Below are 144,179 nucleotides of genomic sequence, written 5' to 3' on the forward strand. Positions count from 1 at the left end.
GCTTGTACACCCTCCAAGGGGGTCAATAGTTTGAGTATTTAACAACGTCAACGTCAAATAACATACAAAATTATCAAAGCAACCGTTGTTGTATTCGCATTGTTGGGATCAATTTTAACATGCTTGTTCTTATGAGCAAAAAAATTCCCAATTGGGCAGCAAATTATGCTCACCAATTTTACCTTTCCAGATCTGTAGCCTTTTAAAAGCAAAAAACCATAATTTATATATTTTTGAAAAACTTTGTTCTTTCAAGTAATTTTCCTACCCTAATGCACTATTATATTATATTTGGTGTTGTTTTATTTTTGTAATATTTTGAATATTCAGAAGGAATGCATCTGGGGATAGCCCAAAGAAATTATTGCAAGCGGCACGGGTAGCCGCTGACGGTTGGATGCCTTCCTTCGACGAACCATCGAACCGTGGAAGCCCTAGAAGAAATTCGAAGGCCAAGCCACACAGACATAGGCAGGACCTTGCTACCGATGGGGGAACCATACATACACATACATACAAAAAGATTTCCAATTGAGCATTCAATAGATGATTTTATTCTCGAACAGAGTAAACTAAGAAAAGCTGAGTTTCGGTTTTATTCAAATTCAAATCAAGTGTTTTCCGGAAAGCAATATAAGGTTAATAATTCGTCCAAAAGATCAACCAAAATATATTTTCACCATTTAAAGTATTGTAAATGGCTCTGCAGTACTTACTTCCAACAGATATACTTTTAAAGCTGATTTGTTTTTCCAAGACACACATGGCTAGATGCAACCTGTATACAAATCTCAGGTGGCGATGGAAATCCCGTGTTAGTGTTAGTAGAAGTTTTTTTTCTGTAAACATTGTAACCAAGACAATTCGTGACGTCAGCTTGAACTTGAGCTTGCTATCAACCACAATAGACCAAATGAAAGGTGCTGGGAACAAGCATCACAATCTCACTGTACAATTTTGAGAATCTCACTTTAGCATAGGAACCAATAACGACGCCGGCCAAGTCCATGTAGTCGATAGGAGGAAGGGAAGTGCAGCACATGTGATGATTTGTTTTGCGGAGACCGGCTGTACGCCATCCCTCCACAAATCTCCACGCTGAGTGTTTGGGGAGAGGGAAGTGGCACGGAAAATTATCTTGGTAGACAATGAAGCCACGTTAGACCTATGCTCCTAACACCTACAAAACCTAAATTTCCTATTGGAACTCCTGAACACTCCTGAAGAGGCCATACTTTCAAAAAAAATGTATCATTATCTTTAAACAAAAGGTTCATACCTACTCATTCGATTTTTTCATGTTCGATTTATCTTTATGATGTTAAAAAAAAATATTTACATGTACAAATATTCACTTTTTAGAAAATTGAATCCTTATTTATTAATGATCAATTTTGCTGAAGTCAATTTATTTTTCCCAAAATGTCTATTTTGCTGTACTTTCTTTCTTTGCCTGGCTACCTTGCCTCTTTCGTTTTAATTATTTCAAAATCATGATACTTTTGAAGAAACCACAATTTTAAGCTTTACATCAATTTATGTTTCTTTTCAAAATATGTTGAAAATATGTTGGAAATCTTCAAATATTATGTGATGGTAGAATCTTCATTTACTATTCGTTCGTCAGAGGTTATTTGTTTTTGCATATTTTATTTTAAAACATTCTGTATGCTCCTTCAAATATAAATCAACTATATATTTGTTATAAAATTTTTTGAAACAGATAAAGGTTATTTTTGTTCCTGAAACATATTCTAAGCTATTTGAATCAATTTGACATATAAATTCTATCAATCTAAATACGCTTTTAAATCTTTATGGATTCTTATCTATCAATTTTATGCTGCTTTTTAACATTCATCATTATTCCAATGCATACGAAAAATATCGTTTATCAATTCCATTTTTCCAATTCGGGAACAGATAAGCGCACCAAAAAATAAAACATAATCGTTAAAAAAATAAATGCCCTAAAACATCCTTTTTCTGTTGTAGTGTTCTCTGTAAATAGTAATTTTTAACATTAAATTTTATAAAAAAAAAATTGTTGATTATAAGATTCACTCTTTCAATTATTTGAATTTTCAAATTACCCGTTACTGTAGAAAAAGTATACCGAAAAATGACAAACATGGAGAACGGATAATTTTTTCATTTATTTCTTTTTTACTTCAAAGTAGAAACCCTTCCATTTATGTGTGATTTTTCTAAATATTTGGACAAGAATGCTCCGGTGTGAGACTATCCAAATCGACGCTGTCTCGTTCACGACCGTTCTATAAATAACTCCCTCGCTAAAAAATCCACCTTTTATTTTATACTTAACTTTTCCTTACCTTGTAATTTAAACATAATGTATGGAACAAAACCAACTAAGATTCAACTCTTTTATTTCAATAGATTTAATCATATGTTTAAAAAGAATATCAATCTCTCCATAAAAAGAAAAGAACATTATTTTAGAAAATCTCAACTTTTGCTGTCAAAAAACGTAGCTACAAACTTTCTTATAACAAAATATTAAAAAGATTACCTTTCAGGTTTGTTTTTTCACTCCATAGTATAAGTTCAAGACTTAAAATTTAAATAGTAAAAAAGTCTTAAGGAGTGAAATATTCTCTTAAAAATAGTTCTTCTAACTGCAATATCTCCGTGAGCAAAGTTCAGATGTTTCTCACAAAGCAAGCTGTATAAGATGTTGTTCAATAAAGGAGGCAGACCCCGGGAGTGCAACTTGTCTGACAACACCTCTATTGAGACTGCATCAAAAGCTCCCTTTTTGTCTAGAAACACTGAAGCCATTTGCTCACGTTTTGCGTACGACATTTGTATCTCTGAAGACAGCAAAGCAAGACAATCGTTTGTTCCTTTGCCCCTTCTAAACCCAAATTGAGTATCTGAAAGGAGACCATTTGTTTTTGTTTCTACCCATTTATCCAAACGAAACAAAATCATTTTCTCCATCAATTTGCGTATACAAGACAACATCGCTATTGGACGGTACGAATTCGCATCGGACGCTGGTTTTCCGGGCTTTTGGATAGCGATAACTCTCACTTGTCTCCACTCTTGAGGAACAATGTTGTTCTCCAAAAATTGATTAAATAAATTTAACAAGCGAAATTTTGCGGCGTCCGGAAGGTTTTTCAACAAGTTAAATTTGATTTTATCAATTCCCGGAGCTGAATTGTTACAAGAGAGGAGGGCGAGTAAAAATTCGACCATCGAAAAGCTGGAATCTAGACTACACCTATCAGGAGGCACGTTCCGGATTATTTTTTGCACAGGTGTAGAATCTGGACAGACTTTCCGTGCAAAGTTGAATATCCATCTATGTGTATATTCTTCACTTTCATTTGTAGATGATCGATTACGCATGCTTCGTGCAACTTTCCATAAAGTATTCAAGGATGTTTCCCGTGATAAACCACCCACGAAATTTCTCCAATATGCCTTTTTCTTCCCTTTGATCAATTTTTTGAACTGATTTTCAAGGGAAACATATGATTCAAAAAGGACGAGGGTTCCATGTTTTCGAAAATCTTTGAATGCTTTTGATTTGTCCTTATAGAGCTTGGAACACTGCTGGTCCCACCATGGATTTGGGGTCCTTCAAGGAACAGATGAATCTGGGATGGGTTTTGTTTGAGCACAAAGTGCACTTTCATGGATCAAACGTGAAAGAAAGTGGTACTCCTCCAAAGGAGGTAGAACATTCATAGAATCAATGGCATCTGTTATTTCGTCCGAATACTTTTTCCAATCGATGTGTCTTGTAAGGTCATATGCCATATATGTTGAATTTGAAGTGCTGGCCCCATTGGTGATTGTTATTTTGATTGGTAAGTGATCACTACCATTGGGATCAGAGATTACCTTCCACTGGCAATCCAATGATAGTGAGTTTGAGCAGAGTGAGAGGTCAATTGCACTTTGTCTTGCAGGAGGTTTAGGTACCCGTGTTTTTTCACCCGTGTTCAAAATTGTTAAATTGAAACTATCACAAATGTCATAAATAAGAGTAGAACGACTATCGTCAAATTGTTCTTCCCAGACAGTTCCATGTGAATTGAAGTCACCCAGGATCAACCTTGGCTCAGGAAGTACTGAGCACAGATCCTCTAGGTGACTTCGATCCACTGCAACTCTATGAGGCCAGTACAAACTGACAACGCATAAGTCCTTACCCCTTATAGTTGTATGACATGCAACAGCTTCAATTCCTCCTGATAAAGGGAGGTGGATTCCATAGAAGGAGTGGCGCTTATTGATCCCCAAAAGCACCCCTCCATAAGAATCGTTGCGATCCAGACGGATGATGTTAAAATCGTGGAATGAGATGTTAGATTGAGAAGAAAGCCATGTTTCGGAAAGGGCAAAAATATCGCAACTAGTTTCATGAAGAAGAAATTTGAACGGATCCACTTTAGGGAGTAGACTACGGCAATTCCACTGTAGAACAGTGATATCTCCGACCTCTCGGCGTAAATTAGCCATCGAGAGAGATAAAAACTGAAAGACGGGACCAAGTTTGCATCAATTGCTTCAAAAGTGACTTTACTACGGGGAGCATTGTAGTAACAATGCCTCTTATGGATTCAGATACGTTGAAAAACGTGAAAACTCCATTAAGAATGTCAGACAACTTAAAGAGTCCTGGTTGTGAAGTTGTTTCTGACAGAACCGCGTTATTTATTGGAGTATCCTTTGGAGTTGGAGTGACCGTGGGTGAGGAATTATTTTGTGGCGCAAAAGTCGCGCGGAATCCGGGGGGGATCAGGTTTTCTTTTTTTGCTGCAACCGTTTTTTTAGTAGCGCTTATCGGAGGGCTGAGTGTTGCTATTTTATTAGGAACTTTTGAGGGCTTAGTAGCTGTTTTCGCACGTTTCCGGGAGTTAGCTACGAAAACAAATGGTGTCTCCTCATCAGTGGTGTCCTCATTGTCAACTGGCAGAGCTGCAAAAATATTACCTGACTGAGGATGAGTCGGGGGAGAAACGCTCTTCAAAATGGCGGCGTATGAACGATTGGACCGTTCTTTCAAAGAACGCCTCTCCTTATCCCATCGACTCTGAAATGCCTCGCACCCAGAGATATCATGAGGTGAGCCCCCGCAATAGACACATTTCTGTTCTACTGCTGAGCACGCTCCATCCTCATGAATATCTCCGCAACGAGGGCAGCGTGCCTTGTTGCAGCAATGGGACTCAGTGTGTCCCATTTTAATGCACCTTTTGCAACTCATTGGGCGAGGCACAAAGAGTCGCACAGGAAGCCTCAACATTCCGTCAATCAAAACGAAGTGAGGGAGGGCGGTACCCGCAAAGGTCACGCGAAATGAGGCTGAAGGCGAGTACACTTTAACTCCATTCACGACGCTGGCAGTTTTGAGTTGACGGCAGTCCAGGATTTCAACCGAGGTTGAATCGAGGCTCTTAAACTTACCAACGCCGTTGGATTTAACGTAATCTGCCTCCAGACTCATTTCCGTAATCACGCCCTCGATCTCCACGTTTCGAGACGGAATAAAAACGTGGTACTCTAGATTAACGAAATTGCTGGCAACAATTTCATTAGCAGCCTTTCGGTCAGCCACTACTACGCGCAACTTGTCTGGTCGCACCTTAGTAATGCTGGTCACGGAGGTCCACCTCGCCAGATCTTTGGTGATCTGTACCACATTGAGGCGTTTTCCATCTTTTTTGGGCCGGATGAAGACCACCCAAGGTCCAGAAAAAGTTATACCATCCATGTAGGTTCGGAGCCGGGTTGTTTTATCTTCAATTGTAGAGGAAGTAGAACGCTCAATCATTCGAGAATGGTCTGCATTTGAGGGACCAGCTTCATCTGAATCCTCCAAATGCACCTCATTCTCGTAGATGTCATCTTCATCATCTACAGTTGCCGATTGAAACCCCCCGCCCTCGCTCATATTTCTCAACAGGGACACGAATGCCTTCCGTTTTTAAAATATGAGCAAGGCTCACGATGCCCAAAATAAACAAAAGAGAAAAAATAGAAATACAAAAAAGTGAAAAAAAGAAGAAAAACTCACAACCCTTTTTTATAATTGTGTTTGTAGTTTATTAGCTCCAACCACGTGGTCCTCTTCCGAAGCAAGATGGCGACGTCTGGGAGTACAACCAATCGAATTCTGGGCCGTCTTGTGTTACTCAGTGGCAGCAATTAGCACCAGATCCCCCGAGTGAGTGCCCTGGCGGTGTCCAAACCCGGATATGTGGGGCAAACAGGAAGACTTCCTCGGATGGGGATGATGGCCTTTGAAGATGGCGGTGATGAGAATGATGGTCCTTGATGAGATGCCGACCAATATCTCGTTCCGATCAACCTCGTTTCGGCAATTGACGACCGAATCAGCGAAATTAACAATCCGCGTGAGATGCTCGCACTTTTAACTGCACACTTTTACTTTGCGAAAAAAAACACACAAATCGATACAGCGGTTAGAAAGATGCGTCCGCACTGGACGAATGACTGATGTAGAATTATGAATATGAAAATCTTTTCAAGTAAAATATTTCCTGCACTGAATTACAGCCTAATAAAAATAAATATCCATCAAAATGTTCGAAATATTCAATAACGATTAGATAAAGGATTAACTTATTTTGTGAATCCATTGGATCGTTCTTATTCCGTCCCAATGGGGTCGCGATGGGAAATCTTTTGAGCAGTTCTTTACCGCCCGGGGCGCGTAGGACCAGTCCCCATTTTTTTAAAATACTTGGCACTAGGGATTATGCACTTGATTGATTTCATTATTATGCATGCAGAAAAAATCCAAAATATGAGCGCTAATAATCATAGCAGCTCTGTCTACTAGCGACACGTCGCATACGTCGCGACGTTGAGCATGTGATTGATGGCCTAAGGAAAATGTACAGTAAATAACGTAAACAAATTTCGAGTACTACATTGGAATCGCCTACTGGACTGAAAAAAGAAAAACAAACCTGTGAATGACAGAAAGCTCGCTAGTAAAAAAGCGTCGCTAGTCCTACTGTCGCTATTCGGTTTGGTGCTATACACATAATAATTACACTCATGTCCGATTCAAACCATTATCTACTGCTTTTTCGGAAAAATATTTAAAAAAAAACAAATTTCACCTTATTTTTTATCGCGAAAAAAAAACAACCGAGAAAAACGCGATGTCGGAAAACCACGTCCATTCTCGAGCACGGCTTGCTGCGATCTCTCTGTAACCTGTAACCAAGACAATTCGTGACGTCAGTTGCATTTTCAAACAAACAACCATCATTGCTGGACCAGCGAAAACTAGAGAAAAAAATAATTGCCAACTGCTGTTTACGATTCTCGCCTAGGATACATAAACAACCTGGTAAGTGACGTAGGCTTTGTTTACTTTTTTACTTTTTGAATAACGAGTTCTGTAATAGTGTGCGTGTTTGTTCATCACCTTTTTTGTTCCAAATTGGGCTAGGCTAGATGTATGAATCTTGTTGCCGAAACCCTCAGAGCAAGTTCACTGGTGTTGGGAGAAGAAGGTAGAAATTTTTACACTTGTAGCCGATTTTAAAAATTTTACCATGCAAAAATGTTGTCAAGATCTTTGGGCGTTGTATTTTTTTACAGCAGCTATTTTTGCATCACAGCATGCGAGAATACAACACGTGTTGTAAAAACTCTGAAGGCCACAGATCTTGATATGTTTTCGCATGGTAAAGTTTTCAAAATGTGCTAAAAGTGTGAAAATTTCTACCACTTTATCCCAGCACCAGTGAACTTGCTCTTAGGATGGCGTCGCCAACATCGAGGGTCCATATAGTTATAAGAAGGTTTGTTCGTGGCAAAGCCTTCTTCATTATTTTGAAGTAACGGTATCTTTGCCTCAGACAAAGATTACTCAATTGAAAAAGGTATGATTTTGATCAAGCCTAAATATTTAACAAGCTGCACGATTTGGAATGGTCAGATGGTGTATGTGTTTCACTATCTTTTGAATTTTTTGCCAAACGTAGGAATTTTTCTAGAGTGACTTTAGTACAACGACTTTTTCCCAATTTTGGACCTAACTTTTAAAAATTGTGAGAAAAATTAAAACAAAACTGTTTTTGTACGTTATGATTGCTATCATTTAGGTTAATTCATAACACAGTTCCAGACATTCTGATTAGATCCTATCATGATTCCACTGCCCATAGGTGACCTCTTACTGACCCAACGTTCATCCGCACCCATAAGATGCACAATATTGCCAATTTTCGGACAATTGTATCATCGGTTCAATTCCAACTTTACCGTATAATTTAGTTCATCCCAATTCCAGAGGCAGAGACTAACACGACGTGACGTTGAAATTGCATTTTCTCTGGGACAAAATTCAGAGGCTTACTCCTCAATTTTGCCTCTTTCGGTGATCCCTCGTCTTCACAAACCACCCCAAATGGCAACCAGTGGACCTCAATCAGCTCCCATATAATTACGGAACCGGAGCGAAAAAACGTTACATTCTCATAATTACAGCCTTCCAAACTACATGACTTCCAGCAATAATTTCCTTCATAAGCGACGACAACAACAGGACCAACAACAAAAACACCGATAGAGAGGGACGAAGACTCATGCTGATCTTTATAGAAAACCGATCAGCAGGAATCGGCACCATTCCCCGGTTTAAAGCAGCGACCGGTGTTGCGACATCGCTTAGCCGTTCCCTTAGCAGAGGGCATACGTATGAACGTCTTCCCGCGGTGTCATCTGATTTTGTTTGATTAAAAAGTTATTGGAAGTGAATTTCGTTGCTTGCTCGAGCACCGACAGGGTTCTCTGATCCTGGGAAGGCTACAACTTCGAAGGTACGTAGATAACAATTGGAACGATCACCTACAGTGCAGGCACGCAGATGTTGACTTTATGCTCGAAATTGTGTGAGAGAGAAAAAAAGCCAAAAAAAAATCAATGTCCTGACATGTTTTTCGTATTCTTTCGAATTCTATTAAATTGTTTTCAGACCTAAAAACTTAATTTTCAGAACAAATCTCGCGTGAGCTTTCATTACGTCGCACGAAACAAAATTTAAACAAACAGTTTTGTTTCGAAAATATACAAAAAGTGACATAAATAAGTCGCAACTTCTTTCCATTTAGATTATTTGTAGCCTTGAACAAATTTTCCGTATGTGAAATACAAATTTTTAAGATGTTTTGATAACTTTTGCAGCAGTTTTCTGTGAATTCTTAAGATGTTTCGTACGACGAAATTAAAGCTCACGCGAGAAATATTGATAATGCTAAAATATTTCCCAGATATAAAATAGACTAGCGCATCATCGAAAAAATTGTCATATTTAGATTTTTTTAACGGAATTTCAAAAATATTGCTTAAAGGGTGATAAGGTCAAAATTTGGTCAATATCAACTTGACGTATTTCTTTCAATTTTGCATTTAAAAAACCTGAACACCCCTCATTTTGAAGATGTGTGTGTGTGTAAAATGTTGCTCATATTTTGATTTTGGAATTCACTCTTCGGTTGTCAAAATGCCGTCCAAGGAAGAAGAGCAGCGTATCAAAATTTTGCTCGCGCATCGGGAAAATCCAAGCTACTCGCACGTAAAGCTGGCAAAATCGCTAAAAGTTGCCAAATCAACCGTTACAAATGTAATAAAGTGTTTGGGGAACGTTTATCGACAGCCAGGAAGTCTGGATCGAGAAGAAATCGAAAACCGGAAGCCGCTGAGACGACAAAGAGAGTTGCCGGTAGTTTCAAGCGAAACCCTAACCTCTCTCTCCGAGATGCCGCAAATAAGCTGGGTGTATCGTCTACAACCGTGCATCGAGCCAAAAAACGAGCCGGACTATCGACTTAAATACAAGAAGGTAGTGACTCCAAATCGCGATGATAAATAAAATACGACGGCCAAAGCGCGATCCCGGAGGCTGTACACGAATATGCTGACGAAGTTTGACTACATGGTAATGGATGACGAAACCTACGTCAAAGCCGACTACAAGCTGCTTCCGGGACAGGAGTTTTATACGGCAAAAGGAAGTGGAAAGGTAGAAGATATTTTCAAGCACATGAAACTGTCAAAGTTCGCGAAGAAATATCTGGTTTGGCAAGCCATCTGTACACCCTTAGAAAATCCTACACAAAAGTAAGTGAAAAAAAGCCAAAACAACCCGTAAGTGCAGGAAGCCACCAGTATGTAAAAATGGTGATACGAAAAAGTATGTAACATAGGCTTATACATAGCAGTATGTAAAAAGTACGCAAAAGAACGTAGAGCTCTGTGAACTGAAAAGAATGTTAAAATCACATAAAATAGGAAAAAAATCAAAATTCAGGCAGCAGGAATATTTTCTTTCAAATTAATTGAAATTTGATTTGAGTATGATAATTTATTGTCCATCAAATCAAAGTGTAAGGATGGATAGTACAGTAATTTATTTTCGAATATCACCTCCATCATTTCCGGCCACTGTTTTTTGCCAACTGTCTTCGGTTAATCTGAGAAATACGTTTTTTCGTATTTGACATAATCATGATGGAAACCACCCTGATGGGATTTGTCACACCAGAACATCAGTTTTTTAGCTTGAGCTCGTGTCCTTGAGATTCAATTTCTGGGGCAGGGTGTTATTCAACAGTCGACTGGCAGATGAAGTTGAAAATCCTATTGAAGCAAAAAATGGTTAACAAAAATTTTAAAAAAAGATAGAAATATTACCTTTGATTTTTGGCTTTCTTTGTTGCGGCCGCAATTATGGTGGAATCAGATTGTGGAATCGTCTGATGATAGCGGTTCATGTCGCTTCTGGAATCCAAGAACTATCCTAAAATTATAGAGATGAATTGAAAAAAAAAACATTTAGGAGAAATAAATGTAACCAAACTTACCGAGAGAAATTTTGATGTTTTCGCAAAGACTTTTGGGGAAGTTCTGCAAAAGTTGTTGCGTGCGCGCAAGTAGGACGCAAATCACAGACTGACTTTCTGGTGGTGCGAGTGAGAAGCAAAACGCCGTCAACTACAAATTAACAGAAATTGCAGTTCTTTCTACAGAGAGGGTTTTGTAGAACGGAAAGAACTGACAAAGTATGTAATTTCTGAAACTCACTTCTACGTAAAAGTTGTCGAACTCCGAAGTATGTAATTTTAACGGTACCACTATGTACAATTTTCTTAGAGTGTACCTGTGGCTTGAAAAGCAGCATTTTCATAGCTTCCGAGACTGTCAACAGTGTCAACCAAGAAATTTACTTGAAAGAGTGTTTGAATAAACGTCTGCTGCCTTTCCTGAAGAAACACGGTTGTTCCGTACTGTTTTGGCCGGATTTGGCATCTTGCCATTACGGTAAAAAGGCCATGGAGTGGTACGCCGCCAACAACGTGCAGGTGGTTCCCAAGGACAAGAACCGTCTTTGTGCGGCAAAAAAAAAGAAAAAAAAAGAAAAAAAAATAAAGGGTGGCTGTACAAAATCTGATGGCAGGGGTTAAGCGAGAGGCCCGGCAATTCGGATTTGGAAAAGCGGAAGCCTAACTGAATATTTTTCCTGAATTTTATACTAATTAAACTTGAAAAAGAAATTTAATTTGATTTTTTAAATAAACGATTTCACCGATTTACACGCGTTTTCCCTTGACCAAATTTTGACCGCATCACTCTTTACTCAATTTCCATTAAAAGGAAATCCATTCTCTTTCCCGTCTGCTTCACAAGTAAAGGACTACCTTGAAAGGAGGTCAAACGCATGGAAGTCACCGTCGTGCGTTTTTTAGTGATTGACCGGTGGCGAAAACCTATTACAAATATGAATATCCCTCGTCCCCCATCAAGCTCAGGTAGTACACTGGTTAAGATGTCCGATAGGAAGGACGATATAAAAATGGTGTTGTGAGTTCGATTCTAACTTCCCTAGGGCACTGTTTTTTTGTATTTTCTTGTTTCTGGGATGAATTATCCAATAGCTTTAATGGCTTGAATTTTTCCGCGGTCCTCAATGTGTTTTTTTATATTGCATATTAAATAAAAAACTAAATATTTGAAACTCATTTGCCTTCATTTCAAATGTTTTGGTGAATAGGGCATAGAAAAAACAGCACGACCAAACAGTAGTAGTTTCTAGTAGATTAAAAAAACGGAAAACGCTTTACACAATAAGACAAATTATAAACATTAATAAAAACACAAAAAAGTTTAAGTTTAAGGATAATTGAATAAACGAATAAATCGAGGGTTAATTTTTTGAAAACATTGGTTTTTGCATGGAGAAGTTGATTGTGTTCCTGATCGGTCTTATGTTGAAAGTTCAGATCATTATAACAATCGTTGGAAAACACATCAATTTTGTGTACACTCAAACTAGGGGAAGAATATAACTTCAGATTGCAATTATATGCATATTTCCCGGTAGCAGCGAAAAATCTCCCATCGAGAAGGTCATAAATTAGAAATCTTGATCGTTGAATAGGTTCGAAAAACCTGCTGTGAGGGAACAGTAGCATTTCCCTTTTCGTTTAACACCCAGGGGAAAAACGTAGTTCGCAGTTTTGTTTTGACTTACGTTAGCCTATTAGCCTGGAAACGATCCCGATGCTTAGATTCCTACATATGGAAGATTTAGAAGTCGAATGATAAGTATTTTTATTCATACAAATTGCATCCTTCCAATGGATATTTTGAAACATAATGTAATACCTTAAAAATTAGCATTGGGTGGGAGTTCTTATTTTTAATATCGATTAAGTTTATGACTAACTCACTACTGTAATGCAACTTATAAAAAACAAAAAAAACGCAAAAAATGAAAAAAAAATTGCAGTTATCCGGTAAAAAATATCTTCTGTTTGCTTGTTAATCAATCAATTAGGATCGCCTTAAAAAAGTGAAATCTCATGTCCATTGTATGTTAATCGCTGGAAAAGCGCCACACGGCCAGTCAAGAATAAACAAGCTTACAGGCACAAGAAAACAACACCCCGGCCCTAAAAACAACGGGAAAATCTCGATGGGGCATAACAAAACAAAAGGAAAACAAAGCGACAAGAGAGACAAAAAAAACAAATGCTGCCGTGTCGTGTGACATTGGTAAACAAAAACTGCACCCGTGAGTGAGATGTCATCTGAATATTGAACAGCTCTCCTACGTGCGTTTCGATTGTCGCCGGGAATGGAATGGCACGCGTCCTCCATTCCCGTCGCTCCTGGTGGTTGTCATCGGATGTTGTAAGATCGTTCCCGCCCGGCACGGCACTACTGACTGACTGGTTGTGGGAATGCTTGTGAACACGTGCTTACCTACTCTTATTTGGACAGATAATTTTCCGTTTCCAATGCAATGATGAAAGGCTTGATTTAACGAGCTCATTTCGGAAGCATAGGAAATATCTATGTATGATAAGAAGTTTTCTTTATTGGGAAACGATTTTTTAATGATTGAAAAATCGGCTTCGAACTCACTTTTTGGAATATTTTTTATTATAATCATGAGGATTCAACTCCAAGTGGCAAAAGAAGGATTTGAAATTTGTTCAAGCCTTATTACACTCCACACGAATGTTTCTTGTTCATCTACTAAACCAAACAGTTTTACCATGATAAACTCGCGCACCGAATACCAAATCGGAAATAACTATTTATAATTATGTTTAATTCGTTTTCAGTTGAACCCCGCTAATCCAAGCTCTGATTATCCGAGCAACCAAAAAAGTCTAAACTTACTGGAAAATGTCGATCAAATAGCATAACAAAATCCATGTATTCACCGAGCTCTGTGCCTGGATTATATGCAAATCAAAGCAAAACAATATGGTTTTGTTAAATAATATACTTGGGTAATCCGGGGTTTCACTTATCCGAGGTGGACCTTCCCCTGACAACCTCGGATAAGCAGGGTTCTACTGTATTTAGAGCCATCACCATCATCATTTACATTTTGTTTAGTGTTTATATTTTTGTATAAAGTTATTTTTGGGTGCAAGTGCATTCAACGCTATCGACATTTTACAAAACCTTTATTGAATTCACGCAGCCATGGTTGGTCGGCTCTTCCCAAACCACAAAGAGCCGGGAGAAAACAACACTGTTTTCAGTTCGGCTTCCGAGTGCAATCCTCTTTCGCTGATCGTGCTCCACTCGTTATCCGAGTTAACACGAGCTGAGGACAACTCGGACGGCAAGTGAGAGAGCTTTCGCATCTGAGCGGGAGGAAGAGAATTTTAGCCAAGAGCGCCCTAGTGTTTCAGTCATACATCTCAGTGCAAATGTTGCGTTGCCAGGTTGTTTCGTCGAAAAATCAGGAAACCACGAAGAAAAAAACAGGATTTTCAGGACATCAGTAGATTGGTGGAAATAAAATGCAGCTCTTCTTAGATTGCATAATTATTTATTTTCGTACCATGACATCCCGAATAGAAAAACATAATGAAAAGACCTTGAATTTCATTTTCACTCTACCGTGGATTTTATGGTTGACACCATGAATATCACGGTACATGAAACCATGATTTCACTGTCAAACTCATTGTTTTCAACCATGGTATTCATGATTTTGGCCAAAACTACCATGAAAGAGGGGGTTGTTAAACAACTTAACAATGAAAAAATCAACTTTGTTCCATACATTTCAGAACACCAAACTATAAACTTGATGGTTATTATAGCTTCCAGTTTTTCTCAAGGAAACGATAAAATTCATTGTTTTTTTTTTCATTTAATTTCATTGAATGTTCATTGTTGCAAGGAAGATATAATTCTATGTAAATTCGTGATCGCAAAATAAAATATCCTTGTTCATTTCTCGTTTATGTTAAATTTATTTTTTTATCAACATTTTTTTTTATTATAAGGAATCACTCACTGTAAAGAAACACTTGATGAAAATGATCTCTCCAGCTGGGTTGACCTCAGAAATTACGGGGTGCCGGCTTTTCAACTTTTGTGATGGCATTTTGTCGCTAGAAATGATAAATAAAACGGATTAATTTTACGCTGAATATTTTCACTAAAAAACCTCCGAAAGTTTTTTCTGCCGATGGAAACTTTTGAAAAAAAAAAAGGGACTCGACCGGCCTCGACTATGTGTCAGAACATTGTCCTACACGAAAAAATAGAAGAGCATAAATTTTTGCAATACTCAAGCTTGGTTGTTGTTATCACGATGAATAACGTGGTCACACTCAAAATCACTGGAAAATGAATGTGATACCATGGTTTTGACTATTCGGGACGAAATAATTCCTCAAATTCACTCGGTCCATGGCAACCGTTCTTCAATTCCTCGGACATCCTACATTCGCCAGATCACGCTCCACTTGGTCTAACCACCTCAGCTCGTTGCGCCCCTGCTCGTTTCGTTCCTACCGGATTCGTAACAAACACCTTTTTTTTAGGAAAGTCGTCCGGGATTCTCGCAACATATCCTGCCCAGCGTATCCGGCCATCCTTAACCACCTTCTGGGTACTGGGCTCGCCGTAGAGTTGCGCGAGTTTGTGGTTGATCCTTCGTCTCCATACTCCGTTCTCCTGCACGCCGCCAAAGATTCTTGAAACTCGTCGCTCGAATACTCCAAGTATACGCAGGTACTCCTCGAACAATATCCATGTCTCGTGCCCCTAGAGGACAACCGGTCTAATGAGCGTCGTGATTACACTTCGTGCGAGGGCGAAGTCTTCTCAACCGCAGTTGCTTGTGGAGTCCATAGTAGGCACGGCTTCCGCTGATAATTCGCCGCCGGATCTCACGGCTGGTGTCCGGTGTCATTGTCTGCGGTCACCAGTGAGACGAGATAGACAAAGGGAAAACACCTCCAAATAAGGGGGTAGGGAACTCTCATACAAAGTTAATAAAAATGTGACACAATTTGAACAATTTCCGGAAAGTACTGAACCGATCAACATGAAATTTGGTGTGTAAGAGTTTTTAAGAACGTTAATGGTTTCTTTAAAACTTTCAAACCCCTTCAAATAAGAAGTTTGAGGAGGGCTCCTATAAAAAATTAATAAAAATATGACAATTCCAATCCCAAAAAGGAGAGAGGATTCCCATACAAAATAAACTAAAATATGATAAAATTGTTGATGTTATTATTTGTTAAACTCGGATAAACGTAAGCGTTTCGACATAATTGATGATACTATATTGAATTCACTAATAATGTTTTACAAAATAAGGTATATTATTGTATTGATAGACGCTTCCTATTTCAATGAATGAAGAATCTCATATTAAAAAAATGTAATATACATTTTTTAAGCAGACACAAATACCACAAGGATGGTAAAGTGTCGATAATAATAGAAAACATGGAATTACTCCTATTAACAATACCAATGTCTTAGTGTTTTCATTAAGTTTGGCACACTTTTTGATTTTGTCAAAACTTGCCTCTCGCTTTAAAAAGGGGCGATTTTGTATTTAAATTTAAAAGGATTATTAATTTAATTGAAGATCCCTTATATTGTGGCTACTTCAGCCTTCGAGTTACGTTTAGGTTTAGACTCAAGGAATCTAGAAGCTCATATGTCATGAAAAATAGTTCGCTTTTGAATAATGTTGAAACTTGATTTCAATTTGATTTATAATTAAATTTTAACAAAATTAAATTTTCCATGGAAGGGGTAGCAAAGCACACCGGGACAGCTAGTATCTTATAAAGAATGTGGTAACTAGTGAAAGCGCAGATTGTATACTTGATTCACTTCAAAACTTGATATCTTGTTTAATCTTTTGTACATTTATATATCAACTAAATATCATGGTGGCATGGCAACACAATTGAATTTTTTGTTTCCCACATTTTTCATGTTTGAGTATGGTTATGGTATGAATATGGTGATGATATTGTAATTTTTGTTGTTAAAGGTACCGTGAACTCAATTCGAAACAGCCAAAAACGTGTAAAGTTACTTAAAACAACCTTTGAACAAAAGACCTTTGTGAAATTTTACTTTTGAAGAAAAAAGATTCACTTGCAAGTCAGTTAGGATTAAAAATTATGCCCATAATCATATCAATCTTTTTCCGTGAGCGCTGATGTGGTCTAGTGCATAGGTCGGCAACCTGCGGCTCGCGAGCCGCATGCGGCTCTTTTGATGTAAAGCTGTGGCTCTTTAGTTAACTGCGCTAATATAATATATATTTTTGAATAAAAAATTTATAAGATCGTGCTGAAGTGATAATTAAGTCTTATGGCACACGGATTTTCATAGGTTCAGAAAAGAGTTTTAAAATTGCATCCGCTGTTGGAACAACATTTTTAGAAGCCATTAGGCTTTCTTTCTTTTTACTGTCTTGCTACTTCTTTGCTTTTTACTGTTTTTGAAGCATGAGCATAGAAATCAAGAATCTTTAAACAAAACCAATACTCAGGACGGTTTCTAATATTCTTTTTTCGAAATACTGAAAATAAACCTTTTTAATTTCGAAAATGCATATGCATTGTGAAATTCATGGATCAAATTTTGTATGAACCAGGATTTCCAAACTTTATCTTTCTATCAAAAGTTTCCAATAATTATTCAAATTTCAAATAAAAAATTCTTAAACTCGATACAGAAAACAAAATAAACAATCAGAAATACAATTATGATTTTGACAGTTTGGAACCAAAATTGCTAGAATGAATTGATTCTCATTTAAAAGTTTATATAAAGAACTGAGTTTCAATCAACAAGTGAGAAAATTTTGAATAACTGTTGCAGAATTTTGAACCTGGAATTAGTGTGGGTTGACTTGACTTGAATTAGAACTGATGCTAAAGTTCTAAGTCAAGTTTGTTACTTGAATAACCTTACTCAATCATCAAAATTTTATTGAGAACCAAAAATTGAGTGTTGAGTAAAAAACCTCGCTTGCTTTTCTTGGACCCTCATGGGAGAGGGCTTAACCCCAAAAACGCCCCCCGTTCTTACGGCATTCCAATTTACCGCTTCATCCGGGGCTTGCCCAGTTTTTCAAAGAAAAAATTTGATGAAGTCAGGCCCGGTCTGGTTACCGTATATCGAGGAAAAAGGCCCGGTTTTTCCAGGATTATTCAAATTTTTTTATGAAATTCCAAATTTTCCACTTATTTTATGTAATAAATTCACATACATTTTTTTAAATTGTTAATTAAGATTTGAACGCCTCTGATTTGCCTTGGTAAAAAAATCATTTTTGTGTGTATATTTTTCAGCTTTTTTCTTGTCTTTTTCGAAAAATACGTTGCTTTTAGTTGGATTTGCCCGGATATTAACCGGTTTTGAGTTTTAAATTTAGAAACCCAATGCCCGGATTTGCCCGGCCTGGATACTTACAGAAAAGTCCTGGAAAGCCTGTTCAATAAATGACGGATTAAAAAAAAATGAATAGATATACAGATAGACACGAATTGAAATAAAAAATTCCAAAACTAGGAATTGAGAATAACAAATTAAAGTTTGACAGCTTTTTAAACTCGAATCATCATTGAGAATAAATAGTAATTACAATTCGGAAAAAACTATTTGAAAATTTCACCACAGGTTAAATGTTTGTTTCCAATAATTAAATTGACATTTTCGCCCTGCATCAGTTTTTTTTTAATGTTATAGTATGTATTGAAAAAAAATGTAAACCTTTGAGTCTTTGAACATAAATATTTAAAATTTTAAGTGTGATACGTGCAGCCAATATGCACAAAAAGCACACAAATTTTGAACAAATTTGCAGTAACGGATTTTTTTTTTCATTTGCGATTGAGAATTAATCATCGTTGATTTATTTTTATTAATTTTTTTAAAACTTGAAAAAAATTGATAAAACTGATTTTTGGCAGTTCAAGTGTACTGTTTCTTTATGATTTGTCACGGTTTTCACACGAAGGCTAATTTCATTTTTAGAGATTAATACTGGTCAAACAACATTTTACTCCAAGAAACCAAAGCTTTGATGAAGAATATATAATGTATCAAATTGTATTTTGCATCGAATTTGACGCACAATACTAAGGAATCACATGTGACATGAAATGAGATTTTTGAATTTTCCAGATGCATAAAAATCTGAAGACTCGTTCGCTTGATGTCATGAATTTTTAAAATTCTACCAGTTGTCAGGAGCATAATTTTTGGAGATAAAAATTTTCGACTAAATAAGTTTTAGTTGATTTTTACCTCATAGTTCTAGATTTGGAAAGTATCTACTAAATCTGGAGAGTGTCTTTAAAAAGCTTTTCAATATAAAAAAATATTTCTATATACTTTGTTATTTTAAAAGCTTGTCTTTGCCGAAGAAATTATAAAAATTCTTCTTTTGTAAATAAGTTCAAATCCTTCGCATTATCATCATGCAAAGTATTCATATAAGCTTTATGCACTTTAAACTTTCATGACTCGATTTTGCCAACGTATTAAAATTGATATAGATTCAAACCATGTAAGAAGAGTTGACGATCCAGAAGAAAATCCATGTTCTTAAAGATAACCAGAAACAGAATGAAAAGAAAAATCCGAGAGTTAGAAAAAAAAACTCTAACGCATATGAAGTTATTTTCGTAAAACTAATGTTCATTGTTCATTCATTTATTCTGATTTTTTTTATAAAAAAAAAATTAATCTTTCATGTGGCTCTTTCAAACCCAAAATTTTGAAAATTTCAGGTTTTTGGCTCTTCCGACTCAAAAGGTTGCCGACCACTGGTCTAGTGGATAGGCTGGCGCGAGTCTGGTTACCCAGGCGAACTGGGTTCGATTCCGGGTATCGGCAAGAAAAACTTTTGGGTTCGAATCCCATAAGTTGCCGACGCACACAGGGGAAAACGATGTAAAAAGGTGATCAAAATTGTTTACGCCAAAACGGAGCGTTTTAGACCCATAGTGTCTTCGGGACATTTTACCTACATTCAAAGCACTTTAAAATGAGCTTTTGATAAAAATGATTAAATCACCTAGCAGTGAGAAAGAAGAATTATTTTTTGTATTTTTCATTTTAGAGCACTTATGTCTTTGGCAAGTTTTTAGATTGTAAAAAATGTAGCAATTTTGTTGAAGACGTCAACATCGTAAAAGCCAACCCAAAAAAGTTAGAAGGGTTCAAAATAAAAAAATATTTTTTTATCAAAATTTTCAGTATTTTAACAATATCTTTCCAGGCCGAGCTTATTCGAGCAAGATATGTTTGAAAGAGTTTTGAGTCACTTAAAATCAAATAGTTTTGTGGAACACACTTAATAAAAATATTCAGACTGAAACGAGTTAGATTGAAAAAACTAAGAAAAATTAGCTGTTTTCGAACACCTGTATCTTTCTTGTTCGGTTGAGTTCGGTTCATTTTTTAGTTGCATTAGAATCAGGCAGGTTTCAACGTTGTAAAAACATATAGTTTACAATGTTAAGTTGTTTATTTTGTAGCTTTATAAGTGATTAAAGTTAGCTATTTTCAAGGAATCTAGAGGACAAATTCCAAGTTTATTTTAACTGACAATTAGCAATCGTTTTTATTTTGGTGAAATTTTAGCCAAATCATTCTCTCGCTCGCCTATGACGTTTTTAAGCCTCCATTGACGAACCTTATCATCTACCTTTCCGCTTACAATACAATATACTTGATGAGTTTGTTTTTCGATTAGCTAATTTTAAATGCAAAAAAAATTTCCTCTAGATTCCTTGAAAATAGCTAACTTTAATCATTTATAAAGCTACAAAATAAACAACTTAACATTGTAAACTATATGTTTTTACAACGTTGAAATCTGCCTGATTCTAATGCAACCAAAAAATTAACCGAACTCAACCGAACTAGAAAGATACAGGTGTTCGAAAACAGCTATTTTTTCTTAGTTTTTCGAATCTAACTCGTTTCAGTCTGAATATTTTTATTAAGTGTGTTCGACAAAACTATTCGATATTAAGTGACTCAAAACTCTTTCAAACATATCTTGCTCGAATAAGTTCGGCCTGGAAAGATATTGTTAAAATACTGAAAATTTTGATAAAAAAATATTTTTTTATTTTGAACCCTTCTAAATTTTTTGGGTTGGCTTTTACGATGTTGACGTCTTCAACAAAATTGCTACATTTTTTACAATCTAAAAACTTGCCAAAGACATAAGTGCTCTAAAATGAAAAATACAAAAAATAATTTTTCTATCTCACTGCTAGGTGATTTAATCATTTTTATCAAAAGCTCATTTTAAAGTGCTTTGAATGTAGGTAAAATGTCCCGAAGACTATGGGTCTAAAACGCTCCGTTTTGGCGTAAACAATTTTGATCACCTTTTTACATCGTTTTCCCCTGTGTGCGACGGTCTGAAGAGACCATTGCAAGCGGAGTGAATTGCCAACCATTTTAGGTCTCTGAAGGTTGGATGCCTTCCCTCGACGAGCCATCGGCCGTGGAAGCCTCAGAAGCAATTCGAAGGCCAAGCCGCACAGACATAGGTTGGACCTTGCTACCGATGGGGGAATCATACATACATACATATGTACATACAAATACAATCAATCTTTTTCCGTTCTATTAAAATTTCATTTTTATTTGTTCAAACGAATTCATTAAATTTTTTGTCGGACTCTTCAAAATTATTCCCCCATTTTCGAAAGTAAAAATGTTTGTTACATGTCTACTCATTCAGCATAACGTGTTTTTCTGAAAAAAAAAAAAAGCTCCTGATGAAGTTCAAAATACATAGTTTTCAAGATGTGAATCAAGTAAAATAAAACTGTCTGATTTCAACGTATGAATTCACATCATAACTTGAGAGTCACAATATTATCAAATATTTTAATTGTTTTCACATATTTCTTCATTCAGATTTTTAGATCTATTTTCTCCATAGATTCGAATAGGAGGTGCACTTGGGACAAAATTCTTCTATTAATTAACGTCATAAAAGTTACATTACCAAAACCTAACGTTTCCAAGCTTCACAGTAATCCAGAGTTAATTCATATTAATGTTTTTTTCCCTATTGAACAATATAAGTGAGCTAAAAAATAGTTTATGCTCGAGATATTTTCCTACGATAGTTTCGTTATTTAAAAATACATATCAAAAATATTCGAACTGGAATTGCAACAGTTCAGAGCACTGATATCTAGGCGCTGAGCTCAAAAATCCCGATTTTTAAGAATTTCCAACTTATCCGGCATTATATCTACTCATGAAATTAAAACTCCGACTTTTTCTAGCTTTTCCCGAAAGGTTTGCCATCTTGACATAAACGACTATGGAATGTTAAAATTCTAAGTAAAAAAATCGGCATTATGAAATGAATGAACTTTAGGACACACTAGGTTTTTGTATGGGAAAAACCCCATTCATGGAAAAAATAAGTTCGTTAAAATTATTATAATTAAAGTAATTTTTCTTTTTAATAAAATTTCATCACTATTATTAAACGAACATTTTATTTCATGAAATCTGAGCTTCTAGATTGTCTTAAGCCGCAACATAACTTGAAGATTGAAGGAGACACTCTTTAAAGAAAAAATAGGGGGGATGTTCAATACAATTTTATATACTTTTTGAAGGGGAAGGAGTATTGAAATACAGGAAAATTTGTACTTAGTCAACAAGTGTGCCAAACTTTATGAAAACACTAAGACTTTCGTTTTGAGAATAATATGTATGTTCCATTTATTGAAAACGAGAGTCTTATTTCATTAAAATGGGAAGCGTCTATCAAAACAATATATCATCTGATTTTGTAAAAATTTATTTGTAAATTCACTAAATCATCTCACTATGTCAAAACGCTTACGTTTATCATTTTTTGATAAAAATCCATCGAAAATTGTTGAAATTTTGTTAATCTTTTATCGGTTTTGTATGTGAGCCCCCCTTTTCGGATTCGAAGGGTTTGAAAGTATATTAGAAAGCATTCCCGGTCTTGAAAACGACTACATACCATATTTCACGTTTATCGGTTCAGTAGTTTCCGAAAATTTTTAGGATTGTGTCATATTTTTATTAATTTGGTATGGCAGCCCCCTTTTTTTGGATTCGAATGGGTTTTAAAGTGTTATAGAAACCTTTCTCGGTCTTGAAAACGGCTACATGCAAAATTTCACGTTGATCGGTTCAGTATTTTCCAAAAAATATTCAAGTTGTGTCAATTTTTTGTTAATTTTGTATGGGAGCCCCCCTTCCTTTAAGTCGAAGCGGTTTAAAAGTATTTTAGAAACCATCTCCGACCCCAAAAACTCTTACAAACCGAATTTCACATTGATCGGTTCAGTAGTTTTCGAGTCTTTAGGGAACAGACAGACAGACAAACATTCAGTTTTATATATTTATACAGATTTTCAATTTCAACTTGGTCTTGTTTTCAATGCAGTTTTAGAAAGCCTTGTGTTTTTAACAGATCTAAAATTGTTACTCGTTATCTCATTTAGAATAATAAACAAGAGATATAAAATTTCAAAAACCGTTAAATACCAGCTTAAACCTCGCCAGACACCAAAAGATGATAACCATGAAATATGAATCTCTTTTATTACAGTCAATACGGCTAAATCAAAGACGTTGTGCACCGTTCAGGATCCCTTAGCTAGACGCCTGACAGGAGCAATAATTTCTTATATTTGACTGCCCGCACCGCCGTCTGTCTTTCTGTGCCTCAATAGAAGATCGCACCCTCGTCTCTGTCCTGCCTGGCCCAATCTGTTGTTGGGCCGTCCATTTATTTATTTATTTGTAAGGACCCGTCAGGATGCAGCGAAAGGTTCCGAATGCCTTCTGCGTCGATCTGTTGCTGTCTTCGGAAAGGTCTTCTCAAGTTTTATTGTTGTTGTGAAAGGCAAGGACCCGTCAAATGAAAATAAACTTTATTGTCCGAGACGTTTTGAACTCATGGCATCATTTACAGCACATTTTCGACTATTTTTCAGCAGTCTGAATCGGGTTCCTCTTTTTTCTATTTTCAACAAAGCAATTGAGTTGTTATAAATGGTCAAACAAATTCTCTGGAAGCTATAAAATAGATTCATTGAGGATTGAGCATTGAAAATTTCTCTCCAAGTAAGATGTTTGCTAATCTGCGGTACACCTCGAGCACATTGAAGATATTAAAAAAAATCACTATTGAACGAGTAAGAAACCGAAATTTGTAAAGTACCTTCTTAAACAATTTGATTACCAGTTTTTTTTAAGAATTTTAATTTTTTTTTCAGGGTTATAGACAATATCTCGCGTGAGCTTTCATTAAGTCGTATGAAACTTCTTAAGAATTCACAGAAAACTGCTGCAAAAGTTATCAAAACTACATAAAAATTTATATTCCGCATATAAAATACGTTGTCCAGGCTACAAATATTTTTTTAATGGAAAGATGTTGCGACTAGTTTATGTCAGTTTTTGTATTTTTTCGTAATAGAACTGTTTGTTTACATTTTGTTTCATACGACGTAATGAAAGCTCACGCGAGATATGGTAAACATATTTTTGAAATTTGAGTGAATCTACATCAACAAAAAAATCAATCGTAACAATGTTGTTCTCAAATAGAACTAAGCGAAATAATTAACACGCTAAAGCTCTCATCCAAACATTTAACGAATCTTAAAACATGTATGGAGTTTTTTCATCAGTCTTGTTTGAAAAAAAGGTGAGCTACCTAGTCAAAGAAAAGCGCGAGAAGACGATCGTGTCAAGATGTTAAACATACTCTGCCTTAGTAGTAGAAAGGCAGATGATCATGATTTATGTTTGTTGCTGCACGTTGTTCGATGCCATGGTGATTCGGGCTAAATGAAAGATGCAATCGAGCAGCTTCAAACTCATAATTAAATGAAAATTTTACGATGCGCATCAAGTTTGTTGTGAAACCTTTAAAACTTTTACGACAATTTTGTCTCTGTAATGTCTGCCGTTCAACGTTGGGCGGCCGGTTTTTAGTGTCCGTTTCGATAATCATAACAAAATGTCTGGGTGTTTTGTTTTGAGTAAACAACTTCAATTTGAATTGAGTTTGATTCTTCATAGATTTACTTTCTCAAATATTTGACTTGAATCGTCCTTAAATTTCCTAGCTAACATGAAATCGTTATGAAAATCCTAGTTTTAATTGTTTGTAAAGATATTTCCAATCGCCATCGTGAAAATATCTCTATTGAGTGATTTTTCGTTATTAATTTACGACACACAAGTTAAATCGGACAAAACAATCAGTCTGTTCCAGACCAAAATAGGCCCGCTTTGGGTCCAAATCGGTCTGTTTTTCAAACCGGACCTAACTTGGTCCAATTTACGGATGAAAATTGAAATGTTTGCTAATCCCAAATTTGTTTGCCCGGCGATAATTTTTTTAAATTAATTGGTTGGGTTACTTTTGTTTCATTTCACTATTTTTACGTACGGGAGTGTGGGGTAACGTAGGCCATGGGGAAACGAGGACCACTCTAAATATCTCAGCTGTGTCTTGAGATAAAAATCTCAATCCTACTGTCATCGTCGTCGCTTTGCGTAAGCATATTTTTCTATATGTTGTTGACTTATGTACGCATCATATGCTTATTTAATGCCTAACTAGCCAAAAAATGTTACTTACATAATTAAACAAGCACCCGAAAATTTCATCGGTGGAAAACCTATAGTTCATAACAAAAATATGCTCACACACCTCAGTTTTGTCTTGCTCTTTCACATGGAATGAGTCACTCAAACGCAACCAATTTGCTATTCATCTCTTGTGGGGTATCTGGGCCACCTCTATTTTGGTGTTTTTATACACATTCATAACTTAAAATACATTCATCATATCTTTAAAGTTTACTTACGTTAAATGAAGAGTTATGAAAAATATTCTGTCAATTTTATTCAATGCGATATACATACACAACTTTCTTTTTTATTTCATCATCTGAAAACGCTTTAAAATGATGAAATGATTTATGAAATTAGAGTTTTGGGTCAACTCATAAACTTTGCATGTTGTTTGGTCCATTTGGATTTGGTGGCAAACGATTCCCCACCATTTTTCAAAATCAAAATAATAATGCTTTTTTTAAAACAGTCACACCTGGGGGAAAATAACTTATTAAAAAAATGCCTAATGATACGTTAGAATACCATATATTTTTTTTTATTTTATCTTTTGTAATAAAGAAGTTATGGAGCCTAGAAAAAAAGTGGACCATGATTTCCCGCTTCCCCGTACATATAAAACACTAGAAAAGTGTGTGAATAAAGAGCATCACGAAAAAAAACATTTCTGGCTGTTTCTCCCGCGTCGTCTTTATAAACATGAACTGGCTTAGTGGTTCAGGATTGGCAATCCTCCCGATCGGACAGCAGCCATTTGGGATCTCTCGACCAGCTACCCAAACACGAAAAAAAATTAAGGTAAAATTTACCGCGATAAAAAGGTGAATGCCCATGAAATCCAAAAAGTAAACTTTTACCTCGTCAAGGTGAAACTCGCCTCAAAACGAGTTAAAGTTTACCTAAATCGAGCTGACAAGTAAAAATACAAAAATGGTAAAACTTACCTCGTTGCAAGGTGAAGTTAACTTAAAGTTGCCATCCGTCCCGCAAAAGCTACATGTCCCGCATTTTTGTTGAATGTCCCGCTGCCCCGCTTTTTCCTCAAAATGTCCCGCTTTTTTATTGAAATACTTTTACAAAGTTTACTGACTTACACTAGAAAAAAAAACCAAACTTTAGCCACAATTTGAATTCATTGGATCTGCACTGAAAATCTTTCAAATACATACTTCTTCTCGAAACAAGCAGCATTTTTCAAAGTGTATACAAGACAATACTGAGTAACTCTAAAGTTATTAGCGTTACAGTAAGATTTAAATTCAGTTAACCGTTCTTGAAAATATTGTTTAAATTGCTTCCAAATGATTAATGATGTTCATTTTCGCCGGAATCTTAAATAAATTGCCTTCTTTATACATCACCAATTCAGACTCAATTGTTCAAAGTTTATAATAAATTGTTATTAAACAAAAGTTTCATACGCAGTATCAAATCCGCCTTTTACAAGTAAGAATCTCAAATAACGTGATAATTCACGAGAACCCTGAAAAATAAACGTGTTTATTTCAAAAACACGTGTAAATAGAAGTAAGAAAGCAAGAAGTAAGAAAAAACTTTGCAATATCAATCCGCGTAAAAAAAAACGTTAGTGTACTTTCTCTGAACAAAGTTGGCTGATGGTATACGTATAAGTTTGGCTATACAATTAAGCATTTTTAAGAGTTTCTCAAATCTCACGCTTTTTTCGGCTGTGTCCCGCTTTTTTTCTTGAAATGTCCCGCTTTGTTCTGAAGGTATCTGGCAAGCCTAAGTTAACTGAATTGAGCAGAAATTGCTTGAGCGAAATTGCTTATTGTACTATTTTATTGCATTTAGCTATTAATTGTACGATGAAAATGCGACTTTTCCACGAAAAATGAAAGGACTCTCCTGTGAAGAGTCAGTCTAAAGTGTTATGTTGAATTGAAAAATAACAAACTTTAGAATTTTTTCCTTGCGTCTCTGGGATAATTCCAGAAATAATAGATTGATTGATCTCGTTCATATTGGTCATCCTGATTTCAAATATTCAGTGATCTTTACAAAACCTCTTGTACCGTTTGTTGTAAATTCAAATGTTAAATGTGGCCAGCTTGTTTTAATGTCTAAAATAATAAGGGCGCCAAAAACTGTAATAAAGAACGGAAATAAAATGAATTGTCTCTTCAGCTATTTTGTCGACAAGATAACATCTATCTGTAACCCATTCGAAATTATTTGCCCAAATACCGTCAAACGGGGCATCATGCAACAGCGGGGTTCGATGCAACATTTATATAACACTACATTGAATCAATTTTTAATTTAATGTATTGTAATAAAGTTATCTTTTAATGATAACAAAATGATGATGACATAATTTCTCGCATCTTAAGCTAGTTGTCTTAAGTTTTTTATTTTTATGTAAAATTTGAAAAATCGAGCAATAAATGTACAAATTTTAACATTTTTTTATGCCGAAAAAAACTTTACCCAGTATGACGGATCGGCTTGATAAAATTACCTACAAACTTTTTACAGGTTTCCTCATGTTATACCAACATTGTTGGTGTAAAAATATTTTTCGAACAATCACCCAATTTTTTTAAATGAATATTTTTAAAATTCAGTTAGGTGTCTGGGGTTAAATGCAACAAAATGAAATCAAAGAAATACCTTGTAAATCTCGTTTCCATGTGCTGGAATATGAATGTTTTGCATCACGCGTTTGTAAACATTTAAATTTCATTCATCTAAACATTTATTTTTATGATTTCAGCTTGTAGAATTTTTCGTAGTATTATTTAACCCCTAAATGTATGCAGCATCCTTATTTTCAGAAAAAATGTGAAAATTTGTTTTCACAGACCCAAAAACTACTGCAATTGGTGTTGTCATGCTTAATGGTCTTTAAGGCATTGCAAATATATGAAAAACTATGAATTTTCGTACATGTTCATAAGATTTTTCATTAAAAACAAAGTTTGTTGCAAGTTACCCCATTTTCTAATGAGTGTGAAAATCGCATGTTTTTAGAAAATTAAAAATAACTGAAGAAACCAATAATTTTTTTAACTACTCCAATTTGATGCCCCAGCATCCTTAAAACTTTTGATGCATAAAGGATACGATTAACTGTGAACATAAGTTTTTTAGAAGCCATTGAAGTTGAAAATTGTTGCATGTTGCCCCAGTTGACGGTATAGATTGATTTTCAAACTACACAACGCTGGTTAATATTTTTTATGCCCCAATCTGAGATATGGCAGATTGAAAAATACACCTTTCTGATAGAAAAAGTCTTATAACTAACGAATGCTTCAACATAGACATTTGCTGTCTAAGACAAGAAGCTGCGCATTATGGTTTGATGAAAGTGCTTAGTGCACCGCTTACGTATAAAAAACAGTTTTTTTTATACACGCTGCTGTGCCATGTAACAACCATAGCGCGCTTCCCAATCGTCATATGAATTTGATGTCTTCGACAAAGTTGCTTTAAAAGTTATTGGCTGCAACTTTGTAGAAGACTGTTTGACCCTACATTTTCAATAAAAAAAAGTTTGTGTGTCAAAATCATGGAAAAAATGACACGTGCTAATATTTGATACTGCTGAATAAAAGCAATTGTAAGATTCCCTTTAATGCAACCACGTTTAATTTCCCTTTAATGCAACCACCAGTTCAGATTCCTGTATTTCGATAGAAACTTACTCTTCAGTGAGCAATTCCGATTGATTTCAACCGGAAGTTGCTATTGAAATACCGAAAACTGAACTTTTCTTAAACCGTGGTTGAATTAAAGTTTTTTTTTTCCTTTTTTCTCAGGGATTTTAAACCAAGTAGGTTTATTCATCCCGAAATGGTTGAATTTAGAGAATCTTTCGACTGCTTTGATTCAGACTTTGTTCCCTTATTTAAAAAAAAAAAAAGAAAATATCTGTTGTTTTTTAAAAAGATCTAGGGCCACACTACTTTTATATATAAAAAATAGGCACAGTGTTTCCAGAACTGATAATGATTCTCAAATTGATAATTTTATTATTTTTAAAGATTCTTATATTCGAGACGTTAGGGCATCCGCAGCAATCGCGAGTATAGTGAAAATGCTCACGCGTTTAATCACTCTCATACCGCACCGGGGGTTAGTATGAGGGTGAGCAAAATAGGGCCGTTGCTGTCGAGACCGACAAAATTACAAAATTTGCTCACTAGAAAGGGGCGAGAGCAAACATGCACTGAAAAAAATCTACCATTTAAGGCTAAGTTCAACAAACGATGTTTATTAAAATTTTGTAATTTTGGTAAACAATTTGTTAATTAATTAAGTAATTGTGGCTCTTCTTTTGACACGGTCGAATGTGCGGACGGAATTTTGTTCGCGGGGGGATCGGAAATGTGTCGAAGATTATATAGAGCCATTTTGGAAGTATTCTGTGCTGACTCGAAAGAGGTGAAAATTTAGGTCCTCGGAATCGGTGGCCCAGGGTTTGTTCTTTACAGCCGAGTGGGTCGTCGGAATTAGCATAATTTTGAACAGTGCAGAACTTGCAATTGACCAGCATCGAACAACAACGACTTAAGCGATGAAGGTAAGTGATAAAACTGTTTATTTAGCGATTTTTTTAATTTTTTTCTACCCTCCGTACAGCTTGGAAAAGTACGCAGCAGATAGAAGAAAAAACTTCACCGTCTGACCGGGGCCATGAGCAGTATCTTTAGCGGATAGGTTTGAACCGGGGCAATGACGCATACAATCCTCCTTCTCGCTGCGCTGCACCAGGGAAAACGGTTTCGACTCACTGAAGCCAAAGTCTTGGACCAGCGGCGGAAAACCTCCTGTTTGATCGTGGAACTCCACAGCAGCTGGCATATTTCGCGCAAGTTCCGCTGAATTTCGGATGATTCCGGCTGCAACTGCACAGAAGTTCTTGCTGCATCCACAACCTGACCCGGTTGCTGGTCGCTCGAAACTGCGTGGCCCTGTTGCTGCTGTATGGCATCTTCAACCAGCATGTCGACTTTGGCGTCACATAACGGATAGCAGTTAACCCGTCGAATAACCTCCAACAATCGCTATGCATAATAATAATTAATTACACTAGTTTACAGCATTTTTGAACTCAGTAAACTGAAGGTCATTTCCAATGTGAAATTGGGCGCTGAATCCGAAAATGAAATTCAAAAAAATCTCAGTAGAACCGTTTTTGAGTTATGCTCCAAATATGAAATTTCGAAAAAAATAAAAAAGTTCTTGTACTTAGATTAAAATATCTCGGACGGCATAACAGTAATTTGAAATCCCTCTTTTGCATATTGAAGGTGAATAAAATTTCTATCGATCACCTAAACACTGTTTTTGCGTTTGACCAACAGTATTGCTGATATTAGTGACTTTATGAGAAAAAAAAATATAAAAAACGCATTTTTTAAGAGAAAATTTTGTTTCAACGAAAGTTTTAGACCCAAAGGTAGCATTTAAAAAATCTGGTTTTCTTTTGCGCTTAAATGTCAATTTAAAACAAAGATTTCAAGTGGTTATTTATCCAAATCGGTTGAAAATTGAAGAAGTTATGGCTACTTTACCATAACTGTAATTTTAGCAGTTTTTAATAATTTAACGAACCGCAGTACACTTATCATAGTATAGGAAGAATGAAACATAATAAATCTCACTCGCTCCAAGTCAAAATTATTTATTAGCTTACCAGAAGGTTACATGGCAAGTTTCAGGAAGATCTGACCATAGGAAGGGGTTGCTTAAGTCTCAAACGTGAATACATTTTTGAGGTATTTTGCCCGAAAGGAACGAAAAATACTGGTTTTTCATCAATAACTTTTTTCATCACAAGTTGATTGTTTTTTATGGTTGGTTTTCTTAAAGCCTAAGTTGAGACAAATATTTCAACCGAAGACTGTAACTCGATTGGATTTGAAACAAAAAAGTTATTGCGGTTCAAAGATTGTATTTTGGTCGAAAATTGTCGTATAAAACGCAATGCGTAAAAAGTACTCATTGCGTGTTGGACAAAATTTGCGGCCTTTGAACCGCAATAACTTTTTTGTTTCAAATCCAATCGAGTTACAGTCTTCGGGTGAAATATTTGTCTCAACTTAGGCTTTAAGAAAATTAACCATAAAAAACAATCAACTTGTGATGAAAAAAGTTATTGATGAAAAACCAGTATTTTTCGTTCTTTCCGGGCAAATTACCTCAAAAATTTATTCACGTTTGAGACTTAAGCAACCCCTTCCTATGGTCAGATCTTCCTGAAACTTGACATGTAACCTTCTGGTAAGCTAATAAATAATTTTGACTTGGAGCGAGTGAGATTTATCATGTTTCATTCTTCCTATACTATGATAAGTGTACTGCGGTTCGTTAAATTATTAAAAACTACAAAAAAAAATACTGTTATGGTAAAGTAGCCATAACTTCTTCAATTTTCATCCGATTTTGATAAATAACCACTTGAAATCTTTGTTTTAAATTGACATTTAAGCGCAAAAGAAAACCAGATTTTTTAAATGCTACCATTGAGTCTAAAACTTTCGTTGAAACAAAATTTTCTCTTAAAAAATGCGTTTTTTATAATTTTTTTTCTCATAAAGTCACTAATATCAGCAATACTGTTGGTCAAACGCAAAAACAGTGTTTAGATGATCGATAGAAATTTTATTCACCTTCAATATACAAAAGAGGGATTTCAAATTACTGTTATGCCGTCCGAGATATTTTAATCTAAGTACAAGAACTTTTTTAATTTTTTCGAAATTTCATATTTGGAGCATAACTCAAAAACGGTTCTACTGAGATTTTTTTGAATTTCATTTTCGGATTCAGCGCCCAATTTTACATTGAAAATGTTGGTCAGTTAATCAAGTTCACGATTTTTTAAAAATTTTGTAAACTAGTGTTATTAATAAAAAAAATGATAATAACCGAAATTGAAGCGAAAAAACTATCGACTCCGAAAATTTATTCGATCAGTAAATTTAATTTAAAATTTTCTGTTAAGTTTTCTCAGTGCAATGCACAATTTAAAAATAATATGCTTCCACCCGGTGCGCGAAAGGGTGTGTATACCAAAATCGGTCCGCTGAAATGAGCAAAATCGGGCCGCGTATACTCCCGTATTGGTGCGTTTGCTCTTAGTATGTTGCTTTGACGTTGCCTAAGGAGTGTTCATTTTACAAAACGGACACCTAGATGTTATGATAAAAAGTTGACGTTTAACCTAAATTTGATGAAACTGGTTTCATCGTGTATAAAAGTTTGTTGACAAAGCACTGACATATTTTTTTTGTGAGAAAGCGACTGGATTTCTTCAACTCGGACGAATTGATAAAGAAACCCGTGTTTTTATAATTCAAAAGTACTGCTCAGATGGACTATCGTGTAGAAATATTGCAAAGCTTGTGAAACGATCGAAGTCTGCGGTTTATCAAATCATCAGGAAGTTTGGAGAGCACCATACTCTTGAAGATTTGCCAAGATCCGAAACCAGAAGAGGCACAGTTAATTCAAAAAACGAGAAGAAATGTGTTAAGCTTTTGTTGTCACATGAACACAACTCTGTTCGAAGAATTGCCAAGAAACTGAAAATTTCCGTTGGGACCGTCCAAAACATAAAACAAAGAAACCACATTAAGACCTACAGGAAGCAGAGACATCCTAAACGGAGCGCGGAATAGCACGAACGAGCGAAGTAGCGATGTCGGAGACTGGATACGATTTTGAAGAAGCAAAGTCACCGTTCCATTTTGATGAAACTGAATATAGCCGCTCTTCCTGGGCCGCAATTTTTCAACGCAATTGTTGGTAAGGAGGTACCTCATGATAAGCGATCCATTGAAATCGAAAAGTTTAGCAAAAAAGTGCTTGTTTGGCAAGCTATATGCTCTTGCGGAGAAAGAAGTTCGCCATATTTCACAACAGGTACCATCAATGGTGAAAATTATCGCAAGGAATGCATCGAAAAACGCCTTGTTCCTCTTTATCGTCATCATACAAGCCCACCATTGTTCTGGCCTGACCTTGCTTCCGCAATGTTGACATGCAATTCAGTTCTGCGCATATTGTTAAAAAATCCGAGAACAAAATTAGAATGTGTGAAATTTGAAAGAGTGAATTTATGAATCAATCGTTAAGCTGGATAAAAGTGCTGCAACAACCTGAGACACAACAAGGTTTTTTTTAATCCGAATGTCTAAAATCTTCTAACTAAACTAATTCTTTCAGACCTTCCGGCACCCCAGAACCACCATGTGCAGCATTTTCCGCTTCCGTGTTTACATAAAGGCAAGAAAAGAACCCCCCGGGCATATGCTACACTATGCGCCGCGCCGTCGGCAACATTTCTGATCTAATCCGATTACACCGTTCCGAAATCGTTCCACTCGAAAAACGCCGATTGTGTTTGACTTTGGACATCATAATCATATTTGGTGAAGATTCCCAACGAAATGGGATATATAGCTAGATAGGTAAGAAGATGATGACGCGTAGTTTGATCGTAACTTACACTGCAGGATTTATTTCGGATCATTAAACTTGCGCTCATTGTTTAAAATTTGTATTTTTTTTTTAATTTTTATTCGCAGTTTTAGTGTGTTTGTGTTGATTTTGTTTGTATTGCTGTGTGTTTACAATAAATAGCAAATGTTTCCTCGTGTTTTTTTTCTCTGCCTTCAAACAATTCTCTTTCTTCATCGCAATCGAAAATAAAACGAATTGCCAATGGTATTTGATAGCGGGTGCATAAACTTTTATTGATTCTCGTTCATAAACTTGATATCATTGTTTGTTTTTCAATAATAAACCTAATGATAGAACGAGATCCAATTCACTGTTTTATCACTTTATGGTTATGTTTCTTTCGCCAACAAATTTGCTTCCATTTTAAATGCATTGCTTTCCTACTAAATTTGTGTAGTATTAAAAAAAACTGTGAGTTTTTACTTTTCTATTGTTGTTCTGTAAAAATATTTGTTTTCTGCTTAGAGCTTCAAATAGTGTTCTAGTCATGATTTGCATTGCATTTTTTTCGTCCAGTTTTTTTATTATTACTTCTTGAAGGCACTTGAATTTTCTGTTGTTTCAGATTAGTTCATTATGTTTTAGCATGTTAGGGCTTAGCAAACTTATCTATTTTAGCTCGATCGTGCACTTGCTTTGCTTCGATGCTCAACGCACGCACTACATTTGCGTGTAGTTTGTTTTTTGGGGGTGTTACTTTGGGCTAAAAATCACTAGTCTTAGCTAATAGTTTGTGTGTTTTTCAATGGAACTGTTGCTCATGGATGGATGCATCAATGAACAAATGGGTGAGCAGAGATGTGATATATAAAATATGTTTAATGGAAGGATTTTGGTGCAAGTTATTTACAGCGCTTGTGGTTAGCTATCGACATTAGAATATGGTTGAACTATTGTTATTGTACCGTCAAATTGAGTAAGTTTCAACGCTAGGTGTTTTTGCGGACATCTGTAGATTTATTTTAAAACAATGAAAAACTCGAAAAACAAAATAAGACCAAATACAGATAAACAATGTTATGCTTAGAAATTGAGCAATTGAAAATTGATATTTTTTCATGTGCATTTAGAAAACTTAAACAAACTAGATTTCAAGGACGCGTATTTCACCGACTGTTTGATTTTGACCTTGTTATTTTTTTAGATGTGAAAATGGCATCAAAACAAAGAGGAATGGTTTGCTGTGAACAACGTCTAGATGGAACCCATGGATATGAACCATTTAAACACGCAATCATTCTGAAATTTTAGTCCAAATTTCAAAATTTCAAGAAAAACAGTTATCAGACAAAAGAAAATGAAGGAAAATTCAAGTTACATGTACGTTGAATAAAGTATTCAGAAAAGCTCACCTAGACAAAAGAACCAAATTTTTAGAAAATAAATTAAAGGACAGATCGGGTAACTCTTTTGTCTTCATTCTGTATGAATTGAACTTCAAACAGAGGAATTCATAATTTGCGTTTATTGAACTTGGTTTCGTAGTAGGAATAGTTTTTTCTTAACACCCTTCATTCGCAAACACAAACTTGATAGGGCTCCTCTGTCAGGGGCTTGTGATATAGCTCAGTTGGCAAGTCTGTTGTCTCCTGTGCCGATGTCCGCGAGTTCGAGCCCAAGAGCAAACATCGAACACAGTTGTACCGGATAAGTTTTTCAATAACGATCTGCCAACTGTAACGTTGATAAAGTCGCGAATGCCATAAAGATGGTAAAACGACTATAAACGAAACCAAAAAAAAAGCTCCTCTGTCAGTTATGGCTGAAGTCTAGATTTGCTGTTTTCTAAGTCATTTTTCACAATACACAATCTATGATGTAGATATGGTAATTTTCTAGACACCTATTGCTGTAAACAATCAACCGGACGGTACGAATTACTCGAAAATGCATGATGGAAAAAGGATGAAAGTTGATTGCCAAGTTTTGGATTAAATCTATTGTCATTTTCTCTGCGCCTAGACGTCTTTTTCCGCCTGGCATCGGTTATAGCGCGTTCTTATTCTACGGGTATTTGTACAGGTTAAGGAGTGTTATTTCTACACATTCACAGGAAGAAAGACTGCTTCATTCTCAAACTAAGGAAAATACTAATTAAAGGTCCTAAACTCACGACTAAGACGTTGAGTTCAAATAAAACGGGAATGGATACATTGATCTACACAGATGAGTGCATCTCTCTGGAACAAAATGTATCAAAAGACAGTGCAAGACACGTTTTGAGTCAGTCAAGTCAACAAACGAAATGAAATGTTATCCGAAAAAAACCGAACCTAATACTGGGAAATTTAAGATCAAACTATTGTTTCAAAGGGATACTGGTTAGGGAAAGTTTATGACAGCAGCTCGTTTGGATTAGTTGCCTAAATCGTTTTGAGTTCCTATAATATCAATTTTCAGAAAAATCCAAAAGATCTCAAACCGGTAAACAAAAAAAATCCAAAACGATGCCATCGGGATTGAAAAAATACTTTTCTAGTTATTCGATTAGTGTCAAATTAATTTAGGTATGGGCCCGTTGTTGATGATGACATATATTTGCAGAATGTTACGGTGTTTGATGATTAAATGCACTTTTTTTTCGGGATTTCGTATCCATGTGAGGATGTTGTTAGTCAGTTTTTCCTTGCCCTATTTTCGTTGAGAATTTAAAAACAAAATCTTCAAATGGTTAATCACAATCAATTTTTGTCGGCCTTTTTAAAGCACTCTGTTCATCACCGCTGTAGTTGCGTCTCAATCCAATTATGTATATTAGTGACGTATCCGATTTTTAGATAATCCAATCGATCGGCATCGATTGGCAGGCTTGGTACTCGCCAAGCTTTAATGATTAATCAAATGCTTATCTTTTTAGTTAGTTTTTATGATTTTGGTTAATCTTTTTCAATTAGGAAACTAGCCGTTAAGGTTGCGTCGAATTAAAAAACCGCTATCAATGCTAGATTAATCGTATTAGGATGATCTCTCGATTAAAATTTTTCAGTCTTATTATTAATCTGTATTCAGGGTTGATGGGCATGCGTTAGCGTTGTGTGTTTGTTTTTTTTTATGTTTATTTGCTAAATTTTCGCTCGTAATTTTGCAATAAATTTAAAATTATATTCGTTATCCTAACGCTTCGTAAACACAGTTAAAACCAGAGAATTAAAAATGATGATAAAATTGTACAGTTTCCGGTACGAATTGCGCTCGGGGCCTAGTTACAATAATAAATTAGTGGCGTTAGCGGTGTTGTTGTAGTTTTATTTGATTATCGTCCGGCATTTCGCTCCGTCACCGTGTGACGAAAGCTGGAACGCCCCAAATCGATCCCACAATTTTCGATTGATTTCAACAAATTGGAATAATTAAAACTAACTTCAAAGACGAATTAGAAGAAGAAGAAAAAACAAACAAACAAACTATTGCTCACCGGTCCGTGGCAGTCGAATTCGTCCGGTTCCTACCAGCAGTAGTTTCACAGATCGACCATCATGTTCTGGAGTTGCTGCAGGTTGGTGCCGATTTTGGGATTCTCCGGCAGGGTCCGTATCCTCAGCAGCCACGTTTTGCATTCCATGCATTTGCTGACGCGTTCCTCCCGGCTGACGTCGACGCCGATCGTGCAAGCGCCCCACGGATCGGTGTTCTCGCGGATCACCACCAAAAACGTCGTCAGAATGACCCGGAGCATATCGCAGGCGCGGGTGCAATGACTAAAAGGAGAAAAAAGAAAAAAAAAATTTCATGCGAATTGCAGGATATTGAATTATAGGGGAGATTAGGGCATAACGAGCACCCGGGGCGAATTGGGCACCTCTATTTTCTAAGGAAATACGAATTTTCTCAAATAAATTTTCACGAGGAACAGTTTTGTAATGATCTATCATAAAAAAGGGAATCTCCACACACATATCATCTTTACACACATATTTAAAAAAATCTATTAGATTCTCAAGTAAAAAAAATATTATAAATTTTAAGCTCCGAAAAATAAGCTATTATGATCGTTAAATCATCTTGATTTATGTATCATGTACGCAATGCAACATGATGTACACATTGTTCCTTAATTTTCACTATCATTATTTTTTTTTATTTTTCACTGTAATCAATTTTAAAACGCGTTTTTACCATAACTTGTTGACTCGGGGCGAACAGAGAACCATTGATTGGGGCATGATGAGCGTTTTCTGCCGTAGAATATAGCAGCGAGTTCAAGTCGATGAAGTCAACTGAATTATAGAGCTACAGCTTGTCTAGTTTACATTTGACGATTCAGTATGTTGGTAATCAGAAGGCTCGAGTTTGATTCCTGTTGGAAGCGATTTTTTTTCGTTTACCATTCGACATGGAACTTTGGCGACGACTTTTAGCATGAAAACACGGATACGAATTGGAACTTGGAACATTTTAATCTTTGCCCAACAAGGCAACCTGGCACAACTTGCTAGAAAAGCTAGCCGCCTCAAGCTTGAAATTCTGGGACTGAGCGAAGTCCGTTGGCCTAACACTGGAGAACAGAAAACACAGTCCGGGCAAGTTCTGCTTTACTCTGGCATACGAGGAGAACATGCTTCTCGGGAACGAGGAGTTGGTTTCCTGTTAAGCCCGCAGGCCTAAGCGGCCCTCATTAGATGGGAACCGATAAACGAAAGAATAATCGTAGCCAGATTCAGAACACGGGTTAGAAACCTTACAATGGTCCAGTCTTATGCGCCAACTGACGTTGCCAATTTGCAGGAGAAAGAGCATTTTTACAGTCAACTGAACAGCGTGAGAAAATTCCGAAGAGTGACATTCAAATCCACTTAAATGACTTCAACGCAAAGATTGGCTCTGATAATCAGGACCTTGAGCGCATCATGGGGCGACATGGTCTTGGACAGATGAGCGAAAACGGAGAGCTGTTTGTAGAATTTTGTGGCAACAACAACATGGTGATCGGTGAATCGCACTTCCCCATCGACCAGCACATAATGTCACTTGGATATCCCGAGATGGCCGGACAGAAAATCAAATTGAACACATCTGCATCAGCCGAAATTGAAAAAGGGGCCTTCTTGATGTCCGCAACAAACGAAGCGCAGATATAGCATTTGACCATCACCTTGTCTATGGCTGGATACAACTGAGAGTTGCACGTGTCCAACGACACGAAGAGAAAGTCGGGAATTCAGAGATTCCGATCCTCGGAATTGCTGACAGACGGAACAGTCGAAAAACAGTGGTGTGGAATCAAGAATGCCTTTATCACGACGAGTCATGGTATTCTCGGTAAAGTTTGTGGAAGAAGAAGTGAATGGATGTCGGATGAATCTAGGAGGATGGTCGATGATCGGAGAAAGGCAAAAGTCGGAACTGAGCAGGCATGTACCAGGTCCAGGGAAGCAAATCCAACTGATCTGATACTGATAACTGATTTATCCCTTGTGATACACTTAGCGATGAATATGAGAAAGCGATTACTTCTCATCTGTTTCCTTTGACGCTAAAGATAACTCGCTACACATTATTTTGTCTCCGACGGTCCACCAACAGATGAAAAAATTTTAAAATGCTCACACTGAAGCAAACCGACTGAATCGATTATGACATCAGCAGAAAAGGCTAACTGAAATAGTTAAATAGATAGGTAAATTTTGAAATTCTCGGGCGTAATGTCTAAAGAAAGCGCTCGTCGCGATGATAAATCAATGTTTGGGGGTTCTGGTAACTAGTAATAGGTGACGAAAAAATGTGTCGCGAGATCGCTAGTACAAGCTACTAGTGTTAGTACCGCGAGAAATTAGTTTAACTCCGATTTCAACTTTCAACCGGTCAAGTGGAAGGGTTTGACTTGTAGATAACGAAAAATAGTGTCGCGAGATCGCTAGTACAAGCTACTAGTGTTAGTACCGCGAGAAATTAGTTTAGCTTCGATAAGGACTTGCGACCCCTCTAGTGAAAGGGTTTGACGTGTAGGTAACGAAAAATAGTCTCGCGAGATCGCTAGTACCAGCTACTAGAGTTAGTACCGCGAGAAAATAGTTTAACGACGATTTCAACTTTCGACCGGTCAAGTGAAAGGGTTTGACTTGTAGATAACGAAAAATAGTGTCGCGAGATCGCTAGTACAAGCTACTAGTGTTAGTACCGCGAGAAATTAGTTTAACTCCGATTTCAACTTTCAACCGGTCAAGTGGAAGGGTTTGACTTGTAAATGACGAGAAATAGTTACGCGAGATCGCTAGTACAAGCTACTAATGTTAGTACCGCGAGAAGTTTCTCGTTGTAATCGTAGTTAGTTTAAACTAGTTAGTTTAGCTCCGATTTCAACTTTCGACCGGTCAAGTGAAAGGCTTTGAAATCTAGGTGACAAAAATTTGAAACGTGAGTTCGCTTGACCAAGTTACTAGTGTCATTACTGGTAGAAATAATCCACTAGTACTAAGTTGTACAAGCTTGTATCAAGAAACTGCTTAAATAAATTCTCATCAATTTTTAATAATCGGGTCGCAAGTTCAAATCGAGCTAACTTATTTTCTGTCGGTTTTAACTCTAGAAGCTTGTACTAGCGGATTCACGACACTAGTTGTCGTCCCTACAGGTCAAACCCTTTCACGAGAGGCGTCGAAAGTTGATATCGGAGCTAAACTAATTACTCGCTGTGCTAACACTAGTAGCTTGTACTAGCGATCTCGCGACAATATTTTTCGTCACCTACAAGTCAAACCCTTTCACTTGACCGGTCAAAAGTTGAAATCTGAGCTAAACTGATTTCTTGCGGTACTAACACTAGTAGCTTGTACTAGCGATCTCGCGACAATATTTTTCGTCACCTACAAGTCAAACACTTTCACTAGAGGGGTCGCAAGTTGAAATCTGGGCTAATCTAATTTCTCGCGGTACTAGCACTAGAAACTTGTACTAGCGATCTGCTAACACTAATTTTGTCACCTCCAAGCAAAACCCATTCACTAGACGGGTCGCAAGTTACAATCGGAGCTTAAATAAACGAAACCATCTATTGAATTAAACAAATAAATCTGAATGCACAAAATGACCAATTTTCTCTTTTTACTACTTGCGAGGAAGGGAGAACTTATCCTTAACGTTACACTTACCGATAAGTTTGAATCGGAATGCAAAACTAATCGAGAGCAAATTTGTTAATGATGAGTATGAGTACAGTACACTGGTGGATGAAAATCTCCTTCACGGGTGTTTTCATCGGCAAGTTCTAACGAAAGATAACGATTTTTTGATTCCCTGATAAGATCACGCATGATTTCCGAAATTTCGTCGACTATAGCACGCCACGACTGTTCGTCGCGACACATTTCACTCTCAACATTTTTAGCGATCAATTTTTGCCGATTCGTCCGTATCTACGCATTCCGGGCAATAAGGCGAGCTGATAAGCTTAAACCGATGAAGGTATTGCTTAAAGTATCCATGACCCGAAAGGAACTGCGTCAGGTAGGAGTTGACCTCTCCATATTTTCGATTTACCCAGTCTGAAAGTCGCGGGATTAGCCTATGCGTCCATCTTGCGTTGTTCGATGCGTCCCATTGCTCCTGCCACTTGAACATTGACGTTGCTCGTTGAATTTTACGTACAAAGCTCTTGCTTTGTAACACTCCATATCTTCCGCCAGAGTTATGTCGATTGGGGTTAGCCCGCGATGACTAAAGCTGAATCTGCTGATATGGTCCTGTATGCACAGGAAACTCGCATGGCTATCAGCCGATGTGTGCTCCGTAATTTGGTTCTGTTGCGCTCTACCTCTGTCGCGGAGCTCCTGGCAGCTCCTCCGTATCGTAGTTTCGACAGTGCCACGCTCCTCGCAGCGAGACGTTTCTTGTTACTCTTTGGACCATGGCAGTTCTGCATAATCCAGGCCAATGAATCTATGACTTTTGAGGCACTTTCACAACAGTATTTGACATGCGCACCAAAGCCTTAGCGATTGTCGACCATTACTCCAAGGTACATATTTCAGCTGCTGTTTCGAAGATGTCGTGTGTCCTCCAACAGTAATCTCCATGTGTGGCACAACTCTTTTATTGGTCACGAGTAGAACTTCGGTTTTATGGTGATCTAATGCGTCTGTACGATCATGGATGCCCTGGGGGTTTCCCAGGTTTCGGTAGTAATATCACAGAGAACAGACGTACAAGCTAGCCCACGAAACTTGTGTAAAATTTCCAACGATAGTTTTGAACAATTTTTCTGTTTCTTTTGGCTGGGCCTTTTCGAAAACTGGCCACCTGAAAATTTGATTTGTAACTTTTGAACGGCACAATAGATTGCACTATTTCAAGTCAATTTCTAACGTATTTTTTGAATGTCAGCATTTGAAATTTTACGCACTTTTTGGGGGATTTTTTGTTCGAGCTTGTACGTCTGTTCACTGTGGTAATATCAAGTTCGCCGTTTTCCAAGAATTGAGAAAAGATCCCTCGTCGAGACACTTTTGTAGCACCACTTTGAAGGTATCCGGAATGGTTTGTACCGCTACCTTCCAGGGGTACCAGGAGTACCAGGGGCCTTATTCACCGCAAGTTTCTTAGCGATAGCCACAAGTTCCTCGTTCGTTACTGGGTCGATGTCGTGGGCACCCGCATCGTACGGGGAAAGTGGCCACTGCTTCGAGCCATGCTGCGGGAAAAGATGTGCAACGATCTCTTTCAGTTTTTCCGGACACTTTTCGTTCGGCGACCTTGGGCCACCGAATCTCGCCAGTGCAACTCTATAGGCTTAGCCCCATGGGTTATCATCTACGATCTGGCATAACGCTCTGTAGCAGTTCTCTTTGCCTGTTTTAACAGCTCATTTAAGTGCCACCCTGGCTGCTCGATAAACGGCACCTTCTCTCGTTTCTCTATCGGCTTCGTTTCTTGCCCATTGAGCTCGTCGTCTGGCTTTTAGGCAGCTAGTACGAAGCTCAGCAATTTCTGAGGTACACCAGTAAGCTGGTCGTCGCCACCACTTTGTTGTATTCCTTCTGGGCATGGTCATGTCGCACACCGCTATCATCATTTTCTTCAGCTGCTCAGCATTATGGACCTGCGATGCTTCCTACATGTTTAAAGCTTCGGTGCACACTTCTTTATCGAAAGCTTTGTCTTCCATCTCCGCTCATGGACTGGCAGTTGCCTTACTGCCACCGGATTTCGGTCTTCTACGCTGTAACGAAGCCTTGATGATCTCTCTGTGCGGATTATCGTCACACACTTTCCAATTTATGTCAGTTTTTAATTATGGGCTCGCAAAGGTGAAATCTATAACTGACGTTCTGTATAGTATTCCATGCTTGCGATAGGTGCTGATAGATCCAGTGTTGCACAGCTCAACCTTCAGTGTCGTGAAAGACTCTAGTAAACTCTAGTTAACCGCCCAAGCGTTGAAGTCTCCTCCTACTACTACAGGGGACCTTCCTGTCAGTTCATGAGTGAGTTCATCCAACATTGTGTTGAACTCCCCGATCGTCCATCTTGGTGGAGGAGCGTAGCAGTTACAGAAAAAGATGCCGTTAATTTTAGCAATCACGAATCCGTCCCGAGAATCTACCACTGTCTCCTGGATAGGAAAACGTCGTGACAGAGTGGGGTAACTGGCGAGGCATAACGTTGATCTGTACAACCCTCACAGTACTCTGCAAAGTGATCCTGAACAGGATCCAGAAGAAAATTGACGCTACCCTCCGACGGCAACGGGCTGGATTCCGATCCGGTCGATCATGTGTGGACCACATCACAACGCTACGAATCATACTGGAACAAATAAACGAATTTCAGTACTCTCTTCTGTTGGTGTTCGTTAATTTCGAAAAAGTATTCGACCGATTGAACCAAGAAAACATTTGTGTGACTCTAAGGCGACGAGGAGTCTCAGAGAAACTAGTCCATCTTATCGAAGCACAGTACGAGGCATTTTCGTACAAGGTCTTGCATGAAGGTGTCTTGTCTGATCCAATCCTGGTAAATGCTGTAATCTTATCACCGCTACTGTTTCGTAATTCTCTTTGGATGACATATTGACTGGATCGATTTACTGTAGACCAAACCGAGGATTGCCATGGAATCCTTCGACAATGGAGCAACTAAACGACCTTGACCTGGCTGACGATATTGTTTTGCCCGCCCAAAGAGAACAAAACATGCAGAGCAAACTCGACGACCTTACCGAAGGCTCCAAGGCAGCAGGTCTCAAAATCAATGTCGGAAAGACCAAGTCGATGGAAATCAACACAGTAAATCCTTCCAATTTCGTGGTAGCTGGGCAACAGGTTGGGAAAGTGGAGCGCAACCAGTATCTTGGTAGCCAGATTACGCCTGATGGTGGTACCAAGAAAGACATCAAAACCCGGATTAGAAAAGTCCGATTAAAGTCTCCGGAACATCTGGCGCTCACGCCAAATCTCTCTACGAACTAAAATCCGAATCTTCAACTCAAACGTCAAATCCGTATAGTTGTACGGGTGCGAAACTTGGTGCACATATGCGGTGACGCCGCGAAAACTGCAAGTATTTGTGAGATTCGGGAACGTAAGTGGAGATGGATTCGGCACTCGCGGCGAAAAGATTTGTAGAGAGGCTCTGGAATCCAGAAGGCATCGAAGAAGAGGCAGACCCAGAAACTCGGTGCGGCGAAGCCTAGCCGCCGAAATACGAACTGTCGACGAGAGTCTTGACTGGGACCAAGTGAAGACGCTGGCTCCGGATCGTCAACAGTGGAGGTCTTTTACCACGCCCCCATGCACCGGAGAATCGACGCAGGACCATTAAGTAAGTAAGTAAGCTTTTCACACGTTCAACACAGATCTGCCGTTTTATCAATCTTAATGTCATTCATATGCGATCCGTTTTTTCTTTGAGATTGATATGTTGCCTTTAAAGATATGTAGTTAAAAATCAATTTTCAAAAATTTTAAATATTTTGTGAAATGTAAGCGAAACTGTGAATTGAAACATTAGTTGAATAATTTTAATTAAAAATTTTGAAATACCAATCAACCTTCTCGAAAACCATGAGAAAGATTGGTGTTTTCTCTACTCTGTAAAATATGGCAATTCTAAACAAATGTGAATTGTGATTTATAACTTAGCTTTTGAAACTTAAGAGGAAAACGAAAACAAAATATACAATATAAGCTCGTTTTCCATTTCCTTTAAATATATTGGGTTGGTACATTAAAAAATTTGATTACAATAAATATCAACCGAAAATGAGAACTGTCAATCAGGGACATTATCGATAGATTCACTTAAATTTGCTTTTCGAGTAAAACTGTACTTCTAAAATTTTGATGAAAATCACACTAAAACATATTTTCTTACAAAGGCAATTGAAAATAACTAAATATTCAAGTATTCAACTTTTTAAAAGTAGTACAGAATTGTTAACTGGTTTCTGAATGGACTAGAATACATATTTCTATTGCTTCTCTTGAATCGTAACAGTATATGCTTCATAATGCCATACTCCCTTTTATTTAGCCTAGATTATTTAAAATGGCTGCCATTCAATTTCCGGTTTACCGAACTGAAAACTGGAAATGCTAATAATAATCCTTCAAGCCCTCCACAACAGGGAGGTCCTAGGCAATAATAACAGCGTTTTTGTTCAACATCTCCTCCCCTTCAGACTGCCGGTAGTTTTCCGGTTCAACAATCACTGGGCCACTCTGCGCATTGCATTATAGTCGATTTAGCTGCTCTACGAAAGTTGTAATAGATACGTTCTTTCGTTATCCATCATCAGTAACAACAAAAAATCTAATAATCTCTCATCGCCTCTCGAAAAGTAAGCAACCAAAAAAATCTCGCCCGACCCGCTTTCGATCCCTCGTATTGTGAGAGGCTTTATCGGAAAGTAGGTACGCGCAAGGAGCACTTCAAAATTCGACACTGAATGGGAACCCCTTATATATTCCCGAGGTGAGACCCTTGTCGGAACGTCACTTCCAAAGTGACGGAGTTGTTGGATAATAAATAAAGCAGCAACAACGATATAAACAAGCAGCTTTCGCACCCGGCGCAAAATTGTAGCTCATTTTCCAATTGATACACGCCGTATACACAAACATTTTTTGTTTCCTGCTTTCGGAAGGTTTTCGAGCATAGAACAGAAAACTTGTTTTCTACCATCCCGATGCCGTTGGCCCTGAATGGAGGCTCTAAGGATTGTTATAATGCGTACTCCCATTTATTCATTGAGAAATTGACAGCAGATTCGGGACAAATGCTATGAAGTATAGGAGTATAGTTTTGGGAAGTAGAATAGAAGCAAAAAAAAATAGATGACAAACATTAACGGAGTTGTATCTTCAAACGAGATCATAATCGCATCAAGGGAACAGAGAGTAGTAGGTATCAAATGTCTGGCAAAGTTGATGGACAGATTGACATGTCCTTGCGAAATTTCATTAATCTTAGAGCTCTTTTTGTTTGAGCAATTGGAAAAAAAAGTCCACGGTCTACAAGAAGTATTCTGTTACTGTTTGAAATCATGGAAATTAACTTTAAACAAAAATGTAACGATGACAATGCGGAAAACCATTCTAAACATAAACAGTTATAAATCCAAATGAAGAAAATAATATTAACTAAGTGAAACTGAATTAAAATACGGGTGTATCGAATTCAGGAGAGCGATTTCAAATCCCGTCGGAAGTCTTTTTATTCGTTTTAATGATTTTTAAGCTATAGGGATAGATTGAAGTATTCCTGTTGTAATAATTTAAAGATGGTGTGGAAGAAGCTCATCATCGAAAATTTATTTAAACCTTTGGCCAGTTTTAAACAATTTTTAAATAGGGTAATCGTCTCCTACGTATGATGAAAACTCATGTGCAGAAAATTATTTTAAAAAAAGTTGAGAATGAATATGAAATTTGATTTATTTTATGATGACTTATTAGAAACACGATAGTTTTTTACAAAACCAAAGCTTTTTTAAACAGCTTAAAAAATTGAAGTCATTCTAAGGGTACAGAACGGGGAACTGGAATGAAGGGAGAAAATTCGTCAATGATCACACAAATTGTGCAGCCAATGATTGAATTTGTGGTAATTTGTGGCAATTTGTTAGAGAGAATTAGAAGGTTTGAGTTCAAATGAGAGAAAACAATGCTCGGAGAGAGTGAAAATGTGCTAATTGTTGCAAATTGTTGCAATTTGTAAAGCAGTTGTGGAATATTGATCATAACCACTCCAAATGCGAAGAATTCTCTCTTGATTTCAATTCCTTGGTACAGAACACCGAATTGCAATAGAGAGAGAATTCTTTGCATTTGGACTGGTGATGATCGAAATTCCACAACTGCTTCACAAATTGCAACAATTCGCACATTTTCTCTCTCTCTAAGAACTGGTGTCTCTCATTTTAACTCAAACCTTCTCATTTTCCCGCACAAATCGCCACAAATGACCACAATTTCAATCATTGGCTGCACAATTTGTGTGACCATTGACGTACCTTCTCCATTTATCTTACGCTATGGTACCATCTTGAAATCCAATATTGCGGCTTCCGCTCAATTTTGTAAATGACTGAAAATCGCATGAAAAATCTTTCAAAACTATGACAAAAATGTAGCAAAATTATCATAAAAATATGGCATAAATATGACAACATGACAATGACAAAAAAAACGAAAACATGGCAAATGTGATGAAAATATGACAAAAATTGAGAAAAATATGGCAAAAATTTGATAACTTGGACCATAAAATGACAAAGACATGATAAAAAAAATATGAAAAATGGCAGGAATTTGACAATAAAATGAAAAAATGACATAACTATTAAAAAAAATGACATTATAATGCCAAAAAATTTACTCACATGACAAAACTCCAAAAAAAAAACAATTGGCAATATTATGGAGCGACAGAAGTCTGACAATACTTTGACAAAAATATTACAAATAAGATAAAAATATAGACAAAAAATATTACAAATAAAATAAAAATATGACAAAAATACGACAAAAATATGACAAATGTGACAAACTATGATAAAAATTGACAAAACTTGGTTATAGTCATGTCATATTTTTGTCATTTTATTGTTAATTTTTGTCATAATTTTGAAGTTGTTTAATGTGTAGTACTTTCATCGGGATTTTCTAAATATTGTTTGCCTTTTTTTGTTATATCCTGAAGTCCGAACCACATACGACTTATTTTTTTTAAACATTCAACCTAAGTAAATTGCAATTAAATATGCATCAAATCTGCAATTTATGCTTGAAATATAGCAAAAATTTTATACCTTTGACAATAAAATGTCAAAGTCATGGCCAAAGTATTAAAAAAAAATTAAAAAAATATGACAAATGGCAGAAATTTGCAATAAAATGTTATATTATAGTTCTGTCATATTCTTGTCATTTTATTGTCAAGTTTTGTCATAATTTAGTAGTTGTTTAATTTGTTGTATTTCGTCAGGATTTTCTCATACGATGGTCAAAATATTTTCAAAGTTTTGTCTTTATTTTTTGTAATATCCTGTACCACATACACTGAAAAAAAATCACGGTATTCTGAAATAAATAAAAATGTTTAATTTTACCATGCGCTAGTTTTGTCGATATAAATAAAGTATTGATTATTTTGACGATCTTTTGGTTAATTTTACTATGCGAACCAGAAAAACATATGGTAAACTAAAATGAAAAAGAGGTTTAATTTTACCATGCTCAAAATTTGTCGATATAAATACAATTTTAGTGAATTTTACCATGCGAACCAGAAAAAATGTGATAAACCTAAATAAAAAAAAGAGGTTTAATTTTACCATATGCAGCATTTTTCGCATTTGAATAATATTTTGGTTATCGTGAACAATACTCTGGTAAATTTTACCATGGATGTCAATAGCCAACATACTTCCATTGTGTCATTTAGCACTTAGTTTTTTTCTTGCCTCGGCTGTAAAAAAATCGGCTGTTTAAATTTAGGAATAAAATTGATTATGTGCTCTGTATCTTGAAGGTAAGTATTTTGGTGTGGAATATGTAACCAAAAAATATCACTTTTTATCTATCCACAGAAAACCATTACAATCTGGAGCGTAAGCAGAGTCATCAATGATGGAAGCTAATTTCAACAGTTTATAAAATGTTCAAGGGTAAGTGAATTTTATAAGTAATTTTGTGCAATATTTAACATTCCATTAAAAAAAAATTTCACGATGATTGGAAACAGCCAAAATAAAATCTTAGGACAATTACGCAGCACTGGAGGCCACATTAGGTTTTTGGCGTATGTTTCCTGATCTTTTAAACCGAATAATAAGAGAAGAGAATAATCATAATGATGGATTAATAAAACAGCATTTCAAAAATTTAAATTGTTTCATTGAATGCATGGATTACTACTAAAATTACAATATTTTGTAATAATAACCATGGCATGGTGAAATTGAACGTCATTAAGCCGTAACGCACCATAACGTAAACACATGGTAATTTTAAACAAACTAATGTTCAAGATAAACAAATACTTACTCGAAAAAAATCTATCTGTTTTTATTTTTAAATTCAGCCTTGGATATGGTAACGTTTACTATGATTTTTCTTTCAGTATACGACATATTTTTTTTAACACTCAACTTAAGTAAATTGCAAGTAATATGCATCAAATCTTCAATTTATGCTTGAAATATAGCAAAAATTTGATACCTTTGACAATAAAATGACAAAGGCATGGCCAAAGTATAAAAAAAAATAAATGAGAAATGGTAGAAATTTGATAATAAAATGTTAGATATATTATTGTTCTGTCATTTTTTTGTCATTTTATTGTCAATTTTTGTCATATTTTAGCAGTTGTTTAATTTGTTGCATTTTCGTCAGGATTTTCTCATACGATTGTCAAAATATTTTCAAAGTTTTGCCTTTATTTTTTGTCATATCCTGAATCACATACGACTTTTTTTTTTTGTTGAACACTCAACTTAAGTATATTGTAATTTAATATGCATCAAATCTGAAATTTATGCTTGAAATATAGTCAAAATTTGATACCATTGACAATAAAATAACACAGACATGGTAAAAGTATAAAAAAAAAATATAAAAATATGACAAATGGCAGAAATTTGGCAATAAAATGTTATATTATAGTTCTGTTATATTTTTGTCATTTTATTGTCAATTTTTGTCATAATTTTGAAGTTGTTTAAATTATCGTATTTTCATCAGGATTTTCTCATATGATTGTCTAAATCTTCGAAATGAAGAGTTAATCACCGTAAATTTGTTTAATGAAATTATTTTATCGGCTATATCGGTGAAATTGTATATTCTTTGAGAAAGAATATTTAGGAATTGAAAGAATATAGACGGATAGAAGATTAGAATAAGGTGAAAGATGTTGAAAATGAGCGGGAGGGTAATTTTAATTTGAAAACTTTTCATCACATTTCATCGTTTTGTTCCTCACGGGCCTACTACCTTGCAGTGGTTGATACTGATAGAGTTGTAGCAACCACCACACAATAGTAGGCCTAGCGTGGTTCGTCCCACAAGCGGAAACTTGCAGTACGAACGAACCTAATCTTCTATCCGTCTATATTCTTTCAATTCTTAAATATTCTTTCTCAAAGAATATACAATTTCACCGATATAGCCGATAAAATAATTTCATTAAACGATTGTCTAAATCTTTTCACAGTTTTGCCTTTTTTTGTTATATCCTTAAGTCCGAACCACATACGACAAATTTTTTTTAAACACTCACCCTAAGTAAATTGTAAATTTATATGCATCAAATCTGCAATTTATGCTTGAAAAATGACAAAAATTTGATAACTTTGACAATAAAATGACAAAGACATGGCCAAAGTATAAAAAATATAAAATAAAAATATGACAAATGGCAGAAATTTGACTAATGAGTGATAAAAAATTTACAATAATGACTTAACTAGAAAAAATATTTGACTACATTATGGAAAATATGACAAATGTGATAAAAATATTACAACTATAAATACAAATAAGGGGTTGTTCACTAATTACGTAAGCACATAGGGGGGGGGGGTGGGGGGGTTTCATATTTCCTTACGATCTCTTACTAGGGGGGTAGGGGGGGTTTCCAAAAATCTTACGTAAGAAATGTTACATTAAAAATTAATCACAGCCACAGCCATACGAAACTATATTACCCAGGTTTTTTTTTACTCTTTACCTATTTGTTGGTAAATTTTGATGTTATGCTATTTATCTTTGAGTGAATTTGATTAATAAAACAATTGCAAGTTCTATAAAATTCATAGAGAACCAATTCAAACGAACATGCCATCAAAAATACTAAATCACATTTTTAAAAAAAGATCGTCGCTTTTCGCTTTCCATCATAAAAATCTTTTTAATTGAGAAATTTATAGAAACAAAAAGGAAAATGGCGCGTTGTGACACCACGATTTGAATCCATCATATTTCGAAAATGTCTTCATCCAGAAAAAATCTTTAAAAATTCATATGGCGCGCTTTAAATAATGCATTTCTAGACAGTTTTTTCAGTGTTAGACACGACCAACTCTAAATTTTACAAAAGAATAACCAAAAAATCCTAAAACTATATCGCTTACTGTTGAATAAGTCTGAGTTTTTAGGTAAGTTGACGACTTGATTGTCGTTAAACATTTTTGCCCCATCTCTAGTAGTACAGAATGATTTTTTTTAAAGATTTTTAAGATTTTCAGGTAAAAAACACCTTGTGCTAACCTGATCTCTCTTTTTGAAATTGGAGTTCAGATTTTATATTGTTTATTCGATTGTGGAAATTTATTGAAAATTATTGCTACTCCAAACATGCTACGTCTTGAATGATGTTTTCTTTAATCGTTTATGATATTTCACCTGTTGTTTTGTATAGATTGTGCTTTTCAAATACAGTTTTTTTACTTTACTTAAGAAGAGTGCTTTGCTTTGAAGCATGTATGTAACATTTTTAATATTTTCAAGCTATTTTTGAAAATAAGGTGTAAATTTCTCAAAGAATAAAAGACGTAAGATCTTACCAGGGGGGGAGGGGGGGTTTTGAAAAATCTTACTTTGTCTTACCAGGGGGGGAGGGAGGGTTGAAAATTTCCAAAATCGTGCTTACGTAATTAGTGAACGGCCCCTAAAAATGGCAAACATGACAGAAATTGATAATAAAATGACAGAAATATGACAATACTTTAACAAAAATATTACACAAAAGATAAAAATATAACAAAAATATGACAAAAAAGACTAATATATGACAAATGTGATGAATATGACAAAAAATTAACAAAACTTCATCATACCTAGTTCTGTCATATTTTTGTCATTTTAAAGTCAATTTTTATAGTTGCTAAATTTGTCGTGTTTTTGTCATAGTTCTGTCGGATTTCCTTCAGATGATTGTCAAAATATGTTCATAGTTTTGTCGTACTTTTTGTTTCGATTATAGTCGTTTTAACATCTTCATGCCATTCACAACTTAAATCAACGATGCAGTTGGCGGAAAACTACCCAGCCAACATGAAATCGTAAAAGAAATCATCGTCGAACTCGTATATAGATGCAACTCAAATCGGAATCGTAAATATGTACACTTACCATTCGACCATATCGTTTATTCATCGTAGAAGATGCAACATCCCAATGAAATACGACTTAGCTACGATATGTTGAATGAAGTGGTATTTAGTTCCACCGATGTCAAATGAAATCTTATAACGATCGCATAAGATTTCTTAAGAAGCATTTTTTGGTACACAAATTACTTTCGAATCGAAATCGTAAATGACTTCGAATAAATTCGTAAAGAATACTACGTAAGCATCATCTTTCGTATCACGTTGTATGTTTACAAGAATGTCACATTAGTAGGCAAATTAACACCGTGTCTTTCGGATATAGCTACAAATATTATAACAAAGTATAATTATAATCGTATAATCGGTCACTTTACCCACGATATAAATATATTTAATGCGATCAAATCAGATTCGTATTAACAGATACTTAGCGTTCGCCCACATCTCATGATGATATTAAAACTTCATCGTGATAAATCGTGTTCAGTGGATGTGCAATTTTGCAATCGTGCTTGCAATTTTGTATCAGCATTTGAATTTTGTCAAAGTTGACGACTAAAGCAAACAAGCAAACGGATGAAATAAAATAATAAAGGTAGGTTTTGGAAAAACAACGTTGGACAGAAACCTCACTAACATTTTCCTTTCAGAAATAACAGGATTACTCTCGCCTACTAGGCTCAGATTAAAAAAAACCCGCCGGATAGTTACCCGACGATTTGCATGTGCATACTACGAGTATCAAGAAATGTTCACGGACAGAATTGTGGCCCGGCAATTTCCGCTGTAAACCCGAAAGAAAGAGGCGTCAAAGATCCTGAGGGAGGCATGGAGGCGGTGGCAGTTAGGAAAGTAGCGAGCGGGACAATGCCCGGTTGCGGTACGTACGAAAATATATGTAGTGCATTTCAATGTTAGTTATAATTAAAAATCAGTTAAAATCATCAACTAATTTTATTTTTTCCTAGCGTCGTATTTCAATCACAATATTACACATAACATGCTACATAAAATGGTCCGCAAAATCGTTTTATGATACAAATCGTACATGAGTACATCCCAACTCACATAAAATATCGTTTAAAGAGTCCATCAAATGTCAAATTGCACCATATCGTACAAGCTTACAACACACATCTTATAAAATGTGACTTAAGTTGTCAATCGATGTTAAAATCTCTGAACATCGTATAAGACTGCAACACATCTCGCATAAAGGGTGACAAAAATCGACATTCCATCGTCAGATTGCTTCGAGTCATACAAGAGTACAAAACATCTCGCATAAAGAATGACTTAAATCGCCAATCCATCGACAGATTGCTTCAAGTCGTACAAGAGTTCGGCACACCTCGCATAAAGGGTGACTTAGATCGCCAATTCATCGTCAGATTGTTTCAAGTTGTACAAGAGTTCAACACACCTCGCATTAAGGGTGACTTCAATCGTCAATTTATCATCATATCGCTTCAAGTCGTAAAAGGGTAAAACACACATCGCATAAAGTGTGGTTGGAACTGTCAATCCTCCCATCATCGTAAATGCGCATGAATCGAATCCTTTAATGTAACGTACAAAACGACGCCAATGCGACATAAAGTACCAAAGTATTTCTAACATCGTAAATGACATCACATATGATGTTGTCGATGTCGTAAACCAGAAAATAACGAAAACATGTACGTTTATTGCCTCCACTTTTGGTAGGTATATGCTTTTTTCTAACGTCATATACGATGATTTGTGTCGACATAGACGTACGTATATCTTTTGATATACACTGCCGGCCAAAAGTTTGGGATCACCCACTAAAAAACATGCAAATTTTGATCGTTCATATCTCAGCCGTCTTAGGACATATTGAAAATCTTCTGATCTCATTTGAAAGATAATGAGCAATAGCTATCTCGCACTCAATATTCAAAGCCGATCATCTCGGGATAGGGTGGACCAAATCTCAAAATTTGAGTGGCATTAGAATTCCTGTTCTTTACTTCTCAAAACACAATCAAAAAATTTTTTGAAAAAATTCAAAAACGTATTTTTAATTAATAAAATAGACACTTGAGTTGTCGTCCAAAAGTTTGGGATCACCTCTTTGTATGGTGAGTTTGGGATCATTCTTATAAAAACTTGCAAATTTATTTTATTCATATCTTTCTCATCTAACATCGTATTGCAGATCTGAAGGGTTCATTTGGAAGCTTAGGAATTGTTGTTTTTTAATAAATTCATTCAAAAATTATATTTTAAGGTGAGAACTATTAAAAAAATCTGGGAACTTTCAAAAAAACAATAAATTTCAGGTGATTTTTTATGGTTATCACTTCAAAATATAATTTTTGAATGAATTTATTAAAAAATAACAATTCCTTAGCTTCCAAATGAACCTTTCAGATCTACAATACGATGTTAGATGAGAAAGATATGAATAAAATAAATTTGCATGTTTTTATAAGAATGATCCCAAACTCACCATACAAAGAGGTGATCCCAAACTTTTGGACGACAACTCAAGTGTCTATTTTATTAATTAAAAATACGTTTTTGAATTTTTTCAAAAAATTTTTTGATTGTGTTTTGAGAAGTAAAGAACAGGAATTCTAATGCCACTCAAATTTTGAGATTTGGTCCACCCTATCCCGAGATGATCGGCTTTGAATATTGAGTGCGATTTTTTGAAAATGTTATAACTTTAGGTTAAGTTTGAAGTTCAAAATTAAAGCATTATATTTGGGCAAAATACCTCCGAGATAGCTATTGCTCATTATCTTTCAAATGAGATCAGAAGATTTTCAATATGTCCTAAGACGGCTGAGATATGAACGATCAAAATTTGCATGTTTTTTAGTGGGTGATCCCAAACTTTTGGCCGGCAGTGTACCTACCAAATTGTTGGCTGGGTACTGACAAACTTGTTGTGTGTGATGCAGTGTTCGATGTTTACTTTTGGATTCGAACTCAAAAAAATTGAAAAAAAATGACGGTCCTTGTTTGTCATATTTTGTCATTATTTCATCATATTATTATCACATTTGTCATATTTTTAAAATATATTTGTCATAATTTTTTTATTTTTGATTTTTGTCATAAATTGTTAAATTTTTGTCATTTTCTTGTCGTATTTTTCATCATTATAATTTTTTTTGTCAGAATTTTCTTATATTTTTATACTATTCTTCATAATTTTGTCAGACTTTTGTCATAATTTTGTCAGAATTTTGTCATATTCTAGCACATTTTCACATTTCAGCACATATTCTGTCATTTGTCACTTTTTCGTTCGTTATATTTTTCGTAGTTCTATTAGATTTTTGTCATTTGTCATAGTTGTTTCATATTTTTGTTATATTTTTGTTATTATTTTGTCTCATTTTTATAACATTGGTTATATTTTTTGTATATTTTTTCAGTTATTTTTTTTCACATTTTCCAGTTCTATTTTTTTTTTTTTTTTGAATATTCGAATATTTGATTAATGCTTCGTAGAATTAAAGTTTCGGTCGTTCCCCATTTTAGTTTATTCCAAATTTTATATCCAGCATGAGCAAGACAGATTTTTCATTTCTTTGTGATAATCTGGATTTTTTTGTGATGATGAAGATTGCAGATTTTTCATCTTTTTAGACAGAATTTAGATTTTTTAACGTTTAGTTTGCTGTTCATTGCTCTACGAGTTAGACAGACAACATTTAAAATTCATAATGATCAAAATTTTACAGAGTTCCAAAGGCATTAATAGTGTTCAATCGAAATTACACGCTTTCGGTTCCACTTCAGCGGCCACCGTTTTTTATGTGCCATTAGTAGCGCCTTCCGCATCCAGTCATTCGTTGAGTCCCGTGTGTTAAGTTCAGCCAGAGTCGTTATAACGAGCAGCCAAACGTGTCGGATATGTTGACACCAGGCAGTGTCACACTGCTGATGGTGCTACCACGATTATGTTTATGTACCTACTTCGACATGCAGCATGCTAACACGGGTAACATAAGCTCCTCCTTCCGAATGTTTATGTTTATGTATCATTTTTGTTCCCTCTATCTCGCGATGTAGGGGAAATCGAAACGTAGAACATGATGATACAAATAACTATATCGAGGGGGGAAATTGATGAAGCTTGTCTGCGCTAGAAATGATATGGCGAGACCTTTTTTCTGTTCAGATCTAAATAGCGAAGCATACATTAAAAAGACTATACGTGAGGAATTGTTTCCAAGAGGGATGTGGAACCCTGCTGTTATTTATTTAAATTAATGTAGACATGATTAAAGGCACAGTTGAAACCCTTCAAGGATAGAGTGATACTTTGCATTTTTTGTTTCGATGTTAACGTCAAAATGAAAAATAAACTCAAATTTTAGCGAATTTAACTAATATCTTAACATATTAAATCCGCGACGAAATCTAGGCCGAGAAGCACCGAAAATCGGCATTATGTATCCCAAAACTTGATGGACCGAATTTTACAATTTAGTGTCATATTAAAAATCAGGTTGAGCATTGTTAGTGAACTATCACAAAGGATGTAAACTCACTTATCTATCTGCTGTTAAGCTAAGCTCTGTTTAAAAAACGATATTGACAATAAAGGGCGAACACGAAATTATTGCGACACATTCAACAGGGCATAACTTTTTTTACCATTGGGTAAAAATCAACCAAATTTTGCACACTTTCTCATTGATGTTGTTCTTAGCGGGTTCGTCGACTGTTCTTTGTCACTTCAAATCCACAGAATGACCACTGTTGCACAAGCGCTCCACAAATACTTTTCGTTATGTATGCAATTTCCAGTGTGGTACTGATTAGATCATAGCCAATAGAAAGGTGTTGATGCATGCAGATAATGGCTTCGAAAACACTTTCTATGACCTCGAGTAACCCCTGTCATGAACTGTATTGTTTGATTTAGCTTTCGCACTTAGAAATTGTTGACCAAAAGTGTACTCTACAGTTCCAACTATTTCCGGAATCACACATGCATCAAGGCATGAACATTAACTTTCACCGCATGCAATAATCCTTTTATTTTCAGGATAAAATAACTTTAAATAATCACAGTTCAAGCACAAAACTACATTTGTTTAGCGAAAAATTCAAGACACGTTTATTGCTTAACATTCGAAGGGGCACTGACCTGCCGGTTTTCATTTTGTCTATTCTACACCTCTTTGTAAACTCATTTCAAAGGGAGAGTACTATTGTTTACTAACCAGTACTAGAACATACACTACTAGAGTGGAAGGGATGTTCAGCTTTTAGTATAAGCATGAGAAGTGAGATAAACGATAACAGATGTGTATTGTTTACATGCTGTCAAACTCGAATTCGTGTTTTTCGATTCAACGAAAATGGAGGTGAATCAACGCGTGTCGAGAGAACAAATTCTTTCCAAACACCTGGAATTTGTTGATCTGTTGCACCGGCAGTTGGGAAAAATGTTGAACATTCACCATTCAACCGTCTCCAGAGTGTTGAAGCGGTTCCAGGGGCGGTTGACGTTGAATCACGGCAAAGGAGCTGGAAGAAAACAGGAACCGGAGAGCAAAAAGACGGAGGGAAAGCTCGGCATGTCGCAGAGCTACGTCCAGAATGCAAAGAAGAGAGCTGGACTACATACACATATGTACAAGGTACAGAACTTCCCAAACCGCGATGAACGGCCACGATCGACGGCTAAAACTCGGGCACGGAATCTCTACGAAAAGATGCTGTCAAAATATGACTGCTGTGTGATGGACGACGAAACGTGTATAAAAGCCGATTTTAAGCAAATTCCGGGGTTGGAGTTTTGCACCGGCAAGAGGAAGTTCGATGTGGACGAAAAATTTAAGAAGAAGAAAATGTCGAAGTTCGCCTCCGAATGTCGCGTTTGGCAGGTCTTGCGAACTGAGGAGTGAGCCTTTCATGACAAAGGTAAATGCCGAGATCTAAAAATCTGATAGCCTCGAGAAGCGCCTTTTGCCGTTCTTGCAGTAGCACGACGAAGCTCCGCTATTTGGCCAGATTTGGCAACATGCCACTATTCTTCAAGTGTCCTGGAGTATTATGAAGCCAATTCGTCCATTCTGTTCCAATAGACATGAGCCCGCCAAACTGACCGGATCTGCGCCCGGTGGAGCTGTACTGGGCAATAATGAAGCGGGAACTTCGGAAGAGCAAGAAGACAGTTAAAGAAGAGAAGGACATGTTTAAAAAGGGGAAAAACTGAGAAGTGTTACCGGATGACACTGTAAATACTTTGATGGAGGGCAAAGCGTTCCATTTAAAGCCCGGTTTACAGTTCTTGTGAACTCGGACGCGAACGTGAACGTGAACTCACCACAGTGAAAAAATATTCCGCAGTGAAATGTCAAATCGGTCAAATCTCCCAAATTGGCAATAAGTTTGTTCAATGACAGACCGAAATTGGTTTCGATCAGAAAATGATAGATCATTCATCCAATGTTTTGATCGATACTAGTCGAACCGGTGTTTAAATTTAAATTCAAATTTCTTAAGAAATATATAAAGAACAAAAAATAAAACCTATTTTTCTCCAAGCCATATTCATCTTTGAAAACGATTGATTTAAAAAAAAATTAATAAAAGTCTTTATCCGTGAATACAATGAATTTAAATTTGAATTATGAATTTTGAGTACTCTCAAAAAGTATTAATCGATCAAAGAGTAACTAGCTTGAGCGATTTGTTTCTTTTGAAAAACTTCTTGAAAAAACGTTAAGAATAACTTATTCAAAATAGCCAATTTTTTTGTTCTTGATTGAAAATTTGCTAAAAAAAGGTTATCAAAATTACTTTTTTTAATAAAATGAAACAATCGAAAAGTTTTTATGAAATTCAAATGCATCGGTTTACTCTTGCTCATGATTTTGCTGCTTTCCAGTTCTTTTTGAACACATTATTTTTGAAAAATTTCAAAAGTTTTCCAATTATTTCCATACCTTTTCTGAAGCACACATTTGAACAAAGCTGTTTCTACTTTTTTTTTTTATTTTAATGGACTCTGGCCATTCGCATGGTTCTTGTTTACACTTATTCGTTGAGAAACTCTCTCAACAGGTACAATTAAATGGTGCCCAAGCGAGTTTTTAACATGAAAAAAAAATTATCTAATGCGACTCATTTCAAACTCGTAGTATTTTTAAGCCTTTCATTGCCTTCTAATGTGCCTGCAATTTAAAAACTAATTTTCATGGAGCAAAAAAATGTTCCGTCATCGGTGAAATTTTTTTCAGAATGCACATTGCCATTCGGACGTGAAAATGAACGCGGAATTTATATTCACCACTAGAGTGCCCCAAATGACCCGATTTTTGAGAAAGTTATGCGCTGCAGGCTAAAATTGATCCTAGGCCTAGTATAAGATCTCATGCCAAATTTGGACCAGATCGGATCACGGGAAGGGGTCGCTCAACGAGCCTGAAGTTTGTATGGAATTTTGAGACATTTTGTTCGGGAGAAACATGAAAAACCAGTTTTTCATCAATAACTTTGATTCCCGTCGGCCGATTTCTTTCAAAAATGGTTTTTCTTAAAGCCAAAATTATGAAAAATATTTTATCCCAAGACTGCATTTCGATAAGAGTTAAAATAAAAAAGTTATTAGGCTTCAAAAATGGGCTAATTTTTTTTACGGTGGTATTCATTCTGTTAATGAGGCGTCAATATGTTCGACCGCCCCGACAAAAAAACCGTTTTTGAAAGAAATCTGCCGACGGAAACTAAAGTTATTAATGAAATTCTGATTTTTCATGTTTCCCCAGAACAAAATGTCTCAAAATCTAATACAAACTTCAGGCTCGTTGAGCGACCCCTTCCCGTGATCCGATCTGGCCCAAATTTGGCATGAGATCTTGTACTAAATAGGACTAGGATCAATTTTAGCCTGCAGCGTATGACATTTCACAGGTTTTGAATTTCCCATACAAATTTGAGGCAGTCTATTCACCACTCTTGTTCGTTTTCCGTTTTCACGTTCGCTCAGTGCGTTTAAACTTCGAGCGGAATGTCAGTGAACGCGGAAAAAATATTCCGCAATGAAAATCGGGGTAATTGAAATAAAAAATGTTCAAGGGTTTTGAACAAGGAAATCAGTTCAAAAATATTCTATCAACCATTCCGCATCTATTCCACCGTTTCACGTTCGAAAAAACTGTAAATGCACCTTAACACTCAAGACTCCATCGATTAACATTTCTTTTGATTTTTGAAGTAAATATGTGTCTAAAACAACCCTTACATTTTGGTTTGATTCTAAACATTAGAAGTAAATTGACATGACATTTTCGGTGTCGCAATAATTTCGTGTTCGCCCTTTAACAGCAGACAGATACATAAGTGAGTTTACACACTTTAGAATAGTTCACTAACAGTGCTCAACCTCTTTATAATTGAATAAGCTTCCAGTTTCCTTGGGAAAGACCACAAAAATTGTCGAAACGTCGGGTATTTCAAATAGAAAGTTGTTTGATCAAATCCAAAACAATATTTTAGATTACGTTAAGGTGAATAAAAATCTTAATTTAGAGATGTCGTTACTAGGATTGGTCGATCTTGGATCGATCTTTGGAAGATCGATCTTTTAAACTCAGATTTTCGATTTTTTAGATCGATTCTTTAGCATGGAAAAAATCGATTTAATCGGTTTATTTTCGGTTCGATATTCCGATCTTTTGGATTCCTTCTTTCGCTGAGCGGAGACATTGAGATTCATTTTTTACTACCGATTTATATAATATTAAACAGTGTCATTTGTTTAGCATCTACACCAGTGGTTTTCAAAGTGGTCCATACCGTCCTCTGGAGGGCGTTAAGAACTTCCTCTGAGGCGGTGAGCTCAAGTTTGGAATTTGGGGGGCGCCGGAAGGGCTCAGGGGGGTGGTGAGGTCGTTCCGAAATCACGAAACAACGTAGATTTGAAATATTAACGAGTAAACACGAAGCAAAATAATGAAATTACTATTGTAATACTAAACATAAAATTACAGCCATGATTAAAACTAAATAATTTCGCAGAGCTGCAAAGTAAGTTTTGCCCTTGTATCTCAATCACGAGCAGATTTTTTTTTTCAAACGGTCATTTTTACACGATGTTGATCTGGTTTTGTCAGTTTTAACTGGATTTTACTAAAAAATATTAATAAACAATATGGAAAGAATAATAAAATTTTCGCAAAGAGAACTTTTATTCTTTTATTCCTTCGTTTAATAAAGTTACAAATTTGCAAAAGTTTTGGTATAAAAAAAGTGAAAAATCGTATTATAAATATTGTTTCTCAATGTACGCATTGTTTCCGACTGTTTAAAATAATTCATAAGGAAAATAAAAAAAAATCATGAAATAAGCTTTTCAGATTTTTCTCTTCTCTTTTTTTATCCAAAAACTGGCAAAAATCTCGAACATTGGATTTCATAATTTTCAACTCTAAAATCTTGCTCATGCGCCCAAAAAACCTGGTATTCTTCATGAAATTCCGAGAAAAAGGCGAAATATAAACACATAAAAAATTATTGTTTATCCAGGCACTTGAGCTGCGTTATAATCTCATTTCACGATTAAAAATAATTTTTCAAGCTAAAAAAGGTCGTTATTTGTCGAAAAACAATTTATCATGTTAACCCCAATTAGAGTTTTTGGTTTGGATTTTGGTAGTATTGTGGAAAAATCTGCCCTTTTTCTAATTTTTTTTCTCTGAAAATCCAGACAAGCCCTGATAAAAACGAGCAATCTGGAATGCTTAGTTTATCACTATCATTGCCAAAGTTCCGTTATTATTATCAATTTTAAAGTCTAAGATCGACGAACGCTGTTTATCTTTGTTAAATATATAAAATTGTTTAAATATAAAATTACAATTTATGATATTAAGAAATACGTTATTTCACCGGCTTGATATTAATTACTGTTTTATTAATACAATAATGACAAAAAAAATGGCAAACAAAGAATTTTGTTCCACAAAATTCAAGATATAAGTTTTGTTTTCAAAGCAAACTGAATTTCTTCAAATTTAAATATTTGTTCTGGATATGGTTATTTAGCGTTCCTGATCATCAAATTTTAAACATTTTCTAAAAAATTTCTACGGGGGGCGTTGAACTCAAAAAAAAATTGTAAAAGGGGACGGTGAGGGAAAAAAGTTTGAAAACCACTGATCTAAACTAAGCTTGCTTGAATTTCCCGGCTATTTAATACCTCAAATTTGGAAATGGTCCTGGCTGGTCCGGTTTTGCGGATTTCAGTGAAAAAGCCTGGCTTTGTCCGGATTTACTCATCTTATTTGTAAAACAAAAAAAACTTTAAGGTACGAAGTGCGATTCAAAATCTGCTGATGGGTTTCGATGAAAAGTTGGTTGAAATTCATTTTTGATATTTATTGAATAATATTTAGGATTTACAAGAATTTCTCCGGATGTAGCTCGGAATTTGGGTTGAAAATTTTCAACTTAGATGCCCGAATTTTGTCAGGTTTTTAGATAAAATAGCCCGGTCTGGATCCGCGCGGGGAAAATTTTGCAACCTTAATCAATTGGATATTGGAAATAGATTGCCTTTTGTGGAGTTTTTGTTATCAGATTTCAATACATCGTTACAATCTAAGTTTTAACGTTAATAAAAGGTGCTACCTCTTTCAGAGATCGATCCTTCAACTCCGATTTCTTAGGTGGATCGATCCTACGATAGTTTTACTGAAACGATCCTGGAGATCGATCTTTTCCTGAAGATCGAACAATCCTAGTCGCTACCCCTTTTTCAGATGCTCTGGCCAAATTTGAAGCCATTTTAGCGAGTTTCAACTATACGCTGGGCCTTAGTTAGTTTTGATTTTAACATGTAAGACTGAGTTGATTCTGGAACATTTTTTAATTTCTCCTAAGGTCACAAAAGTTCCGTTCTGGTTCAAAATTTTACTATGATTTTTGCAGAGTTTAAAGTTACGATCTCACAAAAAATCTCAACTTTAAGGTTTTAATGGTAAATTTCAATATTTTGTTCTGAAAAAAAACATGATTTTTCTTTCTAGCCTGAAATCGATTCACCTAGCTTTTTGATGCCAATTTATAAAATCAACGAGGGAAATTTTCAGCTAAACACCTCTACCGAAGACCGTAACTTCATTTCTTTTAAGGCAAACTATAGTTATCAGCTGGTGATGCTTTGGTTGCATGCAGACTAAGAGAGACTACGTAACTACAAAAAAAAAACACAAGCAACGAACAAAGAACACCAAATTTCTGATGGAAATCGGCAAAGACCCAAGCGATCAAAAGGGACTAACTATTGAAAACTTGGAACATGGAACTGCCAATCTCTAAATTTCATGAGTAGTACCCACGTGCTCTCCAACGAATTGAAGGGTTGGTCAGTTTCATCAGAAACTCAACGCATCCCGTAAAGGCTTTGAGCCAAAGGCCGAAACATGCCGGGATAAAGACAGTGGCATCCTGACGGACAGTCGTGAGGTGATCAAAAGGTGGAAGGTAGAAATTAAAAAGCAGCACTTCGATGAACTCCTGTACGGCGACATGAAGGAGATCAAGACGGTGGGGCAAGGTACATAGCCGGCGTAGCCAACGACGTAGAGGAGCCACTCCCAACGATGAGTGAAGTTAAGGAAGCCATTCGCCAACTGAATAGCAACAAGTCTGCTTGAAAGGAGAGCATCGCAGGTGAACTCTTCAAAATGGGCCCGGAAAAGTTGGGCGATTGCCTAAACCGATTGCAGGTCAGGATCTGGGACACAGAACAGCTACCGTAGGAGTGGAAGTAGGGGGCAATAATCTACAAAAAGGGCGACAAAATAGACTGTGAGAACTACCGAGCGATCACTGTCCTCAATGCCGCCTACAAAGTGCTTTCCCGAATCCTACTCCGCCGCCTAACGCCACAAGCAAACAGGTTCGTGGGAAGTCATCAGGCCGGCTTCATGGAGGGACGGTCAACGACGAACCAGATCTTCACACTACGGCAAATCCTCCAACAATTCCGTGAACACCAAGTCCCTACGCAACATCAACAGATATCCCGGATTTGCTTGGTGTAAAGGTGAGACTGCACGATCACTTTCGTTGGATCAGATAAACCAATTGAGACTCCTCCAGCTCCTAGACAACTGATTGAGGGCGAAAGTATCAGCAATCGATCGAGCCAGCATCAACAAGAGACACCCTGAACTGAAACAACAGTATGCAGTAAGAATTCATTTAGTTTTTTATTCTAAAACTCGCCTCTTATCGTAGGTTGAGGTTAGCGTTGTGCTGGGAGAAAGAAGTAGAGCGCGAAAGAACATTCCAACAAGGCAAACCAGGAAGTAGGGTTAGTGAAACAAACTGAAAATCCCCTACCACAAATGGTGTTTAGATACTATCGAATTTACAGAGCACGTACGGAACTGCTGCTCTGGTAATGACTCATCCGACGTTGGGAATTGGAAATGCAGAAAGAAAGCGATCCCTAGCGGGTGAGTAGCCAAATTATTGGGCTGCAAAGGAGTTTATGTAAAGCCAAGATTAAAAATCGGCAGGTCGTTTATGGGGCTGAGCCGTTGCTCCAAAACCGATCGCTTTTCGGGACTCGATTTTTCGAAAGTAAGGTGCGGATGTGGTGAGGAGCCAGCCAGATCGAGCCGGCAGCTGCGTCGGAGGTGCTCCGGGCAGCTGCGTACGCCCGTTGAAGCAGTGCAGCCAGGAAGGGTTGCCAGTTTGGAGACATTCCCGACCGGATTCTGTGATATTAAGCTGTGATGCACCTGTGCCGTCCCTGATTTAGCTGTGATACCCCTGTGCTGTCCAAGCTGTGATATGATCGTTGTGCGATTTGATGTTATGGTAGGAAAAACGGGCCCGTGAGTAGATCTAATGTAAGCTAGCTTAGGTTTTTAATATGTCGTTTTAGAGAAACGTAAAATTGCTACAAGATTTGGGTTTTGCGCATTTGTGTTTTGGGTTAGCCGTGCATCACACTGAAAATCAGTGGTGTTCAACTTGTTTTAACCTTCTAACCTCAGAGGTCATTCGGATCTGATCAACCGCGACGAACTATGGAAAATTATGGACCAGAACGGCTTCTCCAGGAAGCTGACCAGACTGAACAAAGCGACCATGGTCTCACAGTCGACTCGGCGCTTCAGCTCATAGATGTTTATAGGTAGCTCATCAGGTAGTAACTCCTCGAGTTAGCTGACTTCGTCTCAGTGCCGGTTCCGGATCGACGGAATTTTGTACATCATCGTCGTCCTCATCGCCTGGGAACTCTGCACTGCTCCCATAGCTGCTTTCGCCGGGTTCATCCCCAATCACACTGTTACTCACAGTTTTAATGGGATCAATAGACAAATCGGCTAACCACTCGGCTGTGGGTTCGGGTGTTGACACTTCGGCTAATCGCTCGAGAGTGTTTTGTTGTTCTGGTACATTGGCTAACCGCTCAAATGTTAATACAGGCTCAGTTGAAATCTCGGGCTTCTTAATGGATGAGGGGGGTGGCTCTACGCAGTTTTGCTCAGGCTTCGTCATACTGGTTTCATCGAGGTTTCGATGGATTTCAATGGATCGACTCGACCCGTTACAAAGCCTGAACACGTTGTTTGCATAGCGCACGAAAACAAGTCGTTTGGATCTAGAATCGAGCTTTTGCCGCTTTTCTTTCGGAATCTTTGTGTACGCTGGGCACTCGAAAATCCTAAGAATATTCAGCCTGGATTTTCAACCAAACCACATTGCATAAGGAATCTTGTTAACCACAAGACCCCGTGTAGGTGACCGGTTCGTCAGGTACGCAGCGCACAAAATGGTTCTCGATTAGCGAATTGGCGAAAAGAGAACGAAACCAAAACAATCTGTTTTGGTTTTGCAGAAAGTGGCCGCGAAGGATCGGATTGTTCGACGTCCGGAAATTCCACCAACAGGCGAAAAGAAACCGTGAAATTTCAAATTAGTTTACTTTTACTATGCAAGTGGCAATTGTTTAGATCAGTGGTTTTCAAACTATTTTTCTTCACCGCCCCCTTTTGCTAAATTTTTGAGCTCAACGCCCCCCTGAGTCAATTACTTCGAAAATATTTATAAAAAATGTATATTGGGTCGTTGAAAAACCATATATTTTGGACATTTTATTGTAGTATACTTTGAAAAGGTTTTATGAAGCACTTATAAAAAGTGTTATAATTAATTTCAGAATACTGAAAAGCCAACACATAATCTATAAACTGTAGAGCATAACAAAACTTAAAATTCCATCAAAATAAATTGCATCAATCCTCGAGAAAAATATTTAAAAAAAAATTAAATTCTCAGGACATATTCAAAATTCGGGAAAAAAAAGTTTAATAAAACGCCTATTTCTGAATTTTGGTTAAAAAAATTCCAATTAAATTTGCCATTATTGTTCACAAAACAATTACTGCTGAATCGGTAAAATAGCACCAAAAGTTTAATGCATAGTTTGATTTAGTATTTTTTTATGAGCAAAGATTCGAATGAATGATAAGTCTGAAATAAAATTGAAAAAAAAATAAAATTTCAAACTATTCTGGACAAATTTTAGAAAATTGTAGTCTAAATTTGATAATTTACAGGTCTATAAAATGCACATTTTAGTATAAAATCGAATAACTTTTAATGTTTAATCATGAAAAATTGCAGAATTTGATTTTTTTTTCCAATTGAATTAAAGATAAACAAATCTTAACTTTCAAGAATTGTCATAAAAAATTTATGTTTTTGAGTATAACCCAAAATAACTTACAAAACCAGATCAATGTACACAAATCGTATACAAAATCTCATAATAACAAAATGTGTCTGTGTTGAGACCTGCGGAGGCAAAATCACATAACTCTGGTAACTCATAGATGTTTTTGTAATTAACCTAGTTTTAGAGTTTGGTTGGTTTACAGAGTTCTTCACTGTCGTTCTATTGTTGGACGTTAGACGTACTCGTTGTCATTTAAATTCTCAATAATTCTGTAGTTTGAGAAAATGTGAATTTTTTAATGAACCCACCGCCCCCCTGAGCCCTTTCAATGCCCCTCAAATTTCAAAGTTGCTCTCACCGCCCCCCTCGAATCTCTCAACGCCCCACACAGGGGTAAATGAACCTAATAAGCGATCAAAATTATTTGTGGACAAACGGTAAACGATAGACATTTGATGTCTTCGCAACATTTTTATATTTTTTGATGATCTATCAAATTCTTGAAAGAAAAAAGTGATTTTTTCACCTGGAAGGGAGATAAAAAAATTATTTCTTGAAATAATTAGTTTAGCGTCTTGATGTCTTCACAAAAGTTGTAGATCTTATTATTTTAAGCAACTTTGTTGAAGACATCATAAAGATCGCATGAAATTCAAAAAAGTTTCGAGCATTTAAAAAATAACGAGAATTTTAACAAGTAATTTTGAGTTTTTATTTAATATCTTTTTAAGTATACGATTTACAAACTTGGTATATTTGAGAAAGTTGTTCAAATTGTTAAAACACACAATTTTGTAGAACATTTCAAATACATATTTCAACTAAGAAAGGAGATATACTGCAAAATATCCAAAATAATGCCTTTTTTCAGTAAGTTATAACCTTAAGAGTTCGGACGAGTTCGGATAATTTTTTGAGTGGATTTTGTTGGTCAAGTTATTGGCTTTCCATTGATATATAAATTAAACATTAGTTTTGAATAGATTTTCTGCAAACTAGCAATCAATAATGAGCTTTTTCCTTTAGAAACACTTAAAATTCGAAGAAAAAAAACCTCAATTTTTCCTGTTTTTAGAGGAAAAAGCTCATTTTTGATTGCTTGTTTGAACAAAATCTATTCAAAACTAATGTTTAATTTATATATCAATGGAAAGCCAATAACTTGACCAACAAAATCCACTTAAAAAATTATCCGAACTCGTCCGAACTCTTAAGGTTATAACTTACTGAAAAAATGCATTATTTTGGATATTTTGCAGTATATCTCCTTTCTTAGTTGAAATATGTATTTGAAATGTTCTACAAAATTGTGTGTTTTAACAATTTGAACAACTTTCTCAAATATACCAAGTTTGTAAATCGTGTACTTAAAAAGATATTAAATAGAAACTCAAAATTACTTGTTAAATTCTCGTTATTTTTTAAATGCTCGTAACTTTTTTGAATTTCATGCGATCTTTATGATGTCTTCAACAAAATTGCTTAAAATAATAAGATCTACAACTTTTGTGAAGACATCAAGACACTAAACTAATTATTTCAAGAAATAATTTTTTTATCTCCCTTCCAGATGAAAAAATCACTTTTTTCTTTCAAGAATTTGATAGATCATCAAAAAATATAAAAATGTTGCGAAGACATCAAATGTCTATCGTTTACCGTTTGTCCGCAAATAATTTTGATCGCTTATTAGGTTCATTTACCCCTGTGTGCGCCCCCAAGGGGGCGGTAAGGACCACTTTGAAAACCACTGGTTTAGATGAACACATTTCCCCAAGAAATTCTTGAAAATTTCAACAAACGAAGCGCAGACACGATACGATATTCGTTGAGCAGCCTGAATCCCGATAAAATTTGAAGGATGGTCAATGGATCAATGGGAGTCTTTTTCAGTTTGTTAACATCGAGTTCGATACAACCAAAAGGTTTTCCAAAATTCTAACAGAGTGTTATAGATGGAAATTTCTTTACAAAAATATACGTATGATTTGTTATACAAAATAACACAAAACAGATTGTTTAAACCTTCCAATTCTAGTTCAAGATTTGAAGGCATGATCCAACATACAATGGAGGATGAAATTTGTATATAACTCTGTTAAATTTATTATAGGTTTTATCAATAAATTAGTAAGTAGGACTAGGACACAAAAAGATCGGTACTTACAACTTATATTCGCTCTGTAACAAATCATAGATTTTTGGCAGAACCAGTACACACATGTCCAGTGAAATATTAGCCCTGGATCGGAATATAAAATTAATTAATAATTAATCAATACAATATTATTCAATTTGAATAAGCTTACGTTTTCTCCAGTATTGCACCGAACAGATCGACCATAACATGCGGGTCGTTCATTCGGATGGCAATTTTCATTGCCATAGACATGTCACCGGACTGGGTGTAGTTTCGAATGGTGGCTAGTAAAGCAGTTCGATTGCAAAGTGCTTGGAAGACACTATCATGTTCGTTCATCAGCAATTGAATTTCGTATTCTTCGTTGGTGCTTAGACCTCGATTTATAATCCCTATTCCATCCCCGCCACTTCCTCTCATACCATCATGACCGACAAAGCGAATTACCGGTACCGGATGATGATGCATGGCAGTGGGGATCCCTGATGGCGGTGGCATCATAAGGGAATCCCGATCGAGAAGTCCACCTCCTCCGCCGTCCGAGATACCAATGTGAGACAAACTGTGACCAGTTCCAGAACTCATGCTATTGTTGTTGTTACTGTTATTGCCGTTGTTGTAATGAATGATACCAGCTCGATTCATGGTTGCACTGTTGCTATTGTGATGGTGATTATCACCGTTGGACGTGTTGCGGTGCCTCATATCCAAGGAAGTTTTTGATCGAACAGGTTTCGTCACGATCTCCACCTTGATGTTGGCGTTGTGTTGAGAACTGTTTCCACCACTACCACCAAGTCCGCTCATGCTGTACCGATTGGTGGAGTTTTTCATATTGTTTATTTGTGCGGAGCTTTCGCTTTTGCGTATTTTACTACCTAGGCTGCTGTTATTTCGAATGGGAGAACTTCCACGACTGATAGGCTTTTTGAATGTAACCTGTTTGAAAATAAACAATTGATAAATTTTATTTAATTATTATAGTACTAACGAAATATAATTCCCAATTTACCTGTTCTTCCGCAGCAAGCTTATTCAGCTCTAGTGTACTTCTACTGGTTGATATTCGACGGGTTAAGCTACTGGCGGCAGCCCGCGCTGCGGCCACCAAATTTGGCTGAGATGGCCTTCGCTGAGCTGCTAAACTACTGCTATTGTTGATTGAATCTGTCTTCTGTCTCATAAGAGTGCTTCTAGAAGATGTTGGCAATGTTGATGTGGTGTTACCGATATTGTTGCTAGAATTAAGAACTGTGCTGTTATTGCCGGTTGTGAGCTTTGGTGCATAATCTGGAGGTTGAGCTTTTTCCACTCGGAAGTCTTCCTTTTCAGCATCGGAAGCATTGTTTTTGCATGGATAGTAGTCCAAGTCGCTAGAATATCCAGTCGAGCTGCTAATGTTATACATTTTCATTTCTTCCTTGACCAGATAGTTGGAGTTCACGAGTGGTACAGGAGGGGGGACATTAGAGACTGCGATCGAAGAAGACGGAGGAGTGTAGGAATCAAAGTTACTGTTGGTTCCTCCGCTGCCATTACTATGGCTAAAGTCAAATGTCTTGGGTTCTACATGCACAGAACCTTCTTCTTCGTCTATCATTTCTATGCTTAGATTGGGAGACATTCCTCCGTTCGAATTTCCTTCCATTGCGTCGCTCGAAAGCATTCGGTCACCAATTGATAGCCTTAACTTGCCACTTCCTTTGCTAAAACTTTTCCGTGAGCTTTGATTATGATTAAAAGGTTGATTTTTTGGATTGTAAAATGGCTTCAAATGGCTCAACTTCATTGCATGAATTGCTACATTACGGTTTTCATAAGAACCACAAATTAACTCTTTTGATGTTACTTGCATGTCTCCAAGGAACGTCCAGCTTGATTCAACATGATCAAATTCTTGATCCGGCTCCCATCCAACGATTGAAATGCCTGCGGCTGTACCCACAAACAGACATCTTCCTCCTTCATCAAATGTAATACACTTTACCGTGTGACCCTTCGAATGGGTTTTGTCCGTTCTCGATATCAGTTGCTTCTTCTCCAAATCATACAGATCAACACTACCGTCATTTCGTCCAGCAGCCATGAGGAGATCTGATGGATGGTACTGAACACAGATCGCTGGCGACTCCCTTTCAGTAAATTCCATAAACTGTTTGCTCATCCTGATGTCCCAGATAATAACACAACCTTCGGTACCAGCCGAAGCAATCCAAAGTCCATCCGGGGAAAATTTAACGGAGTTTACATGTGAAATGTGTCCTCGGTAGCGTTTAATGCACACTTTCTCCCTAACATCCCACAACCTTATCGAAGTGTCATGACTTCCAGAAACCACGTACTCACTGTAGGGATGGAAATCTAAAGTTCGCACTGTTTTCATATGCCCAAAAAATGTGGTGTACTCGGTGCCTGAGTTTAGATCCCATCGTTTGATAACGCCGGTGTCATCTGCAGAGTAGACAAAATCGTCCGAATAGGCAAATTTGACACAGTCAATGGCTGAGTTGTGACCCGTCAGAGACTGAAATGAGAAAAAAGCGCTTTTAGTGAATGGCAATATGCAGAAAATGTTGCTCGTTATTATTTATTACCATAAAACATTCTTTGCTACCCAGCGTCCAAAGATTGACGTTCCGGTCTTGTCCTCCGGTGACTAGCACCCGTCCGGTTTCGCCGATGTCCAAACATGATACCTTTCCGTTGTGTGCTTGAATATCATCTGCAAAAGAAGGATACATAAATTAAATTAAAACAAAGTTTTTTCATGGTAATTCCTAACGTGAACTCTTTTTCTAGAAAAGAGAGTTTGCATCCGATCTGATCTCTGTACATCTGATTTGACCTCAGGGCATTCAATTATATCAGTTTTTTTTTTTTTTTTGATTAATTTATTTGCTCTCTCTCTCTCTCTCTTTTGCTTTTTCTGTTTCTATTCGCTCTATCCTTCGCTTTCATATTTCCTATTTCTCTTTATTCTCTTTTTCTCTCGATTTAGTTTTTTCTCTCTAAGTTCTTCAATTTTTTCTATTTTCTCTTTTATCTCTGTCTGATATTTCCTTTCTTGCTCTTGGTTTTTTTTTAGTTTTCTGTTCTTTCTGTTCTTCTTTTTATATGTTCCTATTTTGTCTACCTGTTATTCTATTTTCCTTTTTTTTCCTCCATTTTTAATAGTTTTTCTACTTTTTCTATCTATTCTTCTCTCTTGCTCTCTCTCCTTCTATTTTTCTCTCTACCTGCCCCAACTCGTTCTGTCTCTTTCTTTCTTTCTCTTCATCTATCTCTCTCTTTTTTCTTCTCTATCTTCCTCTTTCTACTGTTCTCTTCTAATTTGTATCTCTCTCTTTTTTTCTTATCTTCGCTTTTTAGCTCTTTCTCTCTCTCTCATACTACTTTTTTATTTTAAATTTCTTTTCTGTTACCCTTTCCGTTTCTTTTTTAACTATGATTCTTTTCTCTCTGATTCGCGATATACTTTTTCCTTAATTTCCCGTGTTATGTTCTATGCTTCATTATGCTCTTTTTTACATAGTTAACATAATTTCTCATTTTTATTTTTTGCTTCTTGTTAATTTGTGAGTTTGTGAACATGAGGAACATGAATATAAGCCGTTTTTATATGTGATAATAAGATAAATTTACACTTTAAAATTTTATTTTGTAGTTCGTTATTCATGGTCGATTTTTTTTTATTAAAATATAAAGCTTTATGTAGATGTGATATACATCAATTTGCCATTTACGCAAAATTGAGAAATGTAATCCAATTTAAAAGCCTTTTTATTTCAATTTTATAGCTTGTCTTGTTTTTAATTGACCATTGGATCTCTTATAATTAAGGTTTATTAGTACATAATGCACACATTTTCTATGAGTTTCATGTCACCTGAATTGGAAAGAATTGTTTCTATTCATTCAAAACTAATTACCGATGAAGTAAAACTGTATCAACAATTCAAAGCAGACCAGCTCAAGACAATTCTCAGGGAATTGGCACACGAAAGCTTTTGTGCGTTTTCATCGACCTTTGAAATTATTTATTCATTCACCGATCCGGTACGCAATGAGTCAGTTGGAGGGCTTGAAGAGCAGCGAACATATTTTATTACCTACAGAAGCTGAAATGAGAACATGCCCGAATTGGTGCGCGTTCTACAATCTTTGCTACCGGCTTCTACAGTATGTTTATTGAGTTATACTCGATCCGATGGATCACTCTATTAATCAGTTTGCAGAGATTTGATTAATCTGTCATGTTGTTAACAAAACTCTTCGGAAAGAATGGATTTAAAGCTACACTACACGAATGACTTCAAACCTATTATTTATATACAGCGAGCGCGACAAGATATTCAAAAAAAATTATTCTTTTCTGTTGAAAACATTTTTTTTTGGTTGAAAGAAAATTTACTTTGTTTTAAAAGAAACATGCAATTGAACAAATTTTTTTTTAATCAAAGAATTTGGTTAAAATCAAAGTCTAAAATTATTCAGTTCAAAAAATTAATTCTTTCTTTCAAAAATTATTCATTTGAATCAAAACTATAAAACATTGATTTAAAGAAAACAAGAGTTTGATTCAAAACAATGAATGTTTTGAATCAGAGTCAGTTTTGATTTGTCCCAAAATCCAAGTTTTCTCTCCATGAACTCTTCCAATAGTACCGTGGAATCGTGCAAACGAAGTACTTTTGAAACTATAAAACTAAATTTTTATCGCCACTCGCCAAATGTACATCACATTTACCATGAAATATTTTTAATGCAAGAATAAGAATTATACTGGTGTATTCTTCAGAATCCGAGGAGTCCAATGGTATATAACAGTGGTTTTCAAACTTTTTTCACTCACCGCCCCCTTTTGCAAAATTTTCGAGCTCAACGCCCCCCAGGTCAAACTTTTATAAAATCTAAAAAAAATAAAAATATTTTTTTAGAATTTTACTTACATATTATTTTGTTTGAAAGGAAAATGCAAATTTTCATTATATATAGGGAAAATGACCAAACATAACAATTTAAAAGGGTGTTTTCTCGAACTTAGCTTTTATACACTTAGACCTTTTGGCTCCAAGAGCCTCATATTCCTTCAAACCCAGTAAAAACTTAACTCTATATTAAGTTTCCTGGAAATCACCTCAACTGATTACATTGTTTTGATATAAAATCATATATCTTAAATTTTGGTCAACAAAATGCTATATTGACCATTAATTTGCATTATTTTATACAAACCTGGTAAAGAAAAGGTTAAAAAATATTATTATTTTTTTTTATATCTGAATATGTGTTTCCCTATTCAAAGTGATGCAGCCTTCATGGGTCTTAAAGTTGAAGATTTTAATAACTGAATTCCGACAATGTTAGTGAATAGATTAAAAGTTTATCCATGGAAAATTGAACAATTGATTGCACAATGATTTAAATAAAGATGAACAAATGAGAACTTAAAACGAAAATTGCCGTACCTTAAAGAAATTCTTTCATATTGTGTTTCCAAAACATTTATAACTAAATAACATATGACGCCTTTTCACAGATTTTTTGAAGGTTTTTTCTGTTTAGCAGATTGTTTTAGACTACACATTTAAAAATTATCAAGCATTGCCATCTAAAATTAATCTTTTTAGTATATCCCAAAATAATCTTCTAAAACAAGATCAACATATAGAGCGAATACAAAATCTGTGACAATTTAAAAAATCTTTTAGATACATTAAAAAAAAATATTGAGATACTGGAACAAAAATTTGCTTGCAGCTCTGCGAAAATAAATATAGTTAATTGATTCTTAACCTGATGTTCAGTTCTGCAACGTAATTTCATTGTTTTGCATCGAACTTACTCGTTGTTATTCCAAATTTTCTTTGTTTCGTGATTTGTGAAATGTGAATTACAGCCTCACCGCCCCCCTGAGCCCTTCCAAGGCCCCCCAAATTTCAAAATTGAGCTAACCGCCCCCTGGAAGCGCTCAACGCCCCCAAGGGGGCGGTAGGGACCACTTTGAAACCCACTGGTATATAATAAGAGCAAGTTCACTGATGTTGGAAAAAAGTGGTAGAAATTTTGACATTTTGAAAATTTTACCATGCAAAAATATTTTCAAGATCTTTGGACGATGTCTTTTTTACAGCACTGTTTCAATTTCATATGTGATAGAAATATTGCTATTTTTGCATCACAGCATGCGAAACTACAACACGTCAGGCGCGGTCCTATGGGGGGGTGATCGGGGTGATCACCACCCTTCCCCCCCCCCCCCCCCAAGCGGCAACAAACCGTTACAAAATACTCGCAAACGCTGGAATTTCTATACAAACTTCGAACTCTTCTTAGTGGGTGTTCTTTCGAATTTTCAAAATTTTCCACTCCGTGGGGGTGATTGTTAAAATAAAAGAATTTATTTATTTCTTAAATTTTTAAAATTGGGAAAAATTGGGTCCGCCAAACTAAAACAGCTGTAACTTGCAATTCCATAGACCGATTTTCACCAAATTGCTTTTGTTAAGGCACTCCTACAGTGTTTAATTTAATTTGCTGGCCATATATGTTTCTTTTATACATTTTTTATACATTCATAACTATTCAATTTTCTAAAAATATAAAAAATTCTACTTTCAAAATTAGAGGTGATGAACAAAATCTAATAAAAATTGAGTTCAAGAATAAACCTTCAAAAACAGCTTTTAAAACAGGCTCGGAAAACATGCCTATGTATTAATTTTTCCCAGATGAGATTAAACCTGTGATAATAATATCCCGTCATCACTCGACTGTTTTCTCGGGAACAAGGTAATCGCTCAAGATATTTTTTTTCTTATTTTGACTAACACGACTGGAGCTCCAAATTCACACCAATTATATCGCCGATACTGTAGCTCATCAACCCAATAATGATTAAAATTTTAAGTGGAAATCCAGCTTAATAATTTAAGTTGCAAATCCACCCTGAATCTGAAAGTTCCGTTATTTCAATCGCAATTGATTAGGACTTTTCATTGAAAAATAGTTTAAGCTTTAAGAAATGAACCCTTTATTATTTTTTTTAAATTTTCAATTGTACAATAAGTTTGAAAATATTGAGTACATGATAATATACATATTGAGTGTACGCAGCAAAAATACGATTTTTCACTTTTTTACTAAATCATTCGTTTCAAATTTGTAACTATTTCTTTCGACTGAGTTCCAATAAATTTCAAAATCTATGAGAGCAAATTGAAATAAAGTACCGAAAGCTGCACACCTAAGAATTTGATTTAAATGATTTTGTTTAAGAATTAAATTTATTTTCAAAAATTGAAGAATCGAAACAAGAGTTTATTTTAATTCGTTTTTCCGAATCACGATTCAGCAATATACTTCAGAAAAATAATAAAATATTCAGTTTTTAATTCATAGCAATTGTTAACAATTTCTCAAATAAATGTTTGGATTTCTAAAGATTTGTTGCTAAACGAGAAACACTAAAATTTTGGTGAGAGTTTTGCGGTGATATATAGATACTCAAGAAAAATATTGTAGATAACTTGAGAATTTTTTCACATTTCTTCTATAAAAATATGTGTATTTTTTCATTTGTAAAATTACATTTAAATCGGAAGATTTTTAAAGAGTTCTTAAATTGATAATTTTTAAACTGCTGAATATACAAATGACGGAAATGATATTTTTTATTAACAATTGTTCGCAGTGAATAAAGGGATGTATAAGTTGTTTAAAAGGATATCAAAATATGCATGTAGAGAAAGTTTGTTAAACTTCTCTTATTTCAATTTTTTTTAAATACAAACCTCAACTTTAGTTCAATAAAATTTGAAGGGAAGAGGAGAAGCAGTGTGCATCATGGTCGTGTAATATTGTTTATTTTTACGAAGTGTATCTTATCAAGTTCATCCATTACTTTGATGATAAAAACATTGTTTAAACCATTCCAAAATTGATGCTGATATGATTTTTTTTTTCAAGAAGGCATTTTTAGCCTCTATTTTTTATCTAAATGTTCAACTCCAAATTCAAAAGGATATTTATCAATTCACAAGGCCACAAAATTGACATTTTTTAGATGGAAAGAATTTGAGAGCTAATTTTGATTTTTCTTGGTGCCCGAAATTATTTTCAAATACGTTAAAAATTATTTTAGTAAATTCTGCACTTCTCTGACAAAACTTTTAAACATTACAAATAAAATTCGAAATATGGGTTCATACCACATTTCTTTCCCCAAGAACGCAAGTAATTTTGAATTCTGTGATAAAAAAATGGAGTTTTCTGTTTGTTTACTGTTCCCAATTCTGTAAAATAGTAGGCTTTTAACGAATGTTTAAAGAAGTAATGACTACATTGAATTTAAAATATTTCTCGAAGCAGAAACCAAATTGTTTTTCAGGCTTAAGCAAATTTTTTAAATGGAATATAATTTTTGTTTTTCAAAACATTCTTTAGCTATGTCAGAAATACTTGTCTTTCCGAATTATTAAAAACTGTAGATTTTTAAGAATCAGTTTTTTTCATGTTAACTTGTAAGTTCATCAGTTATAAATGATTGACTTCACTCAAAACTGATTCATTTAAAAATGTATAAACTCCATATCACCAAAACGAGAGGTGATAAAAAAAATCTAGTTGAAGATTCGAGTTCAGCACACTAAAATCTACTAAATCAATCATTCAAACATAGACATTAAAATGCTATCTCATGCATTATTTTGGTAAGACGTTTTTATTAGAAAAAAATCAGAAATTTTCAAATATAAAAAACTAATCCTTTTTATCTTCATATTATATTTATTTTATTAAGAGTTTGATCACCGTGATTTTGTTTGTAAATCAATTTATAGACCTTATCGGTGAAAATTAAAAGAACATAATTAAGAACATTTCAACATTATGAAAATTCTTGGCAAATAGGAAGTTAGAAGAAATGTATGGATATTAAAAATGAGAGATTAGAATTTTATAAGAAGCATTTTAATCACATGTCATCAATTCTTTCCTCATGGATAAAAAAAATGAACAATTAAATTAATATGGTTAATAATTAACATTATTATCAATTATTCTGACCTGATCTGATTTTTTGTTAGAATTCAAGTTAAATTTTTTTTACCAAATCTGGTGTTATATGATGTATTTTTCTTCTGGCTCAAATTATGGCTTTATTCCAAATTTTAATTCGCATTCGGTTTCTGATGTTTTGAAAATACTTGATTTTTTTAAATACAAAATAAAAACAAACATGTCGAATAATTTATTAATGACTAACCAGAAATAAAATTGATTTGAAATTTTGTTTGTGATTTATTTTTATATCAATAATTTTTTGTCCTCTTTTTTAGTATTGTTATTATTTCAAACAAAATTTGAAATTCAAAACCCCCAACCCATGGACAAATATTTAAGTCTCATTTGAAACTGTAAATTCCCAAAATTTTAACTGTTAGTTAACCAAATTGTCGAGAACGGTAACCAGGTCATATTCGAAAATAGCCGGTGTGCTGTTGCCAATTCCTACGGAGAGGTTTTCGCAACCGGAACGAAGGCGAATGGATTATTCAAGTTTGATGGTCAGAAGTTCCATCAGAGCTTGGCTTGCTCGTCCGGTGGAACTCAATCGATTTGGCAGAGCAGAATGGGTCACCTACACACAAGAAGTCTGAAGCAACTCCGAAATGGCCCGGTCTCCGGAGTCCAATTTCAAGATGATTGTGATGACGCGTGTAAGATTTGTCCCCTTGGAAAACAAATCCGTTTACCTTTCAGCAAAGACGGCTCTCGGTACTACATCACGTTTGTGGACGATAAATCCAGGAAGATCTTCGTCTCATTTTTGGCGACGAAGTCTTGCAAGCGTTCCAGTCCTTCCACAGTATGACCGAAAGATAACAGGGTTGCAAATCATGACCATTCGAACGGACATTGGGAAGGAGTATACAAATCGAGTTTTCCAAAGCTTTTTGGAACGACTTGGCATCAAACACCAAACAACCACCGATTACACCCGGAGCAAAACGGCTTGGCGGAGCCAGTCGACAGGTTCATCGTCGAACGAGACCGGTGTTTACTGGGCAGCACTTCTGGGCAGAAGCGGTGCCCACATATGTTTACCTGTTGAATCGATCACCAACCAAGACACCTGAAGAAATCTGGTCAGGAAGTAAGCCGGATTTATCGCATCTGAGAATTTTCAGAACTACGGTAATGGCTCACGTTCCGAAACAAAAACGAAGCAAATGGGACGCCAAAGCTGAAGAGTGCATCCTTGTTGGCTATGAGGAAGACTCCAAGGCGTATAGAGTGTATAGGTCCGGGATGTCACGTTTCTGGATGAAGGGAGAACAAGTCGCAATCAGCATCTGGTGTCATTAGGGTTCAACATCTTCAACCAGTATACATACAGCTGGACTTTCAGGAACCGAACCACTATTTGATTGATTTCAATGGTAGTACACCTGCTCGTGATATTTCAGCTTCAGTCAAGAATATCTGGTCGCCACAAGCCAACTGATGGTAATGCTCAGGCATCCGAGTCCAAGCAAGGACTGGTGGTGTCGCAGTTCCAAGCGAGCCAAAAAATCCTAACGGTCAACAGGTGATCCCCAACCCCCTGAGAGGCCCTAGGCGGTAATGATGGCGATCGTTGGTCGGCTGCAATTAAGGAAGAGTACGACGCGCTGATGAAAAACGTAACCTTGGTCGATCCACCGAAAAGTCGAAATGTCGTTGGCTGCAAATGGACGTACAAGACGAAACGAGACGAACGCGGAATCATCATTCGTTACAAAGCCCGCCTGGTAGTCCAAGGGTTCACACAGAAGTATTGATGCGATTACCACAAAGTATTCGCTCCGGTGTGGTGCGACAGACTACCTTCCGCACGTTGTTGGCCGTTGCTGCTAAGCGGAAAATGGTGGCTAAGCAATTCTCCGCATTTCTCCATGGCGATCTTGAAGAGGAGATACACATGCGGCAACCACCCGGTTTCATCGCAGAAAGATTAGAACGAAATCGCAAAAGTAGTAGAAGAACGAAACCCCTTTCGGCTACACGACTCAAGAAGTCGGCGATCGACGCTGGATTAGAATCAACCGATCAAGGAGGAGTGTTGGAGTAGGCCGATCTCAGGTGAAACTAATCACAGCAATCGAGATACTCACTCCAATGTCATTAGCTCTCAAGTTTTTCCAATCATCCGCATATACAACTTCAATCTTCCAAGACGTGTTTTCTTGAACTCTTTCGAAACCCTATACCTACTTCAAAAATTATCATTCCAGAGAGCCAGTGTGGCTGTGAGCCCGCTAAACTACTGTGCTTTTGTTGTTGGAAATTATTTGCCTTTAGTTTTTTTCTCTTAAGTATCCGAATCAGTTAATGCAAAATGCTGAAACCTTACAAAAAGTTCTGTATGACAGACTGAAATTTTGAGACTTTAAGTAATTCAATGGTGTCAAGTTTGTAGAAACTCGGTTCAGTAGTTCCTGAGATATAAGGCTTAAGATCTGACGTTCCCACTATTTTTCCTTGGTGTCCTTGGTGTAACCAAAACTGACGCTGGTCCTTTGAGTATTAAGAGATTTTCCTCTAGAACTAAGAGAATTGACATTTGAGCTATAAGACTTTATCATACTGCCTCTTTTCATCATTAACATGAACGTTAAATGACAAAACACAGATTCTAAACTTAATTTGAATCGAAAAAAACAGTATTCTTATACAAAAGTTTAATCTTTTTAATCAATGAAAACTATTTTTTCAGTTTTAAGTCGTAGTTGGCATCAATATATTGCTGGTAAACAGAATTGAGACTCTTTCGACTATCCGGGATAAATTAACGTTTGCTGGATGATTTTGATAAAGAAATAGGTAAAATGTTCTAATAGAGGTGAAATAAAACTTAGATCTTACCTAATTATTACAAGTGTCTCTAGTTTGCACTATTGAGGGTTTTCTTAAAACTACGTATATTTCTCACAGAAATTGGCTGACTGTTCCAGTGCGAAGCGACTTACAGAAGAATGATTATCAATCCTGAAATAATACTTATCTTACGTAATTTTCTTAGAAATTCAAATCCTCCTTCAAATTTTCCCATTTTGCATAGTTTAATTGTTACTGTTTTTGTTTTTTTTTTTTTTTCATTGTGCCCTTTTCTGGGATATGTTATAAATTTTGCCAATCGATTTAAATAGATTGTTTAACATAAAAATAAATATAAAAGTTGTTAGAAAATCAATTTCAGTTAAGTGAAAATGTTCCATTGAATAACGCCCGGTTCTCTTTTTAGCAGCGTGATCTACTTTTTCGTTCCCAATGTGATTATAGTGGCTCTATAGAGAGGTCTGGTATCCATTGAATTGTTAGTTTGTTGATATTGGTGTTTGTTGTAAGATTCAATAGTGGTCGCTATGTAAGTAAGGCTAGCGAACGGTAGACAATGTGCAACTCGAGACCCCATACACCCAACCTTCGGGTAGTGGTCATATCACCTCTTGTCTGCAACTCCGATTCTCTACCTCCCCGTGGTGCTAGCTGGGGTGCGAGCAACCTTAGCGGAGATCGGGTACCCAGCCTTGGTGGATGCTTTGGTCGCATGCAGACTGAGATAGGGGGCTTCGTACGCGTCTGTTCTCCATGTCAGGGGCGGCGTGCGGAGTACAACAACGTCCTGGTGGTGTTCGGGACCCAAAACAGCAACATCACGACGATCCTCCTGCGAGATAGTGGGGTTAGCTGCGGGCCTTGCGAGCCTGTGACTACAAAAAACATAAGCAACGAACAACAAATTTCGGATGGAAATCGGCAAAGACCAACGCGACGAAAAGGGACTAGCGATTGGAAACTTGGAACATGGAACTGCCGATCTCTAAATTTTGTGGGCAGTACCCATGTGCTCTCCAACGAATTGAAGAGCCGCAAATTCGACATCGTAGCGCTGCAGGAGGTATGCTGGGAGGGCTCCACGGTACGAACGTACCCAGATGGTCGTGCCATCTACCAGAGCTGCGGCAACACACACGAGCTTGGAACAGCTTTTATAGTGAAGAGAAAGATGCAAAAGCGCGTGATCGGGTGGTGGCCGATCAACTCACGAATGTGCCGGTTGAGAATCAAGGGTCGGTTCTTCAACATCAGCATCATCAACGTGCACAGCCCTCACCTCGGAAGTACCGGTGACGACCAAGACGAATTTTAAGCGCAGCTAGAGCGTGAATACGACCGTTGCCCAAAACATGATATCAAGATCGTCATCGGGGATTTTAACGCTCAGGTCGACCAGGAGGAGGAATTTAAACCGACAATTGGAAGGTTCAGTGCGCACCAGCTGACCAACGAAAACGGCCTCAGACTGATAGATTTCGCCGCCTCCAAACGAATGGCCGTACGTAGTACCTTTTTCCAGCACCGCCTCCCACACAAGTACACCTGGAGATCACCGTACCCAACGCAATCACAGATCGACCACGTTTTGATTGACAGCCGGCACTTCTCGGACATCATCGACGTCAGATCCTGTCAAGGCGCCAACATCGAGTCAGACCACTATCTGGTGATGGTGAAGATGCGCCCAAAACTCTCCGTAGTGAACAACACACGCAACCGGCGCCCGCCTCGTTAAAATATCGCGCGACTGAAGCAACCTGAGGTCGCGGCAGACTACGCGCAATCGGTCGAAGCAGCGCTGCCGGCAGAGGGCGAGCTTGATGAAGCCCCTCTCGAGGACTGTTGGGATACCATCAAGACAGCCATCAACAGTGCTGCGGAGAACGTCATCGGTTATGTGGAGCGAACTCGACGGAACGACTGGTTCGACGAGGAGTGTAGGAGGGTGATGGACGAAGAGAATGCCGCGCGGGCGGCAGTAGTGTAAAGAGGCACCCGTCGAAATGTGGAAAATCACCGACAGCGGAAGAGACAGCGAGTCCGAATTTTCCAGGAGAAAAAGCGCCGCCTGGAGGAGGAGGAGCTCGAGGAGCTGGAGCAGCTGCATCGTTCCCAAGGAACACGAAAGTTCTATCAGAAATTCAACGCATCCCGCAAAGGCTTCGTGCCGCAAGCCGAAATGTGCCGGGATAAGGACGAAGGCATCCTGACGGACAATCGTGAGGTGATCAAAAGGTGGAAGCAGCACTTCGATGAACACCTGAACGGCGCACATGCAGGAGATCAAGACGGTGGGGGAAGGTACATCGCCGGCGTAGCCAACGACGAAGAGGAGCCACTCCCAACGATGAGTGAAGTTAAGGAAGCCATTCGCCAGCTGAATAGAAACAAGTCGGCTGGGAAGGATGGCATCGCAGCTGAACTCATCAAAATGGGCCCGGACAAGTTGGCCGATTGCCGATTGATAGTCCGGATCTGGGACATAGAACAGCTACCGGAGGAGTGGAAGGAGGGGATAATATGCCCCATCTACAAGAAGGGCGACAAATTGGACTGTGAGAACTACCGAGCGATCACTGTCCTCAATGCCGCCTACAAAGTGTTGTCCCGAATCCTACTCCGCCGCCTAACGCCACAAGCAAACAGATTCGTGGGAAGTCATCAGGCCGGCTTCATGGAGGGACGGTCAACGACGGACCAGATATTCACATTACGGCAAATCCTCCAAAAATGCCGGGAACACCAAGTCCCTACGCACCATCTATTCATCGACTTCAAAGCCGCATACGACACGATCGACCGTAACGAGCTATGGAAAATCATGGACGAGAACGGCTTTTCCGGGAAGCTGATCAGACTGATCAAGGCGACGATGGATGGAACGCAGTGCTGTGTGCGGATCTCGGGTGAATTGTCGAGTTCATTCGAATCGCGCAGGGGGCTTCGACAAGGTGATGGTCTATCCTGCATGATGTTCAACGTGGTGCTAGAAGGTGTTATTCGACGAGCGGTGGGCGAAATGCGGGGCACGATTTTCAACAGATCCAGTCAACTTATCTGCTTTGCCGATGACATTGATATAGTCGGCAGATCAACTGTGGCGGTGGAGGAGATCTACCGCAAACTGAAACGCGAAGCAGGAAGGATTGGGTTGATGATTAATACGTCCAAGACGAAGTACATGCTGGCCTGCGGATCCGAGACCAACCGAACCAGCTTGTCCAGTAATAACAAGGTCACGATCGACGGCGACGAGATGGAGATAGTCGAAGACTTTGTCTATCTCGGCTCACTGGTGACCGCAGACAATGACACCAGCCGTGAGATCCGGAGGCGAATTAAAGCTTAGTTCTTTTAGAAATGGGACAGTTACGAATGCCTGTATCTCAAAAACCATTCGTTTGAACCAAATACTTTCTATGAAGAAAAAGAAGGTAATGTTATGATCTTTCATGAAAAAATTTGAAAAAAAATATTTACCGTTTTTTGTTAATGAAATTTCTACTTTATTCTTGGTATCTCCCATTGGCCGGCGCACACTTTTTTTAGTCATGGTATTGATCAGTTTCTCCAACTTATACTTCGTAAAATCTATATTTTAGGTGGCTTCACTCTCTTTCTTCAATTTCTGATACTTTTTGGTTCAATACTTCTCTGGAAACTGGAAACTGGAACCATTTTAGTGGATACAGTTGTTTCGAAATGAACAAATTTGATTATTTTTGACCACATTTTTGAACGTTTTTTTTCGATACCGGTTTCACAGCTTAAGAGCTTTGGAACCATCAAAAAATGGTTGTTTGAGGTTGGATTTCAATGAGTCATCACTACGCAACACTTTCAGTTAATCGCAGAAAATTGTTTTGGACATTTCAGCGATCTACCCTTAGTTTTTCGTTTATTGAAAATTAAAAATGCTGGTATGAGACTTGACTTCTTTGATGATCCTTAACCGTTGTTGCCGATCATTTGCTTCACTTCAATGCTTGATTTGAACTTTGTGGACATTATTGACAGTGTTTGCATGCTTATCCACCACAAAAGCTCAGTAATTCTTTGAATAATCGACGGTTTTGTCAGCTATCAATTTGATATTGACGAATTTTATAGGAAACTGTGCAAAATTATTTTTTTCTTTTTCTCTTGCATCGTACATATCTAAAAAACGCGTAAATTTTAAATTTTGAAAAAAATAGGTCAAATAGTACTTTTTACAGGCAACAAAATGCTGTCAAAATTTTTAATATCCAATAACTAGTTAACGAGCTATTGGCAAATGAAAGTGTCCCATTTCTAAAAGGACTAAGCTTTATCAGCGGAAGTCGTGCCTACTATGGACTCCACAAGCAACTGCGGTCGAGAAGACTTAGCCCTCGCACGAAGTGTAACCTATATATGAGTATATATGACTATATATGACTCTCTGGTGCCATCTATATGTCAAATGAAAGGGCTAACTTTGCTGCCCACAGTGGCAGAGTTTCGTTTCTGTGCAGTTTGTGTACATTAAGTTGTGAGTGGCAGAGTTGAGAGCAGCTGTTATCGCTGAATACGTGAGAGGGTACAAACCCGGACACATATTCAACATATTCAAACACCTAAAACCGCTCGTAATCAACCGGAAATTCGTGTACCAGACCATAAATCGATCCTAGAGACCAGAGGCACCGAGAACAAGACACGATCTGAACGACCAAGGTCTGTGAAAACTCCAAGGTTGAAAAAGATTATACGAGACCGGACGTGCGCGCCACTTGCGACGACTTTCCTAGACGTCTGAAGCTTATTCGACCAGAGAAAGGTGGTGTAATTCCGAGATATCGTCTGTGAAGTATCTTGATGAGTCACTGAATAAAGCTATGAAAGTCAGATTCTGATTTTCTTCTTATTCTTTGAAATATTGAGATTTATCTGTGTGACCGGACTTTTTTGTCACCCTGTAGAAGATGGTGAAAGCTGGCCGGATACGCTGGGCGGGACATGTTGCGAGAATGCCGGACGACTGTCCTGCAAAACAGGTGTTCGCTACGAATCCGGTAGGAACAAGAAGAGCGGGGGCGCAACGAGCGAGGTGGTTAGACCAAGTGGAGCGTGATCTGGCGAACGTGGGGTGCCCGAGGAATTGGAGAACGGTTGCCATGGACCGAGTGAATTATAGGAATTATGTTCGTCAAGTTATGTCGTGAGACGGAATACTATGTAAATAAAAAAAAAATAAATAACGCTATGTAAGTTCACATATTTGCTACTTTTCAGCAAAGAACAGATAGGTACTTTGTGAATCAGTTCACATTACAGAATCTTCGATGTCTTTGCCAACTGAATATTAAATTTTAAATAAAAACTATGAATTGAATAGCCTGAGGACAAAAAAATTGTAAATTTTTAATGTAATTTTGTAATTTGTAATTTTATTGACTTGAACGCAGCCTGTCGGTTACAATTAACTTTTAGTCCAGGTTAAGGAAATCACTTGTGTAACAAAACGCGTGGAATGTTAATAAATGTTTCGATATGCAAATTTGATAAAAAAAAAAAAAAAAAGAAACTTGTTCGATGTATCAACTAGGTTTACTATGTAGGTTTTATTTGCTTATTATAGATACACTCAAAATCATAGCAAAGAATCTACAGTGAAGAATAGATTTTTTCTAAACTCAATAACAAGATAAAACTTTTAACAAATAGTGGACAGAACCATAATAGGAGTTGTTAATATTGGTGTCCATACTGGACGACAAGAATGCGATATCAATACCACCGTCATGAGCACCAAAGTGATAAAAGCGCACTATCTAGTTGATTGAAATCTTTAAAAATAAGATTCACCCACGACGAGCTTTGCTAAAACGAAAAAAGTATGACCAAGGGGTTACAAGTGGGGCAGCAGGAGGGCTGAGAAGGTCGGTCGTCGCTCGTTCGTTCGTATGGCTGTTGCATGCAAAACAGGAAAACCTTGATCTCAGCTGTGTCCAGAATCAAGTTTTACAAGCCTAAGGGCCGTTCCTTACGGAATATGAAATACGTTTCCCTACTCTTCAACTGTTTAGTAACCCTTTCTTAAACGAATTACCCCGATAGAACGAAATGATACTTACAAATTTTGGATGGTGTTTTCCGTGCTGCTAAGGCCATAATCCAAATAGTGGTAGAGAAAAAAAAACTATATGGAACAACGGAACAGAGAAAAGTTCCCGATCGAACGAGAGAACGGTTAAAAAAAACTTGTATTTCCACACAATGTAATCGAAACGGATTTGCTTATAGTAGTCCGCACTGTATACTAAACCACTTCCGGCGCCTCATCCGTGTGGCCGGATACGGATACGCAACTTCGCGACAGTGAACTGATAAGTTTTGCACAAAATTTCCGAAATTTTCTTCCGCGCGACGATATCGAGTGTATTTTTTCACTTGTTCGCCACTTCTTTTTCTTCAGTTCGGTGTTGTTAAAGGTTTTCTTCTTATTTTACGTCGCGATCAAATTTTTGACGTTTTTTTGACAGTTTGCTGGTCGAAATTCAAAGAGGGATTGTCAGTCGGGCTCGAAACATCGCACGTGAATGTCGACTTTTTAAATTTATATGAAAAGAGCTCGAATGAAGTTTGTACATAAAATTATCGTTTTTCTATGAAAATTTTTGGCTCCAACTAATTGTGCTTGGGCGTGCTAAAAAGAATAAAGCTTGCTCTTTACTCTTACACAGATTTTTAAACTCAAAATTAAGTAGTTTTGGTTCAAAACAGCACTTCAGTGGCATCCCTCAACTTGAGTTTGTCTGGGCAATAGCAAAACTAAGTTCTGATAGGCATACTCAATACTAAGTTCGGCTGCCGAACTCGAATTTATCCTTTTTTTCGAGGGTAGCTTATTATCAGGGAATTATAGGATGATTAAAATTTGTTGTACCCGGATGTTGCTGTTCCGGTACATTGCATTGCAATTACAGAGCGGTGGAAAGTTTGGACACTCCCGGTTAAAGAAAACTTCCGGATGTTACTTCCTACGGGAAGTAAACAACATCCGGAAGTTTCCGGACATTCCAAGCCGCTCACCGTATGGTGACAATGACGGACAGAATTTTACGCTGACACGGTGAACATGCATTCCATTATGAAGTTCCTTCATAGTCTTCCGGTCATTGTTCCGGAACGACCAAATTTTGCGACGTGTTCGTTGGTTGCTGTTCTGGTTCGAACTGAAGTGTTTTCAGTCCAACAAAGAGAGTTCATTTTTAGTTCATAAGGTCGAACTCAGCTTTGCTCCATCGCCGAAGGAAAAAAAAGGATCAATTTTGAGTTCGCAGTTCGAACTCCATTTTGAACCATCGCAAGGAGAAAAAAGGGTACTTAACTTTAAGTTCATATAATCGAACTATGTTTTGAACCTCGGTCGTACTTAATTTTGAGTTAAAATAAAAGAGCGTGAATGACAGCTTATCGGAGTGAAGTTGGAGTGAAGGCTATTGCTTACTCTGTTTAACCATAACAAGAAATCGTATACCGGGATTGCGAGCGCGCCCATCGCAAACGATTACAAATCGTTTCAAAAAGTGCTCATTTTTCAGTCGAAAAGTAAAAAATGCTGCAGCCAAAATTTCTACTTGCCTGACCTAGCGTTGAATAACAAAAGGCATGTTCAATGATTTTGCAGTACAGAAATGTGATTGAAGCCAAATGAAAATCGAACGATTTGTGCCCCAATAACGTTTATTCAATGTAGCTATGAATTTTTCAAGTATCGCCGTGTTTGAAAGAGATGAAAAATATGAAATTTCTACTGGTAACGAATATTTAGTTTGAAGAAAAAAAAAACGATTTTCCTTTCGAAAAATCATTGAACAAAACCGAAACTTCCACGTTTAAAAATTGAAATCAACACTGTGATGTTATAATTTTTCAAAACATAAAACAGAGACACGAAAGCCACAACCGTGGTAAAATGTCTATAATAAATATATTTAAAAACAACATAAAACAATTACAAAGCGGACCAGCGTCCGTCTCAAGAAATAGCGGATTATGCGAAATAAAACCACTCTGATGCTAAGGTCTTCAAAAATAATATTTTAAGAAATTATTGAAACATGCTAATGTCGACTTGTTTCGATGTTTTTCAACTTGCACAAAAAACGCCGCAAAACAAACCTACATTTTTTCACAAGTTTGCCGTTCGCCCGCGGCTGATTTTAATAGATTTTAATTTTTTCATAAATTCCTAATTTAAATTACATATTTACACAGAATGCTACCCACAGGTTCAAGTTTTTCAGTTCTCAAACATATTTCAAAGATATCAAAATGCTTTGCAGCTCCCAGTGTCCGACAGGTTGCTCACAAATTCGCGTTACAACACGGCAATTTCGACTCGAACTATTTAACGAATCCGGCCAACCGGGAAGAAATTCGCTTGAACATTCAGCACCGGAAAGGCATCGGGGACATTGATCGGGTTCATGATTTGCACGAGAGATTGAATGGTTGTAACGATGCGCGAGAGCGTGATCGTATTGGCCGGGAACTGGAGCAGGAGTTGAGAAAGATTCCCAATCGGACCCACCCGGACGTGCTCCATTATGGTCAGGAGCCAAAAGTGGTTGCGATGTATGGTGAAAAGCCTAGGCCGAAGACTGGCGGAAAGGTGTTTGAATTTTTCGACATAGCTAAGAAGATGAATATATTCCGGATGGAAAAGTTGGGAAATTTCAACGGTCACAAGTCCTACTATCTGATGGGTGATCTAGCTGAGTTGGTGAGATTGAGAATACATTCTGATGCAAATCCACAGATTCTATCTAAATTTGCTCTGTTTTAATTCTTCAGGAACAAGCGCTTATTCAATACGCCCTCTCAAAACTGTTTGCTAAAAATTTTAATCTTGTAACGGTTCCCGACATTCTTCCTGCACGTGTTATCGAAAGTTGCGGTATGAACACCAGCGGAGAACGCAATCAGGTGTATAAATTAAACAACACACAGGATAATCTGTGTCTATCGGGAACCTCGGAAATGGCACTGGCTGGTTACTTTGCCGGGACTGTAACTGACGAAAGCCGAATGCCACTGAAACTCACAGCCGTTAGCAGATGCTTTCGAGCCGAGACGTCAGGACTGCACGAGGAAAAAGGAATCTATCGAGTTCATCAGTTCACCAAGGTAGAAATGTTTTCGGTTTGTCGTCCCGATCAATCGGAAGCGACTCTAGAAGAGTTCCGTGATTTAGAAATTGATATGTTTAACGCATTGGGGTTGCATTTTCAACTGTTGGATATGCCAGCATGTGAGCTAGGTGCTCCAGCCTACAGGAAGTATGACATTGAGGCGTGGATGCCCGGTCGAGGTATTTATGGGGAAATATCCAGCTGTAGCGATTGCACAGATTATCAGGCCAGACGATTAGGTTCGTACTAAAGTTTAATTGTTGTGCTAGAATACTTATTCAACGAGTTCAATTTATTTGCAGGTATTCGATACAAGTCGAACGCCGATGGACAGCTTTACTACGCCCATACGGTCAATGGGACAGCATGTGCGATTCCACGGATGCTAATTGCTTTATTGGAAAATTTCCAAAACGATGATTACACCGTAACGATTCCCGAACCTTTGCGACCCTTCATGCGGGGCAAAGATCACATTCGAAGGAAAAAAGTGCTTCCCGAATTGAAACTAACAAAACGGTTAGCCCAGGAAGAAATATGTTGAGCGCTTTAACAGCATCAAGTAAAGTTGGCAAAAGTACATGCCCATTAGAACGGCATTTAGGTTACTTGAAATAGCACCAGTAATAAAATTGTTATTAAAAAGTTAAGTGAACCCCTATAGTCACAATCCCGTTGACGTATAGAGAACACACCCTCTGCCCCAGGAGACATCATGGAAAATAGATTTAAATCGATGACACATCTCCTCATATGGTGGTTGTTGAAAAATGCTGAGCGCCCTAGTCAGTCAGAAAACGGAAACACGCTATCACAGGCCAAACGGAGCATGAACGGTTATAATCTCGGCTTAGAATTGAATAACCTCCCCCACGATCATAATATGTATACCTTGTAGCTGGGCTTAAAATTTTCGCAAATGAAAATTTCGTTACGGTTCATCTGGTTTGCCTTCTTGTTACTTGGGTGTATAGGTATTCAGATACAGTTATTCGGATTTGTCTTTCTCTTGAGACATTTAATCGATTTGGTGTATAGCCGATTGAAGCGTACAACAATGTGTTGATACAGAAATGATCTAGTTACAAAGAAAAGAAATGACAGGTTCTCGTTTTACGGAAGGAGAACAGAAAGCAATATATAATCAATATTCTTATAATAAATTAATACCTTGTTGACAAATTTTATTTGAAAGTTAGAGTTATTTATTTCGTTAGTAGGTATTCAATTTTCACTCGAAGTCGGGTCAAAACTATACGTAGCTTTACATCGATTAAAAAAATCGAGAGCTTTATGAAATCAAAATAGCTCAATTTAAATTTCATTTGAATTGCTGTAAACACTGTTCTTGTTTGAAGCGTATATAATTTAAAATTTAGAACAGCTTTTAAAATTATAAATTATCTATATAAAAACCTGTCAGTTTTAAAAAATGGTTGCAGTTGGCTAACCAAATTCATTCACTTTATATAATTATAATTTATAAAAAAATTATGATGAGTAAGCAAAATTGCTTTGATTAGTTAACCGCAGAAATATTCCACTTAATATAAAAAACAGAAATTATCATCCACCTTTCATCAGAAATATTCTGCAGCACGATTGCCAACATCGCATGGTGGCATCTGCCCACCGCATGGCATCGACGATATATAGCGTGCGTTTGGGTTTGGCAAATCATTCATACGAAACCGTAACGTTTGGAACGATCCATAGAAGAAGCCACTGGTTCTCCGTCCTCCCGCCGAGTTTTACGGCTAGAAGCATTAACGATCGACCCAGATAGGCTATAAAAGTACCACGCACATTGTCGTCCCGCTCATTACCGGGTGCATCGGGTTTACGAACGGAACGGGAAGTTGTTTCCTGTTTCGAAACAGTGAATCAGCCTTATATAGTCTGTAGGAATCGACATTTCAGTGATCTCACTGCAGTGATGAAGTGAATAGTTTAGTGTTGGTTATCTCTAGCAGGATAAACTGGATCAGCAGGGACACATTGGAGTGGTGGGTGGATAGAATATCCTGCGAGAGCAATATCTGGCCAATTCTTGACCAACTAAGAAAGTGTGAACTGCAGCAGCAATACCATCGCAAGGATGTCCTACATTGGAAACGCTTCGGACGTCGAGCAGGAAAAAAACCTGACCGAATACCGACGGCAGCGGAGCTCCAGCAATCTCATCCCATCCGGATCGAAGTCGGTAGGCAGTCCGAAGCTGTCCGATGTGCTGTGGAACGATAAACGGGCCAACCAGGGAAATCAAAGTGACGACGATGACTCCGAAGTTTCGGACAGTGAAAACTTCCTGGCCAAGGGGGCCTTCTTGCTGACGCCGTCGCACGAGCTATCCATGGATCGGGCGGCCTTAATCTGCGAGAAGCTCAACTTCAAAGGTTGTTTTAGTCTAACGAAAACGGCCACTGGAATATTGTTCAAATTTTCTAATCCAGAAGACTACCAGGCCGTGTTCAAGAAGGGTTTCCACAAGGTGACCGGGGCGCGCTTCTACAAAAAGGTGGCCATCCCCTGTCGACCGCAGAAAACGTTCATGCTGTACGTGTTCGACGTGCCCGATGATCTGCCGGTCGAGGACATTCGCCACTCGTTGTACCGGTTCAACTCGGTCGTCGAAGTGGTGCGGCTGATTGTGCAGTATCAGAAGCCTTCGAATCAACAGGAGGGCGATCAGATGACATCTGGTAAGTTGACGTTGAGAAAACCGTGGATTAAGTGATAACTTTCTCACAAGCCTCTACGGAATGTGCATTTCAGTTCTGCTTTTGCGTTTTAAAACAAAGCGGTGTGTTAACGGGTTTTGGTATTTCTAATTAATTTAAATTGAGTGAGTGTGTTCAATGCTGGCTATCCTTACAAAATCATCTCGACAAATGTATAGCATACATTCAGGCGTTTTCTGGCTGAGCTTGAATGTATTAATCTGGTACTGCAATGAATGGTTACCTCACCAAAAAATTTTGCGTTGTTTGGTTAATTTGCGAACAGATGTTTGTAACTCTTCTGAAGACCTTACTAATGCGTAAGACATTTGTTTTAAATACAATAACGAAAGTTTTTGAAAAGTTTTTTCTCCTTATTTCGAGTTAAAACCATGCAAAAAATTTCATATGGAATAGAAAAAACTTTTAAATATCCAACGGTCAAACTTTTCTAGAAATTTATTTATAATTTCAAGAACAAGTAATTCGTTGAAAAACGAATGTAGTTTCGCGTTTTCATTTGAGTTCGAATGTTTAGGAGCAGTCTTTTTTTCTATTTGCAAATTGTATACTTGTCATTATTATTATTATTAAGTTTTATTAGTGACACTTTACCATCATCGTGGCATTCGTGTCATGTAAAATGCGGTTTACAGATCTTTATAAAGATTACATTCTCTCAGAAATTTAATTAGCGATTTTTCACATGGTTCATCATTTTTGAGGATTTCAAAAACACTTCCCCTAATGTTGTTTCTCTCACGAGCTTCTTTATATCCGTGACAGTCGGTCAGAATATGCTGCACAGTAGTTTGGACGCCGCAGAATTGACATATAGGTGTAACCAGTAAGTTTACTTACTGCTTGGTGGGAAAAGGATCAGCAATGACGCGTGTTGGAACGCGTGTCAAGGAAGTGCCTTAGTGAGTAAGGAAGGAGGACCACCCTAAAATTCCCGTGCACGGAGGTAGCCAAACACATAGGTCAACTCACCAAAATATAGCAAGAGATGGCGCTAGTAGTCGTGCGCATCGGAAACGCACTAAGAACGCAGCAACGAATACAATAGGGCATGGTGGGAAGAACGGAAAGACAACTACAAAGCCGCTAGCTTGCGTATGGGGTCAAAGATCTTGCTCTGAAACGGCCTCACTTTGCATGGATATCTTGAGCCGACCACAGCCTTGCTTTAGTTCAACTGATAAAGCAATCGAACTACCAGGACCCCGAATTCCTAGTTAGGAAAACCTAACCTGCGGTGTTGTGCTCAACGATCCGGCCCAAACCGACGAGCGGTGCCGGTTATCCCAATTTCTGCCTGACAAGCGCCTTACGACCGGGCATTATCCTCGCGTGAGTTGTATACCGACGAACACATATTACGTCGATAGACTCACCTTCGTGCCTGGTTCAGCACCCAAGGTGGGACCAGGTACGCCGGTCGCCGAGCTGATTAGCTAGCTAGTGCTAGTCAGGGGAGTAAGCTACCTGATCCGGAGCCGACCAACGTAAATGCTACCCCGCCACAGACTTCACAACACGTAAGAGCTGCAGACCGACGATCCCCTACGACGTCGATATACTTATCTTCGTGCCTGGTTCAGCACCCAAGGTGGGACCAGGTACGCGGGGTGCAACGTTGCCGCCTAATCCAGAACCAAGCCCCGTTATTCCAATCCTGCTGGGGCCTTCGGTGTTCTGGAGGCCAGATCCGAGCGCCACCGGTCGGAAATAGACCACAACCCACGAGACACCTGGAGCTGACCCTCGCCTCGTGGACTAACGTACCATCTCCGGACCGAGCCTAGTTCACGCCGTATACGCCATCTCGCATTCATAAGGTAGGACCACAACAACTCTTGGGGGGAAGAATAGTGTTCCATAAGCCGTGTTCGGGAAATAATAAAGTGGGAATTCAACTGAGCGCATTGAGGTGTTTCCTTGACTCCGAATTTGAGTGTTGCCGACCCTGAGGCTTGAGAGGGGGGGTTCTTGTTCGACTGAGCAGTTTGGGAGAACCGATGGTTACACTCTGGCGCCCAACTTAAAATATATTCGTATATTTTCGGTAGTGCGAGGGAACACTCTTTGAGCGCAATTTTTACTGCTTTGGAAGTCTCTGGGAAAACGCCCGAGACCTTGCAGGCCGTTTGGCATTAGCACAAAAAAAAGCCAACGAAAGCGAGTGGAGAAATTACCACCCACACGGAAGTTATAAAAGATTTGTATAGGGGTCTTGGTTGTTCACAAAAGTTGAAACCAGCCATTTCGTGAGTGTCAACTTAAATTCAAAATATCAAGTTGCACTTATGGGTAACTTGATAGTTTAATACCAGTACTCAATCTAATTGTCTTAAATAGTATAAATAATTTTGTATTGTTCAGTATTCCTTTTGAAAAACAACATAAAGTTGAAATGATTTTTAAATCTGTGATATAAATGTTGAGTCGTGAAAACAGTTTGTGCAAGTCTCTAGTAATATTGTTTGAATAATCCAATTTGAATAAATACGCATGAATACAATTAGCAAAAAAAAAAATTAATATTAAATAATTAGGCTACATCTGAATAAAATTTTGATTGATGAATGGGTAAGAAAAATCGTTAAGAAGGTGTAATTGTTGGGGGAACTTATAGTGCAAGAAATAAAAACACCGAAACAAAGAGTCATTTATTACATTAATATAAAAAAAAAATTTCTTAAAGTTATCTTAGATAAATTGATCATACTATGTTTATAACTTATTTTTGAATTTAAATATAGTGTCTGTATTTCCGTTATACACTATAGTTTAACATTTTTGAATTGGGTCTAATATTCCCGTATTAGGTCAATCAATTAATCATAACTTTCTTATTTAGTTATTCAATTTAATTAGTTTTTCATTATTAAAAATACGTTAAAATTAGAGTAGGTTATTGTAGTGATTAAGTTTTTCTCTATCTATCAGTATTTACTTCGTAAAAAAAATCATTTATACCTTGGCTTCTCAAAATGGATATGTCCCACTTGTATGTCCTGTACTATGGGATGAACTGTGCTCATCTCACAGTCGACGAGCTGGATTACGAGCTAACCATCCGTAGGATCGATCCGTTAGGTAAGCGACAGTTGAGTGAACGTGCCCTACGCTTTCACCTAAAAGAAGAGAAAGAGAAACATATTATTAATAATCTTGTTACTCCTATAACAGTCGATGAAGATTTGGGTATTTGTGAAGATAAGATAGCGAATATCAAATTACACTTGGAAAAGCGAGGAAAAAAGAGTGTACCACATCAGCTATACAAAACCAGATTGGTTCACATATTTTTTCGTTTGGAACGGCTGAGAGCCGGAACAAACGTGGAAAGATATGCAAACAAGCTAGCTGAAACCGCTTCAGAATGTTTAAAATTACTGGGCACATATTTTTCGCTTACATCACCTCTTCCTGAAGTAAGACAAGCGGAATTGGACATCATAAACGCAAGTCTGAATCAAATTAGAGCAAATGAGGGTCACGAACTGGTTGAAAATCCAGTTAGTGAGAGAAATGACAATGCTAATATGGATATAGAAGTTCCACAGGGACCAGAAAACTCCAATCAGGTGGATCCTAATTTTGAAGAGCGAAATGCAAATTGCAAAATATTGGTTGAAGAAAATAAAAAATTGGTGCAAACTGTAGAACAACTTCTAAAACGCATCCAAATATTAGAAACTAACCAATCGGGAAATGATACACAATTTAAAACAGTCCAAAACACTTGTTTCTTTGAAGGTCCTACTGCCCAGTCGGTTGAGAAAAACCAGCACAGACCGGAGGACTTCCTCGACTGGCTGAAACAAAAGAACAGTTCAGTACAAAATTCTTTGAGCTCAATTAGAGATGAGCCAAGGATGGAATCATCCAAAACGCCAGGGAATATTATAGACTTAGTCAGAGAAACCGACAGACATGCCCACAAGCGACTTCCCATCCATAAGTGGAAGATTAGCTATGATGGAATGGATAATGGTCGAAGGTTGAACGAATTTCTGAACGAGGTCACATTCATGGCCCGTTCAGAAAGTTGTTCGAAGGAAGAACTCTTCCAAAACGCCCATTATCTATTCTCTCATAAAGCAAAGTCTTGGCTTATGGATGCGAATAGCTTTGGGGAACTAGCCACATGGGACAATTTAGTTTCAGAACTTAAATCGGAATTTATCCCATATGATGCTGACTTCGTTTTCGAACGTCAAGCGACCAACAGAAAGCAAGGCCAAAAAGAAAAATTCCACGATTTTTACATGGAAATGGTAAGAATTTTTCGGGGAATGTCCAACCCTTGGGACGAGCGTCGAAAATTCGACTGCTTGTTCCGAAATACTCGGGAAGATCTTCGGATTGCGATGCTCGCCGCAAGGGTGGATAACATTCCTAGTATGAAAGATTTTGCTAAGAAATTCGACGCTATTAACTGGCAAACTTATAACAGTCGAGACGCCAGGCGAGAGTACAGGCGCAGAGAAGTCGAAGAAATAGATGAAGATAATGAACAAAGAAACAGAGAAATTGAAGAAATAGAAGATGATAATGGATATAACAATATTAGAAGTAATTACGAAAACCAAAATCGAGTACAATTGAAAAACCAAAATAGTAGTTATAATAGAAATAGAAACTCTAAACCGCAAGGAAATAATTATAATCAAAATGAGAACCAATTTTGGAAAAGAGAAGAAAGCAATAGGGGAAAACAAAACATGTTTAAGGCCAGAGAGGAAGAAAGGAAAGTTCGAAACCGCCAAGCTTTACAAAATAATTCAGAGCCTGTAGCAGGGCCAAGCGGAAGCAATGCTCTACAACGAGTAGTCAATGCATACATTCCACTAAAGCGAAATGTATGCTTTAACTGCCACGTTGTAGGACATTCTTACGAATCCTGCCGCGAGAAACTGATCCTATTCTGTAAAACGTGCGGATTTCCTGGTTTCTCAACTAAAGAATGCCCTTACTGTGAGGTAAAAAACTAGGAAAAGACTGCTCTTTGAGGCGAGACAGTCTGTCACAAAATTTGATAAGACCTCAAGAAACCGATGTACCAGAGATTCTGCATAATCTCGGCTATTCGCGGGTGGGAGGAGGCCTTACTGAAGGAGAAGAGATTGCTACAATGCTCATCACCCTAAGCAACGATCCCAGACCATTCGCGAAAGTCGATTTTATGGGAATCTCGATCATCGGGCTTTTAGATAGTGGCGCAGCGAAAACAATATTAGGCGCTGGGGCAATAAAACTTGTGGAACGCCTTAAACTCAGTTTAAAACCCTCAAAATTAAATCTAAAAACTGCGTCAGGGCAGAACTTGGAAGTGTTAGGAGAGTGTGAAATACCTCTTACTTTTAATAATCAAACAAAGATCTTACCAGTCATCATCGCACCGGATCTGAATCGTGCGTGCATCCTGGGCATCGATTTTTGGTCCAAATTTGATATCCGTCCTATCGTCGGTAATGAAATCGATGTCGTCGATGACCGGTCCTATGACACCCTAAAAATTGAATCGAAAATTAGTGAAGAGCAAAAAGTAGAGCTGGAAAAAGTAAAACAATTGTTTCTTGTAGCCGGTAATGGTAAATTAGGAAAAACACATTTGCTGGAACATAAAATAGAAATAAAAGAAGAATTTTTGAACGCGAACCCAATTAGAAAAAATCCGTACCCATGGAGTCCAGAGATTCAACGGAAAATCTATCTGGCTGTCGACAAAATGCTTGAGGATGGAGTAATCGAACCGTCAAGTTCAGAGTGGGCTCTTCCTGTCGTGCCAGTCAAAAAGCGGAACACCGAAGAAGTCAGACTCTGCATCGACGCCCGTCTTCTCAACGAACGCACCAAACGTGATGCGTACCCTCTGCCTCACCAAAATCGCATCCTTAGTCATCTAGGCCAATTCAAGTATTTATCTACCATAGATTTAACGCAAGCCTTCCTACAAGTACCCCTAGAAAAGAATAGCCGCAAATACACTGCCTTCTCGGTCCCAGGAAGAGGCCTGTTTCAATTTTCGTCCCTTCCTTTTGGTCTTGTCAATAGCCCCAGTACACTCAGTAAGGTTATGGATATGGTTCTCGGATATGGTGCCCTCGAACCCTTTATCTTCGTCTATCTAGACGATATTGTAGTGGCGAGCAACACATTCGAAGAACATATCCAACGCCTTACTGATCTGGCGCTAAGGCTGAAGGCAGCAAACTTGAGCATTAATCTGACGAAATCGAATTTCTGCTGCAGTGAACTACCCTACTTGGGCTACATTCTCTCCCGCGAAGGACTGCGACCTAACCCGGATCGCGTTCAGGCGATCCTGGGGTATGAGGTCCCAAAGTCGGTGAGAGCGCTGAGGCGATTCCTCGGTATGGTGAACTATTACCGCAGGTTCATCGAAAAGTTCAGCGAGCTCACTGGTCCTCTGACGGATTTGCTGAAAGGTAAACCGAAGAGAGTCCAGTGGAACAATGCAGCAGAACATTCATTTCGGGCCATCAAAGAGAGACTTATTACAGCACCGGTAATGGTCAACCCAGATTTTACACTCCCCTTTAGCGTTCAGACTGATGCTAGCGACGTGGCCATAGCTGGCATTTTGACTCAAATTCAGAATGGTGAAGAGCGGGTGATAGCCTACCATTCTGAAAAACTTAAGGGTGCTGAACTGAACTACCATGCAGCGGAGAAGGAAGGGTTAGCTGCCCTCCGCTGCATAGAGAAGTTTCGCGGATATATAGAGGGAAGGCGATTTACTTTGGTGACGGACTCTTCAGCACTTACCTTTATAATGAAAGCCAAGTGGAAATCGTCGTCAAGGCTCAGTAGGTGGAGCATCACTTTACAGCAATACGATATGGAGGTCAGGCACCGGAAGGGCAAAGATAATGTCGTCCCGGACGCCTTATCCAGATCCGTAGAAGCTGTAAATGTGGAAGAGGATAGATGGTATGCAAATCTGTACAAATCTGTTGAATCAGACCCGGAGAAGTACATGGACTTCAAGATTGATTCAGCAAAATTGTACAAATTTGTCTCCGCTCGATCGGATGTTCTCGACTACCGATTTGAGTGGAAAGAATGTGTACCAAAATCCTCTCGCCCACGTATCATTCGAGAGGAGCATGACGACAATTTCCACATTGGTTACGAGAAGTGCTTAGAAAAGATAAAACGTCGATATTATTGGCCAAGAATGAACTCAGAAATTAAACGTTACATCAACAACTGTACAATTTGCAAAGAAACAAAACATTCGACCACATCCACTACGCCTGAAATGGGTAAACAACGCGTAGCCGAGAAGCCCTTCCAGATAATCTGCATGGACTACATTCAGTCACTTCCCCGGAGCAAGCATGGAAATGCTCATTTATTAGTAGTCATGGACTTATTTTCTAAATATTCCATGCTTGTACCGGTGAAGAAGATTTCAAGTGGTAGTCTATGTAGCATTCTGGAAGAGCAGTGGTTTAGAAAGTTGGCAGTTCCCCAGTACGTAATATCTGACAACGCTAGTACGTTTATGTCAAAAGAATTCCGAGATTTGCTACAAAAATACGAAATCCAACATTGGGCAAATGCCCGACATAGAAGTCAGGCCAACCCAGCAGAGCGATTAAATCGAACCATAAATGCTATGGTTCGTTCGTATGTGAAATTGGACCAGCGACAGTGGGACACGAGAATTTCGGAAATCGAATATGTTCTCAACAATACGGTCCACAGTTCAACCAAATACACCCCGCACAGGATAATATTCGGCCACGAAATCATGATGCGTGGCACTGATTATCGGCTCAATCCGGATGTGGAAATTGATGTTAATGAACGCGTAAAGAAAATGGAAGAGGTTTGCAAGCGAACGTATCAATTAGTTACGCAAAATCTTAAACACACGTATGAGAATACAAAAAAATATTATAATTTACGACATAAACGATACTCCCCCACTTTCAATATTGGACAATGCGTATTTAAGCGAGCATTCCGTCAGTCAGTGGCAGGGCAATCCTTTAACGCTAAGCTGGGACCCCAATATGTTCCATGCGTTATAACGTCCAAGCATGGAACAAGTTCCTATGGAGTCGCTGATATGAAAGGCAAACCCCTGGGCATTTTTTCAGCAGCAGACTTAAAGGCTTAAGAAAAATGGTAAAAACATATATAAATACGAGAACGCTATCTGGTTACATAAGAACATCTCGCACAATTATTAGGTAGTCGATTATACGATCTGCGTAAATTTGAAAAAAAAAAATACAGCACGGTAAAGCAGGCCGACGTCCTAAGAATGTAAAAGTTCATAAAATACAGGGGCGGTAACAAGTCTAAAAACAACCCAGTAATTTTTAAACGAAATCAAAATTCAAAAAAACTATCAAATTATTCTTTTAAAAATAAATCTTAAGATGGAGACACCGTGGATACGTAAGTTGCACCAAAGGTGGAAAGGAACTTGCATGCAAGTTGTTGGGGGTCAAATAATGTGGGGCGATATAAAAAAAACACACTGGTGCATTAATTTGCATTGGGGAAAGGCATCACAATGAGCGTGATATCATAATAGCAAGATTCTTAGTGAAAATTTCACACAACAGCATAAGTTCCATCATGAACATAGTCCGGGGTAGCTGAATAAAAAAATCCCTACCTGCACAGTCAGGCGCATAACCGATCTCCCGACATCCAATTAGTGGGAAGCCAATCCAAGCATAAACCATCTTGTAGCGGGAAATCAGGCCGAATCCTCTTCAATCGAGTAGAGTCAGATAATTTATCCATCTGCAAGCTCGTCACTTTCCTTAGTTGGTGCCAAACGAAATACCGTATGCACATGCACAGGAAACTAACCCATTTGACAGTTCTCGAGAATGCGGTACTAGATCGTAACAGCTTGTCAAACAGTTCCCACCAACAATCAATCTCCTATGTTCCCAAAACCGAAACTTTTCAAACAATCTGTGAAATATTTCAATGCGTACTACCATAATAATATTAATTCACCGTTGATTAGTGTGGCTTAAATTTAGTTTTGATCTAGTATTTTAGTTTTGTGTTATAATTATATGTTTCGTTATTCCATTAGGTTCAACTTATTTGTATCACTATTTTAATTATTATGTGCATGATTGTTGTTATATATAAAATGAATGTTGTAGATTTAGATTGAGTATGAATGGTATTAAACAGTTATTTTCGGTGATTCCACGAATTTGGTCAGTAAGTAGTTGAAATGGGTCGCTGGAGACCGGAGTCGAAGACGTTGATGGTCAGTAACAGGCCGAGGCCTTTAAACAGCGTGGAGTTGACATAGTCAATGATGATGCCTTATGACCCCGACCCATGTATACACTAAAGAATTGGTCCTCTTCTCGAGTCAGCAATTCAAGATTTTCTTTATAAAACTAGAGTAACTTCGAGAACAGCTTATCGTTAAAAAAAACTTGTGCGGTGTCAATTTCGGTCGGTAAGTGTCTGGTTCAGAGGTACACTTTAGATCGGCGTCTCAGAAAAGTGGTAATATGAAAAAATATTAGCTTGCTAATATTTTTTCAACCCAAGCCGGAGGAGAGTGTAACCAGTAAGTTTACTTACTGCTTGGTGGGAAAAGGATCAGCAATGACGCGTGTTGGAACGCGTGTCAAGGAAGTGCCTTAGTGAGTAAGGAAGGAGGACCACCCTAAAATTCCCGTGCACGGAGGTAGCCAAACACATAGGTCAACTCACCAAAATATAGCAAGAGATGGCGCTAGTAGTCGTGCGCATCGGAAACGCACTAAGAACGCAGCAACGAATACAATAGGGCATGGTGGGAAGAACGGAAAGACAACTACAAAGCCGCTAGCTTGCGTATGGGGTCAAAGATCTTGCTCTGAAACGGCCTCACTTTGCATGGATATCTTGAGCCGACCACAGCCTTGCTTTAGTTCAACTGATAAAGCAATCGAACTACCAGGACCCCGAATTCCTAGTTAGGAAAACCTAACCTGCGGTGTTGTGCTCAACGATCCGGCCCAAACCGACGAGCGGTGCCGGTTATCCCAATTTCTGCCTGACAAGCGCCTTACGACCGGGCATTATCCTCGCGTGAGTTGTATACCGACGAACACATATTACGTCGATAGACTCACCTTCGTGCCTGGTTCAGCACCCAAGGTGGGACCAGGTACGCCGGTCGCCGAGCTGATTAGCTAGCTAGTGCTAGTCAGGGGAGTAAGCTACCTGATCCGGAGCCGACCAACGTAAATGCTACCCCGCCACAGACTTCACAACACGTAAGAGCTGCAGACCGACGATCCCCTACGACGTCGATATACTTATCTTCGTGCCTGGTTCAGCACCCAAGGTGGGACCAGGTACGCGGGGTGCAACGTTGCCGCCTAATCCAGAACCAAGCCCCGTTATTCCAATCCTGCTGGGGCCTTCGGTGTTCTGGAGGCCAGATCCGAGCGCCACCGGTCGGAAATAGACCACAACCCACGAGACACCTGGAGCTGACCCTCGCCTCGTGGACTAACGTACCATCTCCGGACCGAGCCTAGTTCACGCCGTATACGCCATCTCGCATTCATAAGGTAGGACCACAACAACTCTTGGGGGGAAGAATAGTGTTCCATAAGCCGTGTTCGGGAAATAATAAAGTGGGAATTCAACTGAGCGCATTGAGGTGTTTCCTTGACTCCGAATTTGAGTGTTGCCGACCCTGAGGCTTGAGAGGGGGGGTTCTTGTTCGACTGAGCAGTTTGGGAGAACCGATGGTTACATAGGCGGAGAACTTCTATCGAACAGGTACGCATGGGTTAGTCTTGTATGGCCAATCCTCAATCTTGTTATAACACGTTGGTCCGAGGGACATTTCCGGTCTGTATATTTTGATGGTGAATATTTGTTTTGCCTTAGGAATGATTGATTTGAACGCCACTTGTTTTCCCATGTCCACCACATGTTGGTTTTGATGGTGCGTATAGCGTCTTGCGCAGGAATTCTGGAACTAGCTGGAGGTGTACTGTTGCGTGCAATATTGGCACATTCATCGGTTTCCTCGTTTCCGGATATTCCGGCGTGTCCTGGTACCCAAGTGAACGTTATGTTTAGGTTTCGTATGTATACTTGTCATGCTGGGGCAACAAAGCTTTACGAACTACCACTTTTCTACATCTGCGAATGCTTGGAATCGTCTCCTTTCTTTTGGGAACCATTGAGAGCTCATCAGATAAAAAAAAAACAACAGATCATGATCTGGATTGCGAGAATGCCGAAAAAACAACCGATCAAATTCCTTGCTGTTTATTGGGGAATAAGAATTCATGAGAATTTTATCACCGATTAAGATATAATTTTGTTTATTATCACAAATCCGATCGGACCTCCGAATTATTGTGCTTAAACTATGGGATACCCTTTTCAGAGTACATGAAATAAGCTAACTATACTTTTTGTCGAATTTTACCAAATGCAGGGCTGGTAGCGGTTTGACAATGAAATAGTAGTGACTTTAGTGACCAAAATTTGAAAAAAAGTGACCAAATAGTGACTTTGAGGACCGAAAAAAGTGACCAAATTGTGACTATGTAGAACGAAAAAAGTAACTTTGAAGTACGAAAAATGTGAAGAAATAGATTTTGAAGCCATTAAAAGCCAAGTGTTAAATGTTCATTGGATTACAAATTTATTCCTTTTTGTATCATGAAAAACGAATTTATGTAAGTCCACCGTTTTCGGTAATTCTTCGGCTTTTTTGCGAAGAAGCCAGTTATCAAACGCGCTTTTTTCTTCTCTACGGTATCTTGAACTGGGTCAGCAGCTCGTTTTTGTGAAGACTGCTGTTTCCTAACAGCAGAGTTGCAAGCGATTTTTCGTTTTGGAATTCCAAAGCTTTTCCCAGGTTTTTTCCCGGTTATAAATGATGATTTTTCCGAAATTTTTTATACTCGTTTTTGATTTAAAATCATGGCAAATAAAAAAAATAATATAAAAGGCTTCAAATTTCTAATGATTGTATCCCAAAACTTGTTAACCGATTAGAAATCATGGCAAACACTTCGGCGTCTTGTAACACGTAGTCTTTTCGTTTCAAATTTACAGGCTTTCATGATTTTTTTTAAAACAAATCTAACGAACTGGGCATATATTCGTTGGTTTGCTCCACAATTTCAATATCTTGCAAAAAAAAGTCCGGTTAAATTGATTTTGAAACTATGATGTAGTACTTTTCAGCCAATATAAATTTTCTAGAATTTCTAAAAAAAAGTATAATTCATATAGAAATATGTTAACAATACATCGAAACATACTGTAAAATCAACTTGAATGGGGATTACAAAACTTAAAATCATCATATTGCCGGAAAATATTTAGTTTTTTTCTAAATCCAGTTATATTTTTTTGTACAAATCCAAAAAAATGTTTTTGAAAAAAATGTTTTTTAAAAACAAAACAATAAATAACTATAGTAACAGTCATTTGAATTAAAGATTCGTGAAAATATAGAAACCGTGTATAAAACAGGGCTGAGGTTTAATTGTTTGAGTTTAAGATATTATTTTTTGTCAGGGTTAAGACCTTAGATTTCGCAAACTATAAGCAACAGCTTAACGTAGAATGAATTAAAAACTTAACACTTGCGATGTAATGTTTCCTTCCTCAGACCAATTCAAACGAAATATACAACAACAACTACATTGAAATTTCTGATGAATTTCTGATAAAAAAAAGAGATGTAACTCTGCTTAAAAACGTCTCACGCTGCCAAATTATTTGCTTTTTGCATAAAATAATTTTATGAAATATGTATAGCGAAAACTGAATAATTTTACGTCGAAACTGAAATTTGTACAGCCTAACCTGGATGTGCGAGAAACCTCTATAGTGAGAGAAAACAACGAGTCTCAAGATTTGCAAAACACAAAACCTCTTCAAGTGAGAGTGTAATACCTCCATAAACTAGAATCGTTTTCCTGACTAGACCAAGGAAGTTAGAGAAAATAACACATTTGTACCATTTTGAAACTTACTTAGAAAACTTCGAACTGATGCATCAACTGGTGTCAGGTGGATTTTTATCAAATACAGTTGAATTTCTAGATCACTTTAATTCATTTGTATGTTGCTGACCTTCTATAAAAGAGAACCTGGTTAAGTTAGAAACCTCTTTAAGAGAGGAAAAAAGTTCAGTTTTGTGTTTAGTTTTGTCTTTAATAGTTTCATTATTAAATTAATATCATTTGAGTTATGCTTGTAAGTGTAGCACACTTGCGGAGACCGAAAAAATGAGATAACTCGTATTTCCCCGCAATTAGTTAAAAAAGTGATAACATAAACGCTTATTTTACTATTAAAAAAATAATAAGCGATTATGAGATAAATCTATATCGAGACTCTCAAAAATACTCTTAAATTTTGAAATAATTCTAAAAATATTTTTGAAACTTCGTGAAAAAATCCAAAAATGTCAATTTTCCCGGTGAGATGCCGAAATTCCCGGTTTTTTCCCGGTGACGTGATCAAATTCCAAAGTTTTTCTTTCGGTTCGCTAGCAACCCTGTAACAGTCGAAACTCCTTCTAGCATCGCTTGAGCTAGCTCAACTTCTGCCATATTACGGGTTTCGATGGCTTTTTTTAGTCGTGTGTTTGCTTCCAAAAAAAATCTAAAGAATATAAAAATATCAAAGTTATTCTATTTGGGTACAATTTTCCAACAGCGATGTTTTCAGGTGAAAAAAGGTTTTCAACGTTATCAAAAATATCCTGTGGTAGTATCGCATCGGCAGGCCAAACATCCTCTTTGCACACTCTGGTTACTATAGTACGGACTAACCTCTCGAGTTCTTAATACATTATGTGAATGAGTGGTTCTTCTCTCTGGAAGAAACCTATATAAAAACATCCATTTATTAGGACCGGAATTAAATGCGGATTTTCAAATCAGTTTTCGCCTCATGTCAATATTAACACGCGCGATTCAAATTACTCTTTCATTGGTTTATTTTCGGTGAAAAAAGTGACTTTTCGTGATAAAAGTGACAATTTTTCGGAAAATAGTGACTTTAGTGACCAAATGATGAAAAAAGTGACTTTTTAGTGACTGACCCAAAAAAAGTGACCAAGTCACTAAAAAGTGACTCGCTACCAGCCCTGCAAATGTACTCTCTTTTTTGTTGAAAACCAACATATTTCTTCCATTTTTCACATCTAATACAAACACTACGAAAAGAATACAGCTTACAAAAACTTACTTTAACCACCTTTAATGTTGCACCATCATCAAGAATTAAGCCGGGACAAGAAGTTGCTCCTGTTTAATGATAGTATTAAAAATATCAAACAACAGGTCAATAATAAATAAAATTGATTCTAGGCCTAGTACAAGATCTCATGCCAAATTTGGGCTAGATCGGATCACGAGAAAGGGTCGCTCAACGAGCCTAAAGTTTGTATGGAATTTTGAGACATTTTGTTCGGGAGAAACATGAAAAACAAGTTTTTCATCAATAACTTTGGTTCCCGTCGGCCGATTTCTTTCGAAAACAATTTTTTTAAAGCCTAAATTATGAAAAACATTTCATCCGAAGACTGTATATCGATAAGAGTTAAGATAAAAAGTTATTAGGCTTCAAAAATGGGCTAACTTTTCTAAGGATGATATTCATCACTGTTAATGAGTCGGGGCGGTCGAACATATTGACGCCTCATTAACAGTGATGAATATCATCCTTAGAAAAGTTAGCCCATTTTTGAAGCCTAAGAGCACCTGTATCCGTGGTCCAAACAGCCGGTTTAGACCCAAATTCCGACCCGAGCAACCGCACTGGTGATCCATTATACCAGTTTCAACTCAACTTGTTTTAGAGCTGGTATAAGGATTGATCCAAAACTGATGAGATTTGGATCCTATTTGACGCAGTTCTAAACCATTTGACAGTTAATGGAACACGAATGCAGTTGCCATTTGCTGTTAAAGAAACCTGATCTTCACCCAAAAAATCTGCTCAAAATTTTATATTTTCTCGGAGTGTTTTTAAAGCCAAATTCCAAATCAAAATCATAAATTTAGTTCAAGTTTGCATCATGAATGTTTGATCCGAAAATTTTTAATCTCTAACTGTTTTTTTTTTTTAAATTTTATTAATTTTCATCAAAAGTTAGAATCTTAGAATTTGCAAAAGAGTTTGCAAGATTGGGCTTGTTTGATTTGAGTAAAGAATAGGTTTTTTTTAAAGAAATTAAAGGCTACTCTAAAAAGAACTTATTCTTAGCGCAAATCCAATAACTTTGATATATCAGACTCTTAAACAAATAAAAAATTTAATCATAGATCAAAGAAAATTTCATATCTTATTTTTGAAGGTGCATTATAAAAATTCAGCTCACTGTTTAGGCTAAGGACCACTTTTCTAAAGCTACGATTTAATAAGAATACTATTAATGAGTACTTAAAAATAATATTCATATATGTACATAGTTACAAACATAATTTGTTTTAATTTTTTTTTCGTGCGTTCTTGGGCAAAAAATCATAGGTAAAAATCTGTCACCAAAACCCCCCCCATGAGTCGGTTCTTCCTACGGCCCTGAACTTCAGGCTCGTTGAGCGACCCCTTCCCGTAATCCGAACTGGCCCAAATTTAGCATGAGATCTTGTACTAGGCCTAGGATAAATTTTAGCCTGCAACGCATAACTTTTTTTAAAAGTCGGATCATTTGGGGAACTCTAACCTAGGGATACCATACGTACTCTTTTGAGAGTACATGTACTCGAAATATGAGCGTACTCTTCTTTTTGTAAAATTTTATCAAATGTAGGGGAGAATGAGGATACTTGATCCCTGGGGATACTTGATTCCTTAGCTATATCTCAAAACTGGAATGTCTTACAAAGATCAAATGTTCTAGAAAAATGTGCCAAAATGAGCAAAATAACAATGCGTGTAGTTTACAAAATTATAAAAAAATAATTGTTTGAGTAATCGTAATTTCACAAAATGTAACTTGAAGATCTTTTATCATCACTTTAAAATGTTCCTTACATGGGAAAATTATGAAAAAAATATTTGTTCCAATGTATCAATCGTTCGAGCGTAAAATGAACTTCATAATGCCATATTTTCAAAGCAATGGAAAACTCTCAACTTTTTTCAGAAAAAGTTTTCTAAAATGTTGATTATGGGTACAATTGATCCCCTAGAGTTGGGTACAATTGATCCCACTTCCAAACGGCATATTCTTCTTCTGAATGGGGATGATTGCTGATTCCGAAATTACTTATATTTATCCAAAAACTAATAGTTATCAAACAATTGTCTGAAGAAAAGAGCAAAAAAATTAATTTTCTCTTAATTATAAAAAATAGCGCCTTTAAGTATGCAATGCCATTAGCGTTGAGACAAAGTTATAGAATTTTCTTCTTTTGTCTGCTATAAATTGTGAAATGAGAACAAACATGACCAAAATAGTCAATTAACATTCTATCTTGGGGTTTTGTTTGATTTTTATACAAAGATTAGGGCTTCCTGAATAAAAGATCAAGTCTCCTTCAATAGGGGATCAAGTCTCCCCTAACTTCAGAAAAATCGCAATTTTTTTACTCCCACGAAAATGCTTCTAGTTCATCAACGGGTTCAAGTATCGTTTTAATTTTTGGTACATAGTTACTTGAAGTTACAAACTGTCAGAAAATGTCGAAGACGGCGAGTTGCTAAATTTTTCCAAAAAGATATGGTGGAAATAAGAAAAGGGGATCAAGTATCCCCACTCTCCCCTACTCTTTTTTTTTGGTGAAAGGAAATAAACGAAATTTTCTCATATAAATTAAATTATTTCTTCCGATACATGAAGATTGTATTCTTATAAATCCAAAAACTCCAACTTTTTATGCATTCGTTGCAAAACACTTCAGTTATGCTTCTTTTGTTAAATGATTCAAAAGATGGATTCCTATGGAAGGAATAACGATTTCAATCTGGATTTTTCGTTCAAAATTAGCGCCTTTCAGTATGCAATGAACTCCTGAACAGTAGGCAATATGCATAACAACAACAAAAACATAGTGCACAGATCAAAAGCGAATAAATCAGCAATAATGTTTTTGAAGAGTGAATAACTACACCTCTAAAAACTATTTAAAAATTCATTTTTTTATCAACTTTCGTGTGCTTTCTCAGTATGTATTTAATTGAAACTTTATTGATCTATTTGTCAATTAAGTCACATTTCTTGCAACAAATTGGCGCTATTTGAACGACCTATATAAAACATCATGGCTTTGAATAAATGGCGTTTGTCTTAACAATTTTGAAAATATTTCTCAATGTACTCTTTTTGGCGTAGCAGGATATGGTAGCCCTACTCTAACCCCCTTATTTAATCAGCTACGCGCCCGGATGATATGCAACATTGGAGAAAAATAATAAGGTTTTCAATGAATTCTGTGAAATCCGAGGATTCACTTTTCCGAGGTGTCTTTTCCCCGACTACCTCAGATAAGCGAGGTTCTACTGCAAGTCATTTAATGGACAAAGCAAGAATTTTCAATAGAAACGCATACGAGTAGGTATTAGCTATGACAATTTAGAGGAAAGAAAACCGCCTGAGGTTGATATGACAGTACAAGGTGTAAAGCTTTATCCATAACCTTAAACGCCTGAATATAGTCAAAGCTAAGGTTAAAGAAACGACTATGCACAACCCACATCGGTGGCCAATTCACCACAAAATCATTTGTCATTTTTAATATTCGTTTGAATTCATATACACCATTTGAAAGATGGATATTTCAGTTTTGTTTTGCAATTAAAAAAAGTCAAACTTAACATTTTCGTATGTGATGGAAAGAATTAGAGAAACATGAGCTATCAAAGAACGAAAGAACATAAGCCGTAAATATCATGAATGTTTCGAAAAAGATACAACGGCTCACCGGCAGGACTTGAAACAATGTAAAAACAATCATGGTGTAAGTGAAGTGACGTTTGATATTCAATGTTTTAGTGCGATAGTGTGCTTTTACTCGAAGCTTGAATGCAAAGCTGCAATGTTTGAGAAGAAAGCTGCAAAGCTTAGATCCCATCCCACTGAACGTTGGCGTCGCCAACGATTTGTTCGAGAGAACAACAGAACGACTGTTTCGATTAAGGTTATTTCGAAGTTTCGAGTTGCAGTTTCGGGTGAAATGTTTGTCATAAAGTAAAGCTTTGACAGCAATCACATTCAAAACATGCCGATCTTTTTTGAAAAAGCTACTGATCAAAAACCATCGCTTCCTTTTTTGTTGCGTCACATCAGGAGCAACCAAGGGACCGAAAATCATCGGAAAGAACACTTTTGGATACGAAAGAATCCTAATCTAAAATATCAATACAAAATCGGCGGTTTTCTAAAAAAAACAAAACGATTCTGTTATCTTATTTTAACCGCCGCCGGGATATATTCTTATTTAATTTTTGGCATTTCGGCGAGTTGTGAAAATTCAAGGTAGAATATTTAGAAAGAACATTAAAGTATTATAGGTGGAAAGATCAAAGCTAGAGCGCTTTGGGTAGAAGAAATTGAATAGTTGGTGAAAATGTGAGCAGGGCTTTTGTTTTGTGAACAGCTTTTCAACTACTTGCGTGATTCTTTGCCGCGCGCCGTTTCAATGTTGATAGGAAGCGATGAAGAAACCCATCGCACCCACCCCACATTGAAACACGGACGGGTCGTACACATGAGATTCTCGCTAAATTTGAAATACTCAGAGCCCGGCTCCATTTTACTCAGACATCGCCTTTTGTATGACGAAGCCGTCGCTTGATCTAAAACTACTCAGTTTTCCCGAGTAGTGGCTACTCAGGCGACATGAAAATTGGCACTCAGCGAATTCGAGTGCTTGAAGGCGACAACTGAGTAAATGTTGATCAGTTTGTTCAAGGCCTGCCATCACTAATCGCTTTTGTCCGCAATAAACATCAGAAAACCCAATTTCTAATGGTAAATATAAGCTTTAAATAAAAATTTATGAACAATCAGATAATTTAGATTCTATTACAGGGCACGATAATGGAAAATACCCTCATATGTGGATAAACGAATCATTTTCGGATGTGCACCAGCAGCAGCGAGGCAAATCAAAATGAAAGAGCAAAAATTGTTAAAATGAAGTTTAAGATTCCTGGAAAATATAATACTATATTCCACAATATTTCACCGTTTGTTTTCCTTTTATATACATTATTAATCATTTAATTGGGTTTGACTATTCCTACATAAAAGAAACGGCCAAAATTCGCTCCGGAATGATTCGCGCATTCTGAGTAACCCCGACTCAGTTGTCGCGAAAAGGGCTGTTAGTCAGTTCTGAGTAAAAGCCGTTTAGTCAGAACTGAGTAAGTGCGGTTTTGGCGACAACTGAGTAGCCGTCACTCTGAACTGAGTAGCTGAAAGTTAGCGAGTTGTGTCCGACCGGATTGATCTTTCCACCTATAATACTTTAATGTTCTTTCTAAATATTCTACCTTGAATTTTCACAACTCGCCGAGATGCCAAAAATTAAATAAGAAAAAAACAAAACAGAAAATATCGAACAATTTTGCTTAGGACACATTCATAGATTTTAGAATAACTCCAATATTCAATTCAAATTAATTTCAAATTAAATCAGAATGAAAACTAATAGGGGAGAATGAGGATACTTGATCCCTGGGGATACTTGATTCCTTAGCTATATCTCGAAACCGGAATGTCTTACAAAGATCAAATGTTCTAGAAAAATGTGCCAAAATAAGCAAAATAACAATGCTTGTAGTTTAGAATTTTTTAACAAAATAATTGTTTGAGTAATTGAACTTTGTTTGAAAAATTTCACAAAATGTAACTTGAAGATCTTTTTTCATCACTTTAAAATGTTCCTTACATGGGAAAATTATGAAAAAAATATTTGTTCCAATGTATCAATCGTTCGAGCGTAAAATGAGCTTCATAATGCCATATTTTCAAAGCAATGGAAAAATCTCAACTTTTTTCAGAAAAAGTTTTCTAAAATGTTGATTATGGGTACAATTGATCCCCTAGAGTTGGGTTCAATTGATCCTCCTTCCAAACGGCATATTCTTCTTCTGAATTGATCGTTATGATTGCTGATTACGAAATTACTAATATTTATCCAAATAAATATATTTATCAAACAATTGTCTGAAGAAAAGAGCAAAAATAATTAATTTTCTCTTAATTGTTATTAGCGTTGAGACAAAGTTATAGAATTTTCTTCTTATGTCTGCTATAGATTGTGAAATGAGAACAAACATGACCTAAATAGTCAATTAACATTCTATCTTGAGGTTTTATTTGATTTTTTACAAGGATTAGGGCTTCCTGAACAAAAGATCAAGTCTCCCCTAACTTCAGAAAAATCGCAATTTTTTTACTCCCACGAAAATGCTTATAGTTCATCAACGGGTTCAAGTATCGTTCTAATTTTTGGAGCTTAGAAACTTGAAGTTACCAGCTGTCAGAAAATGTCAAAGACGGCGAGTTGCTAAATTTATCAAAAAGATATGGTGAAAATAAGAAAAGGGGATCAAGTATCCCCACTCTACCCTACAGTTCTACGTGCGTGCCTTCATCGGCAATAAGCAATATGTTGCTTACTTTCAGGCGCGGACGATAACGTCGATGTCGATGTGTATGCAGCAGTATTCAATGAGCGATTGGTTAGAATTATTTTTATTTCCGAAGTTTCACAAAGGCTTAGAGATCAAACTGAAACCACATGTGTTCTTCTGTTTGATGCTGATATAGGGTAACGGACCTATTTTGGACCGCTTTGGGAAGTGGCTTTGCTATTTTCTGAAATAAAACAGTACATGTTACAATTTTTGATTGCTTTATCCGTTCATTACGAAGAGCAAGGCTTTTTCTATCGAAACATATCGTTGTTTGTTACAATCTAACAAGATTTAAGCCTAAAAACTCGTTTCTTTGATCATGACTCTGGTCGGTATTTTGGACCACCATGTTTCTATTTTGGACCACCCTCTGGACCTATTTTGGACCACCCTTAAACTCAATAAGTTTTTTTCCAAATTGTCCTTTTTCATTGTTGTTGTCAAATTTTGTTTGTTCGATTAGAATAGAGTAAAACAGAAAAACTCCTTTGTTATACAGTGTGTTTCAAATGTTTTGAAATTTCCGACATCACACTGGAATCTCGAAGAAATTTGTTTTGCAGTGTTAAATACTGGCTAGTCGGCTTATCTTTAGGATCAATTTTTAGAACGCAAACCTCCTTCAGGCGACCCATAAAAAAGTCTGACATCATCAACTCCGCGATATTGGATTTGGTTTGGCTGCAGTTCTGTAGAATACATAGACTTGAAAAATATAAAATTTGCGAGAATTATGCGATCTTTTTAACAATCTAAAAGCTAGTTTGTTTCGCTAAAAAAATCACAAAAATTCAGTTTTAGCTTTCAAACAATTTTTGTTCTACGAAAAAATTAACGATTTTTCAACAATTTTTTTTCTTTCAAAAATAGCATAACCCCTGAGGCTAAAAAACTAGATTATAAGTACTTTTTCGCTTGAAATTTTTACACATTTCAACAATTTTTTAAACTTGTATAGTTATAGTTGTATACATCTTTTGTTAAAACTGTTTTACTATTAATTGAGATATTTCAACTGTTAAAAATTGAATTCGTTACATATTTGCCGCCTTGTTGTCGTTTTTTCCCACCCCTCCTTTAGACGGGGTTCATATTCCGTCTCTTCTGCCTTACCAAGTATTTTTTATTCTCGAAATTCAACCCTGAATGGTTTTAACTTTTAGACCAAACTGTCAATAATTTTTAAGAAAAATAAAAATTAATTACTTTATAAAAAATTGATACATTCCCAGTTTTTTCTTGTTTTTAAGTGCGCAAAAAGTAAGTGAAAACAATGAATGGCTTGATTTTTTGTCAATCGAAATGAACCCCGTCTAAAGGCGGGTTTGGGCTTTAGCGAGTTGATTAAATAAAATAATGCCAAAATTCCAAATTTTATTTATAATAAGCGATTGAAATAGAATTCACAATTCGTTTCATATCGTCATACAACGTGTTATTACGTTCATGAACGTTTAACAGCAAGTTTTATACTCAGGTTATGTTGAGTGGTCCATAATAAGTCCCTAAGGAATTTAGTAGGACCTATTTTCGACATGGGTCAAATTGCTATTAAAACAAGTTTTTTTGATTCTTCGAGCCTGCAAATTAGTTTTTTAGTGTTTTATCATAGCTTTGAACATGTTTGTAGTTGTTAAATTCATCCCTGCTATGCAGAAAACCTCTTGAAAGTTGACTCCAATAATCGCACGTCCTTCTGAAATGGGCTTGATTCGGTCCAACTGTGAAAAATCAAAACTTTATTTTCAATTTTCTCTCCTTTATCAGTTCATTTAAATGGAATGATAGATATGAATGGAATCATAAGAAGTAGCTTTAACTATAATTGTTCAAAATTTTCATGATTAAAATGATTTATGAGAGAAATATTGGAAAAAGCTGCAAGGTGGTCCAAAATATGTACCCGGTCCAAAATAAGTCCGTTACCCTATTCATTTTTTTTTTGCAAAATTGGTTATGAGATGTGTACCTAGAGCTCCAGAAAAGCGCCTGTTTTTATGCTACACATATAGTGCCGAGTAATCATTTAATATCATGATAAATGCATGTGATAAAAATATATGTTTTCAAAAAACATGACATGAATATCCTAGTTAAAGTTTTCGTTTGATTAACTCCATGGAGTCACTCAGCGACGTTCAAGTTTGTATGGAATTTGGAAATAGTTTGTACCAGGCTACAACTTCTAGCTAAACTGAAAAATTGCTTTCATGGCTTGAATTAAACTAGCTCTTCACATATCGGAAATTTTGGCACGTTCCTCACATTTTCCCTTAGGGCTGTCCCAACGGTAGATGCAAAACACGGTTTTCGACCACGCTAAAACATTTCGGCTGGCACCGGTGTTGTAAATTGCTGTTTTAGCACAGTTATCGATTTCAAAATTCCCAACAGTTATACGCCTTTGTTCCAAATTCATGCAAATTTGGAACAGGATTTCAAAATATACGACAGACCGATTTAGTTCACGGTGAGAAAATTTTGGCCAACAATGATTTCTTTCACACATGTTTGGGTAACATTGGGTGTGATAATAATTTCTTTTTGAGATATTATTTGAATTTTTTTTTCGCTTCAACCACCCTATACGTAACATAAATTGAGAATAGATGTTAATAAAAACCATATCAAGTAGAAATAATAGATGGCACATTATTCTCGATTTAATATCATTAAATAAAAAGCTTTTCATTTGGGCTCAACGAATTAGTGAATCCAGTCAGCGTTCTAAAATTTGAAAAAAATAAACGAAAAGAAAATTATAATACTTTTTCGATGAGGTAAAATAAATGTTTATTGTTTGTTATATAATTTTTGTTTTATTTGAGATATTGAGAGATTTTTAGTTTCGTATGGATTGCTCGGAGTTTTCGTCAATATTTTTATTTATTTATTTTTCTGTATCCATACATAAATTTACAAATAGTGAAGCAAGTTTTTGTCAAACAAAAATGTCGACAAATCAAAGGGAAATTTCCTTTGACTTTGGGATAAACATTTCTCGTTTCCTTTATCAATGTCAGCAATAACTTGAAAAAAAATTGCTTTTTCATTTCATTTTAACAAAACCTTATTCCATTGATTCAAAGCAATTTGATTGAATTAATTGAAGAATTGTTTCAATTGACCTTTTTTCCTCGTTGTGTAGTCATATTTGCTTTTAAATTAGTGAAATCCTGGTAGAATAGTTGAAATAATTATTCTGTCAAAAAGAATATTCGTAGAATTAATTTTAAGACAATCAACCGTGAAACTCAAAACTTATGCAATTTTTCCAATAAAATGGGTTTTTTCTTCTCAATTATTGAGTGTCTGCAATGGAAGTGTTTCCGTTTTAAATTTGCTCCTACACCGGTGGGGAGTGGGTGTTTTAGCCGATTCTAAAATTTTAAATTGTGCTAAAACTGGTATACTTAAAACCAATATTTACGCCTGAACCGTTGCAGGTGCTCTTAACTTCTGAGTGCTTAAAAACTTAAACATAGAATAACTAAAGGCGCTTCACTGCAGTATGACAGATATTTTTACAAACTCTCAATCCTCGAAAATAATAAATATATAATAATTAATAAATAATCTTCACCGCCTGGGTATTGTTTTTTTCTTGCAGGGACGGCCACCCCAAAACCTCAGGTACCTAAGCCGGTCACAGCGAAACCGATCGACGAACTGGACGTGGCACTGCAGCGTGAGGCTCCGCCGCCACCAATACGAATCACTCTAGCCTCTATCGACGAGTATCACCATCTGCTCCAGAACGGGCTGGACTTTTACGGGGCCACATTCTTCCCGACGGAATCGACATTGCCGGCTCACGCAACCAAAATTGCTACCAAAAAAGGAAGGTACTGAAAGCCAAACGAGACTTATTCCTAGAAGCCACTGACAGGCTGTCAAACGTACATAACTGTATTTACTCTGGATCAAGATTGGCAAGTCTCCTTCCGAGACCTTCCGGCAGCTACCTATAGGTTATATTATTTTTTGCAACGCATCATTAACTGATCTGTTTCGATTTTGTTTCTGCTTTCCATCCCGATAGTCGCATGGTCGATGGCAGCATACCGGGGCGTGTTCGCGAATTGCTCCCAGTCTTTGATGCGGCCGGTTTCAGCAAGATTCCACCGCCGGCTTCCAAGACCATCAAGCCGCGCCTCTAAGAGACACAATCATTGTGTAATTTCCTTCTCGGAACAGAATACTATATTTGGACAGATCGAACTCAATGCTCCCACTATTATTCTCTGCTATGGATTACTTGAAACATCAAATGTATGAATCTCTCTCGACGTTAAGCGTTGAAAAGTGCGCAAAATGCGCCGTTGCATGCTAGACAGTAGAATATCGGCGAATTAAGCGCCATTACCATTAGTGACGAACGTTTCGAAGCCGCCATGTTACGCTCGATTAGCTTTACAGATTCCTCTCTTCTAACGATCATTCCTCAATGTTGTATCCAATGAAGTGCGACACAACCAACAACTAAAATTATATTCTCAATACCGATAGGTTTTGGATTTTTAATGACACTCAAATAATCATAGAAGAGAAGCACCCAAGATTACTAATGCGTTTTTATCATTTATATTAAAACATTAAAAAAATATTTCCAATAAGCAATCAACAGTTCCTCTTTCGTACGTGTGTGAATGATAATGTATCGCTTATAGACAAAGAATGATGAGATCGTATTTTTTTTAAACTAGTTTTACAGCTATAGCGAGTTATAACTTTTTTTTATCAATTGCATTATCCTTATTATCAACAACTAGTAGAGTTTTACAGTCGATAAATGTATTTATAGGATATAAGATGCCTGATAAAGTCACAAAAATAAAACTCCTTCAACACAGTTTATTGTCTAGTAGGTTCTATTAAGATTGCACATTGTAGTTTATTATGAACAATACATATAGTTAATTATACATTAATAATAACATCTTAGAATCAAACAACAAAACTTGATCATAACGAATGCTGATGTGCTGATGACGACAACTGAAAACTTCTTCTCTCGATGTTGGTGATGATTTGCAAAAATAAATATTCCAATTTACCATCTTGGATCCGTAGATGTTTTGTTTTTATTTCTGTATTCTAACAATGATAATGATTGCCCGAATTACTAATACATACTTTCTATTCATATTAACGCATTCTAATTATATAAAAGCTTTTGCGACGAAGATAAATCATTGCGCGTTTCTGCAGACGGTTGACTACCAAAACGAATTCATTCAAATTCAAAACCTTAGGCTTTGTCCATCTAAAGGCGATTAATTAATGCTAATTGCGCAATCTTTGTCAAAATCTGTCCTATATACATTCATGCGCTTTTTTAACTGTTCTCAGATTAATCACTTCTTAAGGATTTTATCTAAACACATAATCGATCCTTTTTCGGGTGATTTTAATTAATCGACGTTAAAAACAGTATGAAACTGCATTTAAGCTCTAGTAAAATCTTATGTAAATATAATTTTTCTCTGGGAGAACACAACAAAGTCAAAGTTACAAAATAACTAATAGGTGCGTATACACTCAGGCAAAGGCCTAGCGTACCGTTACAAAATAAACGCAGACGTTGGAATTTCTATAAAAACTTAGAACTATTCCTAGTTGATGTTCTTTTGAATTTTGAAAATTTTCCATTTCGTTGAAGTGTTCGTTGGATAAAAGAGTTTATCAATCACTTAAAGTAAGGTTGCCAAAATTTGAGTCGCAGGTATCCGGGCTATTTGAACTTGAACTAAAAACCTGGCGAAATCCGGGCCGATGATTTCAAAATTTTCAACCCAAAAACCGGGCAATATTCGGGCAAAGGGCAAAAACCCAGAAATTATTCAACAAAAATAAAGAAGAAAAACACTTGAACCATTATATTTTTATCAAAATACATCAGCAGATTTTTAATTGTATTTTAGGCCGTTAATGTTCATTTTGACAAAACTGTGTAGATCTGCTTTCTATTTCGTCGGCCAAACGGGAGACTCACGCCCAGACTCATAGAGATCGAATACCCCGAACTGCCTCGAATCTATCGGTTGATATTCTTTCAAAATCGTTGCCTATACAAAGGCGATTAATGTTAACCGTTCTTCTAGCATTCTCGAAAAAGTAGTAGTAATGATAGTATAAATGTAGGCGCTTGAGTTATTCACAGGGCTACACACAAAACTTTCGAGGCCGAAATTTAGCAAAATTTTGCTCAAATTTGACCAGCTAGAAATTAAGCAATCAATTTAGCAATTTTTTTCTGCTCAAATTTTAGCAAATATGAGAAAAATGAGCCGCCGGCATGTTTTACTTAAATTTTAGCAAAAACCAGGGGGGAAAATCCCGCAGAATCTGAAATTTAATTTTTTTTATATTTTCATTTGCAAATTTCGAGGGAATGTTTGAATATTAAATAGAATGCACGGATAACATCACTTTGAATTTATTTATAACTTTTTCAAAACACTTCATAAAATGCAAAGTAATAAGTTTGGATTCTGGGAATGCACCTTCCGGCTAATGACCAATCGTCATTCATGCATCGATGATTGAGCCAGACGCAGCGCGTTGAAACTTCAGTTGTCCACTTCCAGACTGTTGCGAAAAACCCGTCAATACCTCCGGAAATTGCAACCTGGTAGAAAAATAAAACAAACAATTTTGCATTTCGAAAATCGGGAAATCTAAACATTTCATAATCGCGGCCGCGGCCCTTACCTGTACGCATTGATCTGGCCACCACAAGAACCACCAGCATCGCGCTTTCAGAACAACTTAATCGCGTCAGTTTGTTATTTTTCTCCCAACTGGCGGCGGCTGCTGTCTGCAAACAAAGCGGCTAGAAAACTTTCGTTTTACTAAAATTAAGTAAAACTGCCTTTTCAATTACTAAAATGAAGCAAAATTAGCTTTTTGCTATCGCGTTAGTAAAATAACCCATTTTGCTAATCGAAAGTAACAGCGAAATTTTGCTAAGTGGAGCCTCGAAAATTTTGTGTGTACACACAAAATTTTCGAGGCCGGAATTTAGCAAAATTTTGCTCAAATTTGACCAGCTAGAAACTTAGCAATCAATTTAGCAATATTTTTTAACTAAAATTTTAGCAAACGAGAAAAAAAGTTAGCCGCCACTGTTTTTACTCAAATTTTTAGCAAAAACCGGAGAAAAAGATTGCCCGGATCCGTAATTTAATGTTTTGTTATTTTTTCTATGGAGAATCAGGGGAATGTTTGATTATTGAGTAGAATACACAAATTTCATTCACTTATAATTTATTTTTAACATTAAAAAAAAATTCACACTTTTTGTAAAACGGAAATTCCGATTCAGGGAACGCACAGCACCGGGGTGTTTGCCGGATGCAGCTTGTTTCCAGTTGTGGTCCTTCTTTATTGCCGTTGCGGGTTTCGTGTTGCAGTTTTAACCTGGTAAAAAAAAACAAACACACAAATTTTAAATTTAAAAATTGGACAATCTGAACATTTTAAGATCGGACCTTACCTGTAAGCATCCGGTGTCGATTCAGATACCATTTAGTCGTGGAGTTGGCCACCACAAGAACCACCAGCAACGAACAACCGGAACCGCTCTTAATCGCGACAGTTTTTAATTTCCTTCAAATTGGCGCGGCGGCTGGTGTCTGTGAACAAAGCGGCTGAAAAACCTTTGTTTTACTAAAATCAAGTAAAATGACCTTTTGTATTACTAAAATCAAGTAAATTTAACTTTTTGCTAACTCAACAGTAAAAAAATATTTTTGCTAACGGAAAGTAACAGCGAAATTTTGCTAAGTGGAGCCCCGAAAGTTTTGTGTGTAGAAGCGACCATGCGGTAAAAAAGTAGGACATTTTAGTTACTTTGAAGTGAAATTAGGGTAAAATAAGTGACCAGGTCAAGACGAAAACTAACTAAAAATGACTTTAAAAACTAAAATAAAACGCTTCAAAGACAATTCTGTTTATTAAAAAACGTTTTTGAAAGGCTCTTGGTCTCACTAGTAGAAAAGCAATACGTTGGACAAAAGAGGAACATTTTAAATGAGCTTAGTTAATTTAAGAATAGCGATCGCAGAATCTTAAAGTTCTAAGGAAACAATGGCAGGGAACCAAAAGATCGTACCCGAAGGACTAGGACAACTAAGTCCGACAAGAACTTCGAGTTTATCCATTTTCTTTGAAAATAAAAATCCACATATTTTGAAACTGCACACTATAGTGTGAACAATGAAGAAAATCGGATTTGGGTGTATGCTATACATCCAATTTTCTCAATTTCACTAAAACAGTTGAAAAAGTCTAAAATTATATTGAAAAAAGTTAACCATTCGAAATAAATTAACAGAAACCAAACATTTTAATCAAAATTGTTATATGGGAGAAATCTACAAAATCAAATGAAAAACCAGCACATGTTCAACGAAAAGTTCCAAGAATATATGTACTTAAAATTGAGTTAAGATTCACATTTATAGAAATTTCATTTCATGAAGGGTCATAAAATTAAAAATAAGTAGGTCCTCATGAAAAAGTGACAAAATAATGATAGAAGATTGAAAATAGATCAACGACAAAATGTTGACAGAAAATTGACAATGATTAAAAAAAGCTCAGTAGAATGAAGTTTTTCGAATTTCAAACTTACTCAAAGAGAATTCACCTTCAAAAATGAAACATTTCCAAAGAGATCCACTGCAGACTTTATTGCATGATTCATATATCAATCAATAGAAATATTTACTAGAAAAAAATGAGGTTCAAAAAGGAAGAGATTTTTGAAAAAATATTCACAAATGATTTAACACGACATTTCTTGAACAAAATAACAGATCCAAGAAACACTTCAGAAATTTCTTGGAATATTTTAGAAAATATATCAGTCAACCTCTAAAAAGGTGCAGAAATTACTGAAAGTTATCGAAAACTTCAAATATGTTTGGAAATCTTAAATTGATATCTATGTATATCTACCAATCTTTCAAATGTCTCCAAAATGTCTAGAAATAAAGGAACTTAGAAATGAAATATCTGATATTTTCGATTCAATTGAGTCACTTTTCACAAGTTTACCTTTCATTGAGTACAAACAATAAGAGCATTAATAGCATGGAAGTTTCCTGCCATGTGATGAAGTGCACTGTACAGATTTTGATTGATATTTTAAAATTAATTTTAGAATTATATTTTAACAAACTCAAGCTTTAAAAATCATAATACTTCAAATTTTGGTTGAACATATTGTAAGAATGTCTTTTTAGGAAATATTTATTAATAACACTTTTTCTTCTTGACACGGATGCCAAAACGTTGATAAAATGTCACAAATTAACAAAAAAATACATATTTTTAAGGCAAAAAACGGTTTTTGTTTAAATTAAAATTTTTATTAAAATAATGTTCAAGAGTTATACTGCCGCTATTCGCTAGACTGTCCCATATGCATTTTCGTCATTTTTCAGTTTATCTCAAAAATCGTTAGTTCTTCAATTTAGACTAAAAACTTTTATAGCTTTGTTCTCAACATAGGGTACTTCTGTCCATAATGCCCTTGCGAGGTAAAACGCCAGCGACTATATTTTGATAAATTTTGGAGATTTGCGAAGTTTTTAGTGGATTCTTTTTACACAAATGTGTTCTTAAAACCAATACCTTGTAATTGTTATAAAAATGGTTACCAGATATTCCTTAAAACAGGAAAAACAATTAAATTAAATTTTGAGGTGGCTATCCATCACTTAAGTTGTAAAAAGTGATCAAATGAAATAGGCTTTAACACCAAGATAACTGCTTAAAACATCCTCACCATTGATTTTATTGATAGTTCAAACTATATATTTGAAATATCAATTGATGAAAAACTGTGGTAAATTGTTGTTTTATGGTAAACTAAAAACATATAAAATTTCAAATATCCGATCAAAATGCACCCATGAATTTGTGGACAAATCGCCCTCCTCTCAAGGTGCTGTTCGATACGATGTAAACAAAACCACGTGTTTTATTCTAAATTTTGGAGTGCAGTTTTCCATGAATACAGACCGATTATCGAAATGATATATCGATCTTCTTCTTTGCTTAGTCCTAAACTATCATTAGGATGCATAATAATTATAACTTTCGATCGGATTTGAGTAAAAAATGTGCACAGAAAATCGAATCGGTTCACTCAATTTGTCGCCAAAAGCAGCAGAAAAGTTTGGTTGAAACTGACACAGTTCAAAATAAAGTCAAGAATTTAAAAATTTTCATGTTTTCATTGAGAAATGTTAAAAAACCACTTGTTTTAATGTGTAGATAAACTTGGGAAAAAATATTTTTTGCACTTTTTCCCAATCGAATAACAGTATTAATTTATTTTCACTGTGAATATTGTGTTGTTTTCGAGTCGTTTTGATCCAATGTTTTGGAGCATCATTTGCCTACACTGGGGCATTTAACATCCAATGATTTCAAAGGTTGCTTTTATAGGCGTTTGTAAAAAATCGAATATTTTCATAGTTTTTACAATAAAAAGTAATATTTTTGACAGAATATGAGTAGATAATGAAAATAAGAAGCACATGTTGCAATGTATTCGGGTGTTCAGCTTATGTATTCCGCATACTCGGTCATTTCCCTTAGCAGGTGCATATTCCCCCGAAATACCCTATATGAAAAAATACCAAGTCATGTCTGTCCCATATGGAATAAACCCGCAAAGCTGTCCCATATGTCTATTTGTACAGAATGCTTTAAAATTGCTCCTCTAATTTACGTTAATTTTACTAATATTCATAAAATGTGTGCGACAAAATAAGCATCCATCAAAATTACGAAAGTTGGACTAGATGAAACAGTACAGTAAAGTCAAAAATAACAATTTCCATTATTTTTTCAAGCTAAGTTTAGCCTAATGGGTAAATTCCACCGAACTGTTTTTTTTTTTAATTTCGCATGAGGCTTATTGAAAAACATGTAAAACATGAAAAATAGTCAGCTTCAAAGCCATATTATTTTAGGTTTTTGTCATGCTGTTACTTGCTGCTTCGACTTTCATAAAATCTATGACCAAAATACGCGTACCTGATAGCACACGCGTAAGTCATATTGTACTTATAGATTTTTCTGATTAAATATTTGCAGCCAAGATGTGTTGCTTTTTCCGATTCAGCATTTATTTAATTTGTAGGTATTAATAGTTTTTCTAAAAAGATAATCGACCGAAAAACTTTCCAAAAGATGAAGGTATTCATGGAACGTGGTTTTGTTATTCATTTTATTTTGGACCTACTCAATTTTTACGATAAACTTACGTTATCTTTATCTAACGGCGTGTTCGTAAATTGTTTTTTTGGGTGATGCATCGATTTTCTTGGTAGATGTCCAATCACCTTCCAATGCTTTTGTATACAGTTTGTTTAATTAACGAACGCCAGCATCGATAGAAAAAATTACTTCGATAGAAAAAAATCAATTTACGAACACGCCGTAAATATGTTATAAACATCATTTCAAACATATTTTCATCAGTAAACAACCAGTAAAGTGAATAATACAGCGCAGATAGAGAGAGTCAATTTTTTTTTCTGGGAATTTAACATTTCGATGTCATTCTTCCCTATTTGCACTCTTAAATTTCGAATAGGAGTTTTGTGGTTTCTAGGAAGTTTAATAACTTTTCCTCTTCGTCTGGGCAATTTGAGAGTATTTGCCGTAAACTGCTGGCCAATTGACAAGCTACTCTTTGTGCCTCATATGTTGAGCAGTCGACCAATATGTGCTTCACAGAAGCTACGCAATTGCATGAGGGGCAAATGGGGGGTTCTTCTTTATCCAAAAGATACCCCTGAGTGAGCCTGGTATGGCCGATTCGTAGTCGCGTTAGGGCAGTCCTTTCTCTGGTGTTTTTTCGGTCGATCCATTTGCGGGGGCAGTTTTTCACTTCTCTGAGTTTGGCAGTTTGATTTGCTGACCAGTCTCTCTCCCAGGCGAGAAAAATTTTGTTAGAGGTATCACGGTAAGCGTCCTGTTGCGGGATGGGTATAGATGGTGGGGTCAGGTTGGCACCTATAGAAGCCAAGCGGTCGGCAGATTCGTTGCCGGGTATGCCGGCGAGACCGGGGATCCAAACCAGGGTGGCTCTTCTCGTTAAGGCCTCGTGGGATATGGAAGATATCCAGGGGTGTTTTATGCTACCCTTGGCGACTGCTTTTAGCACACTTGCAGAGTCAGTAAAGATGGTTGTAGAGGTTGGTTGATTTGGCATATTTTGAAGGGCATCCAATAGGGCGTATGCTTCGGCGCTAAAGACGGAGCACTGAGATGGTAGAGCAAGGCTACGTTTGTTGAGAGGATCCTCGATGCCACAGCCGACTTGATCGTCAATGGTTTTGGAGCCGTCGGTGTATATGTGAGTCGTTGTCCTGTATTTTCTGTCAACTAGTTCGTGAAAAAGAGGTAGTACTGTGCAGGGGTGTTGACAGGCTTTGATTTTTAGGGATAGGGAGAGGTCAATAGGTGGTGTTTTTTCGGTCCAGTATCGAAACGGAGGTTTTCTTCTAGGACAAACAGATGGAAGGGAGCAGTTTATGAGATTTTGGAGTATGGTGTTGGTGCGGATAACTAGGGGCGCGTCACTGTAGCCTCCAATGGCAAGCCAACGGACTGATTTAGAGGTAAGGTTTTTGGCAACCAGATAGTTGAACGGAAGTTGGCCGGATTCGGCCATGATCGATACGATATTGATTGTGACAAACGCGGAACCAACAGTTCGGATGCATCCGTTGTATAAAGGTTCAAGTTTGTGGTAGAGCCTACACACAAAATTTTCGAGGCCGGAATTTAGCAAAATTTTGCTCAAATTTGACCAGCTAGAAACTTAGCAATAAATTTAGCAATATTTTTTAACTAAAATTTTAGCAAACGAGTACAAAAGTTAGCCGCCGCAGTTTTTACTCAAATTTCTAGCAAAAACCGGAGAAAATGATTGCCCGGATCCGTAATTTCATGTTTCTCTATTTTTTCTCTGGAGAATCAGGGGAATGTTTGAATATTGAATAAAATACACAAATTTCATTCACTTATAATTTATTTTTCACATTTTTTATGTTTTTTTCACACTTTTCCTATTCTGGGAACGCACCTACTGGCGAGCGAAATGCCATGCCACCTTCGACAAAGAAAGCACCGGGGTGTTTGCCGGATGCAGCTTGTTGAATTTCCAGTTGTGGTCCTTCTTCATTACCGGCCTGTGGCGCGCTTCATGTTGCAGTTTTATCCTGGTAGAAAAAAAAACAAACACACAAATTAGAAATTGAGAAATTATAGAATCTGAACACTTTAAGATCAGACCTTACCCTGTAAGCATCCGGTGTCGATTCAGCTACCATTTCGTTGTGGAGTTTGCCACCACAAGAATTATCAGCAACGAACATCCGGAACCGCACTTAATCGCGACAGCTTTTTATTTTTCTCCCTACTGGCGCGGCGGCTGGTGTCTGTGAACAAAGCGGCTGAAAAACCTTCGTTTTACTAAAATCAAGTAAAATGACCTTTTTTATTACTAAAATCAAGTAAATTTAGCTTTTTGCTAACTCATCAGTAAAAAAATATTTTTGCTAACGGGAAGTAACAGCGAAATTTTGCTAAGTGGAGCCCCGAAAGTTTTGTGTGTAGGGCCAGATCTGCTGATGAGTCCCAGACCATATAGTGCTGATGGCAGTAACCATCCATGAACAAATTTGATAAGGGAGTCCCGATTTGCATGACTTGGGGTTTTACTTAGGATACGGAGCAGGTTTAATTTGTTCTTAGTGTTCTTTCTAACTTGGTTGAGATGAGTAGAAAATGTTAGTCGGTCGTCAATCCAAACACCTAATAAACGGAAGGAATGGACGAAGGGGATGGACTGGTTGAATAGTTTCAAGGGAGGGAGTTTTTTAAGTTTTTTCCTGTTAGGACCAAGGTGCAGAAGTTAAGATTTATCAGGGGAAAATCGGAAACCTATTTTTGGTGCCCAAATGGCAATTTTGTCTAAGGCAGTTTGTAGCCTGTTTCGTGTTAGGCGGGCAAATGCAGATATCGAGATGAGCAGGATATCATCCGCGTAGACAAGGATCTTGATGTTTTCAGGAATGATTTTGAAAATAGAGTTTAAAGCAATCAGAAAGAGGGTAGGAGAGATTACTGATCCTTGCGGGACCCCTGTAGGCATTTGTCTTGGGTTGGAGAGAGAGTTGTTGACAAGTACCTGAATAGTACGGTTTGTTAGAAAGCTCTGGATATATTGATATAATCTACCAGAAATTCCCCAGTCTCGCAAGGAGGTGAGTATGGTGTTATGTTCGACGCAATCAAATGCTTTGGATAGGTCCAGTGATAAGAGATCAATGTGTTGGCTTCGACTTAAGGCATCATCCAGAATGCACTCGAGGAGGCAAAGATAGTCATCGGTTGATCGGCCGGGACGGAAAGCGTATTGACGGTCGTCTAAGAGTAGTTTTTGATCTATAATGGTGTTGAGGCGGTGATTGACTAGTCTTTCCATGATTTTACCAGAGCAGTCAATCAAAGTGATAGGGCGATAACTATCGATGTTACTTGGATCTTTTTGGGGCTTGGGGATAGGGACAACAAGGCCGCGTTTCCAGTTGTCTGGTATCGAACCATCATTCCAGATTTGGTTAATTATATTTAAAAATGTTGTTTTGGCTGATAGGGACAGGTTTTTGAGAAACGGGTATCCGATGTCGTCGGGCCCTGAAGATAGACCCTTGACTTTATGAAGGCCCGCGTTGAGTTCATCTAGGGTAAAGTCAGAGTTGTAGGAACAGCTGAGAGAAAGATGTAGAAAAGATGGGGGGGTTTCTTCGGGAGGTGTTGGATTTTGATTGACAGTGTTGGTTGAGGAGAAGTGTTTGCAGAAGGCTTCGGCGAGAAGAAGAGGGTCATTGGTGTAGTTTTGGTTAAGGAGCAAATGGAACTGATTTTTGCGGGGTTCTCCGTTAAGGATTTTAATTTTGCTCCAAAGGACTTTGGAAGGAGTGTTGGGGTGAATTTCTTCGGTAAACTTAACCCAACAATTGTTTTTCGCGGTCCGAACTGCGGATCTGGCTTCAGCCCTGGCATTTTTAAAAGATATTAAAGCATTCTGTTTATTGGGATGGTCATTGGGAATACGTCTTAAGAGTCGAAGGGCCTTCCTTCGTTTTTTCAGGGCTTCTCGGACCTCAGGCCCCCACCGTGGGACCGAGGTTTTACCTGGTGTTCCGCTTGACCGGGGAATAGATTTGGAACCCGCTTCCAATAGGATGTTGTTGAATTGTTCGAGGGAAATAGAGTCGTTAACGGAGAAAAGACTTTCAATGTGGGTTTGGTAGTCATCCCAGTTGGCTTCATCGTATCGCCAGCGAGGCCTTGTGGCGGCTACAGGGGAGGGTGTTGCAGATTAATTAAGAGGGGAAAGTGGTCACTCCCACCGTTATCTTCTATAGGGCTTTCCAACCGAATTTAGGCCCGAGAGTCCAGGATACTATGCTTAAGTCAATAGCTGACGTGTTGCCCGTACGGGGGCATAAACGTGTAGGGGAGCCATTATTGAGGATGGTTAGGTAATTAGTTTGGGCAAATTCCTCGATAAACTCACCCTTTCGGTCAACGTTTTTACTCCCCCACTCAGTAGAGTGGGCGTTAAAATCGCCAAGTAGGATGAAAGGGGTTGGTATTTGTGGGATCAGATCATCAAAGCCCTTGGTGTAGTCTTCGTATGATAATGACGGCGATGCATAAAGGGAAACTACAGAGATTTTGATGGGGGCTTCGAGACGAACGCAGATTGTATTGAGGGGGGAATTTATGTTAACTAAAGAATAAGGGATTCCATTTTATTCCGAGGCCTACGCCTCTGCTGTAGGGGTTCGAGGGGTTTTTATGTGACAAAAAGTGATAGCCGTTAATTATGTTAGTTTGTATTGATGAATGTGGGGCGAGGGTTTCTTGAACAGCGAGAATGATTGGGGAGTATTTGGAGACAAGTAGTTGAATTTCAGGTAATCGGGTTCTGAGGCCAAAGATATTCCACTGTATAGCGAAGTTGGTTGTAGTTTTTTGTGTTGGGCTATTGCGATTATTGTTGGTCATGATGAAAAATAGAATAAAAGTGATAGACAGAAGTATTTATAATAGTGGAAAAAATCAGGAGCTATAGTAGGAAGTTATCTATGGTTGGTTCGACTTACCGGACTTTAGGAAGAAAGATGGGTTTACTGTTGGGGTCGGATGGGTTTTTTGTCGGTTAGGGTCAACAGTCAGGTCTTTAGCTGGAAGATTGGCATTGTTCGGTCTTCGATGACGTTTCTTTTTGGGGCGATTTGGAATTTTATTGTCATCTTGTGGATTGGTTTCGGCTCCAGGTGGAGAATCGTCTGATGAGGTTTTCCAGAAACGCTTGGTGGCCTTACTGATGGTAGAGTTGTTGCTTTCCATGCTGGTGTCACTTTCGGAACTGCATTGAGATTCGTTGGTTCGTTGTTTCTCTAAGGAAGGCCACTTGTCTTCGTAGTTCGGCAATTTCCCGGTCCTTGGCATCGACGGAAGAGCTGGAACTAGCTTGATTAAGACGTTGTTGTATGGGACTGGTCTGGTTTTGGCGGGATTTATATTCCTTTACGGCATCGTTATGGGAAATCCCACGGTCGGTCCTAATCTTGATGATATCCTGTTCCCCGACGAAAACGGGGCAAATGCGGCTTGTGGTGGGATGAGGATTTTTGCAGTTAACACAATTAGGGGTCAGCTGACAGTTTGTGTGGATTTTTTGTTCTCCGCAGATCAGACAAACCGGGGCATTTTTGCAGTGTTTTTTGGTATGTCCAAACTTTCCGCACTGCATACACATCATAGGGCGAGGGTAGTATTGGCAAGTTGGGGTTCGAAGGAAGCCGAATCTAATGTGGGTTGGAGCTGTCGTGCCTTGAATTGTAAGTACAAACGTGTCCGTGGGGGCCTCCTTTCCGTCCACTTTCCTCAGGAATCTGTAGACATTAGTGACCCCTTGGCTGGCAAGGTCGCTCGCAAGCTGTTGATTTGATATACCGGCGACCTCTTTACACGTAACAATGCATTTACATGTGTTGAGGGTTGGATGTAAGGTGATATTAATCGGGGTGGAATCGATTAACTCGTTGACAGCAAGTAGCTTCTCTACTTGTTTCGGTGACCTAACTTTCAGCAGGTAGGATTCCCCTTTGTCGTAGGGGTGCCCACCAACGATTTGACCGGCAGCGAGCTCAACTGTTTTTGAGATGAAAAAACATTGGGTAAAATTCTACAACAATTATCTTAATATCTGTGAAGAAAAAAATAGAAAAGGTAAAGTTTCAACCGAGAAATCCTCAAAAGTTTATAAAAATCTTTTAAGCCGTTTTTCTCGGTTCGTTGTTTTTGCATATGGGACAGCCTTGCCGGCAGCGGCAGTATACATCAAAGCAAAACAAAACAATAATCTTTCTTTACTGAACCGGAGCCATTCTCCCAATTTAGGTCGTGTAAATTTCCACAGGACTGGAAAGGAAAGAAATGAGAAATAACTAAAAAAAGGAAATTATTAAAAAAAAAAATAGTGACTTCAGTGACCAAATTTCGAAAAAAGTAACTTGTGAGTGACCAGCCCGAAAAAAGTGACAAAGTTACTAAAAAGTGACCAACTTCTAGCCCTGAATTATTCAGTGGTTATAAGAGCACCTGTATCCAAAGGGAAGGGGGGGGGGGGGGGGGGGGTTCTAATTTATACAAGAAGAATTGGTGGACCAACGAAAACAGATCCAATCCAGTGAAAAAACTTTCGACCCCGCTCGTTTTCCATTAACTGCCAAACGGCTTAGAACTTCCTCTAATTGGGTCCAAATCTCATCAATGGATCACGGATGCTGTTGCTTTGGTCGAAATTTGGGTCTAAACCGGCTGTTTGGGCAACGGATACAGGTGCTCTTAAGGTGGCAATAGATCATAAGTGGGAAAAATTTTATGATCCAATTTAGAAAACCGACCATATTAGATCTGTAGATTGGTCCAAAAACCTGACCTGTGAATCTCTGCTCAATCGGACTTGATTTAAGGGTGCCTCAAAGCGCTCAAAGTTTCGGTTTTTGACTCTATCAATTCACAAAGACGTATAATATCTGTGATATAGCAAAGGCAACAATATAACCAATTGTCACGTTGCAATTTCAAGCTACGATGTTGCACGCGAACATGCGATGCAACACCTTTTTATCATGATGTTGCTGCCCGTATTGGAACCCAGAGGTACCAGGTGGTTTTGTTGAGAATCAGGACACCGCAATGCAAAAAAATCAGGATTTTTCAGGACACCACAAAATTGATGGAATCCGAAATAACATGCAGCTCTGCTTGGATTGCATAAATAAAGGCGATATACAGGCACTGGAGACGATTTCACTATAAGTTCAGTTATAATTCTTTTTTTTTGAAAATCTAGACAAACAAGAACATTTTACAGAACATAAGGACGATTAAAGCATTTTTAGAAAAATCTGGACGGTCTCTCGAAAATCAGGACAAATCCTGAAAAATCAAGATACCTGACACCTCTAGGAGCCGTAGTTTTATGATGTAACCATGTAACGAAATACCACGGATTTCAGAAATCAATAATTCAATTATTAGAGAATTATGCTTAAACGGAGATTCTTTATTGGAGCGTTTGGAACGCAAAAAAACATAAACTTTAGGAAAAGTATCACGTTTCGAATAATTGGTAGTACATGGGACTAATTTCTTAAAAAGAACGAAACACTGAATAACTGGGTTATACATTTTTTTGAATCCATTCACATTACAAGCTGCTTCTCCAGATTTTAACACAATAGTTTTTGTCATCACGGCCACTGGTTACGATTTGACCATCGAGTGTAGATCCAATGCAGTAAATGCGATCTATAGAGAAGGGATGAATTTATTCCGTGTTGAATCATAATAAGAATTGATACTAACCTGAGTGCACACGAATTTCCTTCTGAATCGTCCCTTCCAACATATTCCACACGTAGAGCATACCCGTGTTATCGCCCATTAGTAGATACTTGTCGTCCTTGGCCCAACAGAGGCTAAATATAGCGGTTGGCATCGATCGTTTGAATATCACCATCCCCGTGTTGACGTCCACGATGTTAAACATCTTATCCTCACCGCAACTCACAACTAAGGAACCATTTCGGTTAAATTGCACTGCTCCAACGCTTCCTTCACGATGCTGCAGAATCTGTTTATGGCTCTGAGAATCTACAGTAGTCTTTATACCGCGACCATGGAGCGTCAACGTCCACAAGAAAATTTCTCCGCTAGCGGTTCCGATGACAATTCGCAGTTCGCCGGTCGAAAAACTGCTATCCAAATGAACGATTTTGTCTTCCAGTGGTAGATATCCGATCACGGCTTGGATGTGGAAGTCATTCCAAATTCTGTTGGGGAGTTGAAAAAATCAATTTAGGTTATCTTATAAAATTATAACCGGCAATACTCACTTCACACTACAATCCCAACTTCCGGACACCAACAAATCGGTACCTTTCACACTAGAAAGACAGGAAACGGCATCGTCATGGGCAGCGATCACTTGCGATATTTTGCCGTAATCTAAATTGTAAATGGTTCTAATGCAATGAAAAATATTAGTTATTAAGTCTAATTCAGCCAATTGAACAGTCATACATGGAATTGTCCCAGCACCCGAGGATTACCGATTTCTCGCTCGTCAGCCGAATAGCGCTCAGCGGCATATCGCTTATCGGTACACTTCGGATTTGTCTTCGCTCGCTCAGACTGTAGCATTTAAAAGTGCCATCTTTGCTGGTGGTAAAAATGCTACGTCCGGTACTTTTCTTGTCTACTACCAGTGATGTTATTTCGTCCTTGTGCGAAAAGTATTGCGCATCTAGTTCTATCTGCAGATCCGGTACAGTTCCAGTTTCTTCGGGATTATTTGGATCTCCGATAACTGGATCTATATTGAGCAATTTCGAGACATGGGGTGTGCGAAACAGTTGTTTCGGTATCTGACCGAATTCGGAAATCTGAACCTCCAGCGCATGTCGGGCTGCGAGGTCTTTGATTTGGTCCAGATCTACCGATCCCTCATAGCAAAGGTAGTAGAACACTGTTGAAAAAAAAAAATACAAAATTGATCCTTTGAGTAACATAAATCTTTGGTAAAAACTTACAATTATCTGCCTTGAGCGCTTCCTCTCCTCTCTGTTTGTAACCGAAAATTAGATCGATCCAGTGATGTAGGTTGGCGGACACGTAATCGGATTCCAGTGCCTGCCGCTGTAATTGCACAAATTTCTCCGGCGATCCTCCAGCCCATTTTGGCAACGTCACGTGATTAACCGGGGACCCATCAAACCTTTGGCCGAAGTTGATTTTCATTTTGTTCATCAGAAAATCTCCCTTATTATCGGTGTCATAGAACTCCGGTATCAATTCTTTGAAATCGGCCATATTGTTCAAGCAATTGTTATAGACATCCTCTACTTTATTGAACATTCGATCCGGATGATCAAATCGCCCATTTTGCAAGCACAGCATTAATTTCGGATACTTCCGCACCAAATAGAACAAAACCAATCCCGGAGCGGAGTAGTGGGATCCGTATAGAAATTTGGGATCACCCATTTCTTCACAGCGCTCTTTCAGTCTTTGCAGTCTCTCTTCATTAAGGGCCCCGATAGGCTTTCGCAAATCCCGGTACACGTTCGGATCGCTAAGATCCAAGCTATCTGAATTGTAATCACAGATGATCCATGGAAACACCGGATATTGAGTCAAATCCTGGTAGGTTCGATCGGCTAAACTATTCAAGTACAGCAGATAGTCGTAATTGGAGATCAGTCCGTTCTGCCATTTCAGAGTGATGCTCTCCGGTATTTGCTCCACTACCGAGAACTCCGGCTGAGCTGTTACTTGAGCGTAAAAATTATCCCGATCCGAGGAATTCCGGAAAGATACATAGAGCAGCCGTGAGTCTTCTCGATCGTCCAGAATGGTTGACTCAGAAGGGCGCCATTTGATTTCCAGACCAACGTGGCGCAGAAGAAAACGACGTTTGGTGAAACTTTTAATTGCCTTTAGTCTTATTTTCTGGACGGGATACTGAAACAACAATAGAAATATGTTCAAGTATAGATTTTGACGTTATACTTTAAGCAAATATTATATAAATAACTCATAATAATCCCCTTTTGTCAAACTATCTCTTCACAGGAAGCTTACATACATCACACAAAGGATGACTCATTAGCCCTTCCAGACAGTAAAGTTCAGGTGCAACTTACCGTCTGAATATTGTTATACGGTTGAAAGTACACAAACGCATTAGTCAACAGCAGCCTGCCGGGGTTCACCACCAATGGATTGATCTCGTCCACCTGATAGTCGACTAGAATTTTCTCGTACAGATTGTCCAACCAGAGAGGATTGAAACGAACCCGATTATGCCGGGAAAAAACGATGGTAGCGATCTGTGACGGGAGAAATTGAACGGGTGCTGTTGAACTACTACTGATTTCGATTATACAACTATGTCTAGTCCAACTTGAGGAGATAACGCTTTAGAAGCATCATCAGAGGTTGCGTTATCGCATTGATTTTTTTCGTAATTAACGTTGACTCACCATGCTATTCTGCTCGTAGGCATGAAGCGTAGATGCTCTGTGAAGTTGACATAATTGTTGGAGATAGTCTTCCAATTTGGCATAATGGAAATTGAATAGGAAAGTCTTCCGGTCTTGTCGGAACCGATAAGGTTGGACCACATTGTCGTTTAACATTTCCGTGAACTGACTACACTCGATAGCCAGTACATTACTGCAGTCAAACATGGGGCTCTGCAAGCTGCTTGGTTCCCAACGAAAGATCCTCAAACAATCCTTGTACGCTATCTTAACCAGGGGCAGCCGGAGATTGTCCTTGGCCTCGAAAACGACCGATTTGGAACACATCTTGAGGCGTCCGATAAGCGAAGCAGACCCATTGCCATATTCGGACTGTAATAGATCTACGGAAAAATCTTCGAAATAAATCTCACCCGGCTCAAGAAGAAGCAATGAAAATCTGAAATCAAACACAAAAGTTAATTAAAGTACCCTTTTCAAAACAACCATTTAAAGCACGAACCTTTCTTTTTCCATCTTGCTATCAGCTCATAGAAAACTTTAAATTCGAAATCGGAAACCTACACCTTTCGTTTAACTAAGCATAAACAACTTGAAGACACGAAACGTCTGCTGTCCGGTATAATTATTAAAGAAATAAATATCAATCGTTTCGTCACTCTTTTCAACATTCATTGGTAAAAGTAAACTGTTCGTGAATCACACACATCTAGACATTTTGCTTGAAGTATAAGGTAGACATTTCTTTTGCATTTGCGGAAGATGTAAACTATGTTATAAATTTACCAAACAATCCAGGACATTTTAAACTCGACTCAGGTGTTGAATTGCAGTTTTCCGGTTGATTTTTAATAAGAATTTTAGCGAAAAAAGGTCAGAGAAACTGATGAAACTGCAACAAAATAAAGCGCGTCGGACACAGATGTAAACACTAAATCAGCTGTTGCAAACAGGGGTGTCAGGTGTCCTGATTTTTCAGGATTTGTCCTGATTTTTGAGAGGCCGTTCTGATTTTTTAAAAACGCTTGAATTGTCCTGATTTTTGAAAAATGACCTTTAAAATGTCCTGATTTGTCCTGATTTTTGAAAAATATCTAAACTTTAACTATTTTTTTTGTTAAATGGCGAGAAAATCAAACAAATCTTCTATAAAATAGTTAAACTAATTTAACCGATGATAATCTTTGGTTCAAATGATATTTAAATAGTGTTTTTCGATGTTAACTTCAGTTCATAGAAGGTTCTTCTCACTGTAGTTGCATAACTTTAGGCGTCTTCAGCACCTGTATTTCGCCTTTAGTTATGCAATCTAAGCAGAGCTGCATGTTATTTTCATCAATTTAGTGGTGTCCTGATAAATCCTGATTTTTATCATTGTGGTGTCCTGATTTTTATCAAAACCACCTGGCACCCCTGGTTGCAAAAGCGATTTTGAGCGATCCCTGGTGGCAAATTCAAAATGTTTCTGACTGAATACACTGTTATATGCGTGTACATAAATGCGGTAACTGTCTTTTCAATTTATTGAAATCTAAATTTAGGTTGTACTTCCCCAAAAATGGAAAATAATTTGGATATCCTATTCAGGACATAACAGTCATTAACAAAGCTGTAATTTGTTGAGCTCGACTGGACAACCGAGCACCTAATTCGTTTTAACCAATTAAATCATTCGACTGCAACATTGTAAAACGAACGCATAAGGATTTCAGAGAAACTTTGTTTCTTTGGAGATATTTAATTTACTTAACACTATGGCGTACATCTTTCAAGGATAGCATCTTACAAATGCTAAAACCACCAGCCCACAGAAAAAGTACTATGTATGCCGTGACCGAGATTCGGTCTGATGACCGCTGGCATAGAAGACTTGTACGCTATCCTCTAGACCGCGATCGGCGTTTTGTAAATATCTAAACCCTAAGCGTTTGATCAGTTTTTCCAGTTTCTAGGAATTCGGATTCTATGCATTCGTTTTTATCTTACATTACTTAACCGAAACATGAATGCTTATACTGATCCTTGCAGTTATTTATTCCAATGTATAATTTTTAATAATATTAAACATACCTCAAGACCATCGAAATACCAAAAGAAAGGAAATTTACTTTTTCTGCTTCTTCTTCTCGGCTTCCTCTTCCTTCTCCTTCTCGATGATCGCCACATACTTTTCGATCGTATCCGCATCCAACATCTGCATCGGCTGATTACGTTTCATGACGGCTACCTCGAGGTTTTTCTGTCCGGACTGCACCACCTCGAGCAGCGCCTTTATGGCCAGCTTGATGGCGCCTTCCTCGGTGTCGACCTGTTCTGGGCTGTAGTATTTCTCCAGGAACTCTCTCACTGTCTTTGCCGATCGCCCCGTGGCATTGGCTTTCCACTCGTAATAGATACCGGACGGTTCCGTCTGGTACAGGTGAGGCTGGCCGTCGTAATCGAAACCGCCGATCAGGCAGGATATACCGAACGGACGTCGTCCGTTACTCTGGGTGTATTTTTGTTTCAAGCCGGCGATGAAACGGGTAATATACTCCAGAGTGACTGGATCTTCCACGTTCAACTTGTGGCTCTGACATTCAACCTGTGCCCGGTTGATGAGAATGCGCGCATCGGCAGTCAGTCCGGCGAAAGCCATGACCACGTGGTGGTCCAGTAAGCAAATCTTACGCACCGTTCGCTCTTCCTGCAATTTGGCGACGGACTTTTTCTCCACGCCTAGCACCACAACATCTTTTCCGCGGACACCGACCTGGAAAACATAGTTATAAATTCAACAAAGTTATAAATTCAATTTCTTAAATAAAATAAAATATTCTAAACCAAAGAATAACTGAAACATAAATTTCCATATGATTTATTTTTTTTATTTCAAGCTAAACTTAACTACCTTGTTTGAAATGTTGAAACCTTTGTTCAGTTTACTTTATATTGGTTCCTCAAAAATGTAAAACTTTGTTTCTAATGTACTTAAAAAATCCTTGACCTGTGCTACTAGATTTTCGTGTGTAAATAAATCAACAATTACAATTACAAAAAAAAAGTTAAGAAAACTATTTGAACTAATAACTAACAATTTTCCAATTACAAAAAAATCGAACGAATATGAAATTAAATTGAATTACTGAACTAGAAAATATTCCCATAGACATGATCAATAAGAAAAAGAAATTAGTTAAAAAAAACTTGTTTTAAAATGAAAATCAAATATTTAAAAATACCATATTACTTGAGTATTCCGTAAGTTAGTGTCAGCCTCTCAGACGTTAGTAAAAGTCAAGCGATTTTATAAAATGCTTTAGGCTCAAATTCTCCAGCCCGTATCCAGAAGTTTACACGGATTATGAATATCCATTAGTATTTTGAAGAAGAAATATGCCAGTTTATTGTATTTTAACTCAATATCCTAACCGAAGCACCCAAACACAGAACGATGACCAGCGAAACGGCAAACATACCCAACAAAAAATGAGGTTATAGCACTCACCGCAGTGGATCCTTTCCGGACGGCTTCCTGGGCGTATTCGACCTGCAGCAGGTGACCATCCGGTGAGAATACCGTTACAGCGCGATCGTACCGGGCAGACATGGTTGATTGGCTAGCACAAAACTACGGAAAACGAACGAAAATGGTGTTGAATTGCCGCAATCGGACCAGCGATGATGATTTTCCGAATTTTTGTTTTGTGTTTGACATCAGCGAATGACAAGCTGAAATGCCTGCACGCGCGGTTGTGTGCGTGAAATGTTTGCAAACCTGCACGCATGCAGTACGCAGCCATTTACTGCCTGGTGAGCACTGAAACAAATTTGAATGCGTTTCTTTTGAGCAGTTGAACAATTGGATTTCACGAAAATGGAATAAACCGTCCGAAAAAAACTTTGAGCATGTTTCTTATAATCAGAAAAATATGATACAGAATCGCGGAAGCTATCAATGCTTTGAGGACGTGCATGGTTGGACCAGAGAAAACTGAATGAAATGGACTGTCGAGGAAGAACGAAGACAAAGGTGTTCGATTTTGATACACACGCGCGATGTTGCGTGTGAAATATTCTCGGGGGATTTGCAAGGATATTTAGAAATAAAAATGATTACTTCGGAAGAATGGGATTAAAATTAAGACAAAATCGATCATCACCTCTACAAGATATTTGATGTTGACTGAAATTTAAAGATTGAACGCGCACTATGAGGAATAGCGGGAAAAATTTAAAAACAAATGTGGGTTTCATTTATCCGGTCAAAATTTGATCTTGTTATTCCAAAAATTGTTTTTAAATTCATTTTTAATTTTTTTGTAGATTTATTAATTTTTTTTTTATTTTAGTAGTTAGTTTCATAAATTAATTTTTTTTCCATTTTTTTTTTGTTGATATTTTATGGATTTTTGTTACTTTTGTTATCTGGTAAATTTGACTATTTTGTAATTTTAGTTAAGCATATTGGTAATTTGAGCATATCTGTAATCAACGAAATTTTATGATTTTTATATATTTTGTAAATTAAAAAATCTGTAATTTCTGTAATTCTTATTATTTTCGATTTAACCGTTGTTATTTAAAAAAAAATTAAATTTTGTGTAATTTTTTAGCTGATGTAATGTAACTTTTCGTAACTTTTGATTTGTCTGTTGTTTGCAGTTTTTGGAATTTTTATAATTTTCAAAAATTACTTTTCTCGATTTTTTTTAATTGATGTAATATTTGTAACTTATGTCAGCTTTGTTATTATTATCAATTTCGTAATTATTGAAATAGGTATTCAATATTTTAAAATATTGCAATAATTGTATTTTTTTTACATTTTAGTTATACAGTGAGCGACACAAAAATATAGTACCACGTGTTTTGCTTGTTAAAATATGAATGATTGAAAATCATCAAAATTTTCTTCTACAGACTGTTTTAAATTGTTCATTGGATAAGTCAAGTTTACTTTTTCCAAAAAGCATTTAGTATCACCACAGATGAAGTATCACTTAGTATCACATTTTCTACAAAAATCACGATTATCCTTAAAACTTACTGTTCAAAAGTGAATAATACACGCAGAGAAAACTATAAGAAACACACCTTTATATTTATCAAGGTTCTGGTGTTCTTTGAGTCTAAATCTTATTTCTTGGTTTCAATTTTTTTCTCGAAAGAAAGAGAATTATTTTGGATCAATGTAAATAAACGAATTTCAAATTAATGTATCGTACTTAAGATCAGAAGAAAAAACATTGTGCCAGCCAGCATCGAAGACAAATTTCTATGATTTTGATTACATTTTCTTTGAAACTATCATATCTAAATGAGAAACAAAAATTGTGACGGAAAATTTTCAAAATCATGAAGAATTATTAGCACAGAAAATTATTAGTAAGTTTTTAAAGTTTATCTGAATTTAGTTGTTAATATTTTAAATCTATTTTAGGTGAACAGCCGACGGCGATGGTACAAAGGAAGGTATCGAATCTCCGATCTGCTTCTATGCCAGAAATTACGTTATTCATTTAATTAATGTTTTTTTGGAAGGCCATGCAGTTGTGTCTTGTCTACTAAAATGTTTTCTATTCTATTTCTTTACAGAAACTTTTCAAAATACGGTCCACACGCATCATTATTTCGGCTCTTAGCTTGGCTCTCTTCCCAAATCACCATTCACCACCCACCGTACCTACTCGGAGAGCAAACAAACACGTTTTGCTGGACGTGCTGCTTGTGGTTCTAGAAATTCAGGAATGATTTTACGTTTCTTATTTTCATATTTTTGTGATATCTCACATCGTGAATTGTTGCACCTCACTAGAATGTAGATTAAATTTGCTTTCCAATAAATATACTTTTTATTGGTCCAAACAAAGTAAAAGCACTGAAAATCCGGGTACAACCTGACGGTGGACCACAAAAACAAATGAAATTTCAATTTGTAAAAAAATCGCGCAAATAGTCAACTTTGAAAAATTCCCGTTAATTCAATTTTTGTTGCATCAAAAATCTAAAGACAACAAAATGTCAGAATTAGAATAAATTTGGAAAGATATTTTTTCAAAAGCTCTACCACCGCTCAAACAGTTTCTACTAGCAATCTAATGAAAAGTAGGTTTTTCAGACCACTTTTTTGAACTTTTTGTGACCATTTCATTAAAAAAAAATTGAAAATATTTCTTGGCTTCATGATGTAGACATTAACTTCAGCTTTCATATGCAAATATTTTTTGGACGTGTACTGCCCCTACTTTCATAACAGTCCCATATGCAAAAACAAGCAAGTGAGAAAATCGGCTTTTTCTGTTTTGGAATATATTTTTGAATTGTGACCACAACGTTCAGTATAAACGAAAATCGTTTGATGAAAGGTGTTCTAGGTTGTCATAATAAATCGTTAGACCTGAAATTTTCGAAATTGGGCCATTGATAATGTCGGGAGCAACATTTTTATTCGTTATGGGACTGTTATGCGAGCATATTTGAGACCTTTTTCAAATCTACTCGCATAACAGTCCCATACAGAATATGTTTTGCTCACCAAGCTACTTCCTAAGACTAAAATTTGATCATTTTCGAACTTCTAAATGCAGTTATGAGAAAAACAAACATACTTTTGGTAAAATATCGTGAATTTCTTAATGTAAGTTCAATCTTTTTACGATTTTTGATTGCATCTGATCGTTTTTCGCTGAGGAAGACATTCTTCCTTCTTACTGGTCTGCCTTCGAAAACTAGTGTGGATAATTCGACATCAAGTGAATTGAATCTTTTTTAAATGATTCAAAGCATTTAATCAAAGACTATTTCGCCGAAAGAAACATTGAAAAGTACCTAAATCCGTGGTATTTCACATATGGGACTGTTATGCGGGTATATTTCATATGGGACAGACACGAGTTGATATTTTTTTCAAAATTTCTAGAACAAAACCTCTTTTTTTATTGTTTTATATTGAAGCCCTATGTTCAAAATGACGAACTGTCGGGTTAGATGAAAAATGACGAAAATTCATATGGGACTGTTATGCGAGTAGGGGCAGTGTATGAACTACAACATTTTTCCTGAGGCATGTTTTTTCGGATTTTTTTCTTTCATGCTGAATAACGAGAAAACTATAAGCTTTAGCTATATATAATGTTCTAAACATATTTTACTGACATTACAAGGTTTCTAGTGATATAAGTTTCATTGTAATCGGTTAGATATAAAAAGAGTTATGTCGATTTTAGCTTGGAGTGTCAAATTGACACTTCTAGTGCTGATTAGGGTAATGAAATCTAATGCTGATGAGGGTTAAAGAATGGCATTTTTTGGCATCATTATAATTTGTTATTTAGAGATTTTTAATGTTTTTTTAAATTTAAAATTTTTGTAACTGTTGACGTTTTTGCGAAAGCTCAGTTGGATAGGTCGCTGCAATTTGATCCCAATAACCGTAAAATCACGTGTTCGAATCCCGTAGTATTTATCTGGAGGGCTCACACTACTAATAAAAAACATTAACCAGTTTGTTATTTTCGATCGTTTGTAATTTTTTTTTACAATTATTGTATTTTTTGTGATTTTTATCGGTTTGTATTTCAGATTGCTTTCGTTACGTATTTTTCATATTTTTTGTTGTTTTTGTAGTTTTAGTGATTTTTGTAATTTTTGAATAGTTCAATAAATTGTTTTACTCAATGTTATTATTGATAATGTTCTTTTTTGTATTAACTTTAGTATATTTGTTTTTTGTTATTTTGAAGTTTTTTTTTAATTTCTTTTATATGTGCGTACCTTAAGGGGGGGGTAGGGTCTAACACTTTCAAAAAATCGATTTTTTTATTTTTTTGTTTTCTTATTTTAAAACATTTCAAGAATGTTGTGTCAAATTTTCAAGTCAATCGAGGCAAAACTGTCGAAATTATAGGCCTTTATCTCCTCCTATCTAATACTACAAGAAAGCAAGAGCAGAAACTTCAAACGCGTTTTTCTCGAAAGCACATTTTTAAAGTCCGTGGACATCGTCATTTGAAAACTACTTATCCGATTCTTTTCAAATTTGGAACATATTTTCTACATATAAAATACCAGACCCCAACGTTTTTATTTTTTTTTTTTTACTTTGGGGAGATTTTACAGATAAAAAATGGCGGATTTTTTTGTGAAAAATCGTAGTTTTTACTTCAAACAGCCACAAAAATTTCATAAAATATTTTTTAAGTTAAATAAAAACGTTGCGGTCCAGAAAAACATCTATTAAAAATATTTTGCTCTGATTTTTTGACTTCAGATGATTCTGTGCTGAGATACAGTGTCCACCGCAAATCCTGTTTTCTAAAAGGCATCATCGAAAGTGCTCCGTCACCGGCTCATTTTTCAATATTTTTCTACGAAAAAATTACTAAATGTTCTTTTAACAATGCTTTGTATAATGCAAAAAATTTGAATACATTTGTTTGAACGATAGCTCTAGAAAAAAATCGTGAAAATGGTGTTTTTTTTACCCGTTAGACCCTACCCCCCCCCCCTTAAGGAAAACGCTTATTTAACCATAGAGTACAGCTGTAATATGTGAATTACATCATTGTTTCGTGTTCAGACACTCAAATAGTCTATTGCCTAATTGGATGAAACTTGAAAAAGTAGATAAAAACGTTTAAAAATGCACTTTAAAAATTTTTGCCGAAAGCTGAAAACCAGTCACTGTAGAGGCATAATGAGAAACTCCCCAAGGCAGTATGAGCACCATTAATGAAGGCATA

At 37.0% G+C, this 144,179-nt stretch overlaps 5 protein-coding genes and 2 long non-coding RNA genes across 11 annotated transcripts; 2 read left to right on the forward strand and 5 right to left on the reverse strand.

Annotated features, from left to right (window-relative positions):
* Positions 1-34,047: 34,047 nt before the first annotated feature.
* Positions 34,048-87,673, reverse strand: LOC129753739 (katanin p80 WD40 repeat-containing subunit B1). 3 transcript variants are annotated; one of them, XM_055749600.1, is made up of 7 exons: positions 87,354-87,673; positions 71,967-72,094; positions 70,385-71,896; positions 69,542-70,311; positions 69,400-69,474; positions 37,400-37,682; positions 34,048-37,340 (listed from the first exon to the last, which is right to left on the reverse strand). In XM_055749600.1, the coding sequence occupies exons 1-6, from the start codon at positions 87,388-87,390 to the stop codon at positions 37,445-37,447; spliced, it is 2,760 nt and encodes a 919-aa protein (XP_055605575.1). In that variant the 5' UTR covers positions 87,391-87,673; the 3' UTR covers positions 34,048-37,340; positions 37,400-37,444. The 3 variants fall into 3 exon arrangements, with proteins under 3 accessions (XP_055605575.1, XP_055605569.1, XP_055605562.1); XM_055749594.1 differs by having other exon boundaries at positions 34,048-37,344; XM_055749587.1 differs by having other exon boundaries at positions 34,048-37,682.
* A 1,747-nt stretch (positions 87,674-89,420) lies between these two features.
* On the forward strand, positions 89,421-91,066 carry LOC129756745 (serine--tRNA ligase, mitochondrial). The gene is made up of 3 exons (XM_055753742.1): positions 89,421-90,007; positions 90,079-90,655; positions 90,719-91,066. Exons 1-3 carry the CDS (start codon positions 89,501-89,503, stop codon positions 90,958-90,960), a joined length of 1,326 nt encoding a protein of 441 aa, XP_055609717.1. The 5' UTR covers positions 89,421-89,500; the 3' UTR covers positions 90,961-91,066.
* A 1,188-nt stretch (positions 91,067-92,254) lies between these two features.
* LOC129739575 (uncharacterized) lies at positions 92,255-118,815 on the forward strand. Its single transcript, XM_055731050.1, has 3 exons — positions 92,255-93,118; positions 117,405-117,639; positions 117,837-118,815. The coding sequence occupies exons 1-3, from the start codon at positions 92,515-92,517 to the stop codon at positions 117,952-117,954; spliced, it is 957 nt and encodes a 318-aa protein (XP_055587025.1). The 5' UTR covers positions 92,255-92,514; the 3' UTR covers positions 117,955-118,815.
* LOC129739576 (uncharacterized) lies at positions 95,910-101,968 on the reverse strand. Its single transcript, XR_008735900.1, has 3 exons — positions 101,808-101,968; positions 98,533-98,657; positions 95,910-96,276 (listed from the first exon to the last, which is right to left on the reverse strand). It is a non-coding gene; the product is annotated as an uncharacterized LOC129739576 (long non-coding RNA).
* Positions 118,816-126,836: 8,021 nt separating the features above from the next.
* Positions 126,837-127,392, reverse strand: LOC129744948 (uncharacterized). Its single transcript, XR_008737045.1, has 2 exons — positions 127,123-127,392; positions 126,837-127,044 (listed from the first exon to the last, which is right to left on the reverse strand). It is a non-coding gene; the product is annotated as an uncharacterized LOC129744948 (long non-coding RNA).
* Positions 127,393-132,465: 5,073 nt separating this feature from the next.
* LOC129751664 (protein FAN-like) lies at positions 132,466-136,396 on the reverse strand. 3 transcript variants are annotated; one of them, XM_055747320.1, is made up of 9 exons: positions 136,243-136,396; positions 135,959-136,068; positions 135,457-135,895; positions 135,118-135,303; positions 134,005-134,935; positions 133,496-133,940; positions 133,309-133,437; positions 132,779-133,245; positions 132,466-132,721 (listed from the first exon to the last, which is right to left on the reverse strand). In XM_055747320.1, exons 2-9 carry the CDS (start codon positions 135,970-135,972, stop codon positions 132,621-132,623), a joined length of 2,712 nt encoding a protein of 903 aa, XP_055603295.1. In that variant the 5' UTR covers positions 135,973-136,068; positions 136,243-136,396; the 3' UTR covers positions 132,466-132,620. The 3 variants fall into 3 exon arrangements, with proteins under 3 accessions (XP_055603295.1, XP_055603286.1, XP_055603305.1); XM_055747311.1 differs by having other exon boundaries at positions 135,959-136,177; positions 136,243-136,388; XM_055747330.1 differs by having other exon boundaries at positions 135,959-136,065; positions 136,243-136,385.
* A 1,065-nt stretch (positions 136,397-137,461) lies between these two features.
* Positions 137,462-139,164, reverse strand: LOC129757226 (proteasome subunit alpha type-7-1). Its single transcript, XM_055754376.1, has 2 exons — positions 138,944-139,164; positions 137,462-138,208 (listed from the first exon to the last, which is right to left on the reverse strand). The coding sequence occupies exons 1-2, from the start codon at positions 139,043-139,045 to the stop codon at positions 137,561-137,563; spliced, it is 750 nt and encodes a 249-aa protein (XP_055610351.1). The 5' UTR covers positions 139,046-139,164; the 3' UTR covers positions 137,462-137,560.
* Between the last annotated feature and the right edge of the window lie 5,015 nt (positions 139,165-144,179).

The sequence above is a fragment of the Uranotaenia lowii genome, chromosome 1, assembly GCF_029784155.1.
Source record: "Uranotaenia lowii strain MFRU-FL chromosome 1, ASM2978415v1, whole genome shotgun sequence".
Lineage (NCBI taxonomy): Eukaryota > Metazoa > Arthropoda > Insecta > Diptera > Culicidae > Uranotaenia > Uranotaenia lowii.

Coding starts and splice junctions, on each gene's coding strand:
- LOC129753739 (XM_055749600.1), bottom strand. CDS start 87,390: ATGGCCTTAGCAGCACGGAAAACACCATCCAAAATTT. Junction 71,897..71,966: donor GTAGCAAAGAATGTTTTATG/GTAATAAATAAT, acceptor TTCTCATTTCAG/TCTCTGACGGGTCACAACTC. Junction 69,475..69,541: donor GGTGCAATACTGGAGAAAAC/GTAAGCTTATTC, acceptor ATTCCGATCCAG/GGCTAATATTTCACTGGACA.
- LOC129757226 (XM_055754376.1), bottom strand. CDS start 139,045: ATGTCTGCCCGGTACGATCGCGCTGTAACGGTATTCTCACCGGATGGT. Junction 138,209..138,943: donor TCCGGAAAGGATCCACTGCG/GTGAGTGCTATA, acceptor TATGTTTTCCAG/GTCGGTGTCCGCGGAAAAGA.
- LOC129756745 (XM_055753742.1), top strand. CDS start 89,501: ATGCTACCCACAGGTTCAAGTTTTTCAGTTCTCAAACATATTTCAAAG. Junction 90,008..90,078: donor TGGGTGATCTAGCTGAGTTG/GTGAGATTGAGA, acceptor TTAATTCTTCAG/GAACAAGCGCTTATTCAATA. Junction 90,656..90,718: donor TTATCAGGCCAGACGATTAG/GTTCGTACTAAA, acceptor ATTTATTTGCAG/GTATTCGATACAAGTCGAAC.
- LOC129751664 (XM_055747320.1), bottom strand. Junction 133,941..134,004: donor AGCGCTCAAGGCAGATAATT/GTAAGTTTTTAC, acceptor TTTTTTCAACAG/TGTTCTACTACCTTTGCTAT. Junction 132,722..132,778: donor GGAAATTCGTGTGCACTCAG/GTTAGTATCAAT, acceptor CCTTCTCTATAG/ATCGCATTTACTGCATTGGA.
- LOC129739575 (XM_055731050.1), top strand. CDS start 92,515: ATGTCCTACATTGGAAACGCTTCGGACGTCGAGCAGGAAAAAAACCTG. Junction 93,119..117,404: donor GGGCGATCAGATGACATCTG/GTAAGTTGACGT, acceptor TTTTTCTTGCAG/GGACGGCCACCCCAAAACCT. Junction 117,640..117,836: donor ATTGCTACCAAAAAAGGAAG/GTACTGAAAGCC, acceptor CCATCCCGATAG/TCGCATGGTCGATGGCAGCA.